The sequence below is a fragment of the Pseudorasbora parva genome, chromosome 17 (genome assembly GCF_024679245.1).
Source record: "Pseudorasbora parva isolate DD20220531a chromosome 17, ASM2467924v1, whole genome shotgun sequence".
Lineage (NCBI taxonomy): Eukaryota > Metazoa > Chordata > Actinopteri > Cypriniformes > Gobionidae > Pseudorasbora > Pseudorasbora parva.
The window spans coordinates 14,260,281-14,397,780 of record NC_090188.1 but is presented as its reverse complement, the minus strand read 5'-3'; the positions used below and the strand labels follow the sequence as shown (position 1 = coordinate 14,397,780).

The 137,500-nt window shown below is 37.6% G+C and overlaps 3 protein-coding genes and 2 long non-coding RNA genes across 8 annotated transcripts in view; 2 read left to right on the top strand and 3 right to left on the bottom strand.

Annotated features, from left to right (window-relative positions):
* LOC137045416 (uncharacterized) overlaps window positions 1–25,196 on the top strand; it is a 26,663-nt gene extending 1,467 nt beyond the window's left edge. The window contains exons 3-5 of one of the 2 annotated variants that reach the window (XR_010898767.1): window positions 6,708–6,776; window positions 9,195–9,423; window positions 25,138–25,196. This is a non-coding gene — a long non-coding RNA (uncharacterized lncRNA). Of the gene's footprint in view, window positions 1–6,707; window positions 6,777–9,194; window positions 9,424–10,227; window positions 10,648–25,137 lie in introns of those variants that run through there. The other variant, XR_010898766.1, reaches the window with a different exon arrangement.
* The window catches only part of LOC137045417 (uncharacterized), a 38,424-nt gene extending 8,992 nt beyond the window's left edge, over window positions 1–29,432 (bottom strand). The window contains exon 1 of the long non-coding RNA XR_010898768.1: window positions 29,319–29,432. This is a non-coding gene — a long non-coding RNA (uncharacterized lncRNA). The remainder of the gene's footprint in view (window positions 1–29,318) is intronic.
* A 618-nt stretch (window positions 29,433–30,050) lies between these two features.
* six2a (SIX homeobox 2a) lies at window positions 30,051–33,084 on the top strand. The gene is made up of 2 exons (XM_067422021.1): window positions 30,051–31,078; window positions 32,238–33,084. The coding sequence occupies exons 1-2, from the start codon at window positions 30,519–30,521 to the stop codon at window positions 32,542–32,544; spliced, it is 867 nt and encodes a 288-aa protein (XP_067278122.1). The 5' UTR covers window positions 30,051–30,518; the 3' UTR covers window positions 32,545–33,084.
* A 17,414-nt stretch (window positions 33,085–50,498) lies between these two features.
* On the bottom strand, window positions 50,499–124,165 carry six3a (SIX homeobox 3a). Of its 2 annotated transcripts, XM_067420983.1 has the most exons (4): window positions 123,905–124,165; window positions 58,357–58,543; window positions 52,938–53,475; window positions 50,499–51,576 (listed from the first exon to the last, which is right to left on the bottom strand). In XM_067420983.1, exons 2-4 carry the CDS (start codon window positions 58,481–58,483, stop codon window positions 51,384–51,386), a joined length of 858 nt encoding a protein of 285 aa, XP_067277084.1. In that variant the 5' UTR covers window positions 58,484–58,543; window positions 123,905–124,165; the 3' UTR covers window positions 50,499–51,383. The 2 variants fall into 2 exon arrangements, with proteins under 2 accessions (XP_067277084.1, XP_067277083.1); XM_067420982.1 differs by lacking the exons at window positions 58,357–58,543; window positions 123,905–124,165 and having other exon boundaries at window positions 50,502–51,576; window positions 52,938–53,878.
* An 11,418-nt stretch (window positions 124,166–135,583) lies between these two features.
* Window positions 135,584–137,500, bottom strand: part of camkmt (calmodulin-lysine N-methyltransferase) — a 129,706-nt gene continuing 127,789 nt past the window's right edge. For both annotated transcript variants that reach the window (XM_067421814.1, XM_067421811.1), the window contains one exon: window positions 135,584–137,047. Coding sequence is in view for 1 of the 2 variants with exons in the window: in XM_067421811.1 (XP_067277912.1) it covers window positions 136,955–137,047 (93 nt within the window). In the remaining variant the exon portion in view is untranslated. The remainder of the gene's footprint in view (window positions 137,048–137,500) is intronic.

The following is a 137,500-nucleotide window of genomic DNA, read 5'->3' as shown; positions in this document are numbered from 1 at the left end:
CTAAAATACATCCCAGTCTGTACATCTCAGTGTTTCTGTATACATTTACACGTAATTCATCAGCAGCAGCTTGTCACCATAAGCTGCCTGTGATTCACATTCAGAAATGCTACTAGGCGACTGACAATATTAACCTTATTTAGCATTTAGAGAGAGTCTTCCCAAACTGTACAAAGTCCTGCAGTGTTCACACACAGCAGAACCATCTTGTATATATGTGTCGCTAAACCACAGACGGGCATTACAGTATCATATTTACTCGATGATTATTAGCTGACAGATCTGTCATTAAGGCAAATATCAGTAGAGTGGCAATTATAGTCTGTGGATTCCTTTTACACTGACATACATCATCCTCATCTTCTCTTTTACACTTACACCCACACAAACACAGAGAGACTGAGTGACAGTAGATCAACTAGCCTGGCCCCGTGGAGGTCATAACCCACACCATCTGGATCTGATCGCGCTGTGCACAGAAAGGTGCTGCTTTGCTCTCATATTCGACTGTCGAAGCTGGGCATCTGAATGCATATTCATACTTTGGTACTGCTGAAAGACAAGTGTAATGTTTGGAAGTAGAGTATGGAAAATTCAGATGCTGGCAGCTTTTATGTGATGATTTAGCCATCCAGTGTAAATGTACAAAACATTATATTCTACAGTGTGTGTAGGGGGGGTAAGAAAACAATGACCGAATTTTTGGTCTTTTCGTGTAAAAGAAAACGTTAACGTGTGTCTGTTGGGAAGCTGTTCAAGTCTATGCTTGGCCTGAGAGAGCTCAAGTCATTCACTCCAGCGGTGTAGCTGTCAATTACTGTCCCTATCGGCTTACAACTGGAGAAGGTGAGCGAGTGACAAACCTCTCTTTGAGGTTTTAGGTTACACAATATGGTAACAACAAACTGTCACTGGGCTTTAGAGGCCTCGTCGAGGAACCTGGGGAAATTCCGCCCTGGGTCAATGCACATAGTGTCTGATTCCAAAAGGTTTGGGGCAAAATTATCTCTTTTCAATGAACTTAAACTTCAAAATCTGTGTTAGTTGACTGATATCCACAGATGGATGCTATGAAGTAATGATTGAGCTAGTCTTTTGTCTCCCCTTGTTGACCTGATTTTTTTTTTCTAGACTTATTGAGCACCACTGCAGTAAATTGTGAGGCATTTTAAATGCTGACGGATGCGTCTCGCACCCAGTGATATATAAAGTTGTGTCTCAGTAGCATGTCCTTCTGTGGAGTCTTGTGGTGCCCTTGTCACAACGGCACTGACAAATGATCAGGCTCAAATAACGGAACACTGCCGCTGTCAGTTCCACAGAGACATGCAAAACAATATTTTGATGAAACTAAATTAAGCGTGTAAACGTTTCTCTAAAGAACCACAGCAGACCAACACAATTTTACCTGTCACTGCTGTTGATTTTCACAGTTCACATTTCTCTTTCTCTTTGTCTATAACTTCTGAATTATTTAGCCAGAGAGTAAGTGAACATAATCAGGCTCATGGGACATAATGAAATGCACTGGTCATAACATTTTTCTGTAATAGATTAGCTTTGCCAGATTTTTCGATAGCTATCTTTAAGATAAATATCTTTACTATAATATGCTGATTTTAATGATTTTTTTAGCATGGCACATTATTAAAAAAAGCAAGTTTTTTGTGTGTACAATTACATCCTAATTAAAGACTTAAAAGGATAGTCCACACTAAAATAAAATATTCTGTCATCATTTACTCTTCCTAATAACTTTTGGAACACATAAGATATTTTGACGTTGAGCAAACAATACATACAATATATGAGCCTATTGACTTCCATTGTATGGACGGAAAGCCACTGAGAACTCTGTTCCACTGCAGGAAGAAAGGCATACCTCTTTATTGTGCACCTACAATTACAGTATTGCTGCTATATTAAATAATTGCCTATTATGTAAAGACATAAGATATAATTTTGATAGTATGTTTACTTTAACTGTTTGTAGTTACATTGTAATTACTTAAATAAGTACTAAGTAATATCAATTAGCTAAATGTACTTATAGAGTTACGGTTAGGGTTTGGTTTAGGGTTAGGGTTAGTTACTGGTAATTGTACATAATTTACTGTTATTTATATAGTAAGTACATGTAGTAATGTGTAACTACGTCACCTTAAAATAAAGTGTTACCTTATGTTTTTGGTCAAAAGTCAAAAGAAAATAAAGCATTTAACATGAGGTAGAAAACTAAAATCACATAAAGCAAATTTTCACTGACAACACTATAAAGTATATAGACTTTTATGTTTGCTAAATTTATTCACTAAAGAAATTCCTGCCAAGCAATGTCAATTTATCAAGTTATATGGAAGATATTCAGGTTCTACAAAGTACATTTTTATTATCAGATACAAACCCTCACAATTTTATGTTTAGTTAAAAAGAAAACATTACAGCAAACGATCTGTCTGGAAAGGTTTGTTAATAAACCTGATACTAATTAGTTTAAAAAAAATGCTGTTGACCAAAGATCACTCCAAAGCATCAATGGTTGCCATTGTTGGTGAGGAAAAGCTGAGCGCGCATGAAAGACATGGGAAGCAATAAAACCACCCAAGGGCTCAGATTTCTTCCTCTTTATTCATATCTCCCCCTAAAGCAATTATCCATTTAGTTTGCTAATTTAGCTCTTCCTTTAAGTTTAGCGTGAAGCAGGGAGAAATTAAGACCTCAAATGGAGAAAAACATCTTATCAGAATACATCAGCCTGCCATCACAATGATAAGTGACGGTTATTACGCCAAGGGTCATTTCACTGTTTATGCTATTTCACAATATTGTTAAGCGGCTCGTATTTTACATGTGACAAAACATCAGTCTGTATCTTTTCAGCAGAATCTTAAAGTAAATAAACGGGGCCCTACCATAGCACTTCCCTACTGAGAGCGGCTAAGATTGCCCCATCACTCTTTATTATTTCTTTGCTTCACTCCTTGCTTTTATACATTTTACTAAGAGCTGTAAAGCTAAGGGTCTTTTATATAAAATAAATACAAACTTCATTTTATTAGACCACAAGCCACAATTTCACTGTTTGACGAGAAAATAAGTCAACGTGAAAAAAGTCACATTGCTCAGCTCGATCTAGTATTTGACCGAAGATATCTTTAACAGCATCGATGCATCAACAAAGGCCAGATAGTTGGGCTAATGTAGGACTAATGCAGCAAGCGGGAGCTTGTTTTTATTACCGTGCAGCCCAGTGTTTGTGCAATTTCTCGATTTTCTAAAGCCCACGTTGACAGGCCCACTTATTGAGCCAAGCCCCAGCAGATGTCCAAACATCGGTTAATGTAACCAGCAGGACCTGTGCACCCAGTGCACAGAAAAAGACAAAAAAAAACAAAAAACATGGTGGCCAAAGCAGAATAACTCAAATGGAATAGCCAATGAGTTCACACATCCAGGAAATGGAGAGTTTAATGTAATGTTGTGGTTTAACAGTTATAAACAAAGCAGACATCTTCAACCCAGCGTAATCCTGAGAGGGCTCCTTTATGTGACTTTCTCTGCAGGAAACGTTGTGATGAATCACTTGACCTCTGATCCATAGGGAGTGAGGGAAGTGTGTGTGTGTGTGTGTGTGTGTATGACATGTATGGGTTTCGGAGCCCTTCAACCAAAGTAAGGGTATTGCAGTATGTAGAGTGTGAACAATTTTTCTTGTTCCTTAAACAAATATTTATTCTCACAAACTACCATTTAAAAGTATTGCTTAATACTTTAGTGAGAGATGATACTTTTTTTTCTTCTTCATTATAAATGTATTTACTGTCACTCGACCGTTTTAAGGCATCCTTGATGAAAAATAAATGTTATTGACCCCCAAACAGTACGTGTTTGTGTCCTCTACATATTGCTACAAGGATGGGAATATCTGAAATCCTTGTCCTTGTAGGGACATTTTTTGGTCCCCAAGTGGCAAAACCACTTATAAATCAGACTATGTGATGTTTTTTGAAAATGTAAAAATGCAGAACGTTTTGTGTGATGGCTAAGTTTAGAGGTAAGGTTAGTATAAGGGGATAGAATATACAGTTTGTACAGTATGAAAAATCATTCATATGACATGTCTATTGTCATATACACTCACCTAAAGGATTATTAGGAACACCTGTTCAATTTCTCATTAATGCAATTATCTAATCAACCAATCACATGACAATTGCTTCAATGCATTTATGGGTGTGGTCCTGGTCAAGACAATCTCCTGAACTCCAAACTGAATGTCCACAGTCACCAGATCTCAACCCAATAGAGCATCTTTGGGATGTGGTGGAACAGGAGCTTCATGCCCTTGATGTGCATCCCACAAATCTCCATCAACTTCAAGATGCTATCCTATCAATATGGGCCAACATTTCTAAAGAATGCTTTCAGCACCTTGGTGAATCAATGCCATGTAGAATTAAGGCAGTTCTGAAGGCGAAAGGGGGTCAAACACAGTATGGTGTTCCTAATAATCCTTTAGATGAGTGTGTCCCCATAAAACATGGAAACACAACATGTGTGAGCATGTACTTTTATCTGAGATGCTTTAACAGACTTATAATGTGCCTTAGACTTTATTCTGAGCTTTTTTAGTTTGTGTTATAATAAAGGCCAGAAAACTTCCATCAAACCTATAGGGTCTGAATAATGAGATATTTAGATATTTATACAGTTATGTTTTGTATAATCTAACTGCTAAACATTACTTTTTGTGTTCCCATTAAAAATATAAAAAAACAAATAAACAAGAAATCATTAAAATGACCTTTCCTGGTGTTTACTTTTGATCCTGTCTGCCTCCTAATGTAGAGATTTAGACAGATGATCCTGTTTTATTGGATCATTTCCTCAGAGCAAGACAGCTATGAGCAAATCAATATGATACTGTATACTTCAGCCTTGACTCACCTCAGAGCAGTTCTTTAGCATGTGCTGGATCAAATCCATCCATCCATCCATCCATCCATCCATCCATCCATCCATCCATCCATCCATCCATCGTATACAAACTTTAGTATTAGAACAACTCATTGTACAAGAAAGAAGTTAATATTGATCTGTAAACTCTTTACTACCTCCTTGATATAATGCTATACAATGCCTTTTACTTTCTGTTCATTTGCTTTGAACAATTTTTTTAACTCGAAGTTTTAAAAAATCAATACAAGACTTTAAAATATGACAGTATGGTTTTAAGTTTTATGTAGTCTAGTCCAGCATGTCTAGTCATCATGTGGTCAACAGTTTTTAGCATTTTGTTTACGAGAAGCAGGAAATAATGATATAGTTACGATAAACAGTCTGATTTTCAAACTCCCATTGCAAGTTATCATCATCTTCTTCTTTGATGAAGTCCTAGTCAAACTTAATTATGGCATAAATATACTGATTGTTCCTTACAGCTGAAGTTTCCGTTGAGGAGGAAAACTATATATCAAAACCAGAAATTTTCACTCTTCATAACCAATTTATGTTAATTGTCATATTGATGAAAAGACAGTTATGAAAATCTGTTTTTGTAAATGTCAGGTTTTCATTTCAGAACAGCCCATTGCACAGACTTTCATGTCATAGAGCTCTATTATTTGTTTTTCCACTGCCTGTTGGGTATCTCGGCAGTACAATGATGCTTTCGTTTGTTTGGGCCTCCACTGAGGATGAGAAGCTCGTCTGAATCAGTCATTGTTTGTTTAGTCGCTATCTACCCTCCATATTTGGTTTACAACTAAACTTTGCAACATGAACTCTCTGCATCAAAATGATGGTTCACTTGAGCAAACTAAAAACAGATCTGAAACAAATGGATGTGACGTTCGTTTTCAGCCTTGCTCTCTTCAAAAAGCACAAAAACAAGTAATTGTAAAAGCCCCAGGTCATGATGTTAACCGAAAATACTCTATGAGAAACTAGCTTTACCTCGGATATCTGCACATATTATTTGCCACTAGCATTGGAGAATTAAATAAACGCAGAGAGAAGTGAAACCGTAATCTCGGCTGTAGGGACCCGAGGCCACTCCGTTGTATCCCCAACAAGTCATCAGGATCATGTTGCTATCCACTGAGAGGATTGAGAGAGGATTGAGTGTTAACCGTCATGGCTTCCCTATAAACATGCAATCACACTGACACAGAGCCTATTGTGCTAAGGAGCTGAGGAAGAATGGACAATAGGGAAATGTTGGATGGAGAGAGAGATTGCAAGAAAGTGAGAGTGGAAAAGAGCTAAAAAAAGATGGTATAAAGGAAGAAAGTGAGAGAGTGACTGAGACAGAAAGGGAAAGGGAGCTCTGTGTGGATGGATGGGCCTGCAGGCCGTAGGGACTGGTGTAACAGCGTCTCGCTCTCGGGTGTCCGGTCGATAACTGATGCATTAGTCTAGAGCTCTTTGCCGGTTTTGGGTTTAAACACACATTTTCTTAATACAACATGACCCCATTTCCCTCTCTCATTAATCATGAAACATAGTTAAACTGGCCCTTTCGGTCTCTGACAAAGGGGGCAAACCTACTGTTGAACCCCTTTCACACTGCTCACATTGACTCATATGTGCCTGTTGACTGATGATAAGTGCTTGATGTTCTTCTAATACACAGTGTAACTCAAAGTTAAACTATGCATTCATTTATGTGCTGATTTGTTTATAATATATTTATGTTTCCTGTTAAGTCCAAACCTGGACATTGATGAAAGGCTAATACTCGATTTCCGAAGCAACTGGGTACAGCATCTCTTAAGGTACAGCAATCCTTCTTCATACACAAATTCCTGTGGTTTGTAAAAGGTTTCCTGAAGTTTGGTCTACAGACATCCGTGACAAACAGACATCCGTGACAAAGTCTGACCTGAAATATAATGAGAAAATCCTTGTGCAAAGCTATGTGCATATGTGAGGGTCTTATATGCACTCATATGAGTGCATATAAGACCCAAGTGAGCGAGGATTTTCTCATTATATTTCAGGTCAGAATTTGTCATCAGCTCATGGATTCTAGTTGTTTGCTGTTTGCCACTGGTGTATTTCCAGCCGCCCACACAAGCTCGTCCGTTCTCTTACCCAGCAGCCCTCAGTCCTTTGGTAGTCACATGTGTCAGATATTCCACTGTGACTAAACGTTTCTGCTCCCATTGGTGTACACAGTTTGAATTCCTCAATTCATCTTTTAAACTTGTTTATAAAAGTAAACACAGTGCCTTATGGACACAGGTCATGATCATTATCCATAATTTCAACAAAATGGTAAAGGGCAGGTCTTCAGAACAGAGGGTAAAATGTTTTCAGCTAATTCATGATATAATATACAGTTATTTTCCAGCATGTGTCAAGTTAAAATGGAGGTAAATCTCCATGTTGCGAATGACAAAAATCTGACACTCATGATTTTAAATAACCTTTGATCTACAGGAAAGGCTGTATATAAGGCTTCGGTAGACATTTTTAAATTGTGTCTGTTTATTTCTGTACAAATCACTCATGCATTCTCAACTCAAGCACCCTTGGTAATATGAGCAAAGGTGGCAAAAAATGATTGTGAAAATAAATCTGCATTGTTTATTCTTTTGATCTTTAATTAAAACAAATAAACAAATTCTAGCCTTTCATTGAAGTAAAGCAATTGAAAGTGGGGGGAAACTTAAATTATGAAATATGATCATAATTGAAGTTTTTTTTTTCAATGCATGTTGGCCACAAGTATTGGCACCCCTGCATTTTCTTAGTAAAATATCTTTGTAGAAAGTATATTCCCATTCATAAATATGAATTTATTTATTTTTAGCTCACCAGGCTGACTAAAAGCATAAGACTGTCAAGCCATAACCTCCTGTTCCACAGGAATATAAATATGAGGAAACACAAAGGCCAAATTTCCTTAATCATTCATCACAATGAGTAAAACCAAAGAATATAGTGCTGATCCGCAGTAAAAGATTGAAATCCTCCTCGCTCACCCAAAAACAAACTCCAGCATATTCAATTGTCAGAAATGTCTGGAACTTGGTTCTATGGTCAGATGAAACTAAATAAAATAGCTTTTTGGCAGCAAACCAACTAAATGGGTTTGGTGCAAACAGGAATAAAAAGTACCCAATGCCCACACTTAAATATACCGCTGTTTTTTGGTAGAGGGACTTTTTCAGATACATGGCATCATGGATTCTAGCAAATGCCAACAGATAAAAAAAATCTAAACCTAAACGCCTCTGCTAGAAATCTTATAAGGCCGTGGTTGGGTCTTCCATCAGTACAATGATCCAAAACAAACATCAAAATCAACAGAAAAATGTTAGCCCAGAAATCTAGACGCACCCTAGCGGCGCAAATCTAATTTGCAGCCAGGGTAGTCTAGCAACTCTCCGTTGGATTGTGAGCTGGAAAAACCAAACTCTGGTCAGGCCAATCACATCATGTATAGAGAGTCGGTTGGCGGGCTTAACATAATGACGGCAGTGTTGCCATGGTTTTGCGTGCTACTTGTAAACAAATAAGCTGGCGAACTGTGGTCTTTCGAATCGGCTGTGGCCTCGACTCTGGACGACTTGTTGTTAAGCTTTTCTCTGAGAAAAGAAGAAAGAATGGCACTGAAGTCATTCTTAAGAAGAGAAGATCCGACCGGATACGGCGAAAGTTAAATCTGTCAACTAGCTTTGCTTCACCTTCTTCGTTGCTCTGGTTGGTTGAAGCGCTATCCTATTGCGTGCAGAGGGAATTTGAAGACAACCGTTTATCCCACCGTTTATTCCCTGACATGAACCCTATAGAAAATAAGTTGTGTGAACTGAGGAGAAGAGAACATGGAGCTGGGAATCTGAAGGATCTGGAGAAAGTCTGTATGGTCTCTGTTCTCTTTTCTCCAAACTCATCAGGCAATTAGCTTCACAAAATAGAAAGTGGCTGAAGACTATCTTTGATAATTGTGGCCAACTTGCACTAGAGAAAAAAACATTTATTTCATAAAGAGACCCCCCCCCACCACCCCACACTATCAATTGTTTTACTTCAATGATAGGTTAGAATTTTTATAATTATTTTGAATAAAAGATCAAAAGGATAAACTATTTTTTGTACATTTCTCAAATGCCATACTTATTTGTAGTGTGCTGTTGAAATAGTCATGTGAACACATAAGGTCTAATAAACAGTCATTATTCACACAGAATGGACTGATGAGATACTGTGACCAGTACATTCATCTTGTGTTCTGAAAGATTTGAGAGCTGAACCTGGGTGAGGTCAATACTTCCATAGTCTCTATGGGTTAAAGCTGCCTGTGTGAGTGACTAGCGGCAGCTCTATAAAGGCTTGGGAGATTGTGCAGGAAATAGAGGAAACTGGAGTCCGAGGGAGACTGGGAGACAGAGGCCACTGCAGAGCAAGGAGGAACAGGTCAGATTGGGTTTACTGGCCTGTCAGTCTGTCAGTGATACCCCCTCTGCATCAGTCCGTCAGCACTGCGTACAACACACACACACACACACGGGACACAACTTAAAAATACCCCTCTGTAACAGATTTGCGGAGTGCTTCCAAATGACATTTTCCAGCTAACCGACATGTTTATAATCGAGAGCTTGCTTATTAACACCCATTCTGAGTAGATGCAAATATTAGAGATTTTAAATACGTTTTGGAAAGCTGTGTCATCATCGCTGGCAAAAACTTTGGAGAAATTCAATCCAAAACTGTGGCCGTATCGATGAGTGACAGGATGTTGCGGGAGAAGCAACACCATGTACACAGATACCTTTGGTGATACTGTGAATGTCTTCCAATATACACACTCATACACACACCCCCACAACACACTCTCAGGGATGGTATTTCAATACACAGACTGTTCAGTATGGAGCGCTTTCTGTCTGTGTGGTTTCCTGTGAAAGCTTAGCAGCTGATTTTACCATCGACCACAACAATAGGCCTGACACCAAATACTCCCAAACATACACACACAAACACACACATACAGAAAAAAATGAGACTCGTTGAGACGTTGTGAGACGTTGTGTTACAAGGCCAATAAGATCAAAATGCTTATCTTGATGTAACCGACACTTCTTTCAGACATTAAGTCCCCTATTACCTTTTAAGGCGATAAGTTAAAAATTTCATAATTGTCTGCTATTCTGCCATCTGCCACCATGTTCAATATCATGATTTGTGTGCCATCATTGTTGTCTTCTGTCTACTCAGGGACACTATCTGGCTGTGAACCTGATGGACAGATCAATTTAGACATTGAGATTCTATCGATAGCAATCCCCATGTAGCCTCTTACCCAGTAAAGGCCACTTAAGCACAAGAGGTCCCATCAAGTTAACATGGATTCCCTCATCAATCGCCTTCTGGATGGACAGTCAGTGGGCTATTTTAAAACTTGCAAAGCCCATGTGTTATGTCAGATGGACAGACAAAGCTGTAACAGTGGCAGTATTTTAAGCATGGTGCTATGTCCATAATGTAATGTTGGCCACATGCACATACATGAACTTTAAACATTATATTTACGTCGGACTAAAGCGCTCAAAAATGTCATAAACACTTTATATATAAGTATATATTACAGATATAATTTGTGTATGTGTCCAGGTACACCCTACCTTATGAGGACAAAATGTTCCCACAAAGATGGGCAAAGACAATATCCGAAATCCTAGTCCGTGACATTTTTGGTCCCCATGAGGAAAATGGCTTATAAATCTGAATAAACAATTTTTTTTGAAAATGTAATGTGATGTTTATAGCCTGGATGCCAGCTGAACTCAGCCCTGCCCACAACATTTGAGCTCGGGCAGTTTGGTCTGGACTTGATCCATAGAGAAGTGATTATGCCCGAACAGAAACTGTTTGCACCAATGAAATTGTCAGGGCAGGCTTTAGACGATGACGGACAGATGATAAACAGTAACGTAATCATCCACGTCACCAAAGGTGCTTGTTGAATTTGTTCAAATCCTAAATGGAGAGCTTGTTTGTATATGCATTCACCATCACTATTTCTCTCTGAAATGAAGATCATGTTGGGTAAGTACTCTGAGTATCATTCAATTCTTTTTTTACAACACCGGCAAAGATCGTTTATTCCAGCGCGCATGCAGACAGGGTTGCCAAGTTTTTACAACACAACCCGCCAACTACTAGGCCAAAACAATAGCTTCTTAAAGGGAGTGTTCTGGGAAAAAAATGGCGTTTGGGGGGTAAAATGTGTTTTATTTTGGCAAGGTTGCCTGCTAAAATTCGCATCCCTGGTTCTATATATCACATAATTGAGGTCGCTTCAACCCGTGGACATGGAAAACAACCCGCAAAAAAAAAAAAACAGACTTGGCAAACTCAGTGCAGTTGAGCTCTGTTGACATTTGACAACTAACATTATGCATCGCTCCGTTGCTCTGATTGGTTGTAGGCCATCCAATTGATGTCTTTCCTGGTTCGGTTGAAACACGCCCCATAATTACAGCCCAATGGACCAGTATCAGACTCATATTCTGACTAGAATTTAGTATGACCGCGTCAGGCTATGATGTTTAGGGTTAGGGGATAGAATATACAGTTTGTACAGTATAAAAATCATTATGTCTATGGAAAGTCCCCATAAAACACGTGTATAGAAGACAGCCAATAAATAGCCAGCATTGTGTATCAAATGTACCAACAACAAAAAACAACAACCAATCACACTAGACAAAAATCATACCTCAGGCCTTAGTGTTGTTTGCTTTCTCTAAAAGACAGAGGTCTTTGACTGTTCCAAATATAATCCTTTTTAATAATTGTTTACACATTTATATCATGTACACTTGGAAAGAAAAAAAGCTTGACGATGCAAAAACCCAACGCTTGAATATCTTGAATATCACAGATATTATCTGTGCATATAATTGCATTATAAGAGTGGGTGATAGATGGGGATGCCACTTTTTATGGCGATCTTTTAATGAATGATTATCAGTATAGCGAACAACTTTTACAACATAATTCATCATTCTCTCTTACAAAGTTGTGCTTTCACCCCACATCTTCACGGAAGTCTCTGTTTTCCTTCCCTTCTGGAACTGGGACTATCCTTCTCGACCCCCATCCCTCTCCCTAATACAAACTGTACCACTGCTTCATTTCTCTTTTTCCTCTTGCTCTTTCTCTCTCTCACTCTCCCTCTCTGCCTCCTCCCTTGGCGCTCACTTGGGCGGGCAGCCGAATTCCTGTGGGCTATCCGGTTACCGGTTGCTGTGGAAACCGGTGGGAAGGCAGCTCCATTAATCATTTAGAGCGCGCTCGAAGTGGAGGTCAGCCTGATTGCAGCGGATAGGGTATCATCCCTGTGTCCCACCAGGGACCTCCTTGATTTGAATTAAAAAAGATTAAGCTCGCCCCCCCATGCACCCCTACCACCGTGGCCCACCATCATCATCGGCCCAGCCGTATCATGTGACCATGCTCCACGGAGCCACGCGGATTAAGAGATCGGAGCTGTGCGTTTGTTTTTCAGAGACTTGCTGAAACATTAGACGCGCACAGGTGTCTACAACAAGGAGCGCAGGAGCTTGTGTAAGAAACGGACAAAGACCGTGTGCACCCCTCCTGGGCTTTCTCGTCTTATCCTCCTATATTTTCTTTCTTCTCATCCTTCTTTTCTTATATTCTATCAGTTACTTGTTGCTGCTCTTTTTCAAACTGGAAGCAATAACTCAGTTTAACTCTCCCACTGACATTTCGCTCTCTTTTAAGCCTATGAAATGGTGCATTTGTTGCAAAACCTTTTTATAACTTAATAGGAATATGATTTTTACGAGCGTGTAGGACAGCTGCCGCTGGCCAGGGAGAACCGAGGCCAGACGTGTGCGTGGGCGAAGTCGGTGCGACAGCGCTAGGGTCACAGTCCACCAAAGCCTGAAGTCTGTCTGGTTGGGGTGGGATCACCTCGATGAAATGTAAAGAGCAGTGAAATGACCAAAAGCGTTAGTCCATGTGAAGTGGCCCTTGGGCCTCTGCTCGCCGGCCCCCTGTTCCCTAATGACGGCAGCATGAGTTTAGATTTACAGGGCCTCTGTGAGAACGACATGGAGAGCCATGAATCATCCAGGCTATGAAATAGTGGCACAGCCAGCTCCGCTGCAGTGGCTCCCAAAGGTGCCCGCCAAATTTACAGGCGCCTGTAGCACTTCAAAAACTTACCATAACTTAAATCCAGACGATTTTATTGTCCCGTAGAAGCAAAAAGGGAGATACGAGGAAGGTGAGGGGGAAGATAGATTGGTTGGGGAAAAATTACAACATCCTTCACGTTAGTCAATTAAAATTCCAATGACAGCCACTTTCAGGAGTTTGGGATTCTGCATACTGTAATAGAGCTTAAACTAATACTGATATGTAATGAGTCCAAGCTGTGTTGCCTTGATAATCTGAGGGATTTATTCCTTTATCTCATATGGACTAGCCCAGGAGAGCGATGTTAGTAAAATAAGAGCTCCAATGAGATTATTATCGACTCTCCTTGTTAAAATTAATGATCTCGACACCTTGCTCGTCCAAGTTACAAGGCCTTTGGCTGGTACACCGCCTTGTTAATGTCCACTTTAATAAGTGTTTCGGTAGCACCAGCCACACAGGACTTGAACAGATGCTGGCCAGCAGGGCAAGCTGCTGTAGAGACAGAAATCAGACAATTCAGAGGCAATGTGAAAAAATGTCTGCGACTTAAGACCTGTCTGAGAATTTTTACATTTTCATATTTATCCACATTTAAGTGAACATTGATAAGATTACAGTCACAATGTAACACAAGTAGCGGCAGATGTTTTCTTTCGTATTTTGACGTACATCCGAGTGGATATTGGAAAAGAAAAAAAAATGAAGGGATGAGATTTAGGGCCAGATTTACTAAACAGGGCAAATTAGCGCGAGACCACAATTCCAAAAAAAGTCACAGTATTTTATTTTACGCCAAAAGAGGGTTTGCGTTTGTACCAGCTGTTAGTTAATCTGTCACTTAGTTTAATATATCTGTTGTTGATTGGTTGAAGAATGATCTGAATGTGATTATATTATTTAATAATAATTATTTTATTTTTCTATAGCGCATTTAAAGGAGCTTCTCAAAGCGCTTTTTCAGTAAAATAAAATACAACAAACAAAAAGTAGATCAGACAGAAAAATAAAGGAGGGTGAAATAAACAGAAAACCTGCAATGAAGAGGTTTAAGAGGACTAAATTAAAAAAAAAATGTTTTGCACACATTAACACAGAGAATTCTGATTGCATGAATAATTTGTTAAGAATAAGATCAGTGACATGCATTTAGAAAATAAATAGGTTGACTTTTAATTTCATGCTGACTTCATTTGTATACACTAAAACACGTTTTGTTTTAATCAAGTTGTAAATCTGTTGAACCTTTTCCCCTCAAAACTTAAATAATAATAATAATAATAATAAATCAGCATACCATATATTCATGTAAAAAGTACCCTTTAGCACAATGACAATGTCTTTCCTAACCTGGCCATAGTTATAAACTATTCTCACTATGTGAAGACTAGTATACAAAATTGATTACAGTCCAATCAGGACCTCAGGATGTATAAAAATAGCCACACTTTAGTTAATACAAATTACAGGAAGAGTACAAGTACTATAAGTTAGTGTTGGTCTCTGCTGAGATCTGTGTTACTGTAGTTGACCATGTCCTTCGCTTTGGAGCGTTGAAGATATATGACAAATATCTATATGTGGTGGTACCTGCTGAGTTTAGCATTACCATGCTAAAGTTAATACTTCTTCTGATGTCTTGCCAGATATTTGCTGCTGTCTATAGTAGAGTAACATTGCATGTGTTGCAATGCTGGCATGGTGTAAATTAGAATCAAAATTGAGCTAAATGTTTGGGATATATTTTTTACAGATTTCTTTTTTTGTTTGTGCAATTTTTATTCAGCGTGAATTATAGTACAGTGTTTTCAGGATGTTTCGATATTACTGTTGTGCTTATCCACATCCAAAGTTTTTTTTTAATACTTTAATTAGTCCGTTAATTTTTCATTGTCCCAGAACAATGTATTATATTAACAATGTATTTACTACCTGCATCCTACTCTGTAAACCCAAATTTGAGGTAGTCAGTTATATCAATTTCTTTAAGTTTAAAGAGTTTACATAAGCAGAACTTACAAATTTTTATTTTGTAAACATACATATCAATGGCACTTATCTTGAAATATGTGAGTAAGCTAATTCATACATTTAACTTATCATTAAGTTATGTAATCTCAACTTATTTTTTATATTTTAATAGTGGAAAATTCAATAAATGCTACCTTGCTAATTGGTGCCACAATGCTTTGATAGCAGCATAGCACTTGCACAGCAATATTTTTAACTTATTATCTGTTCACGAACTAAGCTCATGCTCTACTTGTCACCATGATGGTAAACCTAAAATAAAAAATTAAATTAAAAAAACGAATACAACTCTAATACAAACTAGCATAACAAAACATTAAACACTAATATATTTCCCAATTAACACTAATCTTGCACCAAAATGTATATAACACTTAATGTTGGCATTTACACTCCCTTTTGAGTATCATGGCAAAGCATGCTGGGAAATATAAATCACACTCCAGTTTCAAGTAAAACTAAGTTTCTAGAAGTGTCTAAACAAGCTCATAAAACTCAAAACAATGAAACAAGCAGATTACTTAAAATGTGTCAGTTTTGTGAACTCAAAAGAAAAATAAAGTTCTAAATACTCATAAAAGATCATTTGATTGAACTAATTTGTTTAATTTGAGTTGGCTCTACTGAAACCAATTAATTATTTTGAGTGTTAGGGTTTACAGTACAGTACTGCAATTTATGTGGATTTATTGTAGTAGTACTGTGTGTTAAACTTGCATCAAGCCAGACACAGATGTCTTTTTTTTTCAAAACTATGGCAGTAGTTTGTACAAATATTTTGTCTATATTGAAAACAATTCTGTTGTTAATAAGTTTTACAGTATCAGTTTTGGTTTTGTGGTTATATTTTTGAGAAATATAAGATACATCCTTATCAATTGAGAAAAAAGAAGTATTATTTACTAATGCGTGCTAAACATGAAGTCATCACACCTGTCTGAGCCAGGCATGTTTGATACCTTGTTAAGCTGTTCTTTGTTGTGGATGAGACAGGTAGTGTGTCAAAGTGTTAGCCGATTCATGGAGCAACACTGGATGAGCAACAGATGGTCTGTTATCTCTGTGAACTAGAACTCTGTTGCTCTGATCACTTTACAAATACTTCAGTCCACCCACTGAGTTGGTCACTCAAACTGAACATGAGCTGATAAGATAACATTTACCACCAGACAAGCTGTAGGTTGACCCTTGTGTTGAATGAACTAGAGCAGCAATGGTAGAGGGAGACCAAAAAGAGATTGAGAGTTGCTGTAGTGAAAAAAGGAAAAAGGTGTTTATCATTCGAACATCGAGATGAGCTGAATACTGTGAGCCCTAATTCATATTGAGTTTTACTTTTGTCACTTCTTAGACTAGTATGGGATGCACTATAATTCTATAGTCCACTTTAGACATTCCACTTACTAGTAAGTAACTTTGCAACCAAGGCCCTGTTTACACCTTGTATTAAGATGCATTTTGATTGATCGGATCATCGAATCAAGTAGACGAGGGAGTCACATACCCATTTACACTTCTGTACTGAAGTCACATACCCGTTTACACTCCCCTTCTTTGTGGCAAGGTTCTATTGGCAGGTAAATATATAGGTTTTTCCTTCAAACTTATGGACAAAATACGCTCATTCAATTTACATATGGACTAATGTTTACACGTTAGGTCAGTAGGCGGGGAGTAGGTAGTCATTTGCGGCTGTTCAAACACTGTGAAAGCAATCCAGTCGAATGCGTTTTTGACTACTTCTGGAAATGGCCGAATGTGGACAAGCTTGAAACATTTTAGACCCAATTTACCCCTGTATTTAGCATTGTCCAATTGTGAGCCAATCGACCAAAACACATCAGGTGTAAACAGGGCCTATGTCTCAACTAGCTCTAATTAAAGGGTTATTTCATTTAAAAATTGTAAAAGGACTGCATTTATATAGCGCTTTCAACAGACCCATGGCCACCAAAGTGCTTTACATATTGCCTCACATTCATGTATTAATTCACTCATTCATACAACAACGGCGGTGTCAGCCATGCAGTGTGCCATCCAGCTTGTCGGGAGCAGCTGTGGTTAGGTGTCTTGCTCATGGACGTCTCGACACTATGTCAGCGTACTGATTCATGATTCGGCTTGCGTGTGAAACCCCCAAACTGCTGAAATCACATGACACTGGCGATCCGAATCATAAATGCTTCATAACCGTTTGAAACATTATTTTGAATTTGGCCCATCACTATATGCCGTGATTTTTTTTTTTTTTATGCACAATAACTATTCTCGTCGCTTCATAAAATTATTGTACAATCACTGTAGTGAGACATATTAACGACATCTTTAGTGCCTTTTATGGGTCTTGAGAGAGGAAATGACATCTGTGTCAATGAAGGCCTGTCTGAGCCATTGGATTTCAACAAAAATATCTTCAATTTTGATGAACGGAGGTCTTACAGGTGTCGAACGACATTAGGGTGAGTAATTAATGACAGAATTTTCATTTTTGGATGAACTAACCCTTTAATTTGCACCTACATGTCAACGTACTCTCATTAGAGTATTAGTAGACTGATGCTTGAAAAGTTAGTTCTAGTCAGTAGAATGTCTGTTGGCGGACCATCAAAATAAAGTGTTAACAAATATTAAGCAGACAGTCTACTACGTAGTTGCAAAGTTGCATAATGTCTAAAGTAAACTATCGAAGAAGTGCTAACCTAGTTTATTTTGTCAAAAGTCATGAGGACATCAGGAAATATGAAACTGTGTCTGAGAGTGTGATATATGTGCTGGCCTTCATCTCCAGTTTATTTGTTAAGTGCTATTAAAGACTTTCTGAACAGGTTGAAAAAAGACAGAGACCAGCCGAACAGAAGAGAGAAGAGTGCTTTTTCTCGGCATTGCGGGGACATTCCCGCAGTTCAGCTTTAATTAAGCAAACCGCACAAGCGACTAAGGAACAATGAGACATCTGTGTGTGTGTGTGTGCTTTTGTGATTCTGCGGTTAAAAACCACAACCAGGAGCAGTTCTGCTTCAGTGATCGCAGGTTGCTGTTACATGGATTCTAAAGTCGTGTAGGTGTTGTCGTACTTGTTTAACTGAGCGGTCGAGACGTGATTCACAGGCCGAGACAGTCTGAGAAAGAATGTGACGATAATGGCCAGCGGTTCCTGTGCATGTGAAGTCTCCTGAGCAGATATGTACGCTGTGTGATGGATGGATGGGTAAAATCCAACTTGTTTTATGTCTTGGTGGTGGTCAAAACTGTTTTTGAACCAGTGAACTCCTAGAGACCAGACTGAACGCTGATGACAGGCCCTAAAGCTACGGCCGCTATTTATTACCACTGTAGCATTTCAGCACTCTGGTAAAGTGAACGTGAGCAGGTAGAGCTAAAAAATGTATCATCCTTTCACTGATAAAACAACAGAGAGCAGAAACAGGGCGGCTATAAAATCGCAGATTGATTCCAGACCTGGGTTTTATAGTCCGAGGGTTATGGAATATCTGGTCAGCGTGATTCTGCCGTGCTCCGTCTATTATCCAGATGACCAACTCACATAAACCGACTATTCACGTAATACTTCATTCTTTCTTTCATGACAGATATTTTTTTCTTTCTTTCCAGGGTTTATCCTCTTTTTCCTTTGCTGTCCCTCTAGTGGGATCAATTTTCTGTATTGACTTAGGATTTTAAAATCCAGCCTTTTGTTGCGTGGGCTTTGCTTTTATTACAGGATGGCTCTTATTTTACCTATCAATCACTGAGATGTCACAACAGCTCTGAGCTCTTTAGCCTGCTCAGAGAGGGCAGGAGGAGGAACTCCTTTAGGCCAGGATCAAGACCAGACACAGAACATCTCTTTAGCTCTCTCTCACTCCATGTGAAATTTGCATTTCTATGTACTGCTTGTCTGTTCCTATAATCCATAGATGCTTACTAAGTAAAATATATACATTTGCAATGTTCAGGTCGTTTACGTGTGAAAGTTGCAATAGTAAGTATTATGTGTCTTAAAGTGTATAACTTGCATGTTTTTGGAATGAGATCCTTTGAATTAAGTTGAACAGCTTTTATAAATTGAACTTGACTCGCCAATAAACCCCCCCTGTTCTGCCGGCAGGTCGACTGCAGGACAAGCCCTTCTTGCCAATCAAGAGAGACTGATCTGACTTAGTGTTTTGCAAAAAACACAAACGATGAAATTCATACTTCAACAATGTCAGCTTTCCTCCGCGTGCCTGTCACTCAACGGAAAAGGCCGCGAAGCTTCGGTTGCAGCAATTGAAAAAAAATACAGATGCTCGAAAAGAAGATCCAGTGTCATTTCCTGTTCCTTCATTCGCTTCCTGACCTTTTCTGTGATCGGCTCTGTGTTACTCGCCTTCCCACCGTCCACCATCTGGTACTTCCTGCGCCCGGTGCCGACTTGTTTGTTGCGCCGGTCGCCTCTGATAACCTGACGGAGCGAGAGTCGCTTGAGCTTTTTGCTGGGCAAGGTGCCAGCCTCCTCTCCGCTGACCCTATGTTTGACCGAAAGCATGAGGAGTGGGTGTTTTTTTATTTCTCTTGGAGGCCTCGCTCAAAGACCGGTTCTCACTCTGTCTAACCTGCGCCGAGGCCTTTCGCAGCTCTCAGAACAAGCCCTGACAGAACAAGCCCCTCTGTATGCAGAGTCTTGCAAAATGTTGTCTTTTTAAAATGTGCAAATCAAGGAAACAAAATAGATCCTGTCTTTAATAAATGTAGCATTGAAAGCTGTGGCGAATTTAAAAGGTGAAAAACAGGTAAATGCCTGACTTCATTGAATTAGTATTGACTTACATAACCCTCCATTTACGCTTTTCTCAACTAAGTCAATGTCTTCCTTTCCTCTTCCAAGCAGTCCTAAATGATTGAATTAGTGACTAGATTAGACCGGACAAAAACTACAAATCTGCTGATCCGAAAGACAGGCTTTAAGTGCTTATTTCCAGAAAGGACACCTCAAAGAAACCACTATTTACAGCTTAATTCTTTACTCAACATTATAATTATAAGAACTTATACCTTTGTATTATTGTTTGAATTAAAAATGCAATTAGATTGGTTTGGAGGGGGCTGTAATTTATCAATCCCCATTGATTTGATTATGGATATATTTGATATTGATAATGATGACACTAATAATTAATATTATTGATAATGGCTCAGTTCTTGAATCTAAAAATATCTTGTTTAATTGATAGTTAACACTATAACCAGATCTGTATTTTTTATTACATACATACTTAATTTGTATTCCTATTACAAGATTGTAGATGGATACAATTGGTATTTTGAAGATGTAATCTCAAGGAAAATAATTGCATATTAATGTTTTTTATGTCAAGCACAAATTAGTAGCCTTGTATCTATAGGCATTTACAAGCTCACGAAAACAGCGCCAGGCCACAAAATAACACCCTTGATGCTACAAATGCCCACGACTGCAATAAACACTCTTTCGCCCCTTGAAAAGAACCGAGCTTTAATGAGTCGGCCAAGGCATCAAACTCCGATGTTGTGTTTGCTTTTCCGCTCCATCGGGGAATATAAAGTTTAAGGGCCTTTCGCTATCAGTGACCCAAGAAGACGAGGCATTTGTTGAAGAAGTGGCCGTTTAATTGCGGAACTGCAAGGCTGCGCAGAAGGTTGCTAATGCGGCTCTGAACAATGACACCTTTGGAAGTACAGTTACAGGAGAACAAGGCCCCTAATTTATGTCAGCGCTATTGCAGGGTTGAATTTATTGATGGTAATGCAAGATGGGGAGATCTGCTTAAAAAGCCCAGAGGCCTCATATTATACAACTTGTCTGACTTTCACACTAACCTGAACTGTAACTGAAGAATCTTAGCTGACATGAAGGACATATGGCATCCAAAGAAACCATTAGAAGGACAGTACCCCTCTCGCTCAGAGGAACGTTAATGAACCTAACGCCCCCCTACCACTTTCATACTGTTGAAGTGTTGCTAAAGTTAGACTTCTTGCGAACCGTGCATTTTTAAAAAGGGAACTGTGGAAGTCATTTGATGGAAAGTGAATGCTAATTTTCTGGTCGCTTTAGGATTATTATTCAAACACAGGGAGAGGAAATATCCGAATGGAACTGGAGAACAGGACGAATGCAGAAAGCATCTGGCCCATAACCGAGAGGTCAGCTGGGAAACGCCACAGCCCCACGTACACGGCTGGGTGTGTATATATTGTTTTAATGTGCAGGCCTGCACTCTGTCTGCATACTTTTAGTTTTCGAAATGTGATTTTTGTCAAGGGTTACGATGAAGACATGTGCTCTATAGGCATGTTGACTCTGAACCCCTTTGACCCTCTAAAAGACACAAGAATGTACTAACTCTCAATAATTTCACCTTTGTGTTTTACTGCAGTGGTGGGAGAGGAACATCCAGCTTTATTGGCCATTAGAGGCCCTAAAATTTTGCCAGTACCAGTTACTTCCCTCTTTGAATATTAAAGTTCTTCTCAGAACCTAATCAGGAAGCAGTGGACATCCATTTAATATATTCGTATCATATTAAAGGTCACCCCGTTCATGACTGAGGTTATAGCAACAAATACAGACATGTCGATACCAGTATTGGTTATAGCTTGCAATCTGCCGACTCAACGGTTCTGTGAGGTGTTGCTTACTACAGGCACTGAAATCAAAGCCATAGTGTCTCTAGAGATCAATATTGATATCCACACTTCTGTGAAAGACATATATTGTTAAAGGGATCACAACATTTGACCCAATTGACATTTCATTGTATGGACAAATTTTATGTTTGCAGAAAAAAACGAAAATCATATAGATTCGGAACGACGTAAGGGTGAGTAAAGGATGACCGAATTTTCATTTTCGGGTGAACTATCCCTTTAACCTATAGACCTCTGAACTCTGTAACTGTACATCTCCTGTGCAGACCAAACTTTCCCCCTCCAGTCCTTCACAGGAAGCCTCTGAACAGCTGCTTAGACACTTGTCTGGACTGAGTTACTGCAAGGTGCCTTTCTTTCTGCTTTTATTGATAATATTACTGTAGTTGATGTAAATATGGCTTTGGCTTAGTGTCTCTATATCAGCGTGGGTCACGACTGGCCGGCAGACCGAAATCATGACCCCCGTTCCCCTCTCCCTCAGGTGAGACTCAGGCAGGGGTCTGCAGGAAGCCATAAGCATGCTGGGCAACAATAAATATCCAAATGCTCTCCTTTCATTTTTTTATATGCTTGTAGTTGATACTCGGTCATAGCTTCATACAGGAACATAAATAACTCCACAGGATTTATCTTAAAGGGATAGTTCCCCCCAAAATAAAAATGCTGACATCATTTACACAATTTAAAGAGATAGTTCACCCAATTTTTTTAATTCTGCCATCACTTACTCACCCTCAAGTTGTTCTAAATTTGTATGAATTTCTTTCTTCTGCTGAATATAATAAAATATATTTTGTTGATGGGACCCCATTGACCTTTGGTATTTTTTTAATCCATACTAGAAACGTTGAGATTTCACAAAAAGGTTTAAATACATGTTTTTTAAATACAAGTTTGGATCAATTTGAGGGTGAGTAAATGATGACAGAATTTTCTTTTTTGGGTGAACTATCACTTTAATTAATAATGTATGTATATTAGTTGAGAAATTGTACAGGTATTAAATTCTACTTGAAATTAATGTAGAATGTCATATTCAGATTAGACATTTGTTGCTCTTTCACAACAGAACGCCTCTCTTTTGTGGAGGATCATTACATTTATGTTAAATAAATTATAAAAATAAATTCTAATGGAGTAATTAAAGAATATATTATGTGTAGGGCCAGCTGTTCACTATCTTTTCATCTTCTGTAGCATATCCAGACATTTCTTTGTTTCTGTGCACCATCTTACAACCATAAGTCTTTTAAAGTCTATTATCTGCCCTGACCTGTGGGTGTAAAGTCCTCTTTAATGCGTGACTGCTGAGGACACTTGTCTGAGCGTCTGCTCCAGCTGCCACATACACACTCATGAATTATGATGGCCTAGTTGTTGCTGTCCTGCACAGCATCTGTGCTACTGTGCTGCTTAGTAATGCATGACTGCATTGCTTCATTGTTACTGTCAGACATGGTTTATACAAATATAAATCGTTCTCTTCCTGCAGAACATGACGTTCAAAATGATGTTTGGATTAAGTTGCTATCAGATGGAAAACAAAAATTTTATAAAATCTGTCACCAACGTTGGGCAATGTTTTGGCACCGTCATTGTCTGAAAAAAGCTCAAAAACAAACCACAATAGAAATCACAAGTGAAATCAGTGATTTTTTTTTTCCAGGTTGTGATTGCAAAATAACTAACAAAGAGGGCAGTATTATCGTTGCTCTTAATTTTGTCTTAATTTTGCACTCAGATAAAATAAATATTACCATAGATTATATGATAACTGTACATCACATTTACAATATAAACAATCCAACAAGACATTGTATTTACCGTGTATCAGTTTTTTTTATTGTTTTTTTTTTTTAATGGAGATTAAAAGACTACGACTTGCAAAGGCTGAGTATTTGGTTTATGTCTATACAGTTTTGTGAAATACAGTAGATGTATATAATATATATTTTACATTTTCAGATTAAATACTGGGAAACAATCTGACTTTTGCACAAGAAAATATAAGTTGTGATCATATCCATGATTACAGGCAAAGTTCTAGTTAGGTCTAGTTTGGGGAAAAATGATAACTGTAAGTGACTGAAACATTATGGATGGATCCTTTGGAATTGGACACATTCACATTCCATCAGCGCTGTGTGTTTGAGTCTGTGGGTGGCCTAGACTGATGGTAGTATTGCAATTTGTATTCAATTGACAGTAATTCCACCATCCCTAAGAAGACCCTCCCCTAGAACATACACACACACACACTCACACACACACACACACACACACACACACACACAATGTTTCCATGATTTATGGAGATTTTCCATAGACATGGTTTTTATACTGTACAAACTGTATATCATGTCCCCTAAACACAAACCTCACAGAGAATTCAGCATTTTTTACATTTTAAAAAAAACATAATTTTGTAAGCTGTTTTCCTCATGGGACCCAAAAAGAATGATCCACTAGGTCAAAAGTGTCTCGTATTACTATCTTTTTGGGGAAATTTCCCATAGGGTCCACATAACGTAGGGTTTACCAGGGTCACACACACACACCTGTTTCCAAAAGACATGCTTGTGAAAACTACATGACTGATATTATCATAAGCAAATACAAACACTGAAGTAGGCCTGCTGTATATCTTAAGTCTTGTATGTTTTGTATATTTAGACAGGCTGCATGTATCCATTTCTAAAAAAAAAAACCCGATATATTTAATATGAGTAAATTATAAAAACATTTAGGAATAAATACATGCAAATATCCTGTTGCATATGATTTTATGGTGTGTATAAAAAGATTATCTGACATTTTTTGTTATTTACTATTGGGTTGCATTTCATACCCAGTCATACATGCAATGTAATGAGAGAGAATTCATGTTCTTTTTCTGACACTTTACTTTAACATTGGCAAAGATTGGCATTTCAATAGTTTATTAGTTAAGAAAAGGAGGGGGCTTTATTTATTTCCGAGAGATAACTAATCAGTGTTTTTTTCTTTCTTGCCGATAACATGGAAAAGAAAAACTCTTTAAGGAAGTTTAAAAGAAAGTTTTTATTTTTGCTCATCATTGTCTTAAATGCTTTATTGTCCTCTTGTCTCTCTTATACTTTAATTTATATTTCTATAAAATAACAACTAGGTATTAAAGTGATAAAGATGCACATAGATTAAAGTAATGCCATAACACACAAGAAGTGCATGAAATACTCGCATATCCTGTTTTTCACCTATTTTGTCTACAAGTGCAAAACAGCAGCCATCAGATCGTTCTTGCTTTCAGTGACCTTGGTGTTGATAGAAACCAATGCTGACCTGGAGATGTGCGAAACAAGGGGAAACTCAGAGGCAAGTAATATGAACGCATGTTCATACTCTTCAAAAGCAGTTATATTCATACTTAAAAAATTAAAATAAAAAATAAAATCACTGGAAAAAGCCTCCTCTCAACATCAACCAACAGCCACGTTTCAAATGTGCAGTCCTGCCAATACATCTCACTGATCACACTCTTAGCTCACCATATTCAATAGATTTGTTTTATCACATTGTCCACTTCAAAGATAGGGAAGTATGAGTTAAAAATAACTAAATTAAATTCTAGATATGAACATTCAATTAAATGTTGTTTATGCTGAATTCTTGCTACTATGCAATAGTGAGGCTGTAGTAAAATACAAATAGCATCAGTCATGTAAACGTTCAATCATAGATAAAGATAAGCATTGTACAGGCATTTCCTCAACCTAAAGGTCTGTGTTATATCGTAGTCATGTACCAAGAGCCAACAACATGTAAACGTTTGTACACACATCTAACCGAAATGCAAACAATAGCTATATAATCTTTACAATATAATTTCATATTGCCTTTTACAAATACAGCAGTTTTTATCCTAAACAGTCAAACAAACAAAAAACCTTTATTATAGTTACAGAAATTGATACATGATTGCTTTTAAAATGCCATGTCTGGGTAATTTCATCAAGCACAAGCCATGATTGGATTAGATGCATTTGGAAAAATATCTAACATTATAAAAACATGCTTTTTTACATATAAATTCAGTCATGTAATACATGGTAAATCATAGAATGTGTCTGCACAACTTTCTGATTGGTCCATATGGACCTAAAACTATCATACTTCATACCACATCATTAAAAAAAGCTTCAGAATTGTTTTATTTTTGCACAAACATGATCCAAGTAGTGAGATTCCTTAAACGCTTTTATATTAATTGTCTGCAATTCATCTTTATAAGACTATAAATGACAAATTATAGACTAAAGGGTCATTCTTAATTTTCGATTCTTTCTCAAATGCGTATAGTTCCTACTACTGTATTGAATTTACCTGGTTTGACATTTTTTGTTGTTGTCATCTAAAGATTAGCCCCGCATTGACATTTATTTCACTTGTATGCAATTATAATTTTGCATTCAGTGGACTTTAATTTAATTATTACAAACTTGTATGCCCTTTATTATTAAAAATAATTAGTATTGGCTCATTATTGCTATCATGCATCATCACTGGTATTTTCATAACGAATTAACTTTGATATTATTTTGAGCTAATCTTTCCTTTTGTATCTCTGCATTTTTGAGTTGAGCGTACCGGCGCATCTGGCGTTTCAAACTAATCCGAGAGACAAGCACATGTCACGCGCGACAGTCTCCTGTGGAAACACAGCCAGTCGGGCACGTCACAATAAGTTCTACACCAATAAACAGACACATCTCGAATAGTTCCAGAGACAAAGACAAACGCTAGTCAAGTGTAGGCTACGGGAACAGTCAGAAAAGGGTCAAATGTGTTGCATACATCCCCAATAAGCCGCAACATTTGAAGAAGCGCACTTGTTGCATAAAGAGCAGCATCGTCGTTTTTATATAGGGGCTCTTCGGCTTACAATACACAAGCATCGCATCTAATACATTTCGTTACCGAGTCAAGTGTACATTAATTGTGAATTATAATATGTTTCATTGGAGGTGTGTGTTGTAACATTTATGTTTTGGGCTATGTCTCAAACTTGGATATAAAATACCAATCTTTATCCACTTTTGAAATCTAGTAGCCTATATTTATCAACAAACTTTTAGAGTTTGTTCATAAATATAGGCTGCTAGATTTCAAAAGTTATTAATGGCAAGAAAACTGCTGTACCGATATAGTTACGCAAACTTTTTTTTGTGCATTAATGCATCGTGGTCATCAAATGCAAGTTCAAAAGAAGTATGTTCCATACACACAACCTAACATCTTACGTAGCCTATTATAATTTAAAAGGGTAAACTCAGAAAACGTATTAATTATAATACTTATTTACTCATTTAAAAAAGGCTCAGATATATAACAAATGCATACAATTCTTAAAACATAACAGACATTGTGTATGCACGTGTTTTACTCATTTTTACTATTGTATCAAATAGGCCTAGTTTTGATTAGAAGTATAAAATAAAAAAAAGTTTGATTAGAGGTTAGTGTTACAGGGCTTCCTGTATCATGATTGATAGCATTATGCACACTTATATCGACTAGGTGTTTGCTGTTGTTGTTATTATTATTATTATTATTATTATTATATGGTATTATTAAATGCAATTTAGTTATCTATTCGCGCTGAAACGTTAATAGATATCAATGTTTAATTACGATGGGTGTCTTGTTTTTCTTCCACTGAACCGCACATTGACACCACACGTCTGGGTTTAATTCTTTCTATTCCCGCTTAACATGACATGTCTGAAAGAATGTAGCTCATCAGGTCTTGTGGTGCAAGCCACGGAGCAGCCGCGCACTGCCGCCACCCTGCGCTTTCCAGAGAGGAAAAAACATCTTGCAATAATCAGTCCAATTAGTGGAGGTCGCGGCTGCGCGCTCTCCGGTTAGCTGTGGGAGGTTGTCAAAACAGGGGGCGGCTATTAGACGAAACGCGATCCCCATTCATCAGCATTGTAATAATCACCATGCAGACGAGCAGCGCAGGTCCTTCGAAGTTCTGATCAAAATTATCCGTGGAAACAAGCCGTTTACAAACAGTGTCAAGGCGAGACGAGTACCTTGATTTTGGCCTGTCGCTGACATAAACCCCCCCCCCCCCCCCCACACACACACACACACACACAGAGACACAGAGAAGGCATCCAAAATCCATTCAATGTGTTTCCATTGCTTCACTGTACTGTTAATTTCATCACATGTCGCAAATGGACAAATTTTTGTCACTATCACCCAATAGGCTTTAGCCATAACTGTGTTTTATAGATTATCGTTTTATGTAAATCAGCATCAATTGGTGCAATAGTCCTACATGCATGTCTTCAACAAACCTGCAAATCAGAGTTTCAGTATCCAGGGAATGATCCACGTAGAATATCAAGTATGGAGATCAAAGTAACACAATAAATGTTTACTCGTAGCAAAGTGCAACTTATAGATGCCATACATTAATATCCAATATCCAATAGTTCCTAGTTCCAAGGTCAGTGGCTGTCTCTCCGAGGTTGGTATTAATAGCTTTGCTTTTTATGTATTTACTTATCACAACAAGACCAACAACAGTTATTTACACTGATTGCGTAAAATTCAACATAATTCTAGGTGTGATATTCTGATTTTAGGATTGTTCTGCTTTAGTTAATTGTATACCTAATTAAATTTTGTGTAGAAATAATAACAATTGTTGTTGTTAAAAATATGTAAACTGTTGAATTAAGTAGCTAGATTTATTGATTCATCAGCTCATAAAATGCGTTAGAAACATTGATTAGCTTGTGTAATTATTTAGTAATTTATTGGTCAGAACTTGCATCGAGCGTGCAGTAGATATCTAGAACCGCTTGCGACTGTATTACGCAAAATTGCTTGTTAAAAGGGTGAATGGGAATTTTAGCATTGTAATCTTTCCACGATATTAACCCCAGAGAATTTGACATGCTTTGACGTGTTGTGAATAATTTGCTATGCGAGTTCTGAAGTCTTTTCACTAACAAGCCACATCACAGGCCTTCGCTGCACCAGTGCATAAAACTGCAAAGACAATTTTCTCTCTACCTTATAACATGTCTCAACAGTGTCAGCTTTTTATTTCATGTAATATGTGATTTTGCTAACCTTTCTTGTGGGCTCAAGTATCATTGAGTTCTCGTCGGAGTGTTCGTGATGAAAGCAGAACTTAGTTTCTATGCCACGGTACACGGTGAGTTAAAGTTCAGTCCACAGACAGTGAATGATGATATGGTGTGCGTAACAGGCATCATTAAAAGATGCGCCTCTCGGAGCTGTACTTTCGCTAGATATGGTTTAAGAAAAACAATGTTCTATAGCCTTGGTTCATAATAAATATAAATATACTACACATGACAATCGGATGAACTTTAGTCAACAGCATTTTCAATGAATCTGAGTTGTCTTACCGGCACAAACGTCCCTCGCAGTGTTTCCTATCCCTGTGATACCAACCAAATCGTTGTTCATTCTAACGTGTATCCTTGAAACCCGCTCTATTCTTAAAACGCCCTCCAACCATGTTCCACTCTAGTCCATAATGCCTGGCATCCACGCGTGTGCACATGCATGGAGAAACATACCCCCTTGTTTATCCTCAACAACTGCTAAATAATGCATAACAGAGGACAAGTGGTCCGATTAAAATAGCTACTGAATTGAACAGAAGGAAAATAGGCTAGATAAATGTAGGCCGTACGTGCTTGCAAAAACACGATTGTCATATTGTGATTTTCTTTGATTACTTTTGATAGCAGTAATAATAACGTACTGTAAAGTGATTAAGGAAACATTGTGTATGGTTTCTGAGAGTTCCCCAAACGTTGAGAAAGTTTTGGTGTGATCGACAAGTTACAAAGTGAAAGGTTTGCATAGGCATGGTGGGTTGTCTGCTTATGGTCACTCACTTATGGACTCCGGGTCTTTGGTTTGGAGAGCGTCTGGAGCGCAATCCTGCTCTGGCGCTCTCCTCTCGACTGCTGCTACCTCACTACCCCACAGACCAGCGCTCTTTGGTTGCTAGAAGTGTCTGTCAAACCCCGGGGAAAAAGTGTAATATACAGGCAAATTCGAGGCTATATTTCGATGTCGGTGGGCGGGCTTTAAATGAAGGGAATAATCAGTCAGCCAGCCCAAGGAGCCACCTCAAAGCATATCAGGTTACCTTGAATGACAGCGTAACCATGGCAAATAATTTGACTAAAACTATTGTCTTATCCTCATCATCCCCGGGTCAGATAACCAACCAATCACAGTTCACATAATCGCTTTTCTTGCCAGCTTAGAATAATATTATTAAAACAAGAGAGCGAGGTCCTTCTTCGGGAGTGCGTTATGCTGAAACGACATAGAAGAGGTGGCGAGAGACTCGCGCAGGAGGAACTTTCTCTCGTGTGCTTTAGATGGATATACGGTGTATTATGCTTGCTTGAACGGATCTAAAGTTTTGTGCCTGTCTTCGCCAGGAGTGGGATTTGATTTCGTCTACTTAAGAAGTCGTCCTAAATTTTTGCCTCCCAGGGGTTTACTTTAAATCTGTTGAAGAACTGTCGCTGTCATCGGTCAAACAGACATAAGTACAAAAAGCGGACGTTTATTCGTGACAAACCATGTCTATGCTTCCAACATTCGGCTTTACGCAAGAGCAAGTAGCGTGCGTCTGCGAGGTCCTTCAGCAGGGTGGAAACATTGAACGTCTCGGGCGCTTTTTGTGGTCTCTGCCGGCTTGCGAACATCTCCACAAGAACGAGAGTGTGCTCAAAGCAAAAGCTGTGGTCGCTTTTCACAGGGGAAATTTCAGAGAGCTTTATAAGATTCTCGAGAGCCACCAGTTCTCCCCACACAACCATCCGAAGTTGCAGCAGTTGTGGCTCAAAGCGCATTATATCGAGGCTGAGAAGCTCCGGGGCCGCCCTCTTGGGGCTGTTGGGAAATACCGCGTCCGAAGAAAGTTTCCGCTACCCCGCTCCATTTGGGACGGCGAGGAGACAAGTTACTGCTTTAAAGAAAAGAGCAGGAGCGTGCTGCGGGAATGGTACACCCATAACCCATACCCTTCCCCGCGGGAGAAGAGGGAACTAGCAGAGGCGACGGGGCTAACGACAACACAAGTCAGTAACTGGTTTAAAAACAGACGTCAACGCGACCGAGCAGCGGAGGCTAAAGAAAGGTACGAGTCTGTGGCCAAATAACTGTTTATTATAAGTAGGCATATGTGTTGAAACGGAATTAGAAATGATTCTTTACATGGAATGCTTTCATTCATGCCGTGTAATTAAGCCAGCGGCGAGTAGCCTACTTGCATAAAAGAAAATTCCCCTAGATAGATGGATAGTCACTACAAATGCCATCCGTTCTCTAGTTCTGTTATTGCTACTTTATATAAAGTTATGCATTAATATCCTACCTTTTTTAACTACAGGCCTACTTTTCTTAAACGACCTATTTTGTCCTTTTCTAAAAAGGAGAAAGAAAGAAAAAACGTAGCGTACTATGGTGCAATCTAACTTTTGGGGAAATAGGCCAATGTTAATTAATGGGGCTGTTTTTCGAATTTTAAGAGTTATTTTTAAGACGTATTCTTGCTTAGAATGTGTGCAGTCGCATACTCTTTCTAAACGGGTGTCTTGTTTCACCCGCAGGCGAGGTAGTCAAGTTGAAACCACAGCTTAAACCATTAAAATAGCTCGTACGTTTCCCGATAGGCTACTTTATCCTTAATTAATACTTTATGAAAGAACCTTTACTTGACATGTTGTGATTGAGAATTAGATAAATCAGTAGCAGACACTGATCGCAGCCTAGACGATATTAATAAATGATTAGGGCCTGGAAATCACGTTTTCCTATAGCTCGCTAATATGCTTGAACGTTTTGATGGTAAATTATTAATATAGACACGAATTAGAATAAATTATTGACACAGACTGTCAATGAGTATATTCTGTATTTTCTTCCGTGATTCATGGGCATTTTTTTTTTAATGTTTCTAAATGTTCTTAATTTTAATAAGCTTTTACTAACAAAGTATTTCTAATATAATATTTCATAACCAATCCGCTGTCTTCAACTTATAATAGCCTAATATTAATAGTTGTTTTTTAATTATTCCTATGAATTTAAGAATAATTATGACACTATATTATTATTATTATTATTATTATTATTATAAGAAAATGTGTTATTTGTTTTTTTTAATAGCCTATAGTTAATTAGTTGCTCCTGCAATGTCAGGCATAAATGTTAATTATAGCCTATTGTTTTAAATACTAAACTTTTCGGATCTAGCTCTAACCCTAACCCTAAATGTACATTTTCATTTTTTACAGGGAGAATACTGAGAACTCGAACACAAACAGTCACAACCCATTGACGTCTTCCATGAATGGAAATAAGACTATTTTAGGAAGCTCGGACGACGACAAAACGCCGTCTGGGACCCCAGATCACACCTCGTCGAGCCCGGCCTTGCTCCTCACGTCAAACGCCGGACTTCAGTCCCTACACGGCCTCGCACCTCCACCTGGTCCCAGCGCCATCCCAGTGCCTAGTGCTGATTCCGTGCATCACCACCATTCATTACACGACACTATACTGAACCCTATGTCATCAAACTTGGTCGACCTTGGCTCTTAAACATGGGGACCCTTTGAAAAGGACGCTTGTGCGCGAACGTTTAGCGTAAACATCTCCAGGCACGTATAAAACAAAAACAAATGAGACATGGAATGGACAAAGAGAGTTGTGGATGTTTGTCGGATGGCCTACTTGCAAAGCTGATATGGAGGGCCTTGATAGAGGTATTTTTCTAGAATGTAATGCCACGATCTATTGTTAATAAACATGCTAAAAACGTCTTAATGGTTGATATCAACATTATTTGATATCGTTATTAATTTAGATTGCAATTGACCCAGCCAGGAATCGTCAGTCGCATATTCCGTTTGTTTACATTTTTTATTTTAATTTTAAAGGCCATCGTTTCATTTTAATGGGATTTGTTTTAATGCAATGTTTTAATACCAACACGGTATTTCAAACAACTATGAGGCATCTCTTCATTTTCATTTGTATTTTACTTTTGGAAAGCGACTGCATGTAACCTTTGGGATCAATAAAAAATAAACTCCAAACTCATCATAGTTTCATTCATATTAACAATAAAATAAGATGCATTTACCGAGCAAATAAAATGTTTGAATGGTTTTATTGTACTTTGCAATGGTTTTGTTGAGCAGGTGTCCAGATTTTATCGTGTGACGCTGTTTACTGTGACATTGGTCACGTGGTGATACCGAAAGTTAACTTCTAAATATGTGTAGCCTACATTGTAATCTTGATTCAAGTTTAAAATTAAGCTTTTGGAAGTTATACTTTTTTGAGGTTATAACAGAAAATGCAATGATGTTAATATTGATGTTAAAATATAAAGTCAAATCTGACCAATGCTTGTCACGCTATACCGAGTATAGGCTACAACATACCCAGAATATTACTTCTCAGCACATTTGAACGCTTTTATTCCTAGGCCACCGACTAAATTGTGAGATATAGAGCAACTTTTATTGTGGATTTTCTTGCTTTTATTATTAATATAATTTATCATTGAAATATTTAGTATTGATCCATTCAACTGTTTTGTGAATGTAATTTCGTGAAATATTAATCTTCTTCATAGAAGTGAATGGGAATCCAAATGATCTTACAGTGTAACAGGTTCAGTAGCCTACTTTATACTTTCACAACATCAAAATGTTTAGCAAAAAATGAATTCAGGAAACTTATTTTATTAAAAATGTCGTAACACGAACTAATCAACATCCAGTATGATATAATATCAATCATGATATTAACATGAACCAGTTCTTCGAGGGTCTATAAGTGCGCAATACGTAATATAGGCCTAACCAAACAGTTGTAAGGAAATCTGTTCACACTCATCCAAAAAGAGCTGATGTGATTCACAGGCTATCGCTTCACTGTCGAATCTTTCCTGCAGGGTTAGGGTACAAATTACTCTGGTAAAAGCGTCTAAATGCATAAATGTAAATGTTAGTTATTTTAATCTCATAAACGTTCATGTTAACAGTATTTGATCTGGTACTTTATTGCGTTAATGTATGCGGGATCATATTCGTTTTCAACAGTCAATTATCTTCTATTTTATCAACTATCATCTAGGCTATTTCTTTTCTTTCATAAGATATTTTAAATAGCCCATACGAGACACCAAGTTTTTTTCAGTATAGCATTTAAAAAGCAAAACAAGGTTTGTATCCCCAGAGAATAGAAGCCTGCAATATGCTAATGTTCGACATGTCCTCTTTAGAAATCAACAAGTGAATAACGCTGCATTTGTGTTGTATACTTTAAGAGAGGCGGACAAGTTGTAAAAAATTCGGGCATAAGATGTAAAGAAAAGCTCTCTTGGTAGTGAGGCTAATACGCTATAAATGCAATCTTATACGCTGAGTTAATGCTGGAAAGCTTGTTTATGAGGAGATGACGTTTAACAGTCTTGCAATTTTGCGTTAGTTGCATTCCATCACCAGTCTACTTCATTCTACCTCTCTCTTTGCCTTTCTTTCTTTCTTTCTTTCTTTCTTTCTTTCTTTCTTTCTTTCTTTCTTTCTTTCTTTCTTTCTTTCTTTCTTTGAGGTCTGTTTGCTCTCAAATGCAACAGTTTTGTTACGTTGATTTTTTTTAGGCTTGTTCTGACAAAATATTCCGGTCTCGTGGAAAGCTGTGCTATATAGATGAATAAGAATGAAAACACGTCTTGTTACATAACACTTTAAAATTGTTGCTTCATTAACACATTCATAAATCATGCATATTGGTCAAAATTATGTATAGCCTACTATATGCATATGTTGGCCTATACTGAAGATATACCTGGCTTCAAAGTTGAAAGACTGAAACACGACTTATTTATGATATTAAATAACACTTTTTTCCATTTATTTTTTCATGTAAGCTATTTTTAATAGCCTACTAGATGTCATTGTTTAGAGTTTGAATCAAGACAGTAAATCAAGTAGAACTCGGAAAGACAAAAAAAAAAAAATCGCTACACCTACTTAAAAGATGTATTTGTTTATATTATCATTGTTTATATAATTCGGCAAAATATTTATATTTTGGGATTGTTGCTATAACCTGAAAACCAGAACTGGATAGGCCTATTCATGACCCAGGTCTTGACATTAATGAATGAACAGGCATGTAGGCTAGGCTACGTGAATGATACAAATAAATACTTTATAAAAAACTATACTATATAGGCCTACTATACTATACCAATAAAAATGATCGGGAAAATAATATTATGATTATGACAATTTTTATGATTAAGCATTTTTGTAGCTCTTAGATTCACCTCGCTTAAATGTTTTATATAAATATTTGTATATTTCTAAAAAAAAAAATGTTAGTTAACATTACATTACATGGAATTTAGATGTCAGTAGATTTCTAATTAAAATAAAATCGAATATACTTATTGTTTGACGTTAACAGGCGGTCTGACTAGTTAACATTATTAAATTCCATAATTCCATATATATAGAATTATATATATATATATATATAGAATTATATATATATATATATATATATATATATATATATATATATATATATATATATATATATATATATATATATATATATATATATGATAACTGGAGCAACTATACGCTTACATTTTCATCCACTGCCCAAGCATAACTTTTCTTTACAGATGTAGGTTTCGTTATGATAACAAATGACACATTCCTGGTCAGGTATGTAAATCTGGTCGCGGGGCGTCGTGTAAATTGTCTTGTGCCCATCTTCACTTCTTTGGGACATCAAATAGTTGCGTTTTGTCCACATATTGCATTGGTGTTATTTTCCCTCACAACGTTCAGGCTACTGTTACTTTTATCCATAGGAATAGCCTATGTTCGTTAAGAAGCCTAGCCTATAGCCTAGTTCGGAGGCTGAACACAATTTTAGCTAAACTTGCAGCAAAACTAAGCACAATTCATTACACTCATCAGACCTATATACGTTATTTTACTATTTTTATTTATTCCCTTAAATCCCTTTGATTCTTTTATTCAACTAATTTATTATTATTATTATTATTATTATTATTATTATTATTATTATTATTATTTATAATAATATAAATTCTAAAACTCCGCCTATGACCTGGTCGCTGGTAAGTTTGACTGAATAACTGAATAGACGGTTTCAAGCAGGTTGTTCCAGAATCATGACAAGACGCATTGGACGCATTGGAAAGATAGGCCTGTGTGTGTGTGTGTGCGTGCGTTTGCGTGTATGTGTGTGTGTGTGTGTGTGTGTGTGTTTGTGTGACATATTAGGGCACAAATGTGTATAATGACATGGGTAGGCCTATAATTATTTTCTAAATGCTTATAAATCATACAGGATGAGTTTTTTTAGAAAGTAAAAATGCAGAATGTTTTCTGTGATGGGTAGGTTTAGGGGCAGGGTTAGTGTAAGGGGATAGAAAATACGGTTTGTACTGTATAAAACCATTACGCCTATGGAATGCTCCCATATGTCACAAAAACAAACGTGTGTGTGTGTGTGTGTGTGTGTGTGTGTGTGTGTGTGTGTGTGTGTGTGTGTGTGTGTGTGTGTGTGTGTGTTGTAATACACACACACACTTTTATAACAATAAATAAAGTTAAAAACATAATTTGTAAAAATGCAGAATGTTTTCTGTAACGGTATAGTGTGTGTGTGTGTGTGTGTGTGTGTGTGTGTGTGTGTGTGTGTGTGTGTGTGTGTGTGTGTGTGTGTGTGTGTGTGTGTGTGTGTGTGTGTGTGTGTGTGTGTGTGTGTGTGTGTGTGTGTGTGTTGTAATACACACACACACTTTTATAACAATGAATAAAGTTAAAAACATAATTTGTAAAAATGCAGAATGTTTTCTGTAACGGTATAGTGTGTGTGTGTGTGTGTGTGTGTGTGTGTGTGTGTGTGTGTGTGTGTGTGTGTGTGTGTGTGTGTGTGTGTGTGTGTGTGTGTGTGTGTGTTGCTTTGCTACAACCTAAACATCGAAAATAATAGCGAATGTGCGAGAGCATGAATGAAACAAATCTGTACAACTCTTAGTGCAAATTTTATTGTAGTGCTCGCAATAGTCATCGACGCCATCTAGTGAACGAACGAGTAGTTGCAGAGAGACTGTTTGACTAAAACCCTGTTTTAGGCTTGTTATATATATATATATGTAGTTTGTAAAATGATTATTCTACCACAATGTGCCAGCAAAAGTGAGGGAAATGGGAAGGTAAACATGTCATATTTTCATTATTGTAATAGCTTTAACAAAATATTAGTAACAAAATATTAGTATTCCCTTACAGTACATTAAAAAAGTAACAGCTTTAAATATCCATGCTATTATTATTATTATTATTATTATTATTATTATTATTATTATTATTATTATTATTATTATTATTATTATTATTATTAAACAAAACATTAGTATTTTTAAAATTGACTAAAAAAGAAAACCAATGTTTTGTTTAATAAACATATCATAATAATTTTAATAATAATACTAATACTAATACTATAAATTTAGCATTTTGTAAACTGCTTTAGGTTTTTAAAAATGTACTGTAAGGGAATACTTATATTTATGCTTTAAAATCTTACAATAATGAAAACGTTTTTGGTGAGTTTATAATTTAATAATTTCTTGTAATGTAAACATTTTATTACATCATGAACCCAAGATTTTATTACATTTTGAGAATTTTTACATTATGAACATTATAATAATAATGTAATGCTTATTACACTCTTTGCAGTTTTATGTTATGCACAGTTATCACAATATGAGTTGCTACATGCTCAATAAAAAGTGATACAGTCAATCTGCTCTTATTGGAGATAAGGTCAATTGATAGACCTTAATCACACCGAATAATTATGTATAGTTTATGTGTAATATTATATACATATAGATATATTAAGTATAAATATAAAAACAAAAACAAAATAAAGAATAGATATTTTTTAATTAGAAATTGATTTGAGAGATTTGTAAATCTACAAAGCAACAAACAAGGTTTAATAAAAAGCGGACACAAATCACACTTTCATCATCATCATCATCATCATCATGATCTTGACTCTTTAATGAGATAGACTTGTCATTGCTTAAGGAACCCGTGGCCCTTTGCACCTTCATAGCCTTTCTGTATCTCTTTCAACAGTTAGGCTATAGCTTCTTTCCTTCTAGCTCAAGGGCTTTTGCCATAAAGATATGCCACTCTTCCTCCTACTGTTTTGTCTGAGCAGATTCATTCAGAGATGCCATATGTATGCCACATATTTTGTAATTTATTGTCGACTTTTCTGTCATAAGTATTGTCAGTAACACTGTAGAATTTGTAACATTGACTGAATCCGATTTTATTGTTCATCACAATTTAATCTTTTTTAACATTTTAACATTTTCCTTTCGGGTGAACTATCTCTTTAAAGGGGTGGTTGCATGCGATTTCACTTTTTCACCTTTTAGTATCTGCAAAGTTACAGCGCTGAAAGTTCAATCCAAACGGCGATATTGTCTTTTAAAGTTATAGCGGTTTATTGCTTATACAAAAACGGCCGGTTTGGACAACAAGCTTCTTCCGGGTTGGTGACATCCTAAACCCCCTTGTTAGTCACTGCCATGGTAAGGGGTGTGGCGTTTCCAGACAACCTGTGCTTGGCACTTCAGCCAATAAAAATACATGAAACTACATTTGGCCATCTAACCAATCTAAGACCATTGAGTTTTTTAGAGGGATGGGCTTCATAGAAGCAGGAAGCAAACGAGCCATTCAAAGGACATGGGAAGACAGCGGTGTGGAATTAAGTTCAAATATAAGAAAAATACAGCGTTTAAAAAAAAGAAGTATTAAGACATGTTATACTGCTCCCCATAACACACAACCAAGTCTAGAAAAAAACACGGAGCCACCCCTTTAAGGGGGAAGTTCACCCCAAAAGGAAAATGCCGTCACATTTACTCTCTCTCAAGTTGTACCAAACCTGTATGGATTTCGTTCTTCTGCTGAACATAAAATTTTGAAAAAATATTGGTAACAAACAATTGATGGCCATTGAAATAAATGTGTGTATATATATATATATATATATATATATATATATACATATACATATATATATATATACATATATATATATATATATATACATATATATATATATATATATACATATATATATATATATATATATATATATATATATATATATATATATATATATATATATATATATACATTATTATACATTATTATTTTATTTTTTTATTAAGAAATAAATACATTAAAAAAAATATATATATATATATATTATTTTTTATTTTTTTAAATGTATTTATTTCTTAATAAAAAAATAAAATCACACACTCGCCCTCAATCACACCTGTTAAGTGGTCTCAATTTTTTCCAGAGCTGTGTAGGCCTATATACACTCCCCTAAAGGATTATTAGGAACACCTGTTAAATTTTACTGGGATTCATTTACTGGGATTTTCACACACAACCATTTCTACGGTTTACAAAGAATGGTGTGGAAAAACATCCAGTATGTGGTAGTCCTGTGGGTGAAAATGCCTTGTTGATGCTAGAGGTCGGCTGATTCAAGCTGATAGAAGAGCAACTTTGACTGAAATAACCACTCGTTACAATCGAGGTATACAGCAAAGCATTTGTGAAGCCACAACACGCACAACCTTGAGGCGGATGGGCTACAACAGCAGAAGACCCCACTGGGTACCTCTCATCTCCGCTACAAATAGGAAAAAGAGGCTACAATTTGCCAAAACTCACCAAAACTGGACAGTTGAAGACCGGAAAAATGTTGCCTGGTCGGACGAGTCTCAATTTCTGTTGAGACAATCAGATGGTAGAGTCAGAATTTGGTGTAAACAGAATGAGAACATGGATCCATCATGCCTTTTTACCACCGTGCAGGCTGCTGGTGGTGGTGTAATGGTGTGGGGGATGTTTTCTTGGCACACTTTAGGCCCTTTAGTGCCAATTGGGCATCGTTTAAATGACACGGCCTACCTGAGCATTGTTTCTGACCATGTCCATCCTTTTATGACCACCATGTACCCATCCTCTGGTGGCTACTTCCAGCAGGATAATGCACCATGTCACAAAGCTCGAATCATTTCAAATTGTTTTCTTGAGCATGACAATGAGTTGAATGAAATATATATATATATATATATATATATATATATATATATATATATATATATATATATATATATATATATATATATATATATATATATATATATATATATATTATATATTATATATAGGGCTGTTATGTTACTGACATTCTTCACAAGAACTTAATTTGTGTTCAGCAGAATAAAGAAATTCATATAGGTGTGATTGAGGGCGAGTTAATGACAGAATATTCAGTTTTGGGTGAACTATACCTTTAATGATTCTCAGGGAGACCTGGAAAGCAATATGACTCAGGGGTTTTAACAGAGTGTTCGCGACACCTAGAGAGTGAGCGGCAGTACTGCAAGGGGTCTGCCAATTTATAGTTTAAATATGCTTTTTAGACTATAACATGCGGTATAAATATATAAAAGCAATATTAAGTATATGACTGATATGATGACTATATTATTATGAAAGCTTACACAGAGTGCTTTTTTAAAAACCTAACACTGAAATTTTGCATACTAGGCTTTAAAAAAATAAATAGTAAGAAATTAAATAAAGACAAATAAAAGTAAATAATAGGATAAATACAGTTTGGTAATTTGTCTACTTTTATTCATTCATTCATTTATTTTTAATTTTTTTTTATTAAAAGATTGTGAAACATTCAGGTGGTTCTCACCTGAAACAATTATTAGGGTGTATGGGAGAAGATGCACTCAGCAAAAGGTGGCACTACAAAGTATAAACTTAAGGGGGCCGAATAATTTTGCACGCCCAATTTTTTCAGTTTTTGATTTGTTAAAAAAGTTTGAAATATCCAATACATTTCGTTCCACTTCATGATTGTGTCCCACTTGTTGTTGGTGTCACTGTATTTATAATTCATCTTCCTGTTACTTTCTAGTAATCCTGAAGACCTTTATTAGCTTGTTTGGGTCTGTTTGATTAGGGTTAAAGCAAAAGGTAGTGAGGGATAGATCCATGCTGCCTTCAAAAATCAATCAGATGAAGGTATCGCAGTAGACAGGATGTGACACGTTCATAGGATTCGGATGTGTCTTGCACTTTATCATTTATTACTTAGATTGGATAAAGTGCAGGTTCCACCTCGCAGCTGTCCACTCCATTGTGTGTGCGTATGTGTGTGTGTGTGCGTGTGTGTGTGTACTTGTGTGCAAAGGAAAGTGAGTGAGTGAGTGAGTGAGTGAGTGAGTGAGTGAGTGAGTGAGTAAGCAGGGTTGTAACAAAATTCGTAATTTTGGTCTTGGGCACCCCTGTTCTAGAGCAGGGACGCTAACAGAGGCTCTCTCATTCAAACCCACATACCCAAGATAAAGGGCCACCCTTTAGCATTGCAACGAGACAGAAAAAGAAAAGAAAAGGATGCACTGTTTTATTCACGTTACTGATGAATAACATGAGTGGATTTTTAATTTGAGTCTAAACACAAGAATATTATAGCATGACTATATCAAGTATGAATAATCATATACATTATTAGAATAGAAGTACCATTCTAATTTATCTAGGTGTTTAAAACTTTCGATTCAAAACCTTATTTATAAGGGGTTATGAGCATTTACATGTATAATAGCATAATAGGCTTATTATAACACAAAGCATAATCTTTACAGACTCACTACTTAGTTTGATGTGGATTTCTTAGCAAATCAGTATAAAAAAATCCTGGTTTTTATTCGCACGTTTGGCTATAAGGTGGCCTAAGTGATTAACTGAAAGTGATCTGACCTGATGTATTGTACAGCCATGGCCAAAAGTTATGGCACTGACATACATTTTGTGTTCTGCAAAGTTTGCTGGGGGTTGATTAACATTGTTTTTAGATGATATGCTCTCTATTATCCCACCTTCACTGACAAGTTAATGGATAACCAATTGTGATTAGATGGCATCATTTTTAACTACAAAATATTCTATTATTATATAATAGTAGTGATAATATTACTATTATTATACTACTAATATACTATAATTAGCTACCTCTGATTAGGCTATTCTCGCATGACGGAAGACTGCATATGATCACCTAATACAATTTAGGAAACAAGAAATACGGGACAAAGCATGATTTTTTTTCATAATAAGCCGGGACACTAAAAGTAGATCTGAAATACGGGACAGTCGGGTCATCCAGGAATTGTGAACAAGTAGTCACATACAATCAAACGCACTATCATTCTGATTGGATTATAAGAGCAGACTGATTGCTATAAAAGAGGAGATAATATAATGCATCCAATCATTATGTTCTTGTTTTAGCAATGGTAACCTCCAAAGAAACAAAAGCAGCCATTGTCGCTTTACATCAAAATGGCCTGACATGCAAGGAAAATGCTGCAAAGAATATTGCACCTAAAATAAATATTTACACATGTTGTTTTCAAATTTCAACCCCCTGCCCGATTATTACCCCCTCATTGACGTCGCTACCTGATTGCCTAATCCTAACCCCACCCTTAATCCTAACCCCTCCCCCTCTCATTCTCCTAAACCTACCAATAATAATAATCTGGCAGGGGGTAATCAGGTGTCACCTGATCATCAAGAACATCAAGTAGAGACGTTCAACTGCAGTGAATAAGGCTTTAGGGTGTCTCAGAGTGCCCATCAAGTGCCAAATCGTGTCACCACCAGTGCAGAGCTGGTTCAATACTGGCGGCAGGTGGGTGTGAGAGGCGAAGATTTGTGGACAGACTGAAATTCAGTAGGATTGGACAGCAGAAGACTGGTGCAAAAGTTGTTTTGATGAAGCGTTCTTTCGACTCCTTGGGACATCTGGAAAATCGATTGTCCGTAGTAAAAAAGGTAAACGCTCCCATGAGACCTGTTTCGTGCCAATAGTGAAACATCCTGGGACCATCCATAAGTGGGGTTGCTTTTCATCCAAGGGAGTGGGCTGTCTAACACTTCTGCCCAAAAACATAAGATTGGTATCAAAACATCCTGCAAGAGCTACTTCTCCCAATGATCCAGGAACAATTTGGTGATGAATTGTGCGTTTACCAGCATGATGGAACACCATGTCGTAAGGCTATAGTAATAATGAAGTGGCTCAGAGATCCTTGCATTGAAATTTTGGATCTGTGGCCACTACCAGGAGCTTAATCCCATAGAGAACCTGTGGTCAGTCCTCAAAAGGCAGAAACCCTTAAATTGTGATTAACTCCAAGCACTTATAAAGCGAGAATGGATCACCATTAGTCAGGATTTGTCCCAAAAGCTGATAGCATGCCAGCGAATCACAGAGGTTAGGAAAAAGGGTCAGGAATTTTTTTTTTTCAATATAAACTTTGACTTTTTTACAGTATACAATATGAAGGCGATCTCAAGAATACAAATGACTGATGCATAACTCTATTAATGGTACAGCTGCCTGTTTTTCTTTCTTCTTTTAAAGGGATATCTCATCCAAAAATGAAACATTTTCACACTCAAGTTGTTCCAAACCTATATGAATTTCTTCATACACAAAAGGAGATATTTTGAAGAATGTCAGTAACCAAACAGGTGATAGTCCCCATTGACTATGAAAAATGACTATGGAAGTTGATGGGGTTACCAACATTCTTCAAAAAATCTTCTTTTTTGTTCAGCAGAATAAAGAAATTCATACAGGGTTGGAACAAATTGACAGTGAGAAAATTATGACAGACTTTTCATTTTTGGATGAACTAGCCCCTTTAAATAACTTTTTAAATAGTGTCACTGAACATTGAAAGGTTGCAAACGGAGACAATGCTATGCGATCTTTTAAAGCCCTGCCGGGAATCCAAGAAATGGTCCTGTAAGAGTGTGTTTCACTGTCCATTATTATAATGGTTCAACTTTTTTAAAAAACTCGGGCACTTACCCTGTAGCTTAACTAAGAAAGGCTGCGCTCCAGCGAAGCCCGTTCGATTTTTATATTCGGTCCTTAGAAAGTCCGGGTATCAGCGGTGAAAAATTAACAAGGGATTCCATTACATTCCAAGCCATCTAACTCTGTGTAACTCTAGCACAAATGGAAATCCAGTTCAGTGTTCAAACATCATTCGACTTACATATAATTCATTATTAATGTGTTCACACTGTGCTTGTTCAGCATCATCTCCCAGCGTGGGCATGAAGTGGAGAGAACATCTTAACTGCAACAACAACAAAAGAGGGGTTTTTAGAGATGTATTTTTAGTAGCATGACAAGCCAGACCCACATCAAGATGTTTGGTCTGGAAACTCCCCATTGACAGGGCTCAATCCGAGGGGCGGGATAAACTGTTGTCTTTCAAACTCCCTCTGCACGCGATAGGATAGCGCTTCAACCAACCAGAGCAACGAAGGTGAAACAGAGCTTGTTGATAGATTAAACATTCACCGTATCCGGTCGGCTAAACTCAGAACACATCTTCCCTTTTTAAGAATGACTTCAGTGCCGTTCTTTGTTCTGTTCAAAGCTTAACTCCAAGTCTTCCAGAGTCGCGGTCAAAGCTGATTCGAAAGACCCCTTTGCCAGTTTCTGTTTACTAGAAGCATGCAAAGCAACTCGGCTGTCATTATGGCCCCGCCCGCCGACTCTATACACGACGTGATTGGCCCGTCCAGATTGTGAGGAATACAGCTCAGAAGGGTATTGAGAGTTCCTAGAGGACACTTGCGGGCAGATTAAATTTGCTGTCGCTAGGGTGCGTCTAGATTTCTAGGCTGTATTTTTAGAGCTATCCCTCCATTTCAATTAACAGATTTGAAGTTCAAAGGTATTTTTGGATTACACTTTATTTGAAGATTTCTTTGTTACAGTGTAGGGGAAACCGGGGATTGTTGTAACCAATTGGTTAATTGTTACAATTCCGGGTTAATTGCGACATTTCCGATTTCTCCAATCAGGGACGAGTTACAAATCACCTCATTCACTTCACACATGCTCTGTTTATTCCTTATTCCACATGTGACAAACGTAGAGCCCTGTGGCAGACAGATCTAATTTGAGACTAGAAAAACGTTGCCGAATTTTTTTACTTACTTTATTTTTGTTATGGTAATTCCTGCTTTGTAGTTAAACTTATCAAAGTAAAAACTATGTTTGTGTAGATATTTTTCATGTAAGTTGTTTGTATGTTAGTTATGTTAGTTGTTTAGTTGAAGCATGTTACAGCGTACCCTAAATAATTTTTTTTTGTTTGTTGTATTTATACCTTTTCTCTCAGTATGTCTAGGTCAAGGGTGTCTAAACTCGGTCCTGGAGGACGGTCACTGTCCTGTAGAGTTTAGCTCCAATTTGCCTCAGCACACCTGCCTGGAAGTGTCTAGTATGCCTATAGTAGACCGTGATTAGTTGGTTCAGGTTTGTAGCTGAACTCTACATGATGGTGGCCCTCCAGGAGCAGGTTTGGAGACCCCTGGCCTAGGTCTTGGAACAAAAAGACAAACTAAGGGATGTAAAATTGGCATTTGCTCATTTTATTCATGTTTGTTACATGCATGCACACACATCAGAACTTTTATTTTTTTTGTCATAGTCCTTATTTCATAAGTTGCATATCATCCTGGTGGATATAATAATGTTACATCTCACCCCAGGGTCAGTTACAACTAACCCACACTATGGGGTGAATTGTAACAGTTCACTCCTTGCGTTTGAGTCTAAACCACACATTTTCTATTTGTGCTCCAACGATGACAGATATGTCACTTTTATAAAGAGTTTTTTTTTTTATCACATTTTGAACACACTGGCTCCAAGATGCAGACAAATTTCAAAATGTCAAATTTGATACAACCAACTCCGGTCTCAACTTATTTAAATACTGCGTAATAATAATGAACTATATGTACTTACAATAGGGTTAGGGTCTGGTTTAGGGTCAGTTGTAATAATGCATAATTTACTCTTATTATCTAGCCTATGGGCTAACATGTAACATGGACACTGTAAAATAAATTGTTGCCAAATAAAGTTACCATATTTAGCAGTTTTTCATTTATTTGGGCCTATTATCACAGTTTTATGTTCGTGTGGACTGGACACCTGCCATGTTTTTTTTATTTTATAAATGTGTTCTCCACCACAGTTTGAAGACAGAGACGCTTCGAACCTTTCTCCACAAGATGGCGCACCACGCATGCGAGATCAACGACTAGCGCTTCTGTCCACTTGCATGCACACCTTTCACGTGTAGCCTACTCCATTCCACTGTCTCAAGCTGAGGTAGAACCCACCTTTTGCTTTTTTCCTCCAGTAATTCAGACAACATAGTAAACACTTACTTTTTACACGTTTTATAGCAATTATATATATATAAAAAAAGCTCTGTAAGAATATAAATAAATGATCAAATATATTAAAGTGTAATATAAAAGTCTGTAAAATAAGTCTTTGCTCTATCTGAAGGTCTCATTTGAACCCTTTTTAGCAGAGCAAATGTCTTTAAAAGGGTCCTGCAGCTTACATAGTTATCTAGCTTTTGTTCCAAAAGAGTAAGATTTGAATATAGGCCTATCTATTTTTTCATCCTCTGTCTGGAGCATGAATGCGAGTAAAAACGCCAGTTGTAGTTCATCTAAATGATGTGCAACCAAGACACCAGCAGCTAACATGACATCTGTTTAAATGCTTTCATGCTAATACGCTCCTCTCGAATAGCGTCTTTGTTAGTGCGTCAAAGATTATTTACAGAATGAGTCAATTGCTAAATGGTTTCATGATTGTTGAGCGGAATCGCCGTAGGAGGCGGTTAGGACTATTGGAGGCTGTGAGGTCGAGCTCTGGCGCTCAGCGGGGCTCCAATAGGAGCGGCGTTAATTGAGGAGGCAGAGTCGAGGCGGGCCAGTAGAGCACGGGAGCGCGAAGAGCTGGGGCAGGGCACGGTTCTTGGAGCTGAGCGTATTGTTTAGATGTATAAAAATATGAGACCAAAAACTCTCTCTTCCTATCCTCTCTTTCTCTCTTGCCCTCAGCTAAATCTACACTCACATTATTAGCTCCTATTCTGTTATTGTTGTTATTGTGGATATCTTTTTTTTATTATTATTTGTTATATGTCCTATCGATTTTATCATTATGTGCTCCTATTTGCTGCTGCCCTGCTTCATCAAATCACAGAAAGCTTTTTGGTAGAGCTGAAAATGTATTATTATGGTTAAGGTTGCATTAATTATTGTTTTTATTATAAGCTTATGTTGTTGTTTTAGTGCAATACCGATGGCACTACGCGAAGTAGCCTAGCCTGCTGTGTTAAATTAGTTTATGGTATTTGAATATAAGATTAAAAATGATTAATGTAGTAGGCCTGCATGTTTTACGCTACTGCATTCCGCTGCAACGAATGTGTAGCATGATGCCCACTGAAAAACACATGAGTTGATATACATTTACATATGACGTAGGCCTACTGATGTTTGGCTACATGTTTTAAGTTGGGTTAGAGTGTGAATGCAGGTGCTCGTAATAGCTGTGTTGGCCCCGTCAGTTATAAGAGACGCTCTACACCCAGATATGTGAGAATGATTCGGGAAATACTTAGCTGCTGTGGTGAAACAACAATATGAATATTTCTACATTTTCCACAGTAGGATCTCATCCGAATTAACCTTCAAACGGGCTCTTACACTCTGATCTTACTGCTGATCCTGTATCATAGCCTCTTGTGACCTCTAAATTACTCTGTAATAGAATTACAGTTTTTAATCCTGCTTGCCAGAACGCCTCATCACAGGCTGCTAGGTCGAGAACAACACTCGCTGTAGCCTACTAGCCTACTATTCCTTTAAATGACTTATGATTTTTTAAAATGTTTTATTAATTGACTAAAGAATGAAAGGTATTGCACTTTTGTCTATAAAGCTGTCTCTGCAAAGCCAAGTAGCCTAATTTTCTCACGTGAAGTAGCTTTTTAGTTATTAGGCCTACTCCTTATTACAGGTTTTGTACCATATCCTATAGCGGGGAAATTAAAGACGCGAGCAGCCGACCAAAAATAAATGACCTAAAGGACTCAACAATATGTTGGGTAAAATTAAATAATAAAGTGATATAACATTACATTTGAGATGTGATGAGTTCGAATCGTTTAAAATATGTCAGTTCTTCAGGAGCAGGTCAAGATGGAAGTCAGGATGGAAACGTTGTGTCAACTTTTAGCTGTGATCTGAAAATACTGAATAGGCCTACTTTTTTATTTAATTATTAGCCCCATAATGGCGTAACAATCATATAACTGTTAGCTTATAAATATATATTTTTTAAAAACTGTTTAAAAAAAAAAGTGAAAATTAAGGTTAGCGGTTCGACTATTGTCCGCATATTGCCACAGTCGCGATATCCTCACGTTGCGGATTCTAGCCCCACGTACCTTGTCCTGTGCTTATTTGTGAGAAGCGGACTGTTTCGGGAGGGGAAAGGCCCAGTCTTGCCAAGAGTGGTTGCACTGACAGGCAATGCCGAGGCTCCACGCTTTCAATCCGGGTCAGAGGGAACTGACGCTCATTGAGAACTGCATGAATACACACGAATAGAAAAGTTGTGTTCAGTTAGCCGATGAAATCAGAGAAAAAACAGGGCTGTACAATCTTTTCTTATTGCCGTCTGCGGTCCAATTGCATTCATTTGTCTCTGTGCGTCTAAGGTTATGGGAACAGGACAAAAAAATCTATTCTGGCTTTTTGACACCCTCGCCATTGGGATAATACACACATGCTTGGGCAGTGGATGAAAATGTAAGCGTATTGTTGCTCCAGTTATCACACACACAATATATATATATATATATATATATATATATATATATATATATATATATATATATATATATATATATATATATATATATATATATATATAAATGCAATTGAATTATAACTTTTTATGGGTAGAAAAATATTTTTTGAGGGCCCATATCGCTTTGCAACTCTGCGAAATGCATCGTTTGTAGCGAAAGTAATTGGTAGGATATTCAAGATATTTTAGTCAAACTATCGTTTTTAGCGATGTCTTAGACTATATAAAGCTAAAAATAAATATAATGTAATATGAGCGATTCTCATATTTAAAAGAAAACGGCACGTCTCTTAACTAATTTCCTAGACATGTTTAAGACATAGGTTATATCGGCCAATACATTAATGTAGTCTGAGAGGATAGAATGATAAAGATCAGTGTAAAGTGATTGGAGAGCTCCATCGACCATTGATTGTCCATATCTGTTTTCTGCAGATGAACTTCAGAAGTAAAAAGTAGTCTCTCGCGATCAACTATGAATACAAATCAAATGCTTCTTTATTTTACTATATAGCCTAATCAAGTGTCATTAGGATCGATATTCCCTGATGGTCGCGCAGATTTAGACTTGAGAGGACTTTCAAGACATACACAAAGCACCCTACATAATAACGAACGTGAGTGAAATAGTAAACACAGCTTTATTTGCTATCATTGACGGTTGTGAGATCTAAAAAAAAAACTACAGCTTTCGTTTAGTCTCCAAGTTTTCTACCGTAAAACGGACTGACGGGAATGAGAAAAGGGTGGACGGATGATAAGAGGCAAAATAGCTGCATAATTATTATTTTTTAATTCGTTTACGCTGAATAAAAAAAGAGTCTTTAACTAATGTAAACAGAATTAGTCAATGATACAAATTGCTAAACTCCTGTTCAATAAAGGTTAGCACGGTGCATTGACAAATTAGTGCCTTTGATTAATTTATTCATCACATCTACAAGCTGTTCCTCTACATTTGGCAGCTAATTTCAGAGACACAAGCGGGACAACTTGAGTCTTCAACGTCTTATTGTTTAGTAGCTAAAGTTACTCTCCATTTATAGAATAAACATGTACCTTTATTGCTATATTTACGTCGATAAATTGTTTGTGTTTGTTAAAGTGCCCTGTAAAAAGTCTGTAGCAAACTAACTAAACGTGTAACTGAAGTGCTCTGTATATGGTCTGTTAGTGTTACTCGCCCAAAGGTAGCTTTTTCCTTGCCTAGCTCAATTTGGAATGAAAAGCCGCTTCGTTGACTACAATGGGACACTGGTCCAGGGGAGGAGTCCTCCATGCTTACTCAATTTAATGGTGTACACTTAATTTTTGCATTGTGTACATTAGCCACTGACTACTAACAAAAAGAAAGACGAATGTTCAACGTGTCACAATGATTATTTTCTTTAAAAAATAAAATAAACAAATAAACAAAAATAAACCTTCCTGTACAAAAAATTGTGCATGTTGAATTATATTGAACACGAGTAAAAAACTTATTTCATGCCCTCTGGAGAGTTTAAATGTTGTTGTAGGCTATAGAAAAGGATTTGTGGAAATGACACACATAATGCAGTTTTATAACAAAATGGAATACTGTATTTTCAGTTTAGAAACGTATACATTAACAGAAGCACGCAAGAAAGTAACATTGAATTATAAGCGCTGGACTGGAAACATGAAATAGACTTGGTCAGTCGATGAAGATATCCAATATTTTGTCTTTTGCATTGATCTCGACTGATAACTCATGGTCACTAGAGTTCTCTTCATGGCATAAAACAGAGAAACAAAACGCCTAGAGCACTTTATAGTTACGCTTTGACGAATAGTTTATGTAGGGACACCAAGCCAAGAAAAGTGAACAGGGATAGAAAAGAGAATGGGTATAGCAATATTATTTACAGACTTATTTCTACACATATATTACAGACTGGGAGAATGATCGCATTATTTAAGATATACATAATTCAATATAAAATCTCGAAATAAAAATAAAAATCTGATACAGTCATAACGATTCAGTTCCACATTTGACCAGTACCCCACACAGGCAGTGACAGAAATTGTAGTAAAAAGGTGCTTACGACTCAAATGATTGTCTGATGAACATAAAGGAAAAGAGGATTGCATCCTGGCTGCCCGTCGTCACTCGGACTAAAACAGAAAAAAAGGCGATGGACACCGGTTTCTGGTAATTCCCTCTTCACGGTGGTCCTGGTAGACATAATAAACGTGGGACATTTCCCCATATACAAAAAAAAAATGAAAGAAAAATATATATTTAGTTATATATATCATGCAAGTGATGGGGTGGGGAAAGGTGTGGGGTCCATTGAAAGCGCTTGAAAAACACGTGCTTTATGTTTTTTTTCTTTTCTTTTTTTATAATAGTAATATCAATTGGTCCTTTTTCATCTTCCCCGATAATTAATAAAGTTTATTCAGGTCCATTTTCCTGTATATATTTCTCTGTTTGCGTATCATACGTCGCATTCCGAGTCACTGGATGTTACTGAAAGAATCGACGTGCCCGTGTCGACTCGCTCTGTCATACTCGAGACACTGGTCGTTGGACTAGCTGCAGTTGATGGCGACTCCGCCGAGCTGCGTGGAGTGCAGCCGGATTCTGAAAGGGACCGCATGCCATTCTGCCCTATTCCTTGATGCTGGAGCCTACAGCAGAAAAGTGAGAGAAAGGAATGTCATTAGAATAGAAAAGTTGTAGGCCATTTTTCCCCACTGAAAAACGCGCCTCCATTTTCATGTAATGAATTATACTATAGCCTATCAATACAAAGTTCTTTAAAACAGTATAGATAAAAATAGAAACTCAATAACTCAATAACATTTTCTTACATGATAAAGTGAATGCTACAGCTATACGATTACACAAAGCCTTGTTGCTACAAGGATTAAGTCTACATGGCAAAATATTAGCATATTTAAAATCTATCCTCGAGATTTGATTGACTTCTCTGGACATGTGTATCTTAATGATGCAAATAACATTTTCCCCCCATTAAATTTGTATTAAAACTGACGTCAGAAAGATTGTTGTCTTAGTGTGCTGTGTGACAAAATAATAATAATTCTTGGTTCTATTAGCAGTGTATCCATTACAGTCAAGTGCAATTTGTTGATAATATGAATAAGTTACACCAGTCAAAGTGTGTACTTAGTTTCTGCTGCCTTTTTATTCCCAACACACAGCGTTACATTTAGCGTTTAGGAGGAAAAATAATTTGACTAAGATAAATTATCTGAAATAAAACCCACTCTAATTTAAGCCGTGTTATGTGTAGGCTAATATAATTACGAAGTGAATTGGTAAGTTCAAATTTTAGCCTAATCATTTGCAGAAATTTAAACTCTAGACCCCAGATTAATTCATCATAATGATTTATATTTATATAGAATTACTTTGCATTGACAATTACTTTGGGTAGATTTTATTTTTCCAATATTGCAACAGACAAATGTTATAGCTTACTTACAGTGTTTTCCCCCATTCAAATGAGTCTTTATCCATATTTGTATTGCTATCTCTAGTATCTAAAAATGTATAATCAATTATTTTTTCGAGATTTAAATATTTAATGTGGTAAAGACGACAAAATACTATTTTTTAACAAAGTAGAACACAATAGCTTTGATGTGAAGAATTTGATCATGGCAAGTTATTTTAGCTATTTCAGTTTTAATCAATGAATCAGAGGAAACCACCTTTTACATTGCCTTTTATCATCTTAATAAACATGATACGTGTAATATTATCTATTTGCTTTTATTAAGCCTACCTGTAAAGACTTTCTAAACATCTTACACATGGCACAACTAAAATGTCGTCGTTCACGCTCCTTCATTTCTGCATGTCTCTAAAAAATCTATTTGATTCTGTTTTTACGGCAATATTTACACAATACATGTTTCACAACCATGCATTTATGAATAGCCTGTTTATATTTATCGCTTTTACGAACGTTTAAACGACATTTCCATAGATAGGTAAACATACATAGCCTAACGTGACTGACCTGTTTTTTGCTGCCGCTGCCCTGTCTCGTTGTCTCCGGTTTTTAAACCAATTTCCGACCTGTGTAGGAGTGAGTCCAGTGGCTTGAGCCAATTCCCTTTTCTTGCTGGGGTTTGGGTAGGGGTCCTGAAGGTACCACTCCCGCAAGAGACTCCGCGTTCGCTCTTTGAAACAGTGCGTCTTCTGCTCACCGTCCCAGATGGTTCTAGGCAGGGGAAACTTCTTTCGCACCCTGTATTTATCAACCGGTCCTAGGGGACGCCCGCGTAGTTTCTCGGCCTCCTGATAGTGAGCCTCTAGCCACATCGCTTGTAGTTTACCATGCGAGTCCTTGGTAAACTTGTGGTTCTCCAAAATGTGGTAGAGATCACGAAAATTGCCTGTGTGGAAGGCAACCACAGCCCGGGCGCGAAGGATGGATTCATGCTTGTTGATCGCCTCGCAAGCACCCGGCGCCACTGGAAGCGACCATAGGAAGCGACCCAGCCGCTCGATATCCCCGGTCTCCTCCAGCGTCTCGCAGACGCTCGCCACTTGCTCTGGAGAGAAGTTTAGGGTTGGTAGCTGAAACATTGACAAGTCTTCGGGAGACCTGGTGCTGGGCGCACTGCTCGCCAAGAGCAAAGGGCGATCAGCAAAGTTTGGCAGGAAGAAATGAGAGGGATAAAGCTCTAAAGGCGATCTGAAAACCATGGAAATGACCTGAGAGTGAATGAAATTTGCGAAGGAAAAAAGAACGACGAATTCGGATTGAATGATTCAATAGCTATCGCCTAATGACACCAGCCTCATAATATCTCCCCCTAAATCCACCGTGAGTGTAGCATTGAAATATTTTGTTTCGCTTTTCTATTGGTCTTCTTGGTGTCGTTGTAGCGTTGTCATGGCAGCCCTGCCAATCACTGTCAAGCGTGCCAATCATTAGCCAGTACGTAGAGGCTTTCACCACTTCGGCTGCACGCACGGGGGGTTATCAGGAACTCCAATCTCAACAGCACCCTCCCTCCGTTGACTCGTGTGAAGTCGAAGCAGAGTCTCGCCTATTTGTTGAATGGAATGAGCAATTAGAGGGTGGAATATTATTGTGATCTTAACGAGGCTCGTTAAAGTTAAGAAGATATGTAGGGAGAGAAGGCAGGGGTGGGGTCTCGGGATGACAGTCACGGACACGGGAATTTAAATCAAGCGCTAAAACGGAATCTACGACCGGGTGCAGATAGGCTACTTCATCCTTTAGCGCCTCGTATGAAGCTGCATGGGGAAGATACGATGTTACGCGCGGGCTCGCTTAACCCATAGAGCATGCACATTAGCCGTAAAAGTGTGCGTGGAATATTATATATAAAAGGATGAAAAAAAATTCGTTCGCTGTGTACAGGCTATCGCAAGCCGATTGTTTCGATCGCATTTCGATGCTATTCTCACACAGTGACAACCGTTTACTAGCCTGGTGGACGCGCATCCATGTGGCTCCACTTTACTATGCTCAGAGACCAAACACTGGCCCGCTGCCCATGCATGCTGGAAAAAGCACGTGATCACTGATACACGTTTTATTTTTGTTTGATTAAAAAAAAAAAAATTTTTTGAAGATGGCTATAATGCATAGGCTATATTATGCGCTACTTTAGGTAATTCAAATTCGACTTTTCTCAAGAATGACGGATAATCTATACCGCGGCATCCAGACTTTCTCTAATGCTGACATAATTTAATGCAATTTCCAGATTTGTTCAGGTATTCAGAAATTGTATCTCTTTCAGATACTAAATTCCATAATTATGTAAATTGTTTTTTTTTTAATTATTATTGTTGTAATACCCTAATGTCCGATTCCGTTAACTTTATTAGCCACCATTGTCATATATATAGTCAGTGTACCGCAATCTCGTGTGTAGGGATGGGTACCGAAAACCGGTATTAAACGGGCCCCGGGGCTGAATTTTGAAAGACCGTTGTATCGATAAGCTCGGCCGTTATCGGTTCTGCTTTCGGTACTTTTGAAAATACACGTGAGAGAGAGAGAGAGAGAGAGAGAGAGAGAGAGAGAGAGAGAGAGAGAGAGAGAGAGAGAGAGCGCAAAACGACAACCCTAATGAGATGAAGGAGGACAGAACTAAACATTCAAACATAGCCTGGTTATACTTTACACTAGATTGTGATAATGTGATTTTATTTTAGATTTTGGCTTTAGATTTTGGCAAAGAATATAATTTTAATATTTATGTCTAGCGCAAATTAATTCCCTTTGCAGCAGTAGCCTACGCCATCATTTCTCCCTATAACTCAAACGTAATGACAGAATCAGCACGATCAGTTATTGTTGTAAAATACAGTCTAGCAACTGTTGGTAAATTGTGGGATGCGTTTAATAATAAAAAGAGCGATTAAAGCACAAAAATGTGCGCAAGAGATTGTTCCCAAGTCGGCGCCCTCTCTGAAACAGCCGCAACGAGACGAGCAAATTACACTTTCGGTTTCACACTCGCGTCTAAACGATCAAATGTACACAAACATCTGTGTCAAAATGACCGGCTTGGAGAGTCTCTTAAACAAAACACAGTTTGTGTCTAAAATGGACGTAGTTATTACGGATATAGTCAGAAGAAAGTGTAGTGAATCTGCCTATTATCAGTCGCCTATAGATCTGCACATCTGTCTTAAAGAGGCAGCGGTGTAAATAAACATGCTCATGCTAACGAATTACTGCGAATTAAACAACCAAATGCAAAGAGAAAATCACTCACAGCTCTTGAATGAATAACTTCAGATTTAATAAGCATTATTTTGGCTATTAATGATGAACAGTGTTATTTTACATTTGATTACTAGAATTCTTCCTGAAATGAAAGCACTGTGTAGGCCTATATAATGTGTATCTTTGTTAATTGTGTGTGTGTGTGTGTGTGTGTGTGTGTGTGTGTGTGTGTGTGTGTGTGTGTGTGTGTGTGTGTGTGTGTGTGTGTGTGTATGGGATATATATATATAGTAAATCTCAAAAAGTACCGATAAGAATACCGTTAAAGTACCGGACCGATAAGCAGTATCGTTAAGAGTAGTAATACCGTTAAAACCTTAACGATACCCATCCCTACTCGTGTGTGTGTGTGTGTGTAGCAGAATGAGGGGCGGGGAAGAGATCTAAATAGAAGTATTGGGTCACGTTGTGTCTACAGGATCAAATCTGTTTGTTCTTCTGTCACAGGAAACTTAAGTGAAGTAACTCCAAGTGGCACTTGAAGTGGTCCCTTTGGAAAGCTTTTTGGACTGGAAATAACCTGTTATTTTATTGTTGACTGTTAATTAAAAAAAAAAAACAATTGGTCAAGCTTTTTTACATTTAGCAAAGTTTTAATTATGGCATATGATACAGGTGTCCAACCCCTCTAACGTGCTAGTCTAATTATATTTTGGTCACATCAGTGTTTGCATAGCACGGTTCAAAGGTGACTTCTCTCTAACATGTAGTGGAAATTGCTTAAAAACAGAAAGAACGTGCCAAGTTGCCGTAAAATCACTTTGTTTAACATAGCCTTTGTTTTCGTTAAGCAAGTCATTAGCATCCCCAAATAACTTCATTCACCTGGTTTAATCGTCTGTTTATCCCCTATAGCTTTCATTGCTCTAGTACTATGCCAAAATCAGCGGGAAGCGAGGTCCTCAATACCAATGAACGTTTAGCTCTGTCTTTTTATTTACTGACAAAGACTATGAAATAAGAATGCAGTAGACAGTGGGTTCTTGTGCAGCTGATTTAAGCATGTTTCTCAGTATTTTTTCTCAGTATTTTTAAATGTAGTGACATCAGGGGTTTGAAACTTAACACGCAATTTAAGCGTTCACATGTCTCCCTGAATGAGCTTTAATAAAGCTAAGTGTCGTCACAGCACGCCAGAGATCACCGAGAAGAGCTTCGTAAGGGAAGGTAAGCAAACCAGTTCTTAGCTCTCAATTCAAACTTGCTCTCACTTCTTATCACACGAAAATGTGTCCTCCCATCCTCTCACCAATGTTGGCAACTACGCGGTTAACATGCATGAGTAATTTTGTGCATTGTGTGGTGAGTCGGGGACTTGCATGCAAGTATTTGAGGAGGAAAGGGCACGGGACAATGCCTTCTCCGGTTTATGGTTTTATTTCATTTTAAACACTTATGCTGTTTTTACATCCACTCAGGTCATCATTAAACTTTGCCAAACAAGGAAATCGATCTCCAAGCGACGGCTACAGAAACAGAATCTTCTCGGGAGCGGTGGTTTGAGTCTTTCTGTTTTTCTTTCGCGTTTTTTTTTTTCTTAAACTAATTTCTGGGTTGAAAATCGTGATGCGGCTCCATCGATTTTGATCCATTGCTCACTCTTCCCTTATTGTATCTTTTTTTTTTCTTTCTGCGTTCTTCATGGTTTCATCCATTTGATTTATAAATCTACAGATCTATTTCTTTTTTGCTTGTATAATACCTTACCATCCCAAAACTGACTTGATTTGAATGTGGCTATGATGTCTGTGTTGCTTGCACAAGTGTGGACGTCTTTGCATCCTGTAAGTTTTAATCATACTACTTTTCTTAATAATAGCTATTTGTTCTGAGACTCACCGGAGAGTTGGTCAAATTCTTAAAAGTGTTTAGGGCTTCGTAAAACACACCAACAGATTGCGATAGATTAAACAGCAAGCATCGTTCAGTATCGCTCGAGCCAAGCATATTCCCAGTATGTCGCTCTTGAAGTTGTCATCCTCTGCCGGGACGTTGCTCTCCACTCCGCGAATCATTCAAGACAAGTGCAGCTTGCAGCGTTGTGGGGCCGTCGTAACGGGGCGCAAATGCCCCTTTCTATTCGCTCAGCTCAGGGTCTTAACCTCGGCTGTATTTTGAATCCGCTTGGCTTGTTAAATGTAGGTAGTAGTACAATGGAGGAGGTTTATTACTTCTGGCTATACAATGTCATAGCCAAGATACAATTCAGATTTTAAAGAATTAAGTTTAGTGTGACAAATGTAGCTAGCCTATAGGATGTGTTATTTGGAAAATGATTTTTAAATCCTGATAATTGAACTTCTCTGTGATTAGCTAATTGATTTGACCATATAGCCTATTTTAAATAATTTATTTGGATTGATAGTATACATTGTGTTTAGTTGTTCGTTATTAGTTTCAGGGTAGGCTACCTGAAACCTCGATATGTTAGGATTTTTTATTTATTTTTTGCTGGGGGAGGGAGCGAAATGCGAGCACCATTTTCAACAGAGATGCCCCCCTCCCCTACTTTTTTTTTGTGTGGTCTCATTAAGTGGGCATCCTGCTAGGTCTGCGGAGTTATACGGGAGCTGTCCAATCACTGCATTTGCACGGCTTGTTAGCGACATTTAATGAGGGTTCTCTGCAAACCAAGTGAATGGCGCTTCAATGTTAGATTTACCTTGTGTCAACTCGTTACTTCTAATGAAGCCATTGGAGGTTTCGCTGGTGAATGGAGCCGGACGCCTGGAACTGCAGGCCCTCTTTCTTCCGGTTTCTCTCAGAGCTTTGGGTTGGCTCAAATCCATATGTGTGGTGTGGGTGGTGAGGACATGCACTGTATTTTGGGGGGACTAATGGAGAAATTCCTATAAAAAATAGTTACGTTGTATCAATTCTATTGTGCTTTATTTGATTGTGTTGATTTCAGGACCTTATTCAGGGTCATCATCACACCAGCGATAAATGCACAAATCAGACGTAGCCTACTACTTTAGGATTAGCCACCACAATCTACACATTTTTTCCACAAAGTTATTCAGGGATGTATTTTGTTCAAGTGTTGCAATGTGCAACAAAGGCGTTTAATCTTGATGCATGCATATTTAATTATTAAAAATACTACTAATAAAATAAACAACAGTGAGGATGGTTGTTTATAATGCCTGAAGACTGTATGGACTTAATTTATTTTTGAATAACATTCTAGAATATGAGCTATAGCCTACACAATACTGTTGTGAGGCATGCAAACCCTAGTCAGATATTAGCCTATCACGTTTATGATTTCACGACACAGTACAGTAACTGACATAAACATTATACGTTAATAGACTAAGTAAAAAATAAAAAATAAACGTTTGTCCAATTTAAAACTATGTAGGCTACTAATTAAGATCGGGGTTGCATATCGCCTTTTGGTTAAGGTTTCATATTAGTTCTGATGTGAAACTTGAATTTCTCGACTTAACAAAATAATTGTTTAAAACAGCTTGATGAGATGTATACTGCCTCCATAGAAATTGGTTTATGCAGTCTATAGGTATTCCACGTGTTTAAATGAAATGTTCGTACATCCTTTATCGGGCGAGGTGGTCTTCTTTTGCGTTTCTTATTAGTTAGCCATATCAGTTGTTTTGTCAATCTTGATCAGTTGCAAAGTGACACGATATAACCATTGAGGCCGCTGTCATAAATACCCGGGGCAACCCGACAATAATTCATAAACACTGGCAATCTGTTACTTGGCGTCTACGGGGAGTTTTCTATTAGAGCTTTTAAACTGACAGAAAGTGAAACACGGGTCTGTGTCTAAGACAACCCAATCTGGAGCAAATCGTCAACATGGGCAAATTATTAGCGCCTCAGTTGAGCTACTGCTGAAAGGGCAGACCCATTCATGATTTGTGCTCAATCTCTTCGTCCATTCTCCCTCAGTCATTCATGCTATAATGATTCAATTTAGGCATGTTGGAAAAATGAGACCCACATTTAGGTGGGACATTTGAAGATTTTTTCACTCATTCTTCCTACGCTTAATGAGTCTTTCTAGTAATTAAATTGTTTAATTTGTCGATAAAATTATAATCTGTGTGTCTTTCCACCTCCGTCATATAATCACCGTACGTTGGAAAATGCGTCGATACATCCAAAGTACAGAGATAATTATTTTGGATCGGGGGGAAAAAACATTGAGATAGGCCTACCTATCTAACAAGACGTGCTGAACTTATTTGGATTCCAGATTTTTATTTATTTATTTATTTTTAACTTAATTTGAGATGTTATGTAAATATTCATAATGTAATAAAGTGCAAGTTTTAAGAAGGAAAGGTGCAAAATGCAACCTGCCTTTCCCTGCTCTGCCTTAACCGCTGTGTTTAACATAAGCCTTTTCATCGTCCTTCATTTGACAGGGAAGTCAAGTGACTGAAAAATTACACGAATGAAACCAGCATATTTAAATAGGACAAGCCCTGCTATTGTAGCTTGACGTGTTTTTGTTCCTGTTATCGAGAATGACAGTGATTGTTGCTCGAGAATGATAAATAATAATTGCATTTTGTTTTGTACATCAGGTGTTTTTTTGTTGTTGTTGTTTTTTTTGTGCGGGGCGGGGGGGGGGTCTTAACTAGACACATTTAAATGATTTAGTTTATGTACTGGTATTTGAATGATATGTTTAAGGTGTTCGTTCTTAATTTCTGTATTGGCACCATGCAATGTGTATTCCCATGTATTTAATCATTTTACCATTAAAGTTTAACCATTTGATGAATACAGGCTGGTTAAACAATAAATCCTAAAACATTGGCTTTATGTGTCTGCGTGACCTGTGCTGACCTACAACAGCTCTCATTTGTAAAGGTTAGGAAGTTCTTTGGTATAAGCATGTAATAGAACCTTGCTTATCTCTGATATCAACTGTAATTCCAACTCTCTCTCTCACTCACGCGCAAAAAAAGCTACCAATGCAAAATATGTATTGGGCCTATTGATTGATCATGATCGAGATTTTGCTTATAATTCCTAATAAAATGTTTCTCTTTTCATGTATTTTAGCCATTAAATATTAACTTACCTTCAATCAATGAGTTGAACAGAGTCGTCGAGATTTTTAGGCCTAGGCCTACTTATGATTACTTGGCAATGACTTACTTGGTAATGAAAGTGTAGCATCCAGAACTTGTTATTCATGGGTGAAAAGCATCTGTCGAATAGGATTTCTGTCTAAAGAAGGGTTTGACCACAAAGATCAATAAAGGACGTCTGGATTGCTACAGGAGATGCAATGCGCTAGATCGCTGTGACAGGTACAAGGCGCTTCTTTGAGGAGACGCGCGAAATATCAACAGGTAGATAGGCCTAGACCTAGTGTAACTACCGATACAAAATAAATAAGAATTTTCAGCTTTTAGAGTTTGAACTTGTGAACTCGTGAATTTTTAAGGGGATACTGACGGGAAGTTACAAACAAAGAACTCTCTTTGAAGATTTGGTCTGTTCCTCAGGAAAGAAAGACGGAGGTATTCTCTGTGTTATTTTGACGTAGGCTACTTTACTTAGTATTGATATTAACAGAGCAACGAGGAAAATAAATCGCCTTATACATTAAAAAGAAAATTTACAAAAAAATATTACAACAGAGGCTGCAAAAATTGTCTTTCTATTTCATTTAATGTCATTTGGAGAAGTTTTGGAAAATAAAAGGATGTTTGTTAATAAACTCTGTTTCTCACCTATCAATGGAACTTCGTAGGCTATATAGGCCTACATTGTGTGATAAAAATACTTTCATAAAATTATCTGTAGGTTTTATGTGAATATAGCCTATCATTCATAATGTTATGAGGTGAAGACAGTGGCAAGGCTTCATCCAGGGGTTTATGGTCTAATCTATTTTTTTCTATGACTGTTCAATTCACAATTACATTTTAGCCTATTTTTATTTATTTATTTTGGAAAGCTGTCCATTGCACCCAGTGATAATGTTCCATATGGCATCCACTTCCAAAGTTGATCGATATTAGAGTTGACTAGGAAAAAAACTAAATGTTTGCACAACATATTCTGGCGAAAACTGTAACTAGATGCCAGTCTAACTTTTGAAACGTTTATTTTAGCGCCCCATTTAAAGCAGTCCTACTTGATAAAAAAAAAATCGCAGATAAATGCATATGTATTTTTTATTAGATCACTTAATTAAATTATTAGGGGATACTCAAGCAGATGTCAAAACGTCTTTAAAATGTTTATGACTGAATGACTGAACCCAGTGCGAGAAGCATTATCCCGTACCCGAATGAAAAATTAATGACTGACAGCTGTAACCTGTAGCCTAGCCTCGGTCTTTCAATTGCTGAGGTCACATCCACGGCTGAAGCATCATCTCAGACTATTTGCTCAAATACGACTTTATACGTTATTGATTTATTACCTGTAATTCCCTGATAGCTGGAAGCTACTAAGGGTGAACCAAACCCCAAATCGTCGAAATAATTATCTTATACATTTTGGGATTTCATGGGTATAGGTAGTATAGTCTCATTTGCAGGAATAATAGCAGGTTGTGTAAATGTGATTCTCGTTTAGACTGTTTGCTGGGGATGCAACAAATATGCGCTCGCGCACTCAGACAAGGTTAATAAAAGCAAAATGGCGCGCAGAGGTAATGGGAAGTTATTGGGAGGTTGTCCTACCATATTGTCCTGCAGGTCTGTGGTTCACGGCGGGGTTAAAGAAACTGTTGATATCTTTGTTTGCTCTCTCCGCCAAATCCCTTTCCTTCCTAAAAAAGGATGTGTCCTGTCCAGCAGCGCAGCGCTCACCGTCTCGCACCCCTGTTTGTTTTGATAGGTTTACAACATTGACCAAAACAGGAACACAAATAATATTGCGACGTCATAAACTGCACGGTATGGTCTTGTCTTTGTGAAAGCAAACACCCGTCCTCGAACTAAAGTAAATTCTTTGTCTTTGGCTATTTTTGTCTGCAATAACCCAGAAAATCGTCGCTACTCAGCCTATTTCCGAGGAACTTGCTTTTGTGCGAAAAATAGCCGACATTTGCTTAGTCTTCCCAGCAGTAGGCTATTTAACCCAATTCATCAATAGGCCTAATCTTTTCAAATTAAATGTGCCATAAAACGTTAATTGGGTTGTTGATCATACAATACATAGGTAGGCCTACAATTTATGAAATATATGAATAATCTTTATTTAAAATTATTCTAACGAATGACATGATTTAAATGACTATCTGTATAAATAAAACGATACAAACAAAACATATAGCCTAATTGTAGGCCAATATGGTTGTTATATGTTGGTGTAAAAAATAACTTTTAATTTCATAATGAAGTCTATTTCATGATCTTTCAAAGCTCGAAATATGATTTCAAAGGTATACATATGTAATTCAATCACTCCTTTCCTAACTCAGTAAAAACCATTCTCAATTTATGTTGTCTTTGAAAGCGATGGTTCATATTACTGAGGAGCTTGCAGTATTTGACCCATCAGAACAATAACATTGTTTGTCAGCCTGTCACTACTCGGATGACTGAGCTGCTAGCTGTGTGTGAGTGTGAGAGTGTATGTGAGAGTGACTGTGAGTGTATGAGATAAAGAGACGGAAGGGGAGGGAAAATATTGTTATGTCCTCTGTATTCCACAACCTGACTTGAGGCTCTTAGCACTTTTTAGTCTCTCTCTCTCTCTCTCTCTCTCTCTCTCTCTCTCTCTCTCTCTCTCTGTGTGTGTGTGTGTGTTTACATGTGTTGATATTGCCTCCATTAGCCTCATTAGATCTGTTTAGCTGCAGAGCATCACAAACAAGCTGAACATCACTAGAGTTGAACACTCTCTTTCTCCTCTTCTCTCTAAGTACTGCTATCAAGTGGTGTAACTTGTAACAAAACTTTAAAACCTAAATGTTGTATGGTTGTTGTATTATTCTACCGTTGTGCACAGTTTTTACAAAATAAATCTTCAGAATAATGTTTATATTATTACACTGCTGGATGCCATATATTCTCTTTTCATTATTATTATTCAACAAATACGCATTTAATTGATCAAAATGACATAAAGGAGATATAGGAGATATTATAATGATACAAAAGAGTAATATGTTGTTCTTCAAACTGTTCTGTGAATAAAATACTTCCACACTTTCCACAGTTCAACAGCACAACCATTGTCAACTAATAAGAAGAATTGTACAATGATTTCTGAAGGATCATGTGACACAAGACTAGTAATAATGCTGAAAAATGGGATTGTCATTACAGAAAAAAATCAAATGAAATAAAATAAAAAGAGACATTAAATTGTAAAAATATTTCTTCTTTTAAAAGCATTTGTAAAAATGTCATTGACCTCAAACTTTTGAAAAGTTACAAAATGTCGAGTCTAAGTGACCCATCACTATCTAGATGTCCCTTAAACCCTGTCCTGTCGATTGTGTGTCAGAAAAAAAGAGTATATGACTTTATATAGTGATTATTTTGTATTTTTGTATGAACTGAGTCTAAAAGTTCAGTGGTAACATTTCACATCTCTGTAAAAGAATAGATCTTTCTAAATAAAACATAGTATTTTTACAGCTATTTACAGCATATTCTTTAAGCTATTAACATTCAACCAAATGACAGTGAAATTCTGTGACCAGTAGCTGAGCTGTAAATAAATGAGGCTGGAATGTGCTACATGACTCCACAAGACAATGTGAACAATAACAAAATGTAGTGCTGTGTAATCCTGTATCTAAAGTATAAATCCTAAATGAAATTCCATAAAAGGATTAGTAGAGTGTCACAGAGGAGCCGGTTAAGAGTACCAAAGGTAATTTGTAACCTTAGCAACTACTGGAAATGGGGATTATCACAGCCATGTGGGCCGCCTTTGTGGATTGGGCCAGAGTGAGGTTGCCCAGGCTACAACCCGGATTCCTAAATCATCATAAAGAGTCGCAGACTGATTTATAAATTCTAATTTATTTAGAGGAATTATTTCTAGATACTTTCAAACCTTTGACATTTACAAAAAGGGTAACGGTAAATTCCACACTGAGAGTATTGATATATGGTGTTCGTGAAATAAAGAAGATTCCGTTTTAAGCGTTTCATTTTTGGCAGTTGCTGCCACCTTTTAAAAATTAAATGACACAGAAAGACATATTTTGTGTTGCTGAATGTTATTTAAAACCAAAGCTGATCTATGATTTGATTAGTAACTGGGTTTAACTAAAGCTGTTGTCCAAAGCAAGAAACTCACACAGTCTAACACTTAATTGTGCAGGCATTATCCAGCAAGTTTAACCACTTTCTTGTTGGGACTTCTCAAATGTCTTATTGCTTAATCATGTGGAAGTGACAACAGCCAAACCCTCTCCATCTCTCTCTCTTCTCTCACTCTCTCCCTCTCTCTCTGTCATTCTATTTTCATTTCTTTGTAAGTTTGGGGAAGCTATTAAAGCAACAGTAAAAGGCTTCACAAATGACATTTGCTGACATTCAAGGAAGTGCATTTATCAGCCAAGTACAGTTCACCTTGGTGAATGAAATCCATTTGTGCCAGTGTCTGCCTGGTGGCCTCTCTTTCTCTCGTTTGCTCTTTCTTTCTCTCCCCTTCTCTCTCTCTCTCTCTCTCTCTCTCTAAATTGATGCCCAGCGAATGGGGAAATGGCGAGGTGGCGCACGGTGCGGCAGCTGCTCTCAAATGTCACGCTGGAAAATCTTTAATGGGCTAAGTGTAGCCTTTCCGGCCCCAACTTGTCAGGTAATCAGAAATCTCTGTGACTCCTCTCCCTCCTCTCTCCTCTTCCCACTTTTCCGAACTCCCCAGGGCCACATCCCAACATTAATTACACGTTATTCTGTTCGGAACTCCACCGCCGTGAAACAGATAGACTGCGTTTAAAAGTCAAGACACTGGAGGAAAAATCTTCTCTGCTTGGTTATACATTTATTATCAACAGGGAAGCTACTCATATTCGTCACTAGTTTCAAAGACTCGAGCCATAACTTTTAAGGAACTCTACATATAATGGTCAAACAGAAAGGACAAAAGGCCAGTGTTTCTTAACCTCGCCAACATATATGTGTTTACTGCCAACACTGTGCACATTACACACGTTATAGATCTTATGTAGACAATACAATTCATGAAAAATGTGAGTTTCTGGTTGAATGACAAATTGGATTTTTTTAATTGCAGTTTGTCTGTATTTATATGTGTACACTGTTGTTTGATTCATGATTATATAAACACTGTACGGACAATAAACAAGCATTTCCTGCATTATTATTTTAGATGTGCAACTATATGAGAATATTTATCACATGCAAAAAGAATTTCTTCACAAAGAGTCCTCATTTTGTACTTTGGCATATTTACCTTTTCACGTTTTGAGTATGATTGTGTTACATTTCATGTAAAATTCCACAATATCCAACCCAAACGTTTCACTATATTAGCCTATAAATTATGTTTTTCTCATGGGTCCAATAAAATTCATGGAGCTGGTCATAGTCATAGTGTAAATAAAGTTAGCTTAGCATGATATTAGCATACGCTACTGTTGTATGAAGGTGATTAGCATGCTACTGCAGGAGCAGGAGGAGCCACCACTCTTCAGAATGCTTTGTCCTGAACAATAGCCAGGTCAGGCCAGGCTCCGTACAGACATGCAAAGTCATTGTTGTAAGAGCTAAAGGGAAGCTGCGTGCTTAGCCACCAGACCCCCAGCTCCATTCAGCTTGGGTTAATAACTTATTAGGAATAAAACGTGCGGCGCTGGTGTATGATAACATTATGCGCATGTATAAGAGGGTGATATAGGTGAGTTTTGGTTGACGATTTAAAATTTTCATATATATTCCTACCAATTGTGAAATTGTTTTGCTTTTTTGATTGTCGGTTCTTATCTTTATATGTAAAACTGCTATGCATTTTCAAGCTTTTTGGATAGTCTCCCTCTTGAAGATCAAAACATGTAATCTCCAGGACATAGATTGGACACAGAGGCTTCTAAATGGAGATGACCTTTTGTGTCAGAAAGCTTTCCACAGTAATAACTGTATTTTCTGCACATTCAGGTACAAGATGGCTGATTAAGTTTCTCCTAAAGGCTGTCTGGGTGTAGGTCCTGGAGTTGTGACTCTTATTCTCAACCTCAAGGTGGTGCTGATGGGGAGAAAGGTGGTACTGTAGTGTGAGTACTGTAAATATGCCCATTAGAAGAGTGTGTGTAAGTACTTGAAAGCGCAGACATAAGGTATTGTTAGAAAGAATTTCATAATGATTGAATGTCGGGAGATGCACAGCACAACACTCATGATGAGGGATCAAACTCATGAAGAGGTTGCTGTCGGTGTCACAAGGGCTGTGTAACACACACACACACAAATACACAACTACTATCACAGAGGGAGTGAACAGCTTATTTGGATATGTGCAAGCTACTCTCAGCAGTGCATGTCCACTGGCAGCCTGACTTAAAAGTGCTTTTCCGTGTTAAACATTTTTTTCCCTCCTTTCAGTAAACTCCCCTGACACAGAGTTACTGCTGACGGAGCACTGTGTCTGAAAATCTCTCTCCGTTATGATATCATGCCAAGAAAATAAACTACCATGGAGTCACTGCCTTATCAGTGTACACCTCTGAATAAACCATGTGCCTGGGACAAAGCACCATCTACGTTACAGAACAGTGTAATCATTGTGTATTATCATTGCAGCTAACTCTCATTTTTGTTTTATTATCATAACTAATTAATTTAATACCACACAAAAGCACAAGGTCTGCAAAGAGGGTGGAGAACAGCAGCGAGATAAGATTTCTATGAAATAATTTGTGCTAATAGTGTCAGTGACTGTAGCACTTCACTGCCATCAAGGCTGCCTTGCTTTAAACAAGAGGACATGCAGTAATCATTTTTCTTTAATTTTACTTCAAGGAGCACATAATTAAATCCTCATCTTGAACTTGGAGGGAAAAGCAGAATTCATTTAGAGCCATGCAAGATAATGTGAAATCTCCTATGGTCTGATGATGATGTAGGGCAGCAGGGCTGTGCTATTGGCGTCCCGCTGTTCTAAAGCAGATGCTGCAACAGCAACATTATGGAATTATCATTTCTATTTAACTTCAGGAGTACTTCATTACAATGGGGTCAAACAAATTAGCTGTTAATGCAATGGCTGGGGCACAAAAAAATAATGTGGAAAAATGGATGGCGGAGCTGATGAAATAGAAGACGTTTAATGTAGGCTATTATTTATTATATTTTTGGTTTGTATGATTTGTTTTCTCTTATGATCACGACAGCTGCATTTTTTGGGTCAAACTTACAGTAAAAATTAATATTGTGAAATGCTACAACAGTTTAAAATTACTTTTCTATTTTAATATAATGTATTACTGTGAAGGCTTTTTTGTTTTTGCATGCATATTTTTAAGTACATTTAACAAATGGAATAAAATATATTTAGTAAAATTAAATAACTTTAACTTAGCCAGTTAAAGTTTTAGTAATTAATATTAATTTTAATTATATACTTTGAAATGCTCATATAACACTGCATTAAGCCACACAATAAAGTGTATGCTTTACTTAGAAAATCTAAGTAAATAATACAGTAGGTACACAGAAAAATAGGGTGTCAAAATTGTACCTTTAGCTTGTCGCTGGGGCAGTACCCTTAAAAGGACATCTTTGTACCTGTTTTACTCCTAAAAGGTACATATTAGTACCTTTGAGTACAAATGTGTACCTTAAGGTACTACAATGAACCTTTTTGTGGTAAAAATGGTACAACGTTGTTCTTTTTAGGGTACTGCCCCAGCGACAAGCTGTTGTACCCCTAAAGGTACAATTTTGACACTCTTTTAACACTATTTTTCTTTGTGTATTGTGTAGACAACATAAATAGCAGTAATGTGGTACCCACCCAAACAGAGATCTCAGAGATCTATGGTTCACAAGACAATAAACGTAACATTCATTGGATATTGTAATTTAGAGCAGAAAATGAACTCCTGATGATGCAATAAAGCAAGTTACTAAACCAAAAAACAAAAGCAATCAACACAATCCCATGGTAATGCGTATCACGAGTGTGAAATCTCGTGGAATGGATATGCCAAAATTGCCAAGAGCTGAGTTTTGGCGTGCAAATGCTATGCAGTGTTTCGCGTGCATATGACACTCTTGGGTAGGATTAGGGTGGTGGGGTGGGGGGTTCGTGCATATAATACACCATAAAGTGCATATCATATGCCCCAATGCATGATGGGAACACCAGTATCAGAAAGTTGAGTGGGTTTTTTATAACATTAATATTTACTCTTTAATTTCTACAAGCTTAAATTTAGTCCTTACATAGATTTTTTTATATTCTTGCATGAAGTTACTTTTTCAGGTCGAAATAACAATTTTTTTTGTATTTACTTCACAACAGAATCATTTTTATCAGTCTTCAGTCACATGATCCTTTAGAAACCATTCTAATATGCTGATCTGCTGCATTTGACCTTTCTGAATAACTGAAAAGGAGACAGCAAGTGTCAGAAACTACAATAGAAAGTCCCGAACTGGGATATCCTGTCTTTCTCACGCACAACTGATAGGCTGCAGATAAATTATAGTGTAGAGATGGTGACAGAAGAATGAATGCTGTCAGTTGTAATACAACACCAACACCAAAGGTTTATCAGGGTAATAGTCAGTACAAATCTTCATTAATGCTTTAAACGATAACGATGATGAGGTGTTTAAAAAACCATTAACTGTCACCCTGATTCTTTTGGCTATTGTTATACGTCAGATAACTTGAGAATCCATCACGACAACAGCTTATTGACCCAGACAATGTTAAGTATGCAAAATACACGTGAATTATGAGCATAAATAGCATTTGGAAATCTTCTTTATGACACAGAAGAATGCTTTGTGCTTAATCTGACTTGGAATGTGAGGTGTTAGAAATGACAACACACACACACAGTGCAATCACACATAAGTTCCCAGGGCATATTAACTGCACTGTTTCCTGCGAGAGCTGTCAATCTGAATCACAAACCAAGTCCGGACAGGGTCGTGTGCATGTGTGTTTACAAATGCTGATCTGAGCATGTGCACAAATTCGAGTGCCAAGTGTGGGTTTCACAGATATTTTGACATGTATAGGTGCCCTGAATTGAGGAAATTAGAGCAGCCTCATGTTTGTGTGTGCGCGTGTGCATCATGAATAAGAAGCCGACATGCCTGGGCAAATTAGTATGTTCTGCTTTTAGCATTTCTTAATGCACAAAGGCTAAGGATTAAGTTTCATCTGTCTCCAGTTTACACAGACACTAATGAGAAGCCATGAAATTGGCCATTGCCTGTTGGAGCAAGGCTGGAGGGCCTGCCTGGAGCCTGACTGCCAACATGCTTCATCATCACAGGGAGACATTAGCCATATGAATGATAATCTGACAACCTGACACGTTAGCTAAGATCAACAACAAGGGGGAAGAATCAGTTTTAAAGCCCTCTGTAACATGATCAGCATTTTTATCGGCATGTAACCAGCACATAACATCATTGCTATCATTTTCTCCACTAATGACGGTAATGTCGGCGAGCGCGCATTGATGTCCGCGGGCCGATTGTGTAAATGAAACAGAAAACGTACAAATTACATTGTCAATTCAAATTTACGCAGGTAATGCCGCCCATTCATTTTACCAGGCAGCAGTCCCTCTAGTTATCTGTGACAGAACGACACGTCGACGGCATGCTGGAGGGAGAGGAAAAAAAGCGACAGGCAACAGCAGTGCCTCGAGTAGCCTAGGCCTACACCAGAGAAGAGACGCGCTACGACATGAAAAATTCATCGTCCCTGTCTGGTAAATCACCGGGCTGTTTTAATTTACGTAGGAAAGAGGCCGTGTCGAAGGCCAGTTGCTGTTCTAATTAAACTGATACAACTCACAGAATTGGCGCGCTCGTCACCGGCGGTCTCCGTGGCGGCTGTCATCGCCCGCCTCGCGCATCTTCAGACTATTTGAAAATCAATTATCTCAACAAACCAGCTGTAAGGACTGCGTGCCAGCCACTTATTCCTGAAGTGAATAACTTATTTGAAATTCATTACGGCACGGAGGGACGGAAGTCTCGGGTATTTTTTTTATTTCCATTATTTATCGCGGTTCTTAAACAATACACAATCTCATTTTCATGTTCTCTTAACCTCCATGACTATTACATGCTTTCACCCGTCTCACCTCCGTCCTCGCCTCTGCCTGCCGATTGTGGTGGAGTAAACTCGACGGCTCTTTTCATTTATTTATTACATGCAAATCAAAGCACTCCTGGAGGTGCTCTCCCGTTTTGCATAAATATTGATGGGTAGGCTACGGTACAGCCCGTGTGTGTGTTTGTTTGTGCAGGGGGGAGGGCGCTGAGGGGGGCGGCCTGCTCAAAACATTATCTTTGCACCGTCAGATTGACCTAGCGTAAGAACCCGCTGCACATTTTGATGACATCCTTTTTTGTCACCTCTTTTGCAGGGTAGATGACAGGCCAGGGATGAGCTTCAAACAGCGGCCTGTATATGTGTATGTATGTAACAGGCCTGTGGAGTGTTTGTGTGTCAAGGACGTTAGCGGGGTGGACAGCTGATGGACACCAGCGTGGAGGAGATGTGATAGTGAGTTGATGCAATGTCACTCGCACTCAGATCTAACCTGAGCGCTCCCTCCCTCTCTTTCCAAGTCCATCCCGTGCCTCGGTTCCTCCCTCTACAACTGCTTTCTCCCTATCACACTCCATTCCACACCCCCCTGCTATATCTCTGTCTCTCACGATGTTCGTTCCTAGCCTTGCTTTCCTTAAGCCCTTCACACAGGATCAGGTCGCAGGCGTGAAGGGGGGGCTGAGAGAGAAAGAGAGAGCCAGAGAGCGCTTTATCAGCAAGTCTGCTTGATGGGGTTGTCAGCCGTGAGTCAAGCAGGGTCACCGTGGTGACAGGAGGTGTCACTTCCCTGCATCGCCGCCTTTTGTGCCACCAGCTGCAGTCTTGAGCATGCTTTTCACAGACCTGACTGGAGCTGTGCGCACAACGTGTGTGTGTGTGCAGCGTGTGATCAAGATACTACTGCTTTTTCCATTTATTCCTCTGCCAGAAGTGAGGCTCTGCTGTAAAGGTGGTGTGGATAGAAATAGTGTCCTGTGTTTTCTATAATGCTTGCTCTTCACTGAGATTGATTAAGGTTGGTACCACATGACCTAAGCATACACACTCATGTGTATATTGATCTACGACACTAGATTCTATGCACTTCTTCAGCCAACAATGTGCAGGCAATGGCAACCAGCCTTTTTAGAAAATGCCGGATATAGAATAAAGAATAAGGCAGAGCTATTATAGTTTTGAGTCTATATAATTTCTATTGAAGTGTTAAGCTTTGAGGTTTTTTTTAGTTTATTCCCTATAATTTTCCTTTTACTATTTTAGGGCTGCCAAAGTTTATATATTATGAGAAATTACACATTAAAGGGGTGATGAATTGAGAGATATATAAAAGGTCATGGTAATATAAGAATATCCTTTAAGTTTCAGAGCTGAAAACTTCCTTGTTAGTCACCAGGCCCAGAAAACGAGACTCTTAAATCAATAACGAATTAGAAGTGTGAAACGCCTCCTCTATGTGTACGCTGCTTCTGTAGCCCCGCCCACCGACTCGTGCAGCTAAACTGATCGCGTTACAGAGCAATAAACATGCCGAAGATAGCAAGATAATCGTTTGTAAACAAGACTCAGGTCGACACTGGATTTGCAAACATATTGAGATTAAAACACAATGCTGTGCCTTCTATAGACTATTGGAGCTGATAGGAATGGTGCAGCACAGTTATGTGAGTAAAACGTGGTTTTTTTATATGCGTTAGTATTGCATTGTTACAGAGCGTATTGATTATGTGTACGTTACGTGTCTAGCGGAGCATACCAGCACGCTGTCACAGGCTGGAGAATCCCTTATTTGTGGTTCACTGCGAGATCAGACTCCCAGGGCTATGCGTTTTCCAGATGGGCTACCAAAACGTAAGCACATCGGCAGGCTGGTGAATCTTAAATAGTGAAATAACATTTCTTTGAATGTGCGTGTGTGTGGGTGGGTGGGTGTGGTTCGCGCTTATATACACCGATCGGGCGGGCCAAGTAATAAAAAAATAAAGCAATCATGGGTGGATGAGAGATAAATCATTGTGTATGTTTGATAAATAAGCTTTGAAACTGAGCCCCGTCAGAGATTTATTTCGGTTGCCGCTTTCAAAACAATCCTATTCTCATGAGAACTTCAACTGACAGGGGAGCTGAAGCTCATTAAATATGCAAATCTTATCCTATCCTGCCGTGGGCATTTACCTCTAAGTCTTCAGTGCGGCATGCTCATCAAAACCGAGCATTCAGGAGAGAGCCTCAAAACCAGTTTAGAAAATAGCCTATTGCTTATTAGTTATGATGTTTTTGAATGTAAAACCATGTGAACATCATAAGTTGACCTCAGTCAACAGTATAAAAAAAAAAAAAAAAGCGAGCTCATGACAAAAATGAGGGGTTCATTGAATACAGTCAGACGACAAATTGAGGGTATGCCTTGACGTCATTTTCCTGCCAGACTGAGTGGCAGAAGAGCTGCTGCATGACTGGATTTAATTGGGGAAACTACAAAAACGTGAGTCAAACAAACGGTTATCAGTTTAAACTGAACTTTGGCTCCATATAGTGTTCCTTAGAAATTACCTTTAATCTTTTTGCATTGTGCTAATTTGTGACATTACGTTCCAGGGATGAAATATGCGAGTCCTGGAAACGGGAAGCCTCAGGTGCCACTTCACTCGCTGGCTCCTCGTGGAAAGGTGAAGTAGGCTATTTTTCTTCTTCTATCTCAGAAAAAGCGTAATATTGAACTTTGTGCATCCGCTATTGTCAACGCATGTTAATGAGTTTGCACGTGCAAAGAAAATCACATAGTAGGTAGCGACGTTCAACAGGTAAATAGCCACTACATTTTACCACACAGCATTGGTCAATCTATGAATCAGGGTAACAAATCAACAATTCCTTAATTATTTATTTTAAGCAATCAGGAATTCAAGGGGGACCGGACATTGTATCGAACCGTAACCCTTAAAACCGAGGTACACCCTTAAAAATAAAGGTGCCAGGAAGAACCAAAAATGGGCTTTCACAGTGATGCCTGTGAAAAAGAAAGCACATTCTTCAATGTTCTTTAAAGAACCATTTTTTTCTAACCCTTTTATGGCTTTCCTGTAGCTCAACCAGTAGAGCGTGGCACTAGCAACGCCAAGGTCATGGGTTCGATTCCCAGGGAAAGCAAGAATTGACAATAATGTAAAAATGTGTACCTTGAATGCAATCGCGTTGCATAAGTCTTGTTGGATAAAAGCGTCCGCCAAATGCATAAATGTAAATGTAATGTAAATAGTCTAAAAAACCTCTTTGCACTACAAAGAACCTTTTGTTCTGTGGATATTAGAACCCAAAGGTTCTTTATGGAACCATACACCTTGTCAAAGAACCATTTAAGAACCTTTATTTCTTCTAAGAGTGTAGCCTACTAACCGGACCGTGACTTCTGTGTACCGTGACACACCCCTAGTCAAAATATATTTGAATCAAAAACTAAAATAAAAAATGAATCTGCCATTTTCAGTTGAACTATCCCTTTAACAATAACACTGGTGTAAGGTGTGCAGTGAGTGTGTCACTGCGGTGTCCATTGCGCATTTGCAGTACAGTAATGCAAGATTAAGTAAAGGTGTCTCTCATTCAGCCTCAGACTTGGGCCTTACAGCAAATGAAAATCTAGAGCAGAAGGAAAATGGGGTCAAATTGCCTTTCAGCCGACGTAATCTTCAAATCGTTGAGAAATTACCTCAGGAGTGAGCGCCAGCAATTTGTTTCTATTCTGAGTAGTGGGATGAGAAGGCCACTTGAATTACTTAATTTCAGAATTTGACGAACACACAGACATGCTATGCACCATGTGTGCTCGGCACCGCTGAAAGGGAGTTGTTTACATGCAAAAAGAGAATGGAAGCTGCAATCGATGGCCAGGCCATTACAGGATATGCTTAAATGTGGCAGAAACGTTTTAGCAATTTGGCAGTGTCCAGATTCTGGAGAAGGAATTATTTGATCAATATCATTGCTGCCTAATAGACAAGAGTAAATTATATGATCAATGCCGCTGCCCCGTGTGTGCAGGACAGTGATATACCTTTGTACACACTTTGTCCTTGTGCATGCTTGTGCATGTATGTGGCCAGTGCTTGTATTTATCATTTCTTAATGTCCCTCTCTGGATATATGGTGGCCTGAATGTACATTAGAGGCTATATAAAGTGAGCTTCATGCCATACTGTGCAGGTCATGTGCTGCAGTTGTTCCGCTGCAGGGTAGCTAATTTTGAAACTGCGATTAACCAGGACATCATTTTAACTCGGTTTATTGCGCTTTATACAAACTTGAGAAATGTTATGATGCCGTGGTAACTTTCCTCTGATCTAAAATGATATGTGTTTACGTGTCTCGCCCGTGGTTAGATACGCAGGATGTTTAGTGATCTGAGATGACATGTTAGGGACCCAGAATTTGCCAAAACAAACGCGGTGATGCAACTCTGTCTGAAGTGTGCGCGGCGCTTCGAGACATCTCTCCGGCAATGAGTGGTCCTGTTTCGCGCTGTCTTCGGGAAGTCTTTTCATTAGGCGGTGTCATCATTTCTTTCTTTCTTTTGTTTTGAGTTCGGTTTAATTCGTCTGATTCTTCGCTCCTCGTATTCATCACATGACAAAGCATGGTGAGCTTGCTAATGCTAAGCAAGTGAGACGAGAGAGAGGAGGGAGTGAGGTCGCAGGAGGGAGATTTGTGAGTGGGAGAGTGACACAAAGAGAGCTTGTCATACTTGCTTAAGGATGAAATATTAAGTGTGCAGCCAGGTTGTAATTTTCTCCAGCAAGTGCAGAAAGGGTGTGGGGGGAGGAATCACACCATGACTTTCCCTTTCATTCTCCAAGCTGCATATTACTATTTAAACAGCATTATTTTAATTACAGGTGCAATAAAAACCACAGCTGTTTAAAATCCGGTGGTCTACTTCTAATACAGAGAATTATTAATCAGTAAACACTGTGCCACTCTGTCTAAACAGAGGACGTTCCCCAATAAGAAAAAATGTGTGATAAATCTTTGTCATACTGCACATTTGTGATCAATTCGCAACTTGCATTAATGTTCTGTGAAATGTGCTCTATTACTAGAGTGGACTTGTGTGTGTGCGTGTGCGCGTGATATACCTTTCCTGGCAGGAGTGTGTGTGTAACTTTTTCCTGATGTGATACAGAGGGACAGGTGAGGGTTTCATCTCGCTTTCACTATAGGTCGCTGGCTCATCTCACTGTCTGTGTCTCTCTCAGCGTCCTGGAAATATACCCTTTCCCGACCCACTTTCGTCACCCTCAAAACACACAAATGCACAGACGCATACGTTTGTTATTCTATCATATTGGGGACTTTTTACTATTATTGTTTCATACTGAGTTGTATCCACATATTTGTTAGCATGTTTTCATGAGTACAAACAAACATGCCTGTCAAAAGAAATGATCTCAGGAATAATTTCAAGGAACAATACAGGAAGAATCTCCCTCTAAACTGAGAGAATCTACGCTTCATTATTTTTGCACATATTAGAAATCAGCCAAATCAATACACTCTCTTTATTACGGGGCAACTTTCATTTTTAAGAGACCGCATCATTTGTTTAATAATGTATATCAATCATTTTCACAAAATAATAATTTAAATGTTTTGGTGTTTCCTTCACACTTTGCTTAGATTATCATATTTGTAAACCTAAAATAATTTAGGTTATTTAAAATCTATTTAAGATAGATTTTCATGTTTTAAGGTTGAAAGAATCAATAACATGTATGCATAAAATAAAAAAAATAAAAAATAAAGGGGCAATCCCCAGGCAATTTGAATACCCCTCATATAAAAAAGAAAATAAAACTATAAAAGATAATTAGTTGTTTTGTTTTTTTTGAGTTTTATAGTTTCAGTATTACTTAGAGTCCTGCTAAGTTACATTTCATATAAAACAAAACTTACTCCTGGGGCCGTATTCACAAAACATTTTATCTTACCACTAAGTTATCATATATGGCAGTAAAAGTTCTTAGTTAAGTGTTTTCTCTTAAAATCTATTCACAAAGCTGCTGAGAGTAACTTTTACTAAGGAACAGAGAGAATGCTAAGCTAAGAGTAAGGGCGGGGTTGACCTCGTTGCTATGGATGATGTCATCACGCTTGCTAACTATGCCTGCAGTGATTGGCTGATAGAGAAGGGGTCTCTGTCAGTTATTTAATTATAGAAATATTTTGTTGAACAAAGTTTCATGTTGCTATATTCAAATAAAATGTTTAAAATAAGAATGCTGCCATATTCAAATAAAGATTTTAAAAAGTTGTCAAAAATTATTGACAACTAAGTGTCAATAATTAAACTAGTATACGGTCAGCTATTGTCAGCCTCTTACATGTCTTCATCTCGAGAGATTGCAGAAGTCAAGCAAAAATTATGTTTTATAAACAAAGTTTGTGAGGAGCACATTCAAACTGTCTATCTAATCAGCCCGAGAGGAGATGTGTATGTGTGTATGTATATATGTATGTATATATGTACAGTCTTGTTCAAAATAATAGCAGTACAATGTGACTAACCAGAATAATCAAGGTTTTTAGTATATTTTTTATTGCTACGTGGCAAACAAGTTACCAGTAGGTTCAGTAGATTCTCAGAAAACAAATGAGACCCAGCATTCATGATATGCACGCTCTTAAGGCTGTGCAATTGGGCAATTAGTTGAAAGGGGTGTGTTCAAAAAAATAGCAGTGTGGCATTCAATCACTGAGGTCATCAATTTTGTGAAGAAACAGGTGTGAATCAGGTGGCCCCTATTTAAGGATGAAGCCAACACTTGTTGAACATGCATTTGAAAGCTGAGGAAAATGGGTCGTTCAAGACATTGTTCAGAAGAACAGCGTACTTTGATTAAAAAGTTGATTAGAGAGGGGAAAACCTATAAAGAGGTGCAAAAAATGATAGGCTGTTCAGCTAAAATGATCTCCAATGCCTTAAAATGGAGAGCAAAACCAGAGAGACGTGGAAGAAAACGGAAGACAACCATCAAAATGGATAGAAGAATAACCAGAATGGCAAAGGCTCAGCCAATGATCACCTCCAGGATGATCAAAGACAGTCTGGAGTTACCTGTAAGTACTGTGACAGTTAGAAGACGTCTGTGTGAAGCTAATCTATTTTCAAGAATCCCCCGCAAAGTCCCTCTGTTAAAAAAAAGGCATGTGCAGAAGAGGTTACAATTTGCCAAAGAACACATCAACTGGCCTAAAGAGAAATGGAGGAACATTTTGTGGACTGATGAGAGTAAAATTGTTCTTTTTGGGTCCAAGGGCCACAGGCAGTTTGTGAGACTACCCCCAAACTCTGAATTCAAGCCACAGTACACAGTGAAGACAGTGAAGCATGGAGGTGCAAGCATCATGATATGGGCATGTTTCTCCTACTATGGTGTTGGGCCTATTTATCGCATACCAGGGATCATGGATCAGTTTGCATATGTTAAAATACTTGAAGAGGTCATGTTGCCCTATGCTGAAGAGGACATGCCCTTGAAACGGTTGTTTCAACAAGACAATGACCCAAAACACACTAGTAAACGGGCAAAGTCTTGGTTCCAAACCAACAAAATTAATGTTATGGAGTGGCCAGCCCAATCTCCAGACCTTAATCCAATTGAGAACTTGTGGGGTGATATCAAAAATGCTGTTTCTGAAGCAAAACCAAGAAATGTGAATGAATTGTGGAATGTTGTTAAAGAATCATGGAGTGGAATAACAGCTGAGAGGTGCCACAAGTTGGTTGACTCCATGCCACACAGATGTCAAGCAGTTTTAAAAAACTGTGGTCATACAACTAAATATTACTTTAGTGATTCACAGGATTGCTAAATCCCAGGAAAAAAAAATGTTTGTACAAAATAGTTTTGAGTTTGTACAGTCAAAGGTAGACACTGCTATTTTTTTGAACACACCCCTTTCAACTAATTGCCCAATTGCACAGCCTTAAGAGCGTGCATATCATGAATGCTGGGTCTTGTTTGTTTTCTGACAATCTACTGAACCTACTGGTAACTTGTTTGCCACGTAGCAATAAAAAATATACTAAAAACCTTGATTATTCTGGTTAGTCACATTGTACTGCTATTATTTTGAACAAGACTGTATATATATATATATACACAGCCAAGAGCCGACTCATCTAACATTAGTTACCTCCAGAGTTTTCTGCAACCCCCCGCCACCCCGTTCCTCACTTTTGGTCTGCGATATGGGGCAGAACTCAGGGTTTGGGCTAAATTCCGAGTTTGAAACCCTCGATTGCTTTGGAAAGCACAATAAATATGCTTATATTGGTTTACTTTATTCAATCATTTGTAAGTGTGAACTCAACAACTACCAAAGGTAATCAGACTTTGTGTTTTTAAATTAATGATATATGAATTATCACTATTGCTTCAATGTTGTGTAGTATCTTGTGGCGAGTGATTTTGTCTTAGGAGTCCTCTTGGAGCTAGTTTTAGTTCTAAAATGCTTTATGAAATACTCTTAAAGCAAAAATGTAGGAGTCCTAAAATTAGGACTGACACACCCATTCTTTTTAGGAGTTTCTCCTGAATTGGCAAGTTAGAAGCTGCTTTTAGCCTCAAGATGTTTTGTGAATAGGGCCCCTGATTTTTTTTTTTTCCACTGAGCAGATTCGGTTTTTTACAAATATACTTAGATTCAATTTTTAACAGGTCCACTACTATGGACACCACCACTGAAGCAACATACAATCCTCTTTTTTAACTGTACTATATTTGTGAACTAGAGTTTGTGAACTTTGAAGGTTTTGAAAAGAAAAATTGTTTGATTGACAGTTTATGGTCACTTTGAAGGCATAAATCAAATTAACAAATACGTTTTTAATGTTCATAAAACATGAATATTAGAATTTGTAGCTGTGTATTTCAGTTTTAAACAAATTTCACAACCAGGCATGTGACTAATTCATGAGGTTCCTGCTGATATATTTAAAGACCTGGGGCCGTATTCACAAAACATTTTATCTTAGCATTAAGAGTTCTCCTAAATACCAGTAAAGGTTCTTAAAATATAGTTAAGAATAGAGAGAAGTCATAAGCTAAGAATAAGGGGTTGACCTTGTTGCTATGAATGATGTCATCATGCGTACTAACTATGACCACAGTGATTGGCTGATTCTTCAGGGGAGGGGAGGGGTCTCTGTCAGTGATTTAATTATAGAAATATTGTAGAACAAGGGATCATGTTGCCGTATTTAAATAAAGGTTCAAATAAAATTTTTGAAAATCTTTCTTTGAAAATGACAACAAAAAGGTTTGCCATAATCAAATAAAGATGTGAAAGTGTCACTAATTAAAGTAAATGTTCAGTTAATTGTCAGCCTCTTACATGCCTGCATCTCAAGAGTGCTTTATTCAAGCGACAAATGATGTTTTATAAATAAGGTTCGGGAGGAGCACAATCTAATCAGCTTGAGTATATAAATTATACACAGACTCCACTAGTTGCCTCGACAGTTTTCCGAATTCCTCCACCACCTAACTGCAATTAAATAAAACAGCTAGGTGTGTTTTAGACTTGTTTTGTATGGTGTGATCCATGAGATTATCCATTGGCCTGGTTTCTGGGCATGCCATGCAAATGATCCCTGGCTGTAGAGATTTATTTCATGATGATGGTTATTTTAAGACAATCAAACATGATCCTTTCTTTTTAATCTTGTTTTAAGATAGATTCATCAAAATGATTTTGTGTCTTATTCAATCCCCAGGAGCAATGCTGTCATAAGCTCATAACACATCTTATATCATGGCTCTAGAGCTCCCTTATGTGCAATGAATGTCTGTAGATGGACATAAATTACAGTAAAATATTGCAGTCCATTTCCCTGGTCTAAGCTATGATGCAAGATGTGTGCTGGTTCTCTAAAGGGGAATATGGATGAGTGAGTCGGGGTGATGGAAGAGTTCATAGAATGAGTAGGGTTAAGAAGGTGTGTGTGTGTGTGTGTGTGTGTGTGTGTGCGCGCACGCACTTCAGCTTAGCACCGCTGATTAAATCAACTTCATTTCTCATTCAGTGAAGAGCTATAGGTTATCCTCATCCATCAGTGAGTCTGATAATCACAGCAAAGAATGGAGGTTAAAGACAGGACATTTGTACATAAATAAACTATTCACTCATAAGAGTCTTTTTCTTTTTCTTTTTTTTTGACGTGATGATTCTCATGATCATGCGAATAACATAATTCAGGCATTATAAATCACAAGATTTCCAAAACCGCTCATAACATTAATCAAACCCAATGAGCGATAATCAGCCATTTCGATCTGAAAGGCGTTTAGAAAACTGTGTGAGGCAAAAGAGGGAACTTAAATGCATAAAACAGACTTTACGTGTGAATATGGAAAGAGGTGCGAGTAAAAGGAGTGATCTTATCATCTCTCAATCTTTCCCTCTATTTTCTCTCTTCTTCTGTCTTCAATGCTGATGAAACATCGCTATTGTTTATGCTGAAGATTAGAACGAAATTGGGCTGAAACTGGTTGTTCTGAGGAGATGGAGATAAGGCTGAGGATTTGTATGGGGCCGTGTGCGGGGCCCTCTTATCGGGGCCCCTGCCACAGGCACCATATGAAGTTGTTCAATCTAATTAGCCCTGGCAGGATCCCAGCCACGCCATGATGGCAATTCAGCGCGGCCTCCACTCATAAATACATATTCTGCTCATTATCATGACTTTGATCCATTTTTCCTTTCCATGAAATAATACATTTAATCACAGAAATTTAAATTTCACAGCAATAAGTCTGCACTGTAAAAAAATCACCTTGGTTCTACTCCAACTATCAGACTCCTAAGTATTTTGAACTCATCTTTGTGTTTGACCAAATTGACTTCAGCATGCAGCCTTAAGTAATTTCAACACAATTTTCCTCGTAAACACAACTCAAATTATTTGTGTAGCAGAAACATAATTTAAATAAGGAAGCACCAATAAAACAAGATCTAATTTCAACTCAATTTTCCTAGTAAACTCAACTCAAATTATTTTGCAGAAACATAATTTAACTGTGTAAGCACCAATAAAAATAGATCTAAAAATAACTCCAGTGACAAAAATATGCAAGACAATTATATGACATGCATTAGCTCTATTTCACTATATGTAATAAGCAGTATGCAGTAGAGACGAGCCACTATAAACAGTTGCTCATTGGACAAAGCAATTATGGTGCACTGTGCCTACCTGTCGTCAGGCTTACGTCAGGCTCCACTCATCACTACAACGTAATTCCCAAAACTCCAACATGACAAAAATGTTTCTAAAACCCAACTTAATAGAATGTCAAACAATAATAACAAGCCTTCTACTTCATTTATCTTGCTTAAAAACACATGAAGATAAATAAATTCAACATTTCCTCTTCCAAGTAAATCCCAAACCAAAGCATTCTGGGAACTATAAATCTCCTTATCCCTAGTAAGTAGGTTGAACACAATAAAATTAAATTAATATTGATCAAGCAGCAAACATCCTCGAAACAACAACAGTGTAGACACCGCTGTTATAACATACAATTATTCATATTTAATAAAATATGAAATATGAGAACAATTGCTATAGATTTGTGTTGCAATATGGAAAAATACGTTGTCACCATGTAAAATAAAGTTAACTCCATTAGCCAAATCCAGCCGTAAATATTTTAAGTAAATGTAACTTAAATAGTAAGTTGTAAATGCACATGTATACAAAGCCTTGTCTAGATTACTAGATAAGAAGTGCGATATATAATTATACAAAATATTTTTTTGCTACAAATCCAAATTAAGGGAGTTTCTCAAATTTTCCAAATAAAGTAACAAAGATTTATTTGTAAAAAAAAAAAGAAAAGAAAAAAAGGATTTATTTGTAATTAATAAATAAATAATTATGTTAACTTAGTCTCAATTTTTTTATCAGTGTGGATAAACTAATGTTTTTCACCAATGCCATTTTTAAACGTGAATGTCTGACATCTTAATTCACCAAGACATTCCACAGCTTGATTCACATTCGCCCAAAACTGAGTGTGAAATCGTGTTTGCTCAGGTCTTTGATGAAGAATTATTCATTTGATGACAGTATTTGTAACACGTTATCGATTAACCCTCTTCAGAGGATCTCTGCCACAGAACACAGGTGTTGTTTGTCATAGTCTCAGAGAAACAGAACAGTCTAGTTTATTAACACTCTCACCTTGACACATCCTGCCTTATGTGAGCACCCACTAGAGCCATCTGACCTTTTCAGAAAAATGGAGTGGTTTTCAATATGTGCAGACCCCGAGGAGTCCTATCTGTGCTTTTAAATTACTTCTATTAGGCCTTTTACACATCTGTGAGCTTTTGTGTGTGTTACCGTGAGTGCTTTTGGATGGACTGAAGACCTCTCATTACAGCAATACACAAATTCTTTTGTAACTGCAAGAAATGTGGATGTGAAGCCTCTAGTATAGTACTTTTATCATATGTTTTAAAAGTGGATGATATATTAGAATCTATTAGAATGGAGGACAGAGTGTAATATTTGGAAATTCTAGTAGAGGAAAAAAGGCTTCGTCTTCCTTACCATGTCTTTGTGCTTCTCTATCTACCTGCTGTTAGCAAGTCAGCCCACAATGCAGTAAAGTGAGTTAAATGTTATAGCAGTTAGCTCCTCCTCTGATATGCCAATGCTTACTAACTGGCTATTCTGTGGATATAATGGGTCATCATTTGTTTTATCTTTCATTTGCACACAATAAATACACTGTAAAAATGTTATGTGCTATTTACTTTTAAAAAATGATGGTAAGAATATTATGTTTTTTATTTTATTTAGTATTACGAATATTAAATTAGTTTTAAGGCTTGTTTTTAATGGACTCTACCTGAATACATAATGTAAAATCTCCTTAATTATTTAGTCTATGAAACAATCAATTTAATATTTTTAGTGAAATGCGCTTATTTATTTTAAGTTGACTTTAAAACAGGGTATAAATGACCTGTTATCAAGAAACTCTTTCAAATGTCAAACATAACTGAACATTAAAAGGTGTTTCCCTTCACTCAAAAACACATCAAATAACATTTCAATATTAACTCTCCATTTCCAGCAATATGCAAAGCATGCTGGGAACTAACTATGACATCTCTAAATAAAACTTGTGCTAATTCTTTTAAAATAAAGAGGTAGCCTTTTCCCCCTTAATTTTCTCAGCTTAATCGGCTCCTCAATTCAAGCCTCAACGTTTTTACATTTCCTTTTTTAAAAATTGGAAAATCTATGTCTTGGTTTTATTATTGAAATGTTCTCAGTATTTTCTATACAACACTCAACCACAGTTTTATTAAGAAAATATACACAATTTATTTTGTGAAAATTACAAGACCCATGATTATTATTCTTTTTTACAGTGTATTGACATTTTTTAATTTAGATTTTTTAAAAAGAGATACATTATTTTTTATTTAGATAATTTTTTTATTATTTAGTATATTTTGAACATTAAGCAGTAATTTATATTTACCATGGATTTCTATGTCTTAAGATAAAAAGTCTATTGGTGGATCCCAATTTTAGGACTTAACTACTAGTCTATGACATTTAAGTGTGAGTAGTGTATTCAAACTGGAAAAAAAGCACTTAAAATACTCGGACGTTGCACTAAATTAATGGAAAAAACACAGTGGAATGTTGTACACTTTATGTTTCAACTGTGCAGCAGCTTTAATTATGTGTGTGTTGGGGTCTCAGACTCCAATGTTGAATGACAAAATAAGTGAATACACTACTCTGTTCACTGTAAAAGATAAACATGGAAAATGTACTGGTCATTTTCTGCCAGGGCATTATCCAGTCATTTTAAGGAAATATCCGTTAACCCTAAAACACAACACAATGCAATGCGTCATTCAAAATACAATACGGAAAACTCCTTCATATTTATTCAGTAAATTGTGCCCTATTTTTAGACCTTTTTTCAGTGTCGAATACACTTACAAGGACTTAACTTATGTCTGGAACAAAAGTAAAATCAGCTCATATTTGAGTTATGGAAAAAACGTTTACCTTTTGAGAAAAATAATCAAAACTATTAATTTAAAAAAATCACTATAAATACATATAAACCATTCAAAAGTTTTGGGTCGGTAAAATGTGTTAATGTTTTTTATTTTTTTTATTTTTTTTAAGTATCATATGCTCACCAAGGCTGCATGTATTTAATCAAAATACAGAACAACTGCAATATTGTAAATTAGTATTAGAATTTAAAAAGCAGTTTAATATAAAATGTAAAGTAAAATGTAATGTATTCCCATGATGGTAAAGCTATTTACTCCAGTCTTCAGTTTCTTTCAGATCATTCTAATAGGCTGATTTGCTGCTCAAGAAACATGTATTATTATTTAACTGGAAACTGTTGTGCTGCTTATAGTTTTGTAAAAACAGTGATACATTTTTTTTCAGGATTCTTTGATGAACATTTATTTGAGATAAAAAATATTTTGTTACAATGTAAAAGTCTTTGCTGTCACTTTTGATCTGTTTAATGCACACTTGATAAATAAAAGTAAAAAATTCGTACTGACCCCAAACTTTTGAAAGGTATACTGCAAGACATACCGAGAAAGGAGGTAATGTAGAAAAAAGGGCTCTTTTTCTCCTTTCTTCGCAGGATCTTATCTATATACTTCTTTATCTACCTGGTGTTAACAGGTCAGCCCACGGTGCATTACAGTGATTTAAATGTTAATTTATACAACGATTAGCACACTATTAAATCCTCTTCTGATACGTGACTGACTAGACTAACAAATCCCAGATCGAAGCATGCTAAACTGCCTGGTTAGTGAAACCACGCTCGAGGGTGCAGTTTGCTGTGTAGATCAAGTGGTCCTTTTTTAGAAGACTTGCTTTGAAACCTCTCTTCCATCATTGGGCCACATAGTAGCATGAATGGCATTACCACACAAACAACTTCATTCAGGTAGCAGGTAATTAAATTAGTGCTCTTAGCTGAAGGTTAGTGCACACACAATAAGAGTTGATTCCATACTGTACAAATCTTCTGGTGTCTTTCAAGAAAGATAAAATACATTTATACAACTACTTATACAGGTATCTCTAAATGTCTGAAGAAGGCAAGTCACCTTGAACCACAGCAAGTAATGCTAATTCATTCGGACAATAGAACACACTCTGCATTCAAGGATTGAGGCGTCTTGTGCCTCCTTATGAAAACAGTGGACACCAAGCGAATGAGTTTTTGTGTTTTTGAGAGAGATAAAGAGGGTGAAAGAGAAATGAAGGTTGTGAGAGAGTTTTTCCACAGACTTTATTTGTACTTGTAGTCGAATGCGGTTAGAAAGTGACCCTGTGCCCGAGCATTTTCAATGTCTCAAGGTAAACCAACAGAGGAAATCAAACAAGACTATTCTTTGTTCCTTTTTCTTTAAAGAAAGAAACTTCCTTCGTGTTTTCCACTCCAGTTTGTTAAAAGCTATTAATTACAAACAATAAAAACACAGTAAAAAGTCCTAGAAAACTGCATAGGCCAAAATAATTAAAGCTTTTTTCTTTGAGAGGTCAAACCTTAGTTTTTGGCTCTCATTATCTTCACATCAACATCTGACAGAGGGGGCAAACATGCATACGAGTGGGTGGGTGGCTGTTTGTATTCACAACATAAAGTTGGTTTCCGTCCAGGAAGGACACGGTGTTCTTCATCCATACCGTGATGTGCAGTATGTTCATGTGAATGCGTTGATATGTGCATATGACAGCCATTGCTAATTAATTAGCCTGGAATGTTTTGACCTGGTTTGTAAGAAATTACCCATCTGCCCTGAAAAGGATCACCCTTAGATGATATGTGCAGTTTCTACGATCAACAAGCCACCGTTTATTCATAGACATGGTGTCAGAATGTCATTGTGTCGGCTTAGACATGCACACACAGATCCTCTGATCATCCGAAGATTAGAAAATGCCACACCAAGCCAGAGACGCATTTTAAAAGGACTGAAGTGAGTTTTTAATGATAGGCTACTGATGCTCTACTACATCATGGGTCCACAGAGACAAGCTAAATCAAACTGAATCTGAGTTCAAAATTGGCCTCCAGGTTTATATGGAGGATGTCAACATTTAAGTGCCCTGGCTGCTGTCATACAATATTCAAAGCAAATTCCCTTAAGCGAAATCCTGCTGCTTAATGGATGGAGCCGCTCAATGCATTTACATGAATGATGGAGTAATGTGACGTTCATTAAGTGAATGTACAGGTGAACCTGACTATGAGTCCCCTGGTGGTTCCCGGTTTGCCGAAGGAAAATGTAACTGGGACTCTGCCGTTTATCAGATGCATTACATACTCCATCAATATTCTACTCAATATGCAAAATATCTGCAATATTTATTCTGCATGCAGATCTGGGAGAAGGCTCATATGCAGCAACCGGTCCCACTGATTTCCCTCTTCACCTGAGCTCTAATGGAAGTTTCATGTACTGAGAGACACTGATCAAAGTGGCCAATGGATTGACTGGGAAGAGATGTTGATGTTGAAAGGGCTGAAAAAAAGTTATATCAACTGCACATTACAAAGGAAAAATGCTTGTAGCTTAGAGAAAATGATGGGTACGTCTCAATCAGTTCTCTGTTTGAGAAAACAGGACACTGATCAGGGAGTCGGCCATTTTAAGGCCCGTTTCAATCGTAGAATCCTTCCAGTGCACTGAAACGGTCACTCCCTAAAATGTCCAATGTGCAAAACCAAGGGTGCATCGATGCTCACAACCAGATGTGGACAAAGTATACAACTTTATTACTTGAGTAAAAAGTACTTAAGTACTTTTCAAAAGTACTTAAGTATCAAAATAAATTTCCTTTTTTATGTCAGTACATTTTATTTTTGTAGTATAAATGCACACTATGCCATCATGGTTTAAGCCAGCCAGTGATGCTCCATCCGACATACGACTAACTTAAACTCATTTAAATATTTAAAACTTGTATAAAAGTTTGTATATAATTTACCAAGCTCTTTACAAAGCTGGTGTCACTTTAAGGCTGAATGGGAGATTCGGCAGTTTGGAGAATATCAGATGTGTATCAGTGTATAGGATCTGTGGATCCTATACACTGATACACATCTGATATTCTCCCAACTGTTTACATTCACTTAAGACATAATCAACTTTGTTTATGTGTATACTCAACAAAATTATGGGTTTTTTTCCATCCGTCTTCCTCCATTTTGCTATAAACTATAAATCAGAGTTAAAAAAAATGCTGGGAAATCATTGAACTTCACGTGACTCAAGAGTGATTCCTGAAAGGCTTTCTGCAAAAACCCAAACACCTTTTAAAGAAGAAAAAAAATCATCCACTGGCTTTCAAAGCTGCTACAGAAACGACTTTTGACTTTGAGGACCTTGATAGAAATGTAGTGGAGTAGATAGTACGATATTTGTCTTTCAGATGTAGTGAAGTTAAAGTCATACGTTTCTAGAAAAAAATAATACTCAAGTAAAGTACAGATACTCAACAAGTGTACTTAAGTACAGTACTCAAGTAAATTTACTTTAGTTACTGTCCACCTCTGCTCACAACAGTATGTTCCCTTAATGGAAGTTCTGAAGCGCGGATGTGGAGTGAGCCAGCGTCCTTCTCAATGCCCAAATTGATTTATTGAGACGCACCCAAAGTCAATTGTAGATTGATTTGCTCACAAAGTTGTTCTTTGAAATGATCAACACATTTAGCTTGTTTATACAGACCAACCAATGAGGTGAGTTTGAGGGCAGGGCTATCTGTTTGTCTGACAAATGGCAGATGAAAGCATGATTGGGAGACATATTAAAAATCAGTCACTAGCTGCATTCGAAATCGCATACTTCCTTACTATATCGTTGGCAAAAAAGCTGTTTGTGAAAGGAGTTGTATCTAGCCTGACAAGCCAGACCCATATCAAGATGTTTGGTCTGGAAACACCATTGACAGGGCTCAATCTGAGGGGCGGGATAAACGGTTGTCTTTCAAACTCCCTCTGCACGTGATAGGATAGCGCTACAACCAACCAGAGCAACGAAGGTGAAGGTGAAACATGTGAAGATTAAACTTTCGCCGTATCCGTTCAGCTAAACTCCGAACACATCTTCCCTTTTTAAGAATGACTTCAGTGCCGTTCTTTGTTCTTTTCTCAGAGAAAAGCTTAACTCCAAGTCTTCCAAAGTCGCGGTCAAAGCTGATTCGAAAGACCGCCGTTCACCAGCTTCTGTGTTTACTAGAAGCACGCGAGCGCAACTCGGCCGTCATTATGTTAAGCCCCGCCCACCGACTCTATACACGATGTGATTGGCCTGACCAGAGTTTGGTTTTTACAGCTCAGAACTATATTGAGAGTTGCTAGACGGCACTCGCGGTAGATTATATTCGCTGCCGCTATAGGGTGCGTCTAGATTTCTAGGCTAAGTTGTATGTCCAAATTTATAATATTTTAAAACTGTAGGCAAAAAGTACCCAGATGATATTCTATTATAGATTTTGAAGTGCACATCTGATGGATATTTTTTCTATCGCATGAGGCCATATAGGATTTGCGAATGGCAGTGAAGTGGCGTAAATGATGTCGGTAGGTCACATGACAATGACAGCATGAGGAATGTAGATTATATTCATGTTATGCATTGATATATAGAACATGCTTCTAAAGGGTCACAAGGTAGTTTCATATTTAATAAAAGGAACCTACTCAGAGACAACGGCCCATCTTTTTCATGCTATTCATGTTTTTACTGTTCTATAATTTTTTTTAATGTTTCCATTTTTCCCCCAAATGTTTCAAATTTACTGTGAAAATGTTTAGATTTTGTTTTTCCTAAGTATACAATTACACAAATGTATTTGCTTTGTCATTTACACTTTTAAAACGTTTATTTTTGTATTCTAAGAGCCTAATTCCCACTGTGATTTCCAGTGTTTGTTCATTTAGCCTGGCTGAGCTGCTTGTCTTTGAGTTAATACCTAGGCATTAGTGGAAAATGTAAAGAGGGATGTGGTCCGCTACGTCCCAAAGAGCAGGTGATCGTGAGTGATGATGTCATCACAGAGGTATTACATAAGCATGGCAATTATGTTGATTTAAACAGATGGTGATGAGCAGATGTTGCCTGCGGCGGCCTGGCCCGGATTCTACCTGAGATCAGGATCTGCTGCTTTCTGAGGTGTATGTTACTTGGGTGGTGCAGCACTGAGTGTCAATCCTACGGTTTTGACACCTGACTGCTGATTCGGGTAAGGCATTGTGCCACTGTCATGGAGCGTGGGTATGATCTCCCTCACATCTCTGTCAATTTAGCATCTGATTCCAGCTTTAGGCTTCTCGGTACTGATCTCTTCCTGCAGTTTAACCACAAAAATGTCACGCTGGCATATCTACAAGTAAATCCTGGTCATGCCGTGTCATGATTTGCCTATATAAAAAAGCAAATTATCTTTGGTGAACATGACCGAGAGTGAATGTCAGTGCCCTAAGAGGACTGTATTCATTAGTAATCAAATAAGTCTGTTATTCATTGTTGGTGCAGTGATGAACGACAACTTGAAATAAGAATTAATGATAGTCAACATTTAAAAAAGCAGCGTTCAGTAAATGTCTTCTCTAGTAAAGCAACAGTACAGTTCGATTCCCAGGTTATAAACAATTGTTACAGATGCAAATAGGAAGTGACATATCACTTAGCCGCCCAAAGGCAAGTTCAGATTTTATTTGACTGGTGTTGTCTAATTGATACAACAATGGACTGTCTAACCACAGTCTCAGGATGTCAAGTGTGTACAATTGTCTAGGCATGGGAGGACACTGCAAAATTTCACATTTGACTTGGGACGACTGAAGAAACTCAGTTAAACATCATTTAAATATCCAAATGTGTCATATACAGCAATATTGTATGTGATCTGTTCCACTATTTAGGGTCGTTTTGAATCATAAAAAACATTTTGAGTTTTATGCTAAATGTATAATTAATAGTAGTTTTAATCATCTGGTGGCTGTTTTAAAACTGTATTGTTTATGAGAATGAGGAGAAATAATAAATGTGTGTGTATAGTCTAGCAACATAAACAATGAATATACTGTTAAAACTGTTTTATATATATTTCAGCAAAAGTAACTGGAATGACTCATGATCTGATTTTAAGGACACAACATTCCCCCCGTCAAAGAATGTATTCTCATGCGCAAGCTGACGCTCATAAACTAAGTAAATGACAGCATATGAAAATAGCTCCTAATTTGTGTTTTTAATTGATTTCCATCAGATAAGGCATTACATCTAGGAACATTCTTTTGCAGTTTGCTGTCAGGGACTTTTTCTGAACGGAAGGATGGCATTCAATGCTTTGTCTTAAAAAAAAGTAACATATATACATATACATACACACACACACACACACACACACACACACACACACACACACACACACACATTATATATATATATTTTTTTTTTTTTTAAATAAAAGTAATAAGGTAATCAAGGAGCTGTATTGTAAATGTGTGTATTGGTTGAAGATGCTCCACTTAAGGGATAGTTCACCCTCCCTCCCCTCCTCCAAATCAATTACTTACCATCATGTCGCTCCAAATACATAAGGCTTTCGTTCATCTAAATTAAGATATTTTAAATGAAATCTGAGAGAATTCTACGCTTCCATTGACAGTCCATGCAACTACAGTTTTGACGCTTCAAAAAGTTTGAGATAATACGAAATCTGTATGAATTTATTGATTTAGTCCAAATTTTCTGAAATGACTTGAATGCATTTATATTTTGAACAGATTGAATTTAGGCTTTGGTTCACATATAAACACTGATACAATACAATACAATTTTATTTATAGCCCATTTAAAAACAACTGGTTTTGCCCCAAGTTCCAAAAGCCATGGAAACAAACTATAGAAACACATAAAACTTTAAAGCAATTAAAAGATAATAAAATGGAAAACTTATCAAATAAACTGGAAAAGCCTGTATGAAAATCAAGGAATATTGAAAGCAAATGAGAAAAGATAAGTTTTCAGAGTGTATTTGATCAGCGAACATAAACAGAAGCTCAACCAATCCTGCTCGAACAAACCTCATATAGATGCTCAGACATGTTGTGAAACACAAGAATGAACCTCGTTGGTTCTTAGGGATGCTCAAACATAATGTGAAACACACAAGAATGAACCTCGTTGGTTCTTACGGATGCTCAAACGTGCTGTGAAACACAAGAATGAACCTCGTTGGTTCTTACGGATGCTCAAACATAATGTGAAACACAAGAATGAACCTTGTTGGTTCTTACGGATGCTCAAACATAATGTGAAACACACAAGAATGAACCTCGTTGGTTCTTACGGATGCTCAAACATAATGTGAAACACAAGAATGAACCTCGTTGGTTCTTACGGATGCTCAAACGTGTTGTGAAACACAAGAATGAACCTCGTTGGTTCTTACGGATGCTCAAACATAATGTGAAACACAAGAATGAACCTCGTTGGTTCTTACGGATGCTCAAACGTGTTGTGAAACACAAGAATGAACCTCGTTGGTTCTTACGGATGCTCAAACGTGCTGTGAAACACAAGAATGAACCTCGTTGGTTCTTACGGATGCTCAAACGTGTTGTGAAACACAAGAATGAACCTCGTTGGTTCTTACGGATGCTCAAACATAATGTGAAACACATAAGAATGAACCTCGTTGGTTCTTACGGATGCTCAAACGTGCTGTGAAACACAAGAATGAACCTCGTTGGTTCTTACGGATGCTCAAACGTGTTGTGAAACACAAGAATGAACCTCGTTGGTTCTTACGGATGCTCAAACGTGCTGTGAAACACAAGAATGAACCTCGTTGGTTCTTACGGATGCTCAAACGTGCTGTGAAACACAAGAATGAACCTCGTTGGTTCTTACGGATGCTCAAACATAATGTGAAACACACAAGAATGAACCTCGTTGGTTCTTACGGATGCTCAAACATAATGTGAAACACACAAGAATGAACCTCGTTGGTTCTTACGGATGCTCAAACGTGTTGTGAAACACAAGAATGAACCTCGTTGGTTCTTACGGATGCTCAAACGTGCTGTGAAACACAAGAATGAACCTCGTTGGTTCTTACGGATGCTCAAACGTGTTGTGAAACACAAGAATGAACCTCGTTGGTTCTTACGGATGCTCAAACATAATGTGAAACACACAAGAATGAACCTCGTTGGTTCTTACGGATGCTCAAACGTGTTGTGAAACACAAGAATGAACCTCGTTGGTTCTTACGGATGCTCAAACGTGTTGTGAAACACAAGAATGAACCTCGTTGGTTCTTACGGATGCTCAAACGTGTTGTGAAACACAAGAATGAACCTCGTTGGTTCTTACGGATGCTCAAACATAATGTGAAACACACAAGAATGAACCTCGTTGGTTCTTACGGATGCTCAAACGTGCTGTGAAACACAAGAATGAACCTCGTTGGTTCTTACGGATGCTCAAACGTGTTGTGAAACACAAGAATGAACCTCGTTGGTTCTTACGGATGCTCAAACATAATGTGAAACACATAAGAATGAACCTCGTTGGTTCTTACGGATGCTCAAACGTGCTGTGAAACACAAGAATGAACCTCGTTGGTTCTTACGGATGCTCAAACGTGTTGTGAAACACAAGAATGAACCTCGTTGGTTCTTACGGATGCTCAAACGTGCTATGAAACACAAGAATGAACCTCGTTGGTTCTTACGGATGCTCAAACGTGCTGTGAAACACAAGAATGAACCTCGTTGGTTCTTACGGATGCTCAAACATAATGTGAAACACACAAGAATGAACCTCGTTGGTTCTTACGGATGCTCAAACGTGTTGTGAAACACAAGAATGAACCTCGTTGGTTCTTACGGATGCTCAAACATAATGTGAAACACACAAGAATGAACCTCGTTGGTTCTTACGGATGCTCAAACGTGCTGTGAAACACAAGAATGAACCTCGTTGGTTCTTACGGATGCTCAAACATAATGTGAAACACACAAGAATGAACCTCGTTGGTTCTTACGGATGCTCAAACATAATGTGAAACACACAAGAATGAACCTCGTTGGTTCTTACGGATGCTCAAACGTGTTGTGAAACACAAGAATGAACCTCGTTGGTTCTTACGGATGCTCAAACGTGCTGTGAAACACAAGAATGAACCTCGTTGGTTCTTACGGATGCTCAAACGTGTTGTGAAACACAAGAATGAACCTCGTTGGTTCTTACGGATGCTCAAACATAATGTGAAACACACAAGAATGAACCTCGTTGGTTCTTACGGATGCTCAAACGTGTTGTGAAACACAAGAATGAACCTCGTTGGTTCTTACGGATGCTCAAACATAATGTGAAACACACAAGAATGAACCTCGTTGGTTCTTACGGATGCTCAAACGTGCTGTGAAACACAAGAATGAACCTCGTTGGTTCTTACGGATGCTCAAACGTGTTGTGAAACACAAGAATGAACCTCGTTGGTTCTTACGGATGCTCAAACATAATGTGAAACACATAAGAATGAACCTCGTTGGTTCTTACGGATGCTCAAACGTGTTGTGAAACACAAGAATGAACCTCGTTGGTTCTTACGGATGCTCAAACATAATGTGAAACACACAAGAATGAACCTCGTTGGTTCTTACGGATGCTCAAACGTGCTGTGAAACACAAGAATGAACCTCGTTGGTTCTTACGGATGCTCAAACGTGTTGTGAAACACAAGAATGAACCTCGTTGGTTCTTACGGATGCTCAAACATAATGTGAAACACATAAGAATGAACCTCGTTGGTTCTTACGGATGCTCAAACGTGCTGTGAAACACAAGAATGAACCTCGTTGGTTCTTACGGATGCTCAAACGTGTTGTGAAACACAAGAATGAACCTCGTTGGTTCTTACGGATGCTCAAACGTGCTATGAAACACAAGAATGAACCTCGTTGGTTCTTACGGATGCTCAAACGTGCTGTGAAACACAAGAATGAACCTCGTTGGTTCTTACGGATGCTCAAACATAATGTGAAACACACAAGAATGAACCTCGTTGGTTCTTACGGATGCTCAAACGTGTTGTGAAACACAAGAATGAACCTCGTTGGTTCTTACGGATGCTCAAACATAATGTGAAACACACAAGAATGAACCTCGTTGGTTCTTACGGATGCTCAAACATAATGTGAAACACACAAGAATGAACCTCGTTGGTTCTTACGGATGCTCAAACGTGTTGTGAAACACAAGAATGAACCTCGTTGGTTCTTACGGATGCTCAAACGTGCTGTGAAACACAAGAATGAACCTCGTTGGTTCTTACGGATGCTCAAACGTGTTGTGAAACACAAGAATGAACCTCGTTGGTTCTTACGGATGCTCAAACATAATGTGAAACACACAAGAATGAACCTCGTTGGTTCTTACGGATGCTCAAACGTGTTGTGAAACACAAGAATGAACCTCGTTGGTTCTTACGGATGCTCAAACGTGTTGTGAAACACAAGAATGAACCTCGTTGGTTCTTACGGATGCTCAAACATAATGTGAAACACACAAGAATGAACCTCGTTGGTTCTTACGGATGCTCAAACGTGCTGTGAAACACAAGAATGAACCTCGTTGGTTCTTACGGATGCTCAAACATAATGTGAAACACACAAGAATGAACCTCGTTGGTTCTTACGGATGCTCAAACATAATGTGAAACACAAGAATGAACCTCGTTGGTTCTTACGGATGCTCAAACGTGCTGTGAAACACAAGAATGAACCTCGTTGGTTCTTACGGATGCTCAAACATAATGTGAAACACACAAGAATGAACCTCGTTGGTTCTTACGGATGCTCAAACGTGTTGTGAAACACAAGAATGAACCTCGTTGGTTCTTACGGATGCTCAAACATAATGTGAAACAAGAATGAACCTCGTTGGTTCTTACGGATGCTCAAACGCGCTGTGAAACACAAGAATGAACCTCGTTGGTTCTTACGGATGCTCAAACGCGCTGTGAAACACAAGAATGAACCTCGTTGGTTCTTACGGATGCTCAAACGTGCTGTGAAACACAAGAATGAACCTCGTTGGTTCTTACGGATGCTCAAACGTGCTGTGAAACACAAGAATGAACCTCGTTGGTTCTTACGGATGCTCAAACGTGTTGTGAAACACAAGAATGAACCTCGTTGGTTCTTACGGATGCTCAAACGTGTTGTGAAACACAAGAATGAACCTCGTTGGTTCTTACGGATGCTCAAACATAATGTGAAACACAAGAATGAACCTCGTTGGTTCTTACGGATGCTCAAACGTGTTGTGAAACACAAGAATGAACCTCGTTGGTTCTTACGGATGCTCAAACATAATGTGAAACACACAAGAATGAACCTCGTTGGTTCTTACGGATGCTCAAACGTGTTGTGAAACACAAGAATGAACCTCGTTGGTTCTTACGGATGCTCAAACGTGTTGTGAAACACAAGAATGAACCTCGTTGGTTCTTACGGATGCTCAAACATAATGTGAAACACACAAGAATGAACCTCGTTGGTTCTTACGGATGCTCAAACGTGCTGTGAAACACAAGAATGAACCTCGTTGGTTCTTACGGATGCTCAAACGTGTTGTGAAACACAAGAATGAACCTCGTTGGTTCTTACGGATGCTCAAACATAATGTGAAACACACAAGAATGAACCTCGTTGGTTCTTACGGATGCTCAAACGTGTTGTGAAACACAAGAATGAACCTCGTTGGTTCTTACGGATGCTCAAACATAATGTGAAACACACAAGAATGAACCTCGTTGGTTCTTACGGATGCTCAAACGTGTTGTGAAACACAAGAATGAACCTCGTTGGTTCTTACGGATGCTCAAACATAATGTGAAACACACAAGAATGAACCTCGTTGGTTCTTACGGATGCTCAAACATAATGTGAAACACACAAGAATGAACCTCGTTGGTTCTTACGGATGCTCAAACGTGTTGTGAAACACAAGAATGAACCTCGTTGGTTCTTACGGATGCTCAAACGTGCTGTGAAACACAAGAATGAACCTCGTTGGTTCTTACGGATGCTCAAACGTGTTGTGAAACACAAGAATGAACCTCGTTGGTTCTTACGGATGCTCAAACATAATGTGAAACACAAGAATGAACCTCGTTGGTTCTTACGGATGCTCAAACGTGTTGTGAAACACAAGAATGAACCTCGTTGGTTCTTACGGATGCTCAAACATAATGTGAAACACACAAGAATGAACCTCGTTGGTTCTTACGGATGCTCAAACGTGCTGTGAAACACAAGAATGAACCTCGTTGGTTCTTACGGATGCTCAAACGTGTTGTGAAACACAAGAATGAACCTCGTTGGTTCTTACGGATGCTCAAACATAATGTGAAACACATAAGAATGAACCTCGTTGGTTCTTACGGATGCTCAAACGTGCTGTGAAACACAAGAATGAACCTCGTTGGTTCTTACGGATGCTCAAACGTGTTGTGAAACACAAGAATGAACCTCGTTGGTTCTTACGGATGCTCAAACGTGCTATGAAACACAAGAATGAACCTCGTTGGTTCTTACGGATGCTCAAACGTGCTGTGAAACACAAGAATGAACCTCGTTGGTTCTTACGGATGCTCAAACATAATGTGAAACACACAAGAATGAACCTCGTTGGTTCTTACGGATGCTCAAACGTGTTGTGAAACACAAGAATGAACCTCGTTGGTTCTTACGGATGCTCAAACATAATGTGAAACACACAAGAATGAACCTCGTTGGTTCTTACGGATGCTCAAACGTGTTGTGAAACACAAGAATGAACCTCGTTGGTTCTTACGGATGCTCAAACATAATGTGAAACACACAAGAATGAACCTCGTTGGTTCTTACGGATGCTCAAACATAATGTGAAACACACAAGAATGAACCTCGTTGGTTCTTACGGATGCTCAAACGTGTTGTGAAACACAAGAATGAACCTCGTTGGTTCTTACGGATGCTCAAACATGCTGTGAAACACAAGAATGAACCTCGTTGGTTCTTACGGATGCTCAAACGTGTTGTGAAACACAAGAATGAACCTCGTTGGTTCTTACGGATGCTCAAACATAATGTGAAACACACAAGAATGAACCTCGTTGGTTCTTACGGATGCTCAAACGTGTTGTGAAACACAAGAATGAACCTCGTTGGTTCTTACGGATGCTCAAACGTGTTGTGAAACACAAGAATGAACCTCGTTGGTTCTTACGGATGCTCAAACATAATGTGAAACACACAAGAATGAACCTCGTTGGTTCTTACGGATGCTCAAACGTGCTGTGAAACACAAGAATGAACCTCGTTGGTTCTTACGGATGCTCAAACATAATGTGAAACACACAAGAATGAACCTCGTTGGTTCTTACGGATGCTCAAACATAATGTGAAACACACAAGAATGAACCTCGTTGGTTCTTACGGATGCTCAAACGTGCTGTGAAACACAAGAATGAACCTCGTTGGTTCTTACGGATGCTCAAACATAATGTGAAACACACAAGAATGAACCTCGTTGGTTCTTACGGATGCTCAAACATAATGTGAAACACACAAGAATGAACCTCGTTGGTTCTTACGGATGCTCAAACGTGTTGTGAAACACAAGAATGAACCTCGTTGGTTCTTACGGATGCTCAAACATAATGTGAAACAAGAATGAACCTCGTTGGTTCTTACGGATGCTCAAACGCGCTGTGAAACACAAGAATGAACCTCGTTGGTTCTTACGGATGCTCAAACGCGCTGTGAAACACAAGAATGAACCTCGTTGGTTCTTACGGATGCTCAAACGTGCTGTGAAACACAAGAATGAACCTCGTTGGTTCTTACGGATGCTCAAACGTGCTGTGAAACACAAGAATGAACCTCGTTGGTTCTTACGGATGCTCAAACGTGTTGTGAAACACAAGAATGAACCTCGTTGGTTCTTACGGATGCTCAAACGTGTTGTGAAACACAAGAATGAACCTCGTTGGTTCTTACGGATGCTCAAACATAATGTGAAACACAAGAATGAACCTCGTTGGTTCTTACGGATGCTCAAACGTGTTGTGAAACACAAGAATGAACCTCGTTGGTTCTTACGGATGCTCAAACATAATGTGAAACACACAAGAATGAACCTCGTTGGTTCTTACGGATGCTCAAACGTGTTGTGAAACACAAGAATGAACCTCGTTGGATCTCGCATGTCAGGCGAACATGCTTGAGCTTCTGTTTTTTTATAACTGATGTGTGCATTGATGGAGGTTTATATGTGAATAAAGGCTTAAATTAAATCTGTTCATCATATAAAGTGAACAAGTCTCTAGAAAATTAAAAAGTATACTACTTGATGCATATGGGTTAGTAATGAACTTTTTGAAGCGCAAAGTGGTAGTTGCATTGCTAGTGTAGGGTAGTGAGTGTAGGGACGAAAATCTCTCAGATTTCATTAAAAACATCTTTCTGTTTCAAAGATGAACAAAAGTCTTACAGGGTTGGAACGACATGAGGGTGAGGAAATGATGACAGAATTACAATACTAATTACAATAATACAATAAAAAGATGAACTACCATACAGCTCCTTACTATATATTATAAAGTATAATGTAATTCATATCATTATATTTAAATATATTTATCAATATTTTTGCCACATTAGTGATCTCATTCTTAGTTTTCTTATTTGTCCTTTTAACAAACTATGATTTTCCTGAGGTAAATGTTACGCCATGTGACACGTCATTGACCTCTTTTGTAGAATCGCTGGAGAAAGGTGATCATTTTGCTAAATACAACATGCACTCTAATGTTTATTCATGTTTTTTCGTGCTTTAACCATGGGAGTATTCCAGAAAGCAGATAACCTCAACTTTCGGTTCCAAAAATATAGTTACAGTTAATATACAACATTATCTATAAAGTCTATAAAAATGTAATGTTTAAATGTTAATTATATTCAAATATATTAATAAATATATTTATTTTACTGTCATCATGGATCTGCATTCAATTAATTAGCATCAAATAAACAATATACATCTTATTTTCAGTGAATAAAGATTACTCAATAAACTAAAAGGTTGAAAAAATGATTGCAAAAATCGTACACTAAACAGGTTAGTAAACAGGGAAACAGGTAAATTGCCATTAAACAAAAGGAGGAAGTAGAATTGTCTTAGCATCTGTTTCCATGGTGAATCACTGATTCGTCTCTCTGTTGAGAATGTCTTGTGTGTTAACTGGGAAGATACTCTGGGTTAACTTACTCCAGGACGTGTTTCTGTAACCAGCATACCTCGAGTACGTTTTGGGTAGCCGAGAGGTCAGGGTGTATGTGACGGTAAGTTAACCTTGCTTTCAGGAATTTGGAAAAGTTATAGATTAATTTGCACTCCATGTTCTCGTTTGAGCCGAGGCAGCAGTTAGTTATTAAAATAACAATTAGAATTAAAACATTTAGGATGCTTTCCCATGATTTATTCATTTGCTTAATTTAATTAATTCACATGATTTAATAAACCATGGACACGTTGAACTAATTCATTTCCTCATTGTAATTTAGTTCAATTGTGGCCAAGAACTAAAATGAGGAAACAAATTCTTAATTCGTGGCCATCATATCTAATCAAGTTTTCTTCCAGTAATCGCGCATCTCCGCAAATATCTCGCTGTGACTTCTGCTTCGAAATGAACATGTATAACGTGTCAAAACACAACATGCACCGATGTGTACAAACAAGCGTGTGTTGTAACATGCTTGTGTACAAAATGTAAATCGTCTAGCAGATGCACCCAGCACAGCTAACAATCCCTGCACAATGTGGCGTTGTGCACTGCGTGCTTTGGCAGCAGCTGAATGACGACTCCGAAGCCCCCAGACACCCCTCCCCTTCACGCCCGCCTCCCCTCAGCTAGGCTGCCAGTCTTTATCTCACTTGGTTGGGTACAGAAAAAAGCAGCGTGTGTGTGTGTGTATTAGGGTGCATGTATTTTATTGGAGGTCTTGAGAGTGGCTTGTGGCCCTCAAAACATGCTTGTGTCCAGTGGGGGCTGTTTACATGAATGGAAAGGTTTGCTGGTTGTGGTGGTGAAGGAGAGCAGAGCCCTTCCCGGTTCAGAGCTGCTGAATGGAACGCCCTTTTACCGGACACTCCCTGCCAGCCTGCAGGGTTAATGGAACCGTCATGCGGGGGTCAAGCGCAGACACCTGGGTCTCCGTTAATATGCTCACAGCGATTACTGTGCCAAATGGGCTGACCTCCTCTCTCTTGCTTGCTTTTTCTGTCTTTCTCCTTTTCTCCCTCTCCTACGCTCTCTCTCCATCTCCCTCGCACCTGCCATCTTGCTCTGGCATTGTGTGGCTGTGAAAACGTTTAACTGACGTTGAATGAAGAACCCCCGTGTTAAAAGGGAAGGGGGCAGGACACAGAGAGAGAGAAAAAGAGGCCAGAAAGGGCACGTCCCTCCCTCCCGCTCTCTCTCCGCACTCGTCCCCGCTGCACGAAGGGCACGTCTTTGTTTGTTTTTGAATAAGAGATGTTTGGGATGTCTCCTATGTTCGAAATGAGCAGCAGCGTCAGGAATATGAGCACCGCAACACGGATAGACACACCGCTCGCTCTTTGCCCGGCTCAGAAATAACAGACGCATGTCGAACAGTGGCTGGATGTAGCTTGAGGGTGTGTGGCTGGAAGGAATGTTTGATCCCCTCCCCCCTCCATCCCTTTAATTCTTCTTTGTAGCTTTTAAGCAGTCGCATTCCTGCTCTCTTTTGTTTTGGGGGTGGAGATGAGGCTGCTAATTGGTAATTGTTGTCCCTCTTGCGGCCACTCAAACGCTCTCAGAGCTGTTAAAGGATCACCTGGGTGACAGGTCACTGTGGGCACTTCCGCTGCACATGCTTAACCCTTGTCCCTTATGTCTTCAGCCCACCTCTGGCCTCGTAGATCGCAACCTTTGACCTCACCTGTCCCAGCATGGGGTCAAATTGAAGGCTACCCTGGGGTCAGATCTACAGGACCTAAGTTGTCTACAATAAGTTCTTATGTGCTATTTGAGCTGAGAACTAATTAACATGTTGCACTTATCAGGGTTGTGCACAAATGAGAACTGAAGAATTGTCTCCCTTACAATTCGTGGCGGTGAATTGGGATAGAATTAACCACACCCTTCAGGAAGTTGGATTGGAATGTTAGGGCCTAATGAAATCTTATTTTTCTGCCCTCATTTCATGTTAATAATTTAGTTAAATCTTAATTATCAGAAAGGATGTCTAATCATTTGAATTCATAGAACTTTAACAAAGTCTAAGGAATAAATACAACTTTTTTTTAAAAACAAATTAGTTTCTTACATTATTTTAAAATATAATCAAATTTAAACAGTTCCTTAAAGGCTTACTTTTTAAATTAAATCATGGACCAAAAAAAGCATTAAATTGTATAAGTATCGTTACTACTTAAATTTTTTTTAGTGTCCTTGTTACACATTACATGTATGTACCGTAAATGATAATGATAATAATAGCAGTAAATAACCCTATAGTAAGTACATTGTTAATTATTAATCAGTACTTAAATATATAATTACACTGTTATAATGAGACCTTAAAATAAAGTGTAACTCTCTATTTTAAGCTGTCTGTGTTAACGTATAATTATATATTTAAGTACTGAGTAATAAAAAATAACTACAAATACTTACTATATGGTAAGGTTTAGGATGAGAGTTTGGGTGAGGGTTGGTTGTATGTAATTATGCATCATTTACTGTTATTACTACACTGTAAAAAAAAAGTGTTGTTTTTTGTTGGTTTAACTTAAAAAAGTAAGTAACCTGGTTGCCTTAAAATGTTGTGTTTATTGAACTTAAAAATTTGAGTTGATACAATGAAGGAAATTTGTTTAATAAATAGGAACTCAAAATATTTTTGTATCTGAACCACATAAAAAAAATGTATAAATCAGGAAAATAGCACTATTTGGCATGTTTCACTGCGTCATCAGAAATAAAACACACACAATTACCCAATATGCTTACAAAATCTTTTAATAATATTTTAATAAAGGTTGTAGAATCTCAAAAAAGGTTCATTATATTAACTCAAAATTCTAATTTCAATGAACTCAATTTTAAAAAGTTACCTGGTTTACCTTTTCTAAATAATTTTTTACAGTGTATGGTACGTAATGTATAACAAGAATACTAAAATAAAGTGTTACCCATTCTGCTGTACTAAAGTATCTTTTTTCATCATCATGGTTTAAAATAAATTGAACATTTATTTTGTCAGGTTGTAGTGAAGAGTTTCTTTGTGTATCTGATGATAGTTTATCAAATTAAATGGTTAAATGCTAGAAAGTGAACTTAGGGCAGCGCTGGAGAGGAAGGTTATAGAGTCCTCGTATATTGAGCACCATGCATGCTTGAAAATGTGTAGTAGACAAAACTGCACCGCTCATTCACAGAGATATATTTAAATAGAAATCTTTTTGCAGTTTAATGAAGTCACAGACAGCAGTCCGCATTTATACCACTTGTTTTATTCATTCAAGTTTTGCCAAATCGCATGACATTCCGCATTATATGATACATTTTGATAAATTCATTACACCACATTAGGGAAATCATACAGGAAACCCTAGACATACAGGAAACCCTAGACTGGAATTAGAATGACAGGAAGAGGAATCTGCTAAGTTGTATTTAAGGTAATGCACTCTGGGAAAAGTGTTCATCCACCTTGTCCACAAAAATATATATATTAAAAATAATGAAATCTTTTTCTTTCAGCTGTTCCCTTCAGTGGTCACCACAGCGAATCATCTGCCTCCATCCTATCCTCTGTATCCTCTTCTCTCAGACTGACTACCTTCATGTCCTCCTTCACTACCTACATAAACCTCCTCTTTGGTCTTCCTCTTGACCTCCTGCCTGGCAGCTCTAATCTCAGCATCCTTTTACCGATATATTTATTCTCCCTCCTCTGAACATGTCCAAACCATCTCAACCTGGCCTCTCTAACTTTGTCTCCAAAACATCTCACATGTGCTGTCTCTCTGATGTCCTCATTCCTGATCCGATCCATCCTCATCACACCCAAAGAGAACCTCAACATCTTCAGCTGTGCTACCTCTAGCTCTTCCTCCTGTCTTTTCCTCAGTGCAACTGTCTCCAAACCATACAACATCGCTGGTCTCACTACTGTCCTGTACTAACAGCTTTCCTTTCATTCTTGCTGGTACTCTTTTATCACACAACAGACCATCATTAAAAATGTGAAATATATCAACCAAATATAAATTTCAAATATTCTTAAATCATTAATTAATTAATTAAAATGAATTAAAATGTTTTTGACGAGCTTTGCTTTTCTAGATAAAAATGTTGAATTCTGCATTCTGTTTACTACCTCAATTAAAATCCATTTAATTGGTTTGAGTAGGGTAAACATAAATTAAACAAATTAGTTAAATCAAATGAACTTTGACTCAACTTTATTCAAATGTATTATTATTTGACACTTTTATGATTAACTGACACATTTTAAGCAACATTTTTTGCTTTTAAAGACCCCATGTGGTCTCACAAAATCAAGTGTGTGTGTGTGTGTGTGTGTGTGTGTGTCAAATGTTACCAAATGTCCCCATAATGTAATATAAACCTGAGATCACCTGCATTGTGGGGACCAGCCAGCGGTCCCCACAATGTAAATGGATTCATAAACATACTAAGTTATGTTTTTTGAAAAATTAAAAATGCAGAATGTTTCCTGTGATGCGTAGGTGTGTGTGTGTGTGTGTGTGTGGTGGTTTTACTATGCTTTTAGACAAACCATGTGCAAATTCATGTCCACACCATTGCTGAGTATGTTTAAGTAAGTCTCAAGTCTCAATCACTGGTGTTTCTGACGTCACAAACTAGTGAGTGAGTGAGGGAGAGAGGTGGGGATAATTTGCATATTCATACTATATGAAGCAAGGATGTAGTGTTACATTTAAGCTATTTTAAGACATTTTTAATTATGTCAAATATTAGTTTTAAGGGATAAAATTATTGACTGCAGGTGGAATAAAAAAATGTGGTTCTTTTTATTTATTTTATTTTGGGATTTCTATTTCCCAGCATTCCTTTCCATGGCAATTGAAAGGGAGCATAAATGCTGAAATTAAATTATATATAATGTTGTTTTGTGCAAGATTAATGTTAATGTTTATTTTTTTTAATCTAATTTAGAAGAGTTTTTATTATGTTGGGTTTTTTGGGGGTTACCATACTACACATATTCAAGTTATTTTTAATAAATTAATTAATGAAAGGATTCTTTTAAGTTATGAATTAAAATGTAACTGTAGAAAATTAAAACCTGCTAATTTTGCTCATGCAAATGTTGATAGTTTTGCCAACTTGTTCGGATTAACAGTGAAGCATTTTAAATTGAGTTCTACTGTCTATGATGCACAACCCTGGCATTTATATCGGTGTAGGTGGTGAAGCGATTGTTCAAGTGAACTGGAAATTCTGACATTACTCCTGACCATAATTGTTTTTTAATCAAAAGAGTGAAAGAAAAACAAACGAGAAACACGGTGTTCACTCAGTGGATAAGAACAACTCTCACACACTCTCGGACACGGCTCGTATCCATGGAGCTCACGCGTTCACACAAAGAAACAATTACAATTTTTCATTAAAATACACTTAATCCTTTTATTCGAAACATAGTTACACAAGTCTACACAATGAGGGGCGAAGAAAGAAGGAGAAGTCGTGGGGAATAATTACACATATCATGGAGCAAGGCTTTTATTTGGGGTGTCACTTGTGATGTCACAGGCTGCCGGCACTAATTTGAATTCAGACCTTTATCTCTGGCCCGCAGCAGATTTGACTGACGGGCCACCAAACACTCGCGCCACTGTCCTATTGATTTCTCTAAATCCTCAACAATGGCATTTGCATGCTTGTTTCTGTAATAATACAGATATGCCATTTGGAATGAAAGGCTGCGCAGACCAGAGGTAACTAATTGTGTGGCGTGTAATGAGTGCAGTTTCAATTTGATATAACCCACAGCTCCACTCGCCGCAGCCCCACGCTAAGTACTTTCAAGTCTTTGTGGGGAAATAATTGATTTTTTGTGCTTTGGGCGCGAGGAAAACTATTATGATCTTTTTGAATAATGGCAGCGGAAGGCCCGTGAACGATTTAAATTGGTATTAGAGGAGGAAGCCGTGGTGGGAAGATAGCAAAGCTGCTTGACTGACAGCTTGCAAATGGAGCCCAGGCTGCTTGATTAGTCATTCTCTTAAGGTGGAGACGAGGCTTCGTTTCGAGCGCTGCTGGTGGACCGACTTATTGGACAACGGCAACACTGGCTTCTTGCTCCTACGAGTGCACACTTTCGTTAAGGGAAGAAGGGGCCGCTCTGTACGACTCTGGCATCCCTTCGGGGTGTTTTGTGGGTTGAAAGGCTCCACACTTTGAGGGCGGACACAGTGGAGAACACTTTCCCACACCTCCTTTTCTGAGTAGCCAGTGGACGGTCTTAAATGAGCTCTACCTGTGCCAGCTATAGGGATTTGAAGCAGAATGTGATTATTCTGGGTATCAGTGAGCCTTGGCGCTGCTCTCTCAAGGTTGAAAAACTCATTTTTTCCCCAAGCTTTTGTTTCCTCAGGAACAAAAGCGCTTTCTTAGTTAACGCAGCATGTTCAAATTTCATGCTTTTAATTGTGCCCATAGATAAATGTGTCTGCGGCACCGGGGGGATGTTGGCTGCACGTGTGCATGCGACATCATTGTGGAGACAAAGTGTGTGTGTGTGTGTGTGTTTGCATTCAGAAGTATGGCGTTCTTTCAAAGGCACTTGCTTATTGCAAGAAATCCAGGAGCTTGCTTCCAGTGCGGTAATCCAATTCCACCGTCACTTTCAACAAGAAGGCTTAATCTGGTTGAAAATGTGACTAGCTTGGATAGCTCCATGTACCCGTGTGTGCACAAGTGTCATCCCATGTCATGTCTGTGAAGTTATCTTGCAGAAGCACAGTGCTCGCCGACGGACTGTGTATGATAGCTTTCACATTGATGGTTGTGCGGATGTGTGTTTAGGCTGCGGTGTGTATGTGAAGATTGAGTATTTTGAATGCACGACACAAAGGCTAATGGTCCAGTAAAAAAGCCAGTTGTTGAAATTCCATGCTCCATTCTTTCGATTTACTGATACGACGGAAAGAGTTTTCACATGCAAAATTTCACACACTGCATTTGAGACAAATATATTGAGTCTTGATATCATATCAACCGCTAAAGAGAAAGTGGGAACGAGTGAATGAGAAGGAAAGAGAGCCTGAGGCATGGGGGTACAGGCATTTGAGTTTGTATAGATCACTTCATCACATCTCTTGTCAGTTCGGCCCTGATGTGATGGCTTAATATGTTTAGCTCTACCGGTGGTGACAGTGTATGTGCGTATGCTGAGGGAATCTGTACAGATAGAGAGGCAGTGGGCTGTACAGCACTTTACCCCCCAGCCAGAGCGTGGTTATCTCATCTGGAAGCAAACACACACACACACGCACACGCACACACACACACACACACACACACACACACACACACACACACACACACACACACACACACACACACACACACACACACACACACACACAGCCCTTTTTCTGGCTGGGACCTGCTCAACATATTGTCTCTATCACATTATTGCTTTGACCCCTGTCAAGAGCAGTGAGCTCAGACTGCAGGCGAATAGAGTCTCTACATCCACTGCTACACTGACACGCTCACAATCCTTTTTTTCCATCCACATCTGCAGGAAATAATATTTCTTTTCTCACATTTCCCTAGTTAACACAGGTCTTTGACTTCATAGAAATATGCAGAAAATACTCAAAAAAAAAGAAGAAAGAAAATGCTACACTATAAAACAGGGTTTATAACAAGTTTCCTGGTTGCCTTAAAATTTTGAGTTTGAAATTAAAAAAAAGTTAATACAATGAACATTTTTGAGAATTGTGTGTGTTTTATTTGTGATGACGCAGTGAAACACGCCAAATTGTGCTATTTTCATAATTTATTATTTATCACATTTTTTTATGTGGTTCAGATACAATGCTATTTAGAGTTTCTATTTATTAAGCCAATTTCCTTCATTGTATCAACTCAATTTTTTTATTTCAATAAACTCAATTAAGGCAACCAGGTTACCTACTTTTTTTAAGTTAAACCAACAATATTTTGAACAGCTAATATATGCAATATAAGAACAGATCAAAAAAGTAATATTTTTCTCTTTTTATTATATTCATTATATTTACTATGTTTATTATATTAATAGCATGTATTCATTATATTTATCTTTTTTTTACCAGGATATGATGGGTCCCCCCCCCCCATTTATTCATTCAGTAATTGAAGGACAGAATGTATGATTAATAAATCATTTTAATGAATAAGCTACATATCTGTGTGTACATTTTTTATTTTTTGTCTTGTTTGTATTAGGTCCTCACATTGCCATTGGCATCTTTTTTCTGTTTCAATATATAAATGAATACATAGAACTGAGATAAAATTAATTGAAGGAAAATGAGTCTCTAACACATATTTCTTAAAATGTTTAAACCAATTATGAATAGAAATATAATCTCAAACAATAATTGTTTTGTCCTATAAGCATTCAGCAGTATTTTAATAATTATTCTGAATCAATTTATTGAAGTGCCACATAAATTACAATTGAATGCAACTGTTTTTTATTTATTTAAACACACATCTAGCTTTGCTGGTTGACAAAAAAAAAAGTAAAGTCTTTGTAAAAATGTTCAAATTTGGTTGTTATTAATCTACCCATCTCATTGGAAAAAGTAACTACTTTACGAGGTGGCGATGTCATGAATTTTTATGATACAAAAACGTACACGTTTTAAAATAAACGTATTATGAAGAACGACCCCTAACCCCGCCTCTAAACGCACCTGTCACTGTAATCATACAAATTTGTATGAATTAGACACCAGTTAAGAAAAATAAAATGGTAACAAATTGCTGCGGTTATGGACATGCAAATCTAAATAAGCACATATTGCCGAATAACTGTTATATATACTACAAATTTGTTCCCACTTTAAGCCATTACATCCCTACATACTGCTGTGCATGACTGGTCCTTTCTCTCTTTCCTGCTATCTGTCTTCCTCTCTTTCTTGCTCTCTGTCTAGAGAGGCGAGAGCTGTTCATTTAGTTAGTCATAACTAATAGTGTCTAATCTGAGAGAGGGAGTCTCCAGAGAATATCGGACAGTGTAAAGGTTAATCACCACTGCCTGGTTAGCCAAGGAAGACGGGCTAATTCCTCGGAAGGCAAATGGCATGCGCTCGTTATCTGGACGGGCGATAAGGAGTGTTAATGTACCAGGCAGAATGGATGCTCAAGGGCCGGGTTCGCTTATCAGCAAACTTTACAACAGAAGCCCCGGAAAGCGCACAACCCCCGCACCACACAATAAGCGCCTCAGTTTACCTCTCAAGCAGAACTATCACAGATTTCCCCCCCCCCCCCCCACACACACACACCAGCCGCCTCCCTCCTCGCCACACACACACACACACACACACACACACACACACACACACACACACACACGTATATTGCCCCCAGATTCTGGGGTATTATGAACGTGGGCTAATTGGAAGATCACTCTAATACATTAAGAGATAAAATACTTTGGCCGGTCGCCTAAAGCGTGGATCAGGACAACATTGGACAGCTATCTAGCCTTGTCACACACTCGGAGATTTCCATACAAACACAGCACGAGCAATTACCCAAAACACATCTCTGTTTGTGCTACAACATACTCCCTGCCAGGGTGGTGGCCCAAAGAAAATTAGACACGCTCTGTGTGTGTGTGTGTGTGTGTGTGTGTGTGTGTGTGTGTGTGTGTGTGTGTGGACTGTGAAGGAAAAATTGGCTCAATGTTTGTCTGATTGTTTATGTATTTATTAGATGGGGAGGAGAACTGCCTCCAAAACCTTGTGTGTGTGCCAACGTGTTTCAGTCTTCGGGGAGGTGAGAACTATCACGCATTCTTTGGAGAAATACATCCTCAAAGACACTGAGGTAGAGAGAAATTGTTGCAGAGATAAAAGCTGACAAACACATGCTTCACTGTTGTTGTCTTTATCATTAGTATATTCTCTCGCCTTTAGTTACAACAGCAGGGGAACTTCACAATACAGACACGGTGGAAGACTCTTCAAATTGGAAGCATATTGGAGCATTTTTATATTTTCGATTAATGAAATTTAGAAGATGTAGAAATGTGTCCTTGATTTTCTAAGATTTAGTCTAAATAAAAATAATAATAATAATTGCTTTAGATTAAAAGAGGATGAAATTAACTATTTCTGCAGGCAGAGGTGCAAATGTCTTCGCATTTAGAATAGTCTTGGTAAATATTTAGCTAATATAGTCTTTTAGGTCATTGAGGTCTTTTAGCAACCATCTCAACTTTGGGTTTCATAAATACACATTGTACATGTCTATGACTGAATACTGCTGAAGTTATACTTCTCTCTAAAAAGCTGCATACCATGTAGTATACTTAATGGTGTACACCCAATTATATTCATGAACAGAATCAGAATGTTATTTTGAAGAACCATCAGCACAGTATTGCAATAATGATTTAAAGAGACTTCAACCAAAAAGGACAATTCTGTATATACTAATTCAATTTTCTTCTGTGGCACAAAACTGAATGTGACCATGGACCACAAAACCAGTCAAAAGTTGCACTGGGATTTATTGGTAGCAGTAGCCAACAATACATTGTATGGGTCAAAATTATCCATGATCCATGCTCCATGAAGATATTTTGTATATTTCCTACCGTAAATATATTAATACATCATTATTAGTAGTAATATGCATTGATAAGAACTTCATTTGGGCAACTTTAAAGGCAATTTTCTCAATATTTCGATTTTTCTGCACCTTCAGATTCCAGATTTTAGCTGGTTTCAAATAGTTGAATCGTAACAAACCATGATCCTGACAAACCAAAACTGGACCCTGAAATGTGGTAGTAAATTATGACAGAATATATATATATATATATATATATATATATATATATATATATATATATATATATATATATATATATATATATATATATATATATATATATATAAGAATATATAATTTTTTTATGAAGTATACTTTTAAGTAATGATGCAAGTTGCATATAAATGATAATTTGCTCAAAGAAGCCTTCCAGCTAGAATCATGTTGTACCCTAACTTAATAAAGGAACCATGGCTTTTAAAAGTCAGATCAATTTCATACTCTGTGAAGATGAATCTGTTTGGGATATTGGGCCCTTTGTGTTGGCAAAACAACATGCCAAAGTGTACTCAGCTATTGTTGTGGTGATGCGCCGTTAAATCCGATTTTCTGCCCGTATGGAAATTTCATGTCACCCCTGCTGAATAAGCCCCTTTTTACACCTCCTATCTTGTTCTTCATCCGCTACGGTGCGGTTCTGGGAGTTGAAATCGCCTGGAGACATTCTTTAAACAACGGATGTCTTCACTCAGACTGTAGGCCTTTTTCCTACCACCCACCACTTTTAATAATTAGCTGCAAGCGATGACTCAGGTCACGGCTAACCCAAAGCAAACTTGTGAGGTATGATACTGTTAGATGCCTTTGAAGGTGATGGTGTTTTATTTTGTCCGTGTAGTTTTGATAAATGTGATGTTTTAAACAGGTGAGTTGTTCTGGATCCAGAGCTGTGCACAGCACCCCCTGCAGGGACACACAGCTGGACAGAGCAGTTCACAGAAGATGACTTTAGAAAGAATTTAGTAATTATAAACTCATAAAATATATAGTAGCCTTTATCTATATATTTTTTTATGTACATACTATATACACACATTATTTATTCACACAAGATAAATGTGTATTTAATTGACATCAATTGCTATACAGATTTTACAATATTACTGCTATTATTTATTATTCTAATTAACAAAATTAACAATATAATACAAATAATTTGTATATTTATCTATTTGTTTGCCACTGAGGGTAATATACTAGCTATATTTATATTTGCTAAAAAACATATTTTGTGAACCCATGTGACCTGACATAAACTGACATAAGTCTGAAAATAAGCTTGTTGGTTTCATAACTATTATTAATCATGATAATAATTATAATACTTTTCTGTTTATTTTTTATTTTTTTCCTTTGAGTTTGGCTTTTCTAAAGCCTGTCTAATGCTTGCATTGCTTATAATATTAATAATAACAACAATACATTTATGTTTATTTTTTGCTTTGACATGGCTTTAAAGCTCATCAAATGCTTACATTTCTTATAATAATAATAAAAATAATAATACTTTTATATAAAAGTATTATATATGTATTTATTTGCTTTAAAATTGGCTTTTCTAAAGCCCGCTAGTGCTTACATTGCTTATAATAATAATAATACTACTTTTATGTTTATATTTATTTAATTTTGCTTTGAGATTAGCTTTTCTAAAGCTCGTCTAATGCTTACATTGCTTATAATAATAATAATTTTATGTATAATGATAATTGTAATAATAATAATACATATATGTTTATATTATTTATTTGCTTTGAGATTGGCTTTTCTAAAGCTTGCCTAATGTTTACATTGCTTTAATAATAATATTATTATTAATAAGAATAGCAATAATACTTTTATGTTTTTTTTTGCATCGAGATTAGCTTTTCTAAATGCTCAATGCTAAATGCGCATTCTCAAATGCTTACATTGCTTATAATAATAATATTTTTATGTTTATATTTATTTATTTGCTTTTAGATGGCTTTTTATATTAATAAAAAGCTTACATTACTTATAATAATAATACTTTTATGTTTATATTTATTTTTTACTTGCTGTTAATATGCTATTTATAATTATATTGCTGAACTATACAGTTTGTGGACCCAGTGGCCTGCATAAACTGACGCTAAGTCAGGAAATATCTATTTGAGTTTGGCTTTTCTAAAGAAGCGATATCTTTATTATTCCAGCTCAGCACAGACCCTCGGAAACATGACTCTGACAGCAGTTCCCGGAGCCAAACTCAGGTTCATACCCTGCTGCAAACAAATGCACAGAATCCAGTACATGTGACAGGCCTTGATAGCGATGAGGAGGGATTTCAAAGAGCCTGGGGGAATTTCTGCTCACCCTCACACACACCACCCTCTCCTCTCCTCTGTTAGCAAGCTTCCGCATCACTGTCCAAGAGCCAAAGCTGTCCTCTTTACATTGTCAGAAGGGTGCCATATTCTTTCGCTCTCTCTCTCCATCGTCTTCATCCTATTTTCATTCTCCCCTTCATTGTCTTCATGAAATTGGCAAATATAACATTTAACTAAATGCAGTATCTCCTCGGGGCTGTCTGGTTGTAGTTCACTTTGTGAAGGGGGTCACATTACATTTTGCTAAAGAGAATGATTCGAGAACGGCAGACTGAGAGAGCAGGCAGGGGGGAAAAAAGGAAAAGTAATTTCTGGATCCTTGTTGAAAAAAGGTCAAATGCTTTTTAATGACTGTGTTTTCCGATAATGGCAAACGGGGACGAGCAATAATAAACTTGCAGATTGGTATCGTGCTTCGTGCACTTAAGCGGAGCGTGGCATTGAGGACTTAATTTACTGCCGTGGTGCTAGGCGACTGTCACCAGGTGTTATTTCTCTATTCCAGATGCTAGCCCTGTTTGCCACAGGCCAGAGCCAATTTAAAGAGAGCAAATACAGAGGTGCGGATGCCTGTGTGCAGATACTGCTATTGAATGATGAATTAGAAACGCAACACAGATATGAACAACGAGTGGACTGCATTCACTAAAAAAAGCAATTCTTGGAACCAAAACCTGTTCAGTTAAAGACAAAACAAAGAGAACGACATGGAAAAGACAGCAAGAGAGATCACAACCATAACGATTAGCTCTTTAGTCTTCGATTCATTTGCAGTGAAGCTCTGATGTCTCGCTGTCATTTTATGTTCTGGGCTTTCACCTGTCTGAATATTTCATTGTGAACTGAAGTATCAGAGGAAGTGAAAGTATTGTCATATTTTGTTACGTGATTGATTATAATGTACTTACTCTTGACAAAATGTGTCAAATAGTAAGCTGAGCAGGTTATTATTATTGTTGCTATTATATATATATATATATATATATATATATATATATATATATATATATATATATATATATATATATATATATATATATATATATATATATATATATATATATATATTTGCAAATATAAAAGAGGATGTGGCTGCATCATCAGATAAAAAATGATCTTTTTCTTATTGATGAAACAAAATTAATAATTTGCCGAGATTCTTAACTGGGTGTTAATGGCCTTCTTCCGCAGTTCTGAAAAAACTACTTTTAGGCCGCACTAAAGAGACATCGACATTAACATGCATTTATTACATTTAAAATGAACTTTCCCTTCTGAGGAGCTACTAAATGCTGTAGAACTTGGAGACTTTTGACTGCAAGCGCTTGTGGCAGAATGTTTCAAAGTATGATGGGATTTTTTTAATTCACTCAATGCTTCAGTGTTCAAGGGAGTTTTTATTATACGAAACAATGCAATGTCTAGCAAATCTCCACTCTGACAGGCTAATTAAAGGGACACATCTGTAGTGTTCATTAAGCTACACTCATCACATCCTGCACTAACCCGACTTGGTAAAATGTGATGTATGTACACATTCTGCTTCATGCGCATGTAAACGTGAAAAGATGTGATTTCTCTCATATCAGTCAGTGAAATACTGTACACTGTTACAAGATTCAAATATAATTTTCATGTGTCAATATTTACAATTCACTCATTAAATCAGACCACGGCGTGCTAAACTAAAATAGCTGAAACTTTGAAGGAAGATCTGTAAATAAGTTGAGTAAAGATCTCATATTTGTGTTAAAATGCACTTTATTTATTCAGATTATAGACTGCTGCATTGCATATGAGAAAGGTACAATACCCTCATATCACGATTCGATACATATCACGATACTGAACTCTCGATAAAATATCATTGCGATACTCCAAGACATATGGTAAAAGGTAAGCAAAAACCGAACTGTTGGTTAAATGTAAAATTTGGTATTACATCGGGGGTAGAATTAATAGGTTTGGACAATGGAGACACCAGAATAAAAATATTCATGATTCTGAAGCTGAAAATACAAAATGATTTTAGACGCAAATGTTATGCTTTATCCTACATTGTCCTACACATTCTCTCACTGACTAGATATATTTAAAATAATGTAACACTTTTTACTGGTAACTTGGCATTATCAGGACCCACAAATATTGCCCCATGGAATTATTATACATTATACAGTATATGGTATATTAACTGTAGTACTGACAATAAAACTGTAAACTTGAATTTTTCTCCCAGTAATTTTCATTTTGGGTGAACTATATTATATAGTTTGTCACTATACACGATACATATTGTTGCATTTTTGTATTGCAATATATTGTCACATGATATATTGTTACACACCTAGTATTTATTCATAATTATTAAAGATTTTTAAATATATATATTGATACTTTAAATATTTTATAGCCTATGCAGTTGTTAAAAGTGTGCTTTTATTCTGCTAAACATAAATCATTTGAAATAGAATCTGAAATATATATTTAATGGCTCCTTGTATCTCATTTCTCTTCCTGCTAAGTAATACAACCTTCCAGTTGGCCTTTTCACATCAACTCCAATAGATTACATTGAACCTGCACGCTGATCAGTGATATAAATTGCAGCACAAAGTCCAATTTTGAAACATATTTATTTTTACACAGTCTTAATCCTAAGGAGCAGTTAAATATTTAATAAGTGGACAGATCCGTGAGAGGAAAACGACTGAAATGCCTGAAAACAGACAAAGCATAACGGAAGTCTGTCTCCCACGATTGTTCTCCATGACCTCCACCAAACAAGCACTACTGAATGTACTGCAGCATTTAAGAACTGTATGAATTTTACGTCTGTATAAAAGATTTCAACAGAACACTGGGTTGTACATCAACCCTACTGTCATGTTTTAAAAAATATATGGAAAAAGTGCTTTTTAGACTGAGAGTATAATATCAGGAGATGTGCGCTCAGACTGATTTACATCCAATTTGAAATTTTTGAAGGTAATGATGTAGGAATGCGTCTTATGAAAACAGTGAATGGATCATCATCTTTTGGATCATTTTTACGTGCATTATTGTGAATCATTGGCAAAACACAAGAACATTCCTTTGTCTATTCAGACCTTGTTCCGTTTGCGATCGGCTGTTCAGAATTTGCTTCTGGTCGCCGTATGCCAAAACAAGCATTTGTTTAGTTGAGGAGGAGGAGGTTTAATTCAGCCAGTCATCTGAAAGCGTTGGGTTCCTCCTTGAGCTTTTGACAGCGTACTGCACTAACATTCTTGGCGGCCTTAGAGGTCTAGTGCATTCCACAGAGAGTGAAATCTGAAGCCAACCTTACAGATCCGTCTATAGTGACGTACATGTTTTTTTTTTTCCTCCCTCTGTCATTATTTTTCTTACAAGCATGCGCCCCCACCCTTCCTTTAGTCAGTCCCATTTGTCTCTGCACTGTTGTTCCTGTCCTGAGAGAATTCTCAGGGATGGACAATGCATCCCAAGCAGACCCACTGGACCTGAAGGGCATAACGGTTGGGATGCAAAAGGCCCATCGCCACCCCGCTTCAAGCAAGAGAGCACTTCTGTGTCTCAAAGGTGCATTTTGGGGATTTTTGAGGGCTCCAGGAGTGGGGAGCTTTGGACAAGGTAAATAGATGCACTCAGGAGGGAGAAGAGCATCTTCGCTCTTAATTGGGGATCAGGGAGGGGGGTGCTCACTTTGGCACTGTTGCGAGTTGCTAGCGAGCCTTTAGGCGCATCCTCACAATGTGAGGTAATTGGGATTTCTACCTTTGCGAAAGCTGCTAATTTTCCATAGGAAGTGCTAACAGGACCTTTGTCCAATATGTTTTCCTTTTTCCTTCCTCAGAGAGTTACAGGACTGAAGAGCTGGGAATGGCTGGGGCCACTACCTGAGTGGAGGAGAGCCTCCGTAATGAACCACTTCACATAGTGGTTTACAGGGGGAGAAAAGATTGAGAGAAAGGCCACAGAAAAGGAAGCCTAATTCTGTGGCCTGAGAAAGGCTGGGGCCACAAAAGGTCTTGTTTAAGGACGTTATTAAGGGTATTCTTCAACCGTGCTTAGTCTTCAGTACCAATGGGCCACTTAGGACAAGTGTACCAATCTCAGTCCCCAATGGAAACAAACTGACGCCATCTGTCAATGTTTACCATTATGGATTTCATGTACCAAATCCCATATGCACGGCTTCAATACCGCAGTGGTCTTCAGCATTGTCTGAGACCGAGATGTGTTGACCGACTGTGTCGCGGATCGCGAAGAAACCGAGCTGAATGTCTCTTCAGTCTTACGGCTGGACGCTTTGTGTTTGGCTGATTGCTTGCGATTGTCTCAGTTTGTCAAGTGACACTATTTTGTTTCTTGATATTGTCATAAGTGCAATTCACTCAGTTTCACTCCACATAAACAAAACAGGTCAACACAACCTGTTCGGGATTTCTGTTATTTAGCCATTCCTAAAATGGAACCTATTAGCATCACTCAAAAACATTTTACCATAGCTTTGTGCTCAGAAATATGTGCTTAACTGGTGCGTTCAAAATAGAACTTAAAAAAACTCCTTTAGACGGGAAAACACAGGGATTGAGAAATACATTTACTCCTGGAGGCTAGAGAAAGAAGCTGTTTTTTTCTACTTCTTTCTCCCCCTTAAACCACCCCTGTCTCTCTCTCTCTATCAAACAATAGCCCCCTACCCCTTGCCCTGAGTCAGTCTCCTGCCCTATAGGACATTAGGCATTCCTAAAAGTTAGCCCTTCTTCCGTTGTGCCTTTGTATCCTGATGGCCTGGCTCCAAACGAATGTGAACAGTATTGTGGAGGTTGGTGGCCTTTGGTTTCTTGCTTTATTATAGTCTGGGTGCTTTTTCATACCATTTAGAGTGGTTCTGATAGGGCGCCTCGGATTATAAAAAAAAAGCAAAACTTCAGGAACAAGGAACTGTTTTTTTTTTTTTTTTTTTTTTACAGAAATGAGTATTGCTCAGGCTCTGATGTGTACACCATTGAACGTACAATTGAATCAACTTCCAGTCTGGTATAAAAACAAAAAAGAGAGGCTATTTTAAATAATCATGGTCAAATTTAGTTATCTTATTGTTAAATATTAAAAATGAAAAAAGCAATGCAGTGAATAAAGTGTGAAACTTAGGAGTAGAAAGACAGAGGTACTTTAGCATTTTCTTGTAAAACAACTTTTCTTTTTTCTTTTTTTTTTACAGTGCTTATCTAAGGCTCTTTATGAACGGTGGGTCTATACAAGACCTTCCAAAAAGGCATGATGCAATAGCACTGTGAAATAAAATGGCTGGATTTTTTTAAATTATATTTTTGACAGTCAGGAGTTACATAGTGCTAGAGATGTTGCGGTAATGATTGTGTAGATCTTAGAAATGGCTGGTATGACTGCATGATTCCATTCAGCAGTGGAATATGATGATTGTAATTTCACACTGTGAGAGACAGACCGGCACACAGATTGACGTCCAGTGTCACGGTTCCATTAGAGTTACTTCGCTGTGAACTGGCGAGATGCTCTGTTCTAGAAACCACTGTCACCACGCTGCTGCAGAAATGACAAGCGCACCAAAGAGAACACGACTGTGAATGCGTGTCATCTTTTCTTCTCCTCTAGCAACGTCTTCCTCAATAAAGCAGCAGCGGAGAGAACAAAAGGAACAATGAGAGGAGAGAGGGAGAACGAGAGACAGCATACTGTATTATAGAGAGAGAATCTGCGTTGACATCTGAATTACATTTCAGACATGTGGAGAGAGAGAGAGAGAGAGAGAGAGAAAGCGAGAAATAACCATGTCTCAAATGTTTATTTAACTCTGGCTTTGTCTTGTCACTCACAACTCAGAGCCACAGCTGAAATAGGCATGTATACATTCACTGGCTCACTGATAACTGACAGACTATCTGTACATATTGCAGGTTTGGACGCAAAAGTGGCATAGTTGACATTTATATCATTTAACTTCACTGACGTTTTACCCTATTGCTCGGTATATAAGGCACTATCTTTGTATGACGCGATTTAGCTTTCAAGAGATAGATATAAATGGCACGTTCATATGTCGGCTACTTTATGGAGATGTTTTGTGTATACACGTATGGAAAGATGTTATTGATAATACCATGTGAAAAGCTGCTGCGTAACATGTTCTGGAGTAAAACTGCCAAAAACAGATCATTCAATCTAAACGTCTTTCAAATTTACCAGCAAATTTACCAGCAAAACCAATTGTTTTCAGAAAATATATTTTAAATGTCTTTTGATACCATTTTGAGGAATGTAATTTAAATCAATTTAAAATAGTTTCTTCTATCTGTTTTATACGTCTAAGTTAAACCCATTTTCCCTCCCAAGGCGTCAAAATCTGAAGCATGGTCAGGTGCCTTCCGCGTCACAATGAAGACACACCCCTAGGCGGCACTATATCGACGCGCAGGGTACTCCGTTGATTTCAGTTGTTTTTCCAATGCGTCACATTTAATTCTTTGCATTGTAAAATCAGACATGACATTTATAGGCTACTTTTATATTTTGGAGCAACTAACCCCACTCCTACCCTAAACCTACCGAGTTCTAAAGAATATAAAACACGTAACAGGCAAATAAAAGTACAGTGAAGGGTATTTATTGCAAATACTGGCCAAAAACGGGATAAAAGTATTAACTCATGTGGCATTCAAAGTCTTCTGAAGTCATACTATATCTTTATGTAAAGAACAGAGTTGATCTTAAAGTTAATCGCTAAAATGGTGATCCTGCCGGCTGCCGCTACGTGAAGGTGTGATGTAAGGGGTTGGATTTGAAATTAAAATGTGCGCATGATCTTCGGCGGATGGAGACACTGATAGTTTTGGGGGATTTCCTTCCTCACAATTCAATCATTTTCCCTCTGAACATTTGGAATATTTGTCAAAAATTACACAAATGGGTAGGGTTAGGGATGTGATGGGGTTAGGTTACATGCTAAAATGTGCAATAGCGTAAATATAATTATGCGGGCTGATTAAATTGAGAATCACACTCCAATTAAATAGCAAAATCTTAACCCAATGCAATTTCATCTTGACGATAGCATTCCCATGCCCAACGCGTCTGTGTATGACGCCAAAGGTTTTTCTTGAAATTAATGGAGGACCCTGTCGAAAAATGTTAGCATCTTAAAGGGTTAGTTCACCCAAAAACGAAAATTATTTCATTAATTACTCACCCTCATGTCGTTGGACACCCATGAGACCTTCGTTCATCTTCAGAACACAAATGAAGATATTTTTGTTGAAAACAAAATCGATGCGGATCTGCATCGAGCCACTGTAGTGAGATGGACTTTGTATCGATGTGTTTAGAGCCTATTATGGGTCTTGTGAGTGGGAATGTACTGAATGTCAATGGAGGCCTTTCTGAAGCCTTTCTTAGCCATCAGCTTTCAACAAAAATATCTTCATTTGTGTTCCGAAGATGAACGAAGGTGTTATGGGTGTCCAATGACATGAGGGTGAGTAATTAATTAAATAATTTTCATTTTTGGGTGAACTAACCCTTTAATTGTGATGCGGAAGGCACTTGACCATGCCTTAGATTTTAACGCATTAGGAGTGAAAACTGGTTGCAATTTAATATTGTTTAATGCTGAAAAGAAGAGAAAACTACCCTTGTGAAAAATGCATATGCCAAAATGTTTTTAAAACTAATTTATTTAAGGCTAAATATGCTACAAATACATTTATATATTTATGTAATAAATATATTTGAAATGTTTTTTTCTGAAAAAGTGTATTCATAAATGTGGTAGGAACATTAAATGTATTATATTCTTATTTTGTTTTTCAAGTAAATGTTTTAAGGATGTTTTATATTTGTGAAAAATATTAAGAAAAAAATACTGATTCTAAATTTTTGATTATTCATAAAACCTCATCCAGCTTTTATTTAGCTTATAATGTTAAATTTGTAATTGTCCATTTGATGGATTTGAAGTTTTAAATCATTGTTCTTTTTGAAGAAGAAAAAAGTTGGCCTTCCTGTTTAACAATAACATATTGAAATTAAATATTTATTATTATTGAAATTACGATACTGTGTATACATGCGTCTTGGCAGTGTGAGCCACCCTGACTAAAATGGCAGGTTTGGTGACACTATATATCACAGCACAGCAGGGCCAAATTATCGTCTAAATGAATAGGGGTTATGAGTGTGGTACGCTGACAGTCATACCCTAACACACACACATGCATAGTCTGAATGCCAAAGGGAAACAGAGAGACCTAATGCCTGACACCTCATCCTCATATAACCTCATTACAACCTTTCAACAGAGGTTAGAGCCCCTAAGCATACACTTAGTGTGCTTTGATGGTTCTGGATCTCAAAGTGACAGTCAAACACCCCCTCGCCACGCAACTCGTGCTTCTCTCCTCTCTCTCTCCCTCGCGCGCTTTCCCTCCACACTTATTTGGGAGTAATTTTATGTGCCAGCATGGCACATAATACACTTTTAATGGACAACTAATTCTCTGCCATTAATTTGTCAACATGATTACTGGATCTGCCGTTTCAGCTCGGCAAAGTCTGGGTTCCTTTTAAGTATATACGAGACGTTAATGTGTTTCTATTCAGGTTTACATCAAGGGACGTCAGAGATTTACATAATGCGACCATTGAGGTCCATGACAGGCTGCTTTCCCCAGAGTTCACTTTTTTTCACTTGATTCCCACAAAAGACCTCGACGTTTTCAGGCTTCACCCGGCTGAATAACGACGTTTTCTTAAGTTAAGATGTGACTGGAGGTTGGATAGATGGGTTAAAAGCAATAAGGCATGGGATAAAACCTGTTTGGTTACAACAACGAAAAGTTACACTTTATTTTAAGGTGTCTTTGTTACTCTGTATATATTTAAAAAAAGTAATTATAGGATTAATGTTTGGTCTGGGTTAGGGCAAGTTGCATGTAATTATGCATAATTTATAGTTATTACTAAACATGTAACAATGACACTGTAAAATATAAAGTGTTACCCAATGAAAATATGTGTACTATTTTTAGGTTTTGGTAATTTCACTCATGTGAAAATATGCTGCAGTTTTGAGATCTGTATTCCCCCAAAACTGTCACCATGGCTGGTGAATCAACTCACAGCACAGGACGTGGAAGGTGCATGTATGACCCAAACGTCTGTGGACAGTTCATAGCTCCACACACATCCCCGAACTCTCCTTGCCACCCAGCCCTGTAAACACAAGCTTCTTCTGGCAGGAAGTTGACGAGGCAACAGAGTGTGAGATCAAAAAATTCCTGTGCTTAAGTTCTGGCACTGTTCCACACACACATTCTGCATGTATACAGTAGCCTGTCATCAAAGGACACGGGATTGTTTTTGCCGGTAGTTGGACATTTCCTTATGAGCAATCTTTGATGTATGAGGGCTTGTTGGAGCTGACAGACAGGTCAAACAGAGGGAAATCTCTCCCTCTTGTCTTTCAACTGCAGCGGGGAAAGCACATTTCATTTCAGTTGTTCCCCTACTGCTTATAGTGTTCACTAATTAGTTGGATAAATATGCAAAGATAAAGATGTGTATCCGTGTGTGTGCAAACATAGATATTTCTAAACATGTTAAAAATGATTAAGATTTAAGACTTTATTTTATAATAAACAGAATATGGCAAAATAGTTGTTAGCACAATTAAGTATAAAAGTATAAACAGCTCTAATTTGTGTTTTTATTGTATTTCATGGGAAATAACACTGGTCTACAATTGTTTAGAAGTCGTTTGCTTCAGAGATAAACTTTGCTATTTTTTTATTTTTTTACTTTGCTATAATTTTTAAATATAATTATATATTTAAGTATTGAGTAATATTAATTATCTACATGTACTTATACGGTTAGGGTAGGATTGATGGTTAGTTTCATGCAATTATGCATAATTTACTGTTATTACTACACTGAAAAAAAGGTGTGTTGGATTTACATAATTTAATCATGTGCATCGGTTCCACATGATTCAGTTAAGTTAATCAAACATGATTTGTTCACATAACTTCAACACTATGGAACGAAGTAATTTTTAAGTAACCCAATTGCATAATCTCAAAATGATTTTAATATGGCTTCCTGAAAACAGTGGTGTGCACAGGGAGGCTTGAGACCCTGCCTCTTTAATCAAATCACAAGCTTATTTTGTTTTTGTGGTCACTTGACTGATTTATAAGACTGTATTAACTTGTTTTCCTTCTGTTAGTCAGCAATAGCAGAACATGTCAAGTGCAAAGAAATGCTCTTAAACGACATGTCCAGTCTCAGTCCGCCGCCTAAGCAATTCCGCTCTTCTCCACTATGGTAACCCAGTGTAATTTAAATGGTTCTAATTATTGCAACATAAAACAATATAAAACTATAACTATATTAAACAATATAAAGTCTCCCCCTTATCTAATATTGCCCAACAAACACATAAAATAACACTTAAAGGGTTAATTCACCCAAAAATGAAATTGATGTCATTATTAATGACTCACCTTAATGTTGTTCCACACCAAGACCTTCGTTCATCATTGGAACACAGTTTAAGATATTTTATATTTTAGTCCCAGAGCATAATGCAGTCAATCAATGCGCACTTCACTGTCCATGTCCAGAAAGGGAATAAAAAAATCATCAAAGTAGTCCATATGTGACATCAGTTGGTTGATTAGAGTCTCTTGAAGCATCGAAAATACATTTTGGTCCAAAAATATCAAAAACTACGATTTTATTCAGCATTGTCTTCTCCTCCATGTGCCTCCAAAAATAATCAAACTGTTATTGAATCAGTGAATCGATCAATGATTCGGGTCGCCAATGTCACGTGATTTCAGCAGTTTGCCAGTTTGACGCGAACCGAACTGCTGAAATCACGTGACATTGGCGACCCGAATTATTGATCGATTCACTGATTCATTAACCGTTTGATTCTTTTTGGAGGCACATGGAGGAGAAGACAATGCTGAATAAAATCGTAGTTTTTGACATTTCTAGGACCAAAATGTATTTTCGATGCTTCAAGAGACTCTAATCAACCAACTGATGTCACATATGGACTACTTTGATGATGTTTTTATTAGATTTCTGGACATAATAATAATAATAATAAATTTTATTTATAATGCACTTTATATTAAACAAAATCTCAAAGTGCTACAGAATTTAAAAAAACAAAACAATCAACAACAATAAATAAATAAAACCGAAAAATAAAATAAAATAAATTAAACAATAAATAAATTAATAAATTACATGGACAGTAAAGTGGGCATTAAGTGCATTATGCTCTTGGACTATAAAATATCTTAAACTGTGTTCCGATGATGAACGAAGGTCTTACGGGTGTAGAACGACATTAGGGTGAGTCATTAATGACATCAATTTCATGAACTAACCCTTTAAGTTCAACAATCTTAGTCTTTTCGTCAAGTCCCAAGCAAAGCATGCTGGGAACTAACAGTTACAGTTTCAGTAAAAATCATGTTGGAATACTTAATTGGTTCACATTCACCCCAAATAATGTAATAGATTGCACATTTTAGAGAATTACATTAATCGAAAGCAAAGAAATCACGTTTAGAAGAGAAACACAATTTTGTTGCGTAGCTCGCAAATAATAAGATTAAATACATTGGACAATGTGTGTTTTCCTGTTTTTTTCAGTGTATGGTATACACATGTAACATGTAACAATGACACTGTAAATTAAAGTGTTACCAAAAAGGGTTATATAAATAAAATGCATTATGAAACAAAATGTACTTAGTTTAGTCATATCCAGTGTCTACTCTGTGGTTCTTGCTTGTCTCTTGCATTCATTAAATGAAGCTCTTGTCACTTGTCACAGTGCATAGTCAGATGAATCATCTCAAACAAGGTCATGACTTTGATGACCAAAAAAGACACCTTCCTTTATCTTAGCTTCACTAAACCTTAGAAATTTGCCACTAAGGTACTTGATATCTTCTTATGTTTTGACCATGGCCTTGACAAAGTTCTTCATCAGCTTGATTTGTAAGGGCGGTAACAAAACTTCCTTGATTCAACAAATGGTGGATGCTGAACACTTTTCCTTCCAGGCTCCAATGACTGTTGGAGTAGCCAGTCTCTCTTGATGTATTGGGGAATCTCTTGCATGACCATCCCATTTGCAGAGATAACAGCAGTATTTTGTGTATCCTGTCTGCAGACCCAGCAAGAGAGCAAAAGCCTTCAAATCGCCATAGTTTATGAACCCCAAACGTTGCTTCATGTGTCAAGTGCTTCTCTCACATGGACTGCATGACCAACTAGAATTGATGGCAAAAGCATTACCATTATGCAGCTTTAAAGGGATACTTCAACCAAAAATTGTACTTCTTTCATTAATTACTCACCCTCATGTCATTCCAAACCCATAAGACCTTTGTTCATCTTTGGACACAAATGAAGCAATTTATGATGAAATCCGAGAGCTCTCAGACCTCTCCAGAGCCATGTAATTAACACTTCCAAGGCCCAGAAAGATAGTAAAGACATTGTTAAAATAGTCCATGTGACGCCAGTGGTTCATTTTATGAAGCGACGAGAATACTTTTTGTGTGCAAAAACAAACAAAAATAAAGACATTACTCAACAATTTCATTCTAGCCTGTGCTATTAAACAGCACAGTAAACAGATTTCATTAAAAAAGATCTTTGTTTCGAAGATGAACGAAGGTCTTACGGGTTTGGAACGACATGAGGGTGAGTAATAATGAGAATGTTTTGGTGAACTATCTCTTAAAGGCTGTTTATACAGTTGTATATTGTCACTTGATGACCCAATAGCATTTCTTAAAAAACTAGAGCCATTCAACAATTTTCAGCATTATTTTCGTTCTCAGTGACTCAGAAGTAGTAAAGTTTGACTACATTTATTTCATAAGCATTCTGGCTGTAGACCAGTGTAATTCTCCTACTAATGATGATAATAGCTAATAATAGATAACGAGGAATAATGGAATTTTTTTTTCCGTAAATGTAGCTTTGAATAAACACATTCAGATTAAGTGTAAATTTGTGGAGATCTGCTGGCATAGATTTCATGAAGGCAAAGTTATGCAATCGATTTTCAGGAAGAGGCGACAGCACAGTGTGACAGGCAAAAAAAATTCAGCTCTACTCTTGTTGAGAGTGGGTTGACGTTATCAATTTGAAAAGCGGTGGGAACCCAATTAACAGCATCAAACACCTAATTAGCATGAGCTGTGTGAGTTTAACTGCAATAAGACCTGGCTGTATTTTATGAGTTAAGTCTGGATACATTTTCTGTAATCCGAGCTTCGAAGTGTAGCGTAATCTGCTTAGAAAAATACCCAAGCAGAAATTCATGTGCCAGACAAAGGGCTCGGATTCAGGATAACATTACAACCTTATGACTCGTACAGCCAACAGAGGCCTGCATCTTGAACAAAATTAAGTGATTTTTTTCTTTTCTTTTTTGTCTGTTTGTTTAAAAACAAAAAGTTGTTTTTGTATAAAATGCAATTACGTTCCAATTTAAAATGTAAGGCAAGTGTCTTCATAAAGGGACCAAGTACTGTCAAGCATGAATCAAGCCAACACCATAAGCAAAAGCTCACATAACAAACTAAAACTCCTCCAAGAGAGCTACGGAAGGATATTCACAGTTTTAAATTAAGCAATAGCTTAATCCTTGTAAAGTCCACTCCAATATACAAAATTAAACGTCCTGGAAATAAATGCATGTAAAAGTGTGTTCCAGTATGATGTTGAACAAGAGCTTGAATTTAAAGATCAAGGTAAATTGGGCTTCATTTGTCTTCCGGAAACATGTACGTTTCTTCAGTTGCTACATCTTCCTTCTGTTGGAAACATTTAACCTCTCAGCTCTTAAAGGGTTAGTTCAGCCAAAAATGAAATTTCTTTAATAAACGACTTAATGATTAATGACCCCCGTAAGACCTCTGTTCATCCTCAGAACACAGTTTAAGATATTTTAGATTTAGTCCGAGGGCTTTCTGTCCTTTGAATATAAGTGAATGTCCACTTGCTGTCCACGTCCAGAAGGTTATGAAAACATCATCAAAGTAGTCCATATGTGACATCAGTTGGTTAGTTAGACTCTTTTGAAGCGTCGACAATACATTTTGGTCCAAACATAACAAGAAATACGACTTTATTCAGCATTGTCTTCTCTTGTTTTCAAACCTCAAATAAAGAATCAAACGGTCGCGAATCAGCAGATTGATTCGTGATTCATATCGCCAATGTCATGTGATTTCAGCAGTTTGCCAGTTTGATCCGAATCTTGAATCATGACTGTTTGATTCTTTATTTGTGAAACATGGAAGAGAAGACAATGCTGAATAAAGTCGTATTTTTTGTTATTTTTGGACCAAAATGTATTGTCGACGCTTCAAAAGAGTCTAACGAACCAACTGTTGTCACATATGGACTACTTTGATGATGTTTTCATTACCTTCTGGACGTGGACAGCAAGTGGACATACACTTAGAAAGGCCTCGGACTAAATCTAAAATATCTTAAACTGTGTTCTGAGGATGAACAGAGGTCTTACGGGTGTGGAACGACATTGGGGTGAGTCATTAATGAAAAATGTTTCATTTTTGGGTAAACTAACCCTTTAATGCACCGTGTTTCCATCTGGAGCATCAGGGAATGTTTCAACCTTTTTTAGTTGTGTTTGAGTCCCTCAGTTTCAGTTCAAAGAATTAGCAGGAGCTGAAGGGTTTTTCTGAAGAACACTGGGCAGTTTAACTGCTCAGGACAAACAAGAGACTCATGAACAACCATCACAAAACACAAACAGCCGTGGATCATCTAGGGAATGAAACACAGGATTAAAAATCAAGGGTATATATACTTTTGAATGGGTCATTTTAATAAATTCAGCTATTTTTTGTTTCAGAGACTATATGTAAACTTTTTTTATATATAAAATATTGTATTCAGGACAGCACTAAATAAAAACAAACGTGTTTTGTTAGCCTAACAAGCCAGACCCACACCCACAAGATTTTGGGTCTGGGAATACACCATTGACAAGGCTCAATACTCAATACAAGGTCTTTCAAACTCCCTCTGCACACAATAGAATAGCGCTACCACCAACCAGAGCAACGTAAAGCAGAGCTAGTTGATAGATTAAACTTTCGCCATATCCAATCAGCAAAACTCTGAACACAGCTTCCCTTCTTATAAATGATTTCAGTGCAATCTTTGTCCTTTTCTCAAAGAAAAGTTCAACTCCAAGTCTTCCAGAGTCGCGGCCGAAGCCGAATCGAAAGACCGCCGTTCGCCAGCTTCTTTGTTTACAAGAAGCACGGGGAACCTCTGCAACTCTGCCGTCATTATGTTAAGCCCGCGACAATATACACGATGTAATTGGCCTGACCAGAGTTTGGTTTTTCCAGCTAACAAGTCTATGGAGAGTTGCTAGACGGCACTCGCGGCAAATTGGATTTGCTCCACTAGGGTGCGTCTAGATTTCTAGGCTATTTTGTATGATCTCTCATCTTGTTAAATCATTCACATTTTCACAGATTCTGCAAGCGGTTCACATACTTTTTTTCTTGCAACTGTATGTAATTTTACTGTATGTGTGTCTTTCTGTGGGTAAGTGGTGCACATTGCTGCTTCATTGACCTCTAGAAAAGAAACTGACCCTCTTCGTGCTCAGCAGGCCACTTGTGAGAGGAAGAAGCTTGTTGACCAATCGCTGCAGCTGAAAGAGATGAGAGAGCTTTAGAGGCGTTCACATAGTCACCGTGACGACCCAGAGAAGCCAAAAGAACTTCATAGCACCAGATCCAGTTCAGGTTGTATAGAAGGAAACAAACTGCCCATTTAGGACACGCACACGGCCAACAGAACCGTACAATATACACAAGAGGCTCTGTCAAAACTGTCCACCCTCTTCTTCATGTAGACTGCATACTAATTCAACATTATGTGCCACCAATCAACTCCACCGAGTGCATTCACTCTCACAAAGCCTCTACCTCTCGAGCGCTTTGGATCTTTTCCAAAAGGCTTAATGTCAAATCCAGGTGGAGGATAGGATAAGTCAGTTTGATGGAGAGCTGGCTTTTTGAGACTACTCTTTCAAATGGCCACTTTCTCAAAAAACTGAGCCAAGAGGTCTCTCTCATTGTGCAGCATGAAGATCCAGTTTAGATTTAGTTTAGCGTTATGGCAGCATGTTCAAACACAGCAATCTGTGAACCGTTGCACACTGCACATGTTATTTGCTTTATCATCAGCGAGATAACCAAGAGCTCTAGGACATGCATTGATTTTTTTTCCTGAGCAACCCGAGTCATTCGCAGCTTCAAAGCACATAGTCATGGTACGTAGGCATTCTGTTGTTCTGAATAGTATAATTCCCACTCCTGAGGGCAGGAGGAAAAGGTTTAACTGACTGATTACTTTTATTCATATACGGCTGCAGGGCAGTAAATTCATCACAGCTATTCTGGTTTATTCAAGTGAACAATGCTAGTCATACCATTAAATCTCATTTCAAGCCCCGCTCGAAATGTTCCTGGAGATACAACATTTAAAGTGGCACCACGTCGCAGAGATGCCGGTGCTCAGGAACGGGCCGAAGGGTCCACGTTTATTTTGACTTCACTTAGCATTTCGGCTCTCTCTCTGCCGAGAGGGTGGAAATGAAAAGGTAATCCAGGCCCCACAGGGCCGGTAGCAGGTGTTGGAAAGGAAAGCATTCCAACTCCTGCTGCTAACACACTCAATGGCTCTCAGTGGAGAAAATGCTTTCAGGAACTGTGCACTCACTTCCCTTGATTTACTCTGCCCGTTAGAGGAAAACCTTTTTAAAACCCAACTGCGAAATTAAGGACAGATACTTTAAAATCTACTTCTTCAATAAAAGCAACTCACCAAAACCCCCCAAAAAACCTTTCTGAAGGAGAGGAATTTTATGAGGGGACCTTTTATTGGTTTTAAACTCAAGGTCAGGTGCGGTTAGCACGTTGGTCAGAATTTGGGATGTGAAAACAGCAATATAATGTCTACTAAGTGCAAGGGGCACATTAGAGAGTTTGCAGTTCAGGTGAAAAAAAACAAAACAAAACACAACCTTCACGTCCCAGTCTTCACACAGAAAATACATTTAATAAAATACCAGTAAGAGCAAGGACGGATTAAGGGTCCTGCAAGGCCACCATCCAAATGCAATTAAAATCTGGCATGAAATTTACCCCGTTATCGTTTTTCATTATTTTTATTATTATTTTTTTATACATAGATCTTATTGTGAATAATTCAGCTGTGCATACCTCATCTTTTAATTTTTAATTTGACCTTGTAATGTTTCATCAAAATCTGATTCAAAATGTCACAACTGGATCTTCCGGTAAAAACAACTGACTTCTCTCTGTTGACGTGTGCCTTCTCCAATCATTTAGACTTAAATCTCACACTCTGCTTTCTCTTTTGTGTGTAACATCTTTAATTTTTATTTATTTTCCCGATAATCTGTTACGCTCGGATGCACATCACAATACAGAACAAAACAAATCTGTAGCATTTAATAAATTGAAACTTTATATTTTTCTGTGAACGCAACTTGTGTTTTATACATATATTTTATATAGATTTTGTATTTATTGGATGGTTTAATTACATGATTTGTGTGAATTTTATTATGTGTTAAATTGTAATATTTTACTGGTACACAAGCAAGACTTTTTTTTTTACTTATTTGCATTCGCAATGTTTTGTTTCAGTGTGTCAGGCCAGAGTGGCCCCCACAGCTCAAGGCCCCTGGCAGTCAGGCCCGAGCCATAATCCATCCTTGGTAAGATGAGAAAACATGCTCACCTGAAACAGCTCATCTTCAGTTCACCTGTTTTTCCCCCGACGCTGCCAATCTTCCTCAGGGAGATTGGCACAATCAAGTGAGCATGATCCATTCAAAAACATCATGGAATGAATCTGTTTTAGAAACAGACACCAAATCAAATGTGTGCTGTCCTATTAAAATTCCACTTTCAGAACTTAAAAATTATCATACATTTTATTTTTTAAACACATTTTCTCATGTGCCCTCACACCAGCACCACAAAAACTATTGTATACAATTGTAAGACCCTTATTTATTAATTGTTTGATTAATGCAATGTATATGGTATGGAATATGTCAGAATTATTTACCATTACATTATTAAACTTGATACACATTAACATAAGATTTTGCTAAATGTTTTAAATATCAAATGTTTAATTCTTGCAATGTTCTTATGAATAGTTTTGGCCTACAAAGTATATCATGATATTGATGATATTAGCATTTAGCATAAATAAAAAAATAAAAAAATATACATTTAAGAATAAAATAATTTTGGTAACACTTAACGGTAAAATATAATTTGTTAACATCAGTTGAGGCATTAGGTATAATAAACTTATGTGTGTTTGTTTTTTTTATTAATCTAGATTACTTACTTTATAAATATATTATTGTTAACTGTTGATTCATGTTTCCTCATAATACATTATTCATTTTTGACCCTTGACTACAAAACCATTTTTTTTTTTTTTTTTTTTTTTTTTTAATAAATAAGCTTTCCATTGATGTATGGTTTGTTAGGATAGGACAATATTTGGCCGAGATGCAACTATTTACAAAACTGTAATCTGAGGGTGCAAAAAATATAAATATTGTGAAAATTGCCTTTAAATATATATATATATATATATATATATATATATATATATATATATATATATATATATATATATACATATATATACATACATACATATATATACATACATACATACATACATACATACATACATACATACATACATACATACATACATACATACATACATACATACATACATACATACATATATACATATATATATATATATATATATATATATATATATATATATATATATATATATATATATATATATATATATGAAAGAAAAATGTACAAATTATCTTTATGGAACATAATCACTAATATCCTAATGATTTTTGGCATTCAAAAAAATTAATAATTTTGACCCATACAATGTATTGTTGGCTATTGCCACAAATATACCGGTGCAACTTTTATTTATACATTTGAATTTACACATTTATACAACTTGAAATGTATATGTACATAGATTAACATCTAGGTTAATAAATGTTTTAAAAGTAATTTAGTTAATGTTAACCAACTGAACCTTTTTGGAATGTGTTACTTACCATAATTTTCATAGACTACATATACAACCATATCTTACTCTAAAATATCAAATTGATTCCTAGAGCACTACAAAGCAGCAAACAATGTACTTTAGACTGTTTGTGCTGGTAGACAATAAGCCAAACTACAGGTTACAGGCATGCAGTGCCTTTTAATAACTACTCTCTTCTTTTTTTCACTCTCTCCCTCCATTTACACAGTATCTCGACTCTCTCTCTCTGTCCTTCTGCATCTTGACACAGCACACTGAGCTTAATCGCACATAATTGGGTGGGAGGGACAGTGGGCCGGCCCAGGCTTTGTGTGCAAAGGGCAAGTGGTCAAGTTAATGGAGCCCTTGTAGTGAACAGGGAGCTCTCTCCCTCTACCGGGACAGAGGGAGGGGACAACGGACCCCTTTCAAATCTCAAAAGACAGAGTTGGGTTCCTTTTTTACCCCTCCTCCTCCTCATCTCCCCTCTCTCTTTTCCATAGACTGACTGACAGGATTAGCTGCATAGCGACTCTACAGCTGAGCTTCAGTTGGCTATCAGAGCATGGGAAATGAAGAGGCCTAGAGTGACAGTCAAACTGTGAACCGAGGCACATGTGAGGCCATCCGCCAGTACAGGGACTCTGCAGGACATACAGTCGGGTCCAAAAGTGAGAACACCAGTGAAAATGCTACCTTAAAGGGAAAGTGCACCCAAAAATATAAATGTGCTGTTAATTTACTCACCCTAAAGCCATTGAAGATTTAGGTGTCTATCTTTCTTCAGTAGAACAGTAAAGAAACCGTGGTCCTTGGTGATTCATTTAGCTAATATAAAAAATGAACAGCTTCCGTCACTTTGCGAGTCAAAGAATCATACGGTCTAAATAAAATTAATACCTGTGGCTCCTGACAATACATTGAGGACTTATGAAGAGAAACAATCGGTCTGTGAAAATAATGTTTTTTTTATAACATTATTACCTGTAATCCACAGCGTCTGGAAATGTTCCCGAGTGTTTTCAAGACAGTCTGGAGCTATCCCTTTAATACAACATATTCATATCAGATATATTAGAAGCATAACACTATGAGCAAAAATTGTATTTGTTGAAATTAATTTAATCGGTGTTTGAACAAAGATTTTCCAAATAGCATATGATTGGTGATTCCTATATTTATTTTTTGTATTACGTCATAATAAAAAAATTAAAAAGCTTTTTAAAAAATGTTTGAGTAAAATATAATTAAATATAAATATAATTTCCAGGTTTAAAACACACACACACACACACACACACACAAACACACACACACACACACACACACACACACACAATGGTATACGTGGTTTACAGGGATTCCATAGGTGTAATGCTTTTTATACTGTACAGACCATATATTATATCCCCCATACTAACCCTACCCATCACACAAAACTTTCTGCATTTTTAATAAAGAGAAATTGTTTAGTACGTTTATTTTGCATTTTGAATTACAAGGATATCGCCATGTCCTCTTAATGTAGGAGGCGTGGCCTGAAACCTGAATACACAAACACATAAATGGTTCACTATCTTTGTGGGGACTCTCCATAGACATAATGGTGTTTATACCGTACAAACTGTACATTCTAGCCCTCTACACTGCCCCTGCCCCTAAACCTGCCCTTCGCAGGAAACATTCTGCATTTTTACTTTCTCAAAAAAAGTGGGGACCGCTGGCTGGTCCCCACAATGTAGATTATCTCAGGTTTTACTATCCTTATGGGGACATTTGGTACCCACAATATAATATAAACAAGGACACACACGCACGCACACACACACACACACTCAGTCACAAACATTTGACCAAACAAACAAAAAACAATTAGAATATTTAATTTGTACAATTACTGCATTAAATAAAATAAAACAATTTTGAAATTAATCATTATAACCATGAGTCTTCACACCACAAATCAATTATTCCGTGGAACAAAAAAATGACCAGGACACAGAAGGATTCCAAACAATGATTTAATCACAGTCTTTACAAGCACCTGCGGTGCCAGCGAGAAACAATCACTTTGGACTCGTCTGTGTTTTGTACAAATGTAATCACAGTGCAGAAGCACACAGCCCTGAACAATTCACAACGAACCAAAGAGCTCTGAATGAGGCGTCACCGGCTCTCCACCAGGAGAAAACAACAGTGGAAAAAAGTAGGTTATAGGAAAGCCCTAAAAGTAAGTTATTGGAAGAAAAAAAATGATTTATTAGTTAAATGCATTAAATAGTTTTAGAGTTTAATATATAATATTTAGGCATAAAATAATGCTATATACCAAATATATACCAAAACATAACTTTTGTATACACAAACTCAAAGCAAAGAATATAGTTCTCTATTAATCGTTTCCATTCATTCATTTTTAGACTTAAAGGCTTAGTTAACCCAAAAAAAGATTTTTTTTTCTTTCAGACGAATTCAATCGGAGTTATATAAAAAAATGTCCTGGCTCTTCCAAACATTATAATGCAGTGAATGGCAGCCCAAAATTTGAAGAGCAAAAAAGTGTATCCATTCATTATAGAAGTAATCCACACGACTCCGGGAGTTAAAGGCCTTCTGAAGCAAATCAATGGGTTTTTGTAAGAAAAATATTCATATTTAACAAGCTATTAAGTAAAATATCTAGCTTCTAGTGGACCCCCTTCCGTATTCAGCTTATGAAGAAAGTATAACACTTCTCGCAGTTCAAAGCGCTTACATTACGTCTGACATCATCGTCGCGGCAGATATGCTTTTTCCGTGAGCTGAATACGGAAGGCGGTCCGCCAGAAGCTAGATATTTTACTTCATAACATGTTAAATATGGATATTTTTCTTTCAAAACCCCATCAATTTGCTTCAATAGTGTTTTTTGGGCTTCACATTTTCGGCTGCCATTCACTGCCCTTATAATGCTTAGAAGAGCAAGGGCATTTTTTATATATATAACTCCGATTGTATTCGTTTTAAAGAAGAATGTCATATTCATTTAGAATGGCTTAAAGGTAAATCATGGGATCATTTTTATTTTTGGGTGAAATATCCCTTTAAAGATATAGTTCACTCAAAAATTTGAATTCTGTCTAAAGTCATCATTCTGTCATGCCGTTCCTAAATGTGTATTATCTTCATAAAAAGTGAAACAAAGTTTAGTAGAAAGTCCAAAAACATTTTCCCATACAGTGAAAGATGGTGAGCAGAGGCTGACAAGTTCCAAAAATAGGAAAAAAGCACCATAAAAAACATTTTCAAGTCCTCTGAAGCCTTTGTGTGCAGAAAAGACTGACATTGGAGTTGTTTATTCTCCGGATATCTTGCTTGACTGTCATGGTTCCGTTCACCTTTACTGTACAGAAAAAGAGCAGTTTGACATTCTGCTACAAAAAACCCTTAATTAAGTTCAAATAAAATAAAATGGATTTCAGAAGACATGAGGGGGAGCAAATAAACCGTGAAAATTATCTTTTTTGGGTGAACTATCTCTTTAATGAGGCCATTAGTCTAGTGTGCACATTGAGTGGACTCAGTGGAGAACACTGCTGCAGGTCTAACCGGTGGTAGTGTGACACTGTCAAGACATCAATTCAGCCCTAGTCTGGCCTAATCTGTCATATCTTGTCAGTTCTTCGATAAAAAAAAGCCAGGTCTAGAGCATTTCACAGTGAAGCAAATAACATTCAGCGCAGCAGCATCCATCTCAACCCTTCATAACCTTTGGTGTCAGAATGAAGCTTTGAGTGTAGATACGGAATCGGTAGCTCACGATGAACTTCTCTGGAGCTGCTGTCACTATGATAAAGATCTCATGATCGAGACGACCCTGCGGCCTCATTTACGTCTTCGTGACGAGGCCAAGATAGTCCTGCGAACCTGATGAGGTGTATCAGCCTCCAGAGTGGAATTCATCAATTCCTAATGTTCTGCCCTGAAACATCATCTCCGATATCACGCATACTCACAGGCATCCAAAGAGTTCACATCTGAGCGTCACATCCGCAGCGTCTGTAGGATGAGAGGGAGGGATGTGTTCTCCGTTCCCATTTAACACATTTCACACTGTCATTGCACAGTAAACAGGTCAAGCACACACACACACACACACACACGGCAACTCTAGGTGAGACACAGTCACAGTCTATTTTCAAAGCGCACACACACACACACACACGTGGTAGTTAAAATAGGTATTTGAGGAGTGTGATAAGAGGCTGTTTTTAGGCCTGGAGGTGAGGACACAGTGGCAAAGCCGGGGTGGGCGGTACAAAGGCAGCCTGGCGGAGGATGGCTTTGCCCAGCTCAGATCAGATCAGGGCTGGACTGGACCCGTGAGTGAGAGTGAGGAGAAGAGGATAGTGGATGTTCTCATCGTACACTTCCTTTCCCTCTCTCTGCATCTGAAAAACAACATGCAAATGTCCCCAGAGAAAGTTGGGGAAAATGTTATCACTTTTGCATCGTTTCACAGTATTCTGAAATAACAGTATATAAACATCTGGGCCAATGACATGACACTGTCTATTTATTCATTCAAAAACATATAAAAAAGATTCAAGTTCAGAAGAATGTTTGTAACCAAGCAGATTTCACCCGCCATTGAGTACCATAGTGGGGGAAACAAATACGATAGTAGTCAATGGCTGCAGGGATCTGTTGGTTACAAACATTCTTCCAAATATCTTCCTTTGTGTTCAGCAGAAGAAAGAAATTCATACAGGTTTGGAAGAAACTGAGGGTGAGTAAATGACAATTGTCATTTGTGGGTGAACTATCCCTTTAAAAATGAATTCAAAGCAAACAGTGACTTCAATACGCATCTTCTATGACAAGCATATTTGTACTTTTCTAAC

What these genes read in the sequence shown, in the direction of transcription:
- six2a (XM_067422021.1), top strand. Translation starts at nt 30,519, where the DNA reads ATGTCTATGCTTCCAACATTCGGCTTTACGCAAGAGCAAGTAGCGTGC. An exon ending in GCAGCGGAGGCTAAAGAAAG is followed by an intron (nt 31,079 to 32,237) that starts GTACGAGTCTGT and finishes CATTTTTTACAG; the next exon opens with GGAGAATACTGAGAACTCGA.
- six3a (XM_067420982.1), bottom strand. Translation starts at nt 53,629, where the DNA reads ATGGTTTTCAGATCGCCTTTAGAGCTTTATCCCTCTCATTTCTTCCTG. An exon ending in GCAGCGGCAGCAAAAAACAG is followed by an intron (nt 51,577 to 52,937) that starts GTCAGTCACGTT and finishes TTTCTGCTGTAG; the next exon opens with GCTCCAGCATCAAGGAATAG.